The 121896-nt window shown below is 42.2% G+C and overlaps 1 protein-coding gene across 1 annotated transcript; it reads left to right on the forward strand.

The window, feature by feature from the left end:
- The first annotated feature begins 27128 nt into the window (after positions 1-27128).
- On the forward strand, positions 27129-111872 carry FAT2 (FAT atypical cadherin 2). Its single transcript, XM_075274819.1, has 24 exons — positions 27129-27263; positions 67593-70865; positions 72467-72781; positions 82304-82365; positions 82473-82784; positions 83145-83355; positions 84838-84977; positions 85668-85943; positions 86526-86736; positions 88243-92289; positions 92424-92620; positions 94690-94843; positions 96293-96526; positions 96755-97141; positions 98698-98912; positions 99300-99437; positions 100551-100694; positions 100779-100976; positions 101601-102408; positions 102614-102759; positions 105897-106302; positions 106424-106577; positions 107056-107612; positions 111072-111872. The coding sequence occupies exons 2-24, from the start codon at positions 67607-67609 to the stop codon at positions 111530-111532; spliced, it is 13032 nt and encodes a 4343-aa protein (XP_075130920.1). The 5' UTR covers positions 27129-27263; positions 67593-67606; the 3' UTR covers positions 111533-111872.
- Positions 111873-121896: the final 10024 nt, after the last annotated feature.

Here is a 121896-nt window from a genome sequence, read left to right on the forward strand (position 1 = left end):
AACACGTGTCTAGAAGTTAATGAGGTAAAAACACATTTTTTGCCAGTCTGTGAGAAAGTGCAGGACCCAGAAACAAAGTGTCTCCATGGGTCCATCTCCTGATCCCCTTCCTCATCTGTTGGGTGCAGACTGAAGGGAACGTGCTAGCTAAATGTACAAGAGCTCTTACACAATTCTGGCAGGCCGGATGGATGGTATATGAACTGTCTGGCTCGTATCCTAAGATATTTGCTGGGAAAGTACTTGAAACAGGTAGTTAATGGGTTTTAGGATTTTCTGTACTCATTTAAGTAGCTGTTAAGCCCTGATAGATGTATGAACATAAGTGGCTTTGAAAGATGGACTCTTCTTTCTTACTAAAGTGTACTTTTACACCGTGTAACCAATGTAAGACTATGTTCACATCTGGATAAAATCGGATGTACATTTTCTGTGGCAAAAATTTGTGACTGATGTTTATTATGGATGTGCTGATCCATATACATATCCCTTTATACGTTCTTGTATAAAGGGATTTTTCTGTGTAGAAAGAGAGAAACTAGGTAGCAGAGGATACATTTCCAAAGACGCACCAAAACAATTTACATGGATGCTATAAGGATTGCTGTGGAATTTGATTCAGATTTCAGATAACTATGGGTTAAATAAATAGATACATAGATATGGAATGGATAGACCGGGCATTGGGGTAGATGACGCCATCATCCACCTTCTTCATAGAGCTCTCTCTCACCTGGAGAAACCCGGGAACACTGTGAGAATAATGTTCTTTGCTTTCTCCAGTGCGTTCAACACCATTCAGCCAGGGCTACTGAGGGAGAAGCTGAACCTTGGTGGTGTGGACCATCACCTGTCCAACTGGATCCTAGATTACCTCACAAACCGCCCTCAGTATGTGAGAGCCCGGGACTGTGTGTCCGACACTGTGATCTGTAGTACGGGGGCACCACAAGGTACAGTTCTTGTCCCATTTCTCTTCACACTGTACACTGCTGACTTTAGGCACAACTCCTCCAGCTGTTACTTACAGAAGTACTCCGATGACTCTGCAATAGTAGGCCTCATCACTGATGGCGACGATAGGGAATACAGAGACTTAAACCGGGACTTTGTTGAATGGTGCCAGCAGAACCACCTCAGGATTAATGCTGGGAAAACCAAGGAGATGGTGGTGGACTTTAGTAAACGGAGAAGTGCTCTGACCCCGGTGGAGATCCAGGGGACATGTATTGAGATAGTCAGGACCTATAAGTATCTGGGTGTGCTCCTCAATAATAAACTAGACTGGGCTGATCACCTGGAGGCGCTGCACAGAAAGGGCCACAGCAGGCTCTACCTGCTCAGGAGGCTGAGGGCCTTCGGAGTCCAGGGGACACTTCTTAGGGCCTTTTTCAACTCTGTGGTTGCTTCAGCCATCTTTTTTGGTGTGGCCTGCTGGGGGAACAGTATATCAACCAGGGACAGAAATAGACTTGATATTCTGATCAAAAGGGCCAGCTCTGTCCTGGGGAGCCCCCTGGACCCAGTACAGGTGGTGGGTGACAGAAGGATACTGTCTGTGGTGACCTCCATGCGGGTGAATAAATCCCACCCCATGTATGAGACCTTGATGGCACTTGGCAGCACTGTAAGTGACCGTCTGCTTCACCCCAAGTGTGAGAAGGAGCGCTATCGCAGGTCCTTCCTTCCAACCGCGACCAGGCTGTATAATCTACATCAAACTAAGCGAAGATCACCGCACAGAAAACTAATGATTATGACTATGAAGTCTTCCTTCTTTCTTCTTCTGTTCCTTAGCTGCTATGGACTCCTAGTATATCTTCTCTTCTCAGCTTATGTGTGTCTACTTCCATAATATATTACTGTGTATTATCCTGTATCTGTATTACTATGCTGCTGTAACATGCTGAAATGTCCCCACTGTGGGACTATTAAAGGATTATCTTCTCTTATATATGATACATAGATAGATAGATAGATAGATAGATAGAAAGATAGAGTGATAGATATTAGATAAATACATATGAGATAGATAGGAGTTAGATAGATAAATATGAGAGATAGATAGATAGATAGATAGATAGATAGATAGATAGATAGAATAGGGAATGCCACCAGACCCCTAAGGTGTACAACCATATTTTTAGGATTTGTGGTGTTGCCCTGGACTTTGTTGCATTGTAGATTGATACATAGATGATGGATAAAAGATTAGACACAAGTGAAGAATATTTCAGGATTAGCACAAGGCTTGTATGCATACTTCAGTCTCTGCAAATAAAGAAATATCTGCACAAATATTCACCTCCGGGACAAGTGGATCTAGTTACATTTTATTTTTATTCAGCTCCTTAAATACTCTCATACAAGTTGTGACAGCGGTGCAGCATAGCTGGGAAATATATTTCCTGCCTTGGGTAAATAACACTCAGCAATTCTAAATTAGACACTTAATTTCAATTATTCTGATTCACTTAATGCCGGTGGATCCATCAGTACAGGATATGTTTACTTGGTTCCCACTTAATATGTAAGGTATTGGAGAATGTGTCCTCTATAGATCAAAAGGGGTTTCAACATGACAATCAATGATCTGTCCTTAGGATAATTCATTAATGTATGGTCAGTGGGGTAAGACTCACATCAGCTGTTTTTACTGCAGTGTACAGGGACTGAAGCAGGCGGCTCCATATACAGTACTTTGTAGGGGCACGGTCATGCTATTGCACCTTAGCTCCCGTTCAAGTGAATGGGAGCTGAGCTGTAATAGTGGCACTCGGGTGTCAGAATTCCACTGATTTCAAAAGAATGGCAGAATAATAGATCATTAATTGTCAATCATGGACAATCCCTTTAACAGGAAATCCACTGAAAAGCGATCTTCTGAAATGTCATGTGGGTATATCAGATGATCCCATTGATGGAATCTATGACCCTGGAAAAAACACTTCACAGAAAAAGGGCCACATGCACCCAATACCAGATGACACATGACGCCAGAAGGCCCTATTGCAGTATATGATAGACAGACCATAGGTGCAAAATGCTAGTAAAACATCCACTCTAACCCCCACAAACCATGATGTGGATTTCAAATGCACACAGATAAAATTTATACAAGGCGCTGTCACATACACTTATATAAGATGCTGTCACATACACCTACAGTGTTGGCCAAAAGTATTGGCACCCCTGCAATTCTGTCAGATAATCCTCATTGTCTTCCAGAAAATGATTGCAAACACAAACTCTTCGGTATTAATATCTTCATTTGTTTTGCTTGCAATGAAAAAATACAAAAGAGAATGAAAAAAAAAGTCAAATCATTGATCATTTTACACAAAACTCCAATAATGGGCTGGACAAAAGTATTGGCCCCCTCAGCCTAATATTTGGTAGCACAACCTTTAGACAAAATAACTGCGAACAACCGCTTCCGGTAACCATCAATGAGTTTCTTACAAGGCTCTGCTGGAATTTTAGACCATTCTTCTTTGGCAAACTGCTCCAGGTTCCTGAGATGTGAAGGGGGCCTTCTCCAAAATGCCACCAAGAGATCTCTCCACAGGTGTTCTATGGGATTCAGGTCTAGACTCATTGCTGGCCACTTTAGAAATCTCCAGTGCTTTCTCTCAAACCATTCTCTAGTGCATTTTGAAGTGTGTTTTGAGTCATTGTCCTGCTGGAAGACCCATGACCTCTGAGGGAGACCCAGCTTTCTCACACTGGGCCCTACATTATGCTGCAAAATTTGTTGGTAGTCTTCAGACTTCATAATGCCATGCACACGGTTAAGCAGTCAAGTGCCAGAGGTAGCAAAGCAACCCCAAAACATCAGGGAACCTCCGCCATGTTTGACTGTAGGGACCGTGTTCTTTTCTTTGAAGGCCTCTTTTTTTTTCCTGTAAACTCTATGTTGATGCCTTTTCCCAAAAAGCTCTACTTTTGTCTCATCTGACCAGAGAACATTCTTAAAGGGGTTGTCCCACGTCGCATACTTACCAGTCTTCGTTTCTGTGAATTCTTCTGTCTTCTGGCTTTGTCTCGTCATTGGTGGGCGGGGTCACATATGCAAAGCCAAGCGGCGAGATGCCGCCTGCCCTGCGTGCGCGCTCATAGACCAGTCTAGCCTTCACAACGCAAATACAGACCCGACAGGGTGTCGGTCTGTATTCGCATTGTGAAGGCTAGACTGGTGTATGAGCGTGCACGCAGTGCTGGCGGCATCTCGCCGCTTGGCCTTGCATATGTGACCCCGGAGAGGAATAACAGCATCGCTTCTGCCGCTGCTGGCTTCATGCAGGACAGAAGCATAGAGATGTTGCTGGCTTCACCTTTGCCGGCGTCTAACCCTGCATTGGCGGCCCCTTCCCCCAAAGGGTAAACTACCCCCCCCCCCTACCACCAGGCTCGCTCCCGTGCACTTAGCCCCTCCTCCCTCCCCCTGAGAGCAGTAGATACATCACTTGACTCAGGAGCAGCTAGGTCAGGGCTGTGGCCACAAAAAAATGAATAAAGTAAGATAGTGGCCAAACAAAGCAATTTTGCTGAAACAATGTATTTAGGAAAAGTCTTACATTCACATTAACAAGCATTATAGATAGGATCCTTGTGACGGGACAACCCCTTTAAAAACATTTTTGGCTTTCTCAGGTAAGTTTTGGCACCCTCTGCGCGCATGCTGCGGCGCCGGAGGCGTGTGCAGTTTGACAATTTGCTTAAGGTTTTTAGTTGCACTGTGTGAACACGGCTCTAGTCCTTAATTGCATTTGCACCACACCCGTCTTCTGCCAAGGTTGCCTCTGTTCATTAAGTGGTTAATCTGTCTTGCCTGTGATTGACAGCTTTCCTTCCTATCAGGTTCAGGGTGGGTTCTTCCTTCCCTATTTAGTCTTGGCTCACAGTCACACTGGTGCCGGTTATTGCCTCTTGCTTTCTGGTATCTCTTGCTGTTTATTTACTTGTACTCTAATCCTTGACCTCTGGCTTTCCTACTGACTATTCTCTTGACTCCGATTTGGCACTGCATCGCTCTCTTGTTACCGAACCCTGGCTAGCTGACCTCCCTTTGTTGTTGTACGTCTTGTCTGCGTTTTGTGTTTCACGTATTCAGGGAGGGATTGTCTTCGTGGTTGTCGCCTATTACCTAGAATAGGGTCTGGCAATAGGAAGGGAAAGCGGGGGGCTTCAGTTTAGGGCTCACTGTCCCTTGTGCCCCTCCCTCCAGGGTTCACCAGCAGCTTCTGGGGAATTATCATCTGGCTATTCCCTAACACCTGGCTTTTTTATGTCTCTGGGTAAGAAGTGGGGTCTTCCTAGGTATCCTACCATACAGACCCTTTTCATTCAGACGCTGACGGATAGTACAGGTTGACACTGTTGTACCCTCGGACTGCAGGGGAGCTTGAACTTGTTTGGATGTTAGTCGAGGTTCTTTATCCACCATCCGCACAATCTTGCATTGAAATCTCTTGTCAATTTTTCTTTTCCGTCCACATCTAGGGAGGTTAGCCACAGTGCCATGGGCTTTAAACTTCTTGATGACACTGCGAACGGTAGACACAGGAACTTTCAGGTCTTTGGAGATGGACTTGTAGCCTTGAGATTGCTCATGCTTCCTCACAATTTTGCTTCTCAAGTCCTCAGACAGTTCTTTGGTCTTCTTTCTTTTCTCCATGCTCAATGTGGAAACAGGACAGAGGTTGAGTCAACTTTAATCCATTTCAACTGGCTGCAAGTGTGATTTAGTTATTGCCACCACCTGTTAGGTGCTTCAGGTAAGTAACAGGTGCTGTTAATTACACAAATTAGAGAAGCATCACATGATTTTTCAAACAGTGCCAATACTTTTGTCCACCCTCTTTTTTATGTTTGCTGTGGAACTATATCCATTTTGGCTTTTTGACAATTCTTTGTGATTCCAATCATTTTCTGGAAGAAAATGAGTATTGTCTGACAGAATTGCACGGGTGCCAATACTTTTGGCCAACACTGTAAATAGGATGCTGTCACATACACTTATACAAGGAGCTGCCTGGTGGTCACACCCCGCAATATTAGATCAGGTGGGTTTCCAAGCAACTCCATATGAGCACCTTGGGAGTATCAACATCCTGCAAAAATAACAGGGCCTGGCTGCATCCTGCAAACAGCCTTGAGGCATTAGTCAAAGGGGGGCTGCAGAGGCATGTGCCAACAAAGCATTTTGTATTGGCTACATGAAAAAGCAGAGGAGTCTATAGAGAGAGTCTATAGTCACCAAATGGTGCACTGGATGCCTGCTCATGAGAGTCTCGGCCTATATATTCGGTCATGTGCATTAGGTCTAAAGGAAAAGTCTAGCTATAGCTCTGTCCAATTGTCCTTACCCAACAAAAACTATGGAGGCAAAAATATAACAATTCTTTAATAGGGATAAATACAAACAAAAATAATAAATATAAAATGAGAGACTCAAACTTGGCTATGGGATGGAAGAAAAAAAAAAAAAGCAGACACCTAGCCTTCTCTTTCATGAGCACAAGGAAAAGTCCCCCTATAAGGATGTAGCATTGTATATGAATACATTCACTGCGCAGTATCTCATACTGTATATGTAGCAATATTGGCACAATAAATATGTAAAATAACTAATTCTCAATGGAAATATATCACAGCATGTACACCTATCTAGTGCCTTATACACTTAGTCCATAAAGCTATCAGTACTAAAATAGTATCCATGGGACACTTATGACATACAAGCATGTAAATAACACCATTAGTAGAAAGCCATTAAGGAAACAAACAAAACATCACAGCATCATGTGACCTTGGGTGTAAGGTCAGCAAGTAAAATAAAGCCAAGCAAAGGGTGCACAAGGGAACAGTGAGGATGTAGCGTTGTTGTATATATTTTTGTAGATCATTTTTGGAAGCTAGATAACCCCTTTAAGTTCAGGATGACAAAGCTAAGCCTGATTTTATCTGTTCTGTTGGCAGGATACATAGGGTTAATAGAGTTTCCATGACAAGTCACCTATTTGGGTTGACTTTCTAGTTTGGCAGCTTTTATTACAGTCTATCTCACATGGCCGCCACATGTTGCTCATTGCTACGAGTATGGACCACCATCGCTATACAAGTGTAATCCATGTTGGAGTTGTACATCATATTTCCCTACATTTGTTGCTGCAATAAGTAGTTGACAAGCTGTTATTGCTGCGCTATTGTCTGCGGAGCTGCTATATGTATACAGTAATTCACTGGATATGAACCGTTCCCTTCTTTGTGTGGCAATGTCCCTTTAGACGGCAGCTCTTCAGTCATCATGGGCTGCGGTGCAGGATGTTACAGTGACATGTTATACCAGCTCTGTATTACTGAATCCTCGTGTAGTTTTCAGCACTCTTTATCCCTGCACACAGGAAATTTTCCTTTCAAGCCTTTAGTGAAAGCTCCTACAAGGCGGCCATCAACACATTTACATTTACCTCTTCTGTCTATACAGTGATTTATAAACTATGGAATAAAAAGACTGACAAGACTCAACTAATATGTAAAGTTACTTTTTATATGAGAGCTGGAATATGATCAAAAAGTAAAAAATAGAAGCAAAATAAGTCAATTTCAAATTACTTAAAGGAATTGTCCATGGTTACTTCTAAGTAAAACTAAAATACTAGTGTGCCCAGTCTGCTGGAAAACATTCTGGGCAAAACCAATACAGTCCGGCAGATTCACTAAACCAAAACTACCAGCATTCTGGCCTAATAATGCCAAAAAACTGTCCTATATGTAATTGGTGAAAAACAATACACAAAACTATGTGAATGTAATAATGATATACTGTATGTGGCTACAATATTAGAACAACAGGACACGTTTATTGGGAAAAATTGCACTATTGAGTGAAGGCTGGAGTACCCTGCTGGGCCGCCTCTAACCTGGATAAAAGTTGAGGTATGGCTGGGCATGGAGGGATACAGATTCTATATGGTATCCCGCAGGACACTTGTCTACAGATTTGGCAGCTGGGCCCTGTAGCTTCTGCACAGTCAATGGTGCCAAGGCTCATCCCATAAATGCTTAATTGGTGATAAACCTGGCAATGCGGAAGACCAAGGAAGTGTTACAATCTGGCATTCCTGGGAAACCCTTGCTGTATAGGGGTGAGCATTATCCTGCTGAATGTGCCTGTTAGAAATCCTGCCATGAAAGGCAACGCATGTGCGGGATATTCTGCAAATATCACTGAGCTGTTACTAGGGGTGAGTGTCTATTATATGTGATGCAACACACAAGCAGTGTGTTGCTCAACAGCAGAGACAGGATTAATATGGTCCCTACAAGGGTCCCATGCTTAAACTGTACCTGGATTTGTTGCTAGAGACAATAAGGTTCCAGTTTGTAACAATCCAGTTTTCTTGTTCATGACCATTGAAAACAAAGGCTGTCAATGGCAGCAAATGGTCAGGCAGAGGTAGGGGTGTGTAATGCAGGTGCCACCTCAACAAAGAAATTGTGGTGCCAACTGTAACAAAGAAATTGTGGGTTCTGTTCAGGTTTGTTTGCAGAATAAAATGAACGTCTCTACTGGTGGTCTGCTGGGACATCCAGAACCTGTTCGCCATATGTACATGCTGTCATGTAACAATTGCTCCCAACACCACCTAGTAGCTAGATCATAATGACCTAGATGGTGGGACAATTCTTTGAAATGACTATCCAGCTTTCTCTCAGTTCCATCATGTGCCCGCTCTCGAAATCTATCAACTGGGCAAAATGTTTTTGAGCGCGTCATGGAGGAATGTCTAGCAGTCAACGATCTCTCACCAAGAGGTACACTACCCAAAAGTATCCTGTTAGAGCCTTTTTATAGCCTTTTTATAGGTCAATGCATTTTTTTACAATCTCCTGTGGCGAGATCCAGTATCTAACTAGACCGCCCCTATAATCATTTATATATCTGCCTGAGACATTCCTACATGCTGAGTTTTACAGAAATCCGACATTTCTACTTGGGCTTTTTTGTCAATGAGAATACTCTGCACCACATTTATTATATGATTTAGACACTTTTTTCACTCTGTACCAACAAATAGGTGTGGTTTGGCAGGAAAGCGGTGTGGCTTGGATAAAAAGGGGTGTGATTCCAACAATGTGCACCAGAATTCTGTCAAAAAAATCATGGAATAAAGTTTTCCATCTAATAGGTGATACAAATTTCAGACAGTCTAAGGATGCTCCAGATTTGTAAACCATCGTGATAAATCGTGTGCATTTTAAAGGGAGTCTGTCAGCAGTAAATTGGTTATAAGGGCTTGTTCACATCTGCGCCCAGGACTCCGTTCTGCAGGTTTCCGTTTCCTGCATAAAACAGAGCAGGAGACGGAAACCTGCAGGAGTCTTTCATACCCATTCATTTGATTGGGTGAGAAAGCTGTCCGGCCGTGAGCGGCGGTAAGCGTTTTATGCTCTCCGCCGCGAAACCGGGTTTTTTAATCCGGACACAGAGTCGGACATGCAGTACTCTGTGTCCGGATTTAAAAAACCGGTTTCGCGGCGGAGAGCATTAAAATGCTCACCGCCGCTCACAGCTGGACCCGGTCTGTGCTTTCCGTCTTCTTGCATGTAGAAGACGGAAACCACAGAACGGACAGCTGAACGCAGGTGTGAACCCAGCGTAAACAGTACTGTCTCCAAATCTGCCTCTGGTATTTAGCTTTAGAGCTCTACGTATATATATAAGATGTCATTTTATTTATATTCATATTGCTATGATAGTATCTCATAGGAGCATATATCAGAAATTGCAGGAACTTGCTGAAAACAGAGTAGTAGAACAAGTTGTTTAACTGAAATGAATCACACACCTCCTCTGAATAGCGGTGTCACTGTCCCCTGTATCATACTCCGTTTACTGTACTGCTGATGCTGCCTGCTAATTCTAAACACCTACCACCACTGCCACTACTCAGTCAAATGTGTCCTATGGCCTAATCCATCATATTATGCCTTGCCACACTGCCACACAAGTTGCCGCAGCTGCCAACACTCCAAATATGTCTTGTGGCTTCACCCATCACATTCTACTATAGCACACTGTTGGCATCAAAAAAAGCAAAACCAGTTTGATTTCACATTTGCTCCCATAAAGGGATCATTTTTGGTGCTTTTTTTTTGTTGAAAACTCAGTTCTTCGTCACTTCTTAGTTTGTTTGCATCCCTAATAACAACCTCCAGCACTTATGCCATAACTAACTGCCATATGTGCCTATAAAATCATGGCAACCAACTTTTGCCCCATAAAAGAGTAACTTTTAGAGTGTTTTAAATGTTAAAATGTGTAAATGTAAGTGGCAGTGCAGTCTATGGTTAAATCCTGAGTTTGTATCCACTGCTTACCATTAGAGATGAGCGAGTACTGTTCGGATCAGCCGATCCGAACAGCACGCACCATATAAATGAATGGATAATGGTACTGGTACTTCCGCTTTGACGGCGGCCGGCCGCTTAACCCCCCGCGTGCCGGCTACGTCCATTCATTTCTATGCGAGCGTGCTGTTCGGATCAGCTGATCCGAACAGTACTCGCTCATCTCTACTTACCATCCATTTCTCCATAGACATACAAGTCACTTCACTTTGGTATGACTACGGCTGTGTTTGTCTTAGAAAGATAGAAATTAGATACAGTCCTATGAAAAAGTTTGGGCACCCCTATTAATCTTAATCATTTTTAGTTCTAAATATTTTGGTGTTTGCAACAGCCATTTCAGTTTGATATATCTAATAACTGATGGACACAGTAATATTTCAGGATTGAAATGAGGTTTATTGTACTAACAGAAAATGTGCACTATGCAATAAACCAAAATTTGACCGGTGCAAAAGTATGGGCACCTCAACAGAAAAGTGACATTAATATTTAGTAGATCTTCCTTTTGCAAAGATAACAGCCTCTAGTCGCTTCCTGTAGCTTTTAATCAGTTCCTGGATCCTGGATGAAGGTATTTTGGACCATTCCTCTTTACGAAACAATTCAAGTTCAGTTAAGTTTGATGGTCGCTGAGCATGGACAGCCCGCTTCAAATCATCCCACAGATGTTCAATGATATTCAGGTCTGGGGACTGGGATGGCCATTCCAGAACATTGTAATTGTTCCTCTGCATGAATGCCTGAGGATTTGGAGCGGTGTTTTGGATCATTGTTTTGCTGAAATATCCATCCCCGGCGTAACTTCAACTTCGTCACTGATTCTTGAACATTATTCTCAAGAATCTGCTGATACTGAGTGGAATCCATGCGACCCTCAACTTTAACAAGATTCCCGATGCCGGCATTGGCCACACAGCCCCAAAGCATGATGGAACCTCCACCAAATTTTACAGTGGGTAGCATGTGTTTTTCTTGGAATGCTGTTTCTTTTTGGACGCCATGCATAACGCCTTTTTTTTATAACCAAACAACTCAATTTTTGTTTCCAAAATGAAGTTGGCTTCTCCAAATGTGCTTTTGCATACCTCAGGCAACTCTATTTGTGGCGTACGTGCAGAAACGGCTTCTTTCTCATCACTCTCCCATACAGCTTCTCCTTGTGCAAAGTGTGCTGTATTGTTGACCGATGCACAGTGACACCATCTGCAGCAAGATGATGCTGCAGCTCTTTGGAGGTGGTCTGTGGATTGTCCTTCACTGTTCTTACCATTCTTCTTCTCTGTCTTTCTGATATTTTTCTTGGTCTGCCACTTCTGGGCTTAACAAGAACTGTCCCTGTGGTCTTCCATTTCCTTACTATGTTCCTCACAGTGGAAACTGACAGGTTAAATCTCTGAGACAACTTTTTGTATCCTTCCCCTGAACAACTATGTTGAACAATCTTTGTTTTCAGATCATTTGAGAGTTGTTTTGAGTAGCCCATGATGCCACTCTTCAGAGGAGATTCAAATAGGAGAACAACTTGCAATTGGCCACCTTAAATACCTTTTCTTATGATTGGATACACCTGGCTATGAAGTTCAAAGCTCACTGAGGTTACAAAACCAATTTTGTGCTTCAGTAAGTCAGTAAAAAGTAGTTAGGAGTATTCAAATCAATAAAATGATAAGGGTGCCCATACTTTTGCACCGGTCAAATTTTGGTTTAATGCATGTTGCACATTTTCTGTTAGTACAATAAACCTCATTTCACTCCTGAAATATTACTGTGTCCATCAGTTATTAGATATATCAAACTGAAATGGCTGCTGCAAACACCAAAATATTTAGAACTAAAAATGATTAAGATTAATAGGGGTGCCCAAACTTTTTCATAGGACTGTATATAGGTTCCTAGGAGCCCTAAGGGTAACATCTCTGCTTGTTCAGTTATGATTCCTTGCTTTTGGTTCTTGTTGCTCTGTCTGAACAATGTCCTATTCCTCATCTCTGTAATTGATTTTCCACCACACCCATCTCCTTGGTTTCCCTCTGCTCCTCTAATCTTAGCCTTACCTGTGTGATTGACAACCTATCTGCCATTCAAATCTGAGGCAGGGTTCTGGATTTTCTATAAACTGGTCATCAGCCCACACAGGTTTGCTGGCGATTATGACTCTGTCCTGAGACTCTGTCGTTGCTAAGTGTTTCTCTTGCTATTGTATTGTATTACTGACTTCTGACCTTTGGCTTCCCTTGTTACTATTCTTTTGGATTTCTATCATTCTATTATTCATATAATTTTGAATTAAGCACATATTTACATAGCCTTTAGATAGGCTATTCCACATGTATCTTTTGTATGTAAATCGCTTCAGTGGTTTTTGAATGAGCCCGCTTTTATTCATATGCTAATTAGCTTCTCGGTGCACCCCAGAAGTCTCATCGTGCATCCTCTGGTATTCTTTCCTATGTGTCTGCACAGCACAGGCTGCTGCTGCTGATGACTCGGCTTCCTGCTTGCACAGACAGATTGGAGAGACGAGTGCTGCTGAGAACTTCCTGTGCTGGCTGGAAGATAATTAGCATATGAATAAAAACGGGCTCATTTAAAAACCACTGAGGCAATTTACATACAAAAGGTATCTGTGAGACAGCCTTTTTAAAGACTATGCAAGGATGTGCTTAGCTAAAAATGACTTTTCCCAATGATAGAGCCCCTTTAAGAGTGTTTTATAGATAGGGTTCCTAGGAGCCCTAACAATGTTCTTCGCTGTTTTAAGCCAATATTAAGTTGTGGTTCATACTGAACTTGTTTGACCCGAAACAAATCTTGGACATGAAAGTGTGGGTGTTGGACCATTGACTACATACTGATAACCTGTCCTGTAAATAGGTTATCAGTATGAAAAATCCATTTGAGACTGGAAAATTCCTTTAACTTATCTTTACTTTTAATTAACAGAGTGTATGCTTTACTGAGGCTGCAGGTTTCTGGCAATGACCAAGGGGAACTAATGTTCAATAATATAGAGACTACTCAGGTCTCTAAATAATGGCGGTTTTATAGTGTCCCGTAAACACGCCGTCACGGTCGGCTGACAAAATCACCCTGTAAACAAGGAAAAACAAGTGAATTGTGTACCATCCAACAGAAGATTACAGAGGTTGTAATTAATCTAATTTCTTACGTTCTTGAGATGGACGCCAGGAGGCTGAGCAGTAATGTACCCATGGGGCATTCCGTCATCCCTTACCAGATCACATCTACTGTCACTGTCCATCCTTCCGCTGCTGTCCCCACAGGACGTCAGGGCTCTCATTGGCTAGAGGTGATTTCACACCACTGTCCTGCCAACATTTACCCTGTACGCTGCCAATGCACACGTTAACATCTTCCCTACCACAGAGCCACACAAAGCAGTGATCACCGATGACTTGTCCTTATAAAGAAGTATAATACATAACAGATAGTAAATTAGAGCGTAAGCTCTTCTGAACCAGAGCTGAATGGCTCCATTGTGCACAGTGTTTCTAATTGCTCTGTATTTTGGCTTTTAGGTTGTGGAACACATGACTGTCTTTGGTGGGGATATCGGGAACACAATAGAAGGAATGTCGGGTGTTTGGGGATAAAGTGGTTACAGCTTAATTCTAAATCAGTTACCATGTTGAAAGAGAACAAAATGATCACAATGGAAAATGAAACACTGATTTGCTGACGCAATTAAAAGATTTTTCTTGTTGAGCGCTCAGACCTCAGCTCATTTCAGGATTAGAGTTCTCTGTGTGTCTTAGGAGCTAAAGAAAACCACATACAATTCCCAGAATCAGACAATTATAGAGAATTTCTGCTGAAATTACTAAACAAAGATGAGTCCTTGATTTGTAAGAATAAGGTTGTATGAAATGAGTAACAGCGCCCCTCTCATCCAAAGGCAGTGTGCGGTACTGCAACATATAAGTTAGTCACCATTCACATGATAAAGTGTAAAATATACATTTTCGTGGCCATTTTGCTCCTAAGGGGCATCCGTTTTCACGGATCTCTCAAACATTAATGTATGGATAGACCCATGAACATGGACTAAAATAGTGTGACAATGGACCACCAAAATATCAGTCATGTGAATAGCTCCCATTCACTACCATCGAAAGTAATTCGGCCATGTGATGTTAAAAAGCCTGCCGTCTCATGGCCATTTATGCCATTGATGTAAATGTAGGCTTTATGGGTCTCATCTACAATATCTGGCACAACCTATTGACAATAGTCGTGCCTGGTACTGTAGTATTGTTTCTGCATGAAAAAAGGGGATTAACCCTTTAACGATGCAGGGTAGTTTGTATGTTAATGCTTGGTAACTTTTTTCATATTTTCCAAAAATCATAACTTTTTTATTTTTCTGCCGACAAAGCTAAGTGAGGGCTTATTCTTTGCATGACAGGTTGTACTTTCGTTTGCCACCATTTTGGGGTACATATAATATTTTCATTAGCTTTTAACATTTTTGGGGGGTCCAAGTGAAATAACACACAATTCTATCATAATTTTTTGCATTTTGTTTTTACGGTGCATTAAAAATGACATGGCAGCTTTGTCTGGCAGGTCATTATGATTACGACAATACCAATTTTATATTGCTTTTTTATCTTGTTTTACTGCTTTTACAAATAAAATGCCACCAATTGAAAATGAAATAATTATGACTCCTATAACTTTTTTTTTACTGTTGTTGTTTACTGTTGTTGTTCACACTTATGTTCAGGTTTCCATTCAGGGACCCCCCCCAAACGAAACCTAATCCACTTAAAAATGCAGTTGCCTTAGGCAACACAAGGACCACATAGACTATAATGAAGTCTGCTGGAATGGTGAACAGAATCCCCAGGTGTGAACCAAACCTTAGGGAGCCTTCACATGGAGTTTATGCTCCGCTCATTCTGAACGTAAACTCGTTCAGAGTGAGCGGCGTAAAAACAGATCCCATTGACTTCAATGGGTGCCAGCATACGCGCGCTCCCCGTTGAAATAAATAGAAAGGCTTTTTTACCTATTGCTTTCAATGAAGTGACTGCTGCAAAGGAAATTCCTACAGAATTGTCAAGTGTTGTTTAGTATTAGGGCTCATTCAAACAACAGGATTCCACAGCCCCATAGACTTTAATGGATCTAGTCACATGGTTCATGTGAATGAGCCAAGAAAAAATGTTCCCTCAATAGACTGAAAAAAATGCTACTTTTTAAAGTATGAGCAAAGTGAGTTGTCCTCTGGTTAATCTCATCCAGACATTGTGGAAAAAAATTGCTGCAGTTTCTAAAACGGAGCATGTGAAATTTAGCTGTGGAAATGCAAGGGTTTTACCTATAGATTTAATAAGGGGGAAAAAATTGCAGTGAAAAATACAGTAAAAATACAACAAAAAACACAACTTTTTGGCTGCATTTTTTTCCTGCTGCATGTTTTAGCTGCGGTTTGCTATGTGAGGCTTTGGACTAGAAGTATTTTCCCATCTCTGTATTTATGGCCATATCTATAAGACATATATATATATATATATATATATACATATATATATATATATATATATATATATATGAGACATCTTAAAGAGGATCTTTAATGTCCTCATCATTGTGCGGTATTATATAATGGTAGAAAGCCGACAGTGTGCTGAATTCACTCGCGGTATGATCCCAGGTGCTGGAGATATTGGTGCCATTCATTTCGGGCACCGAAGGGCAGACATAACAGTATTCTTCCATAGACTTACCCTGTAAGGGGAGAGTTCCTCATAGCCCAATGATGACGCTAGGCTGTAAGGCCCTCTCTGAATTCAGTGCACCGTCAGCTTTCTAGCGGTATATAATACCGCACATCGATGAGGACATGAAAGGTCCTCTTTAAGAAATTCGTTGAGCTTTGATTGGTTACTATGGGCAACAAAAACGTCTTACTATCTGATAGTTTTGATAAATGAGGCCTTTTGTGTATCAGTTCCTCACAGACTCAGCCTGTCGCCCTGAGCTGGAAACTTCATGGTTTACTTCCAGTGGATAAAAGCTGGTGTCGATCAGATGCGTCCATGTGACCACTACATGGCCATCACAAGGGGACACATTACTATCCCCTAGAAGTAGACAATGAAGGTTTCTATTGCATTTACAGCAAGTGAAGATCTTGAAATCTCTATAACTTTTCATTATACAATAGACTTAGTTGCCAAGCTCATAACACCCCTTTAAGATAACAATAAATGAAGTTTTGCAGCAGAATATGGTAAAGTTTAGTTATTAGATCCCGGCAGAGCTGCCATATGTATAGTGAGATCACCTCTACAGCCTGACTGCTACTGAAGAGTGTGATAGGCTTCCAGAACAGAGCCACATGTCAGCACAGTCAGCCCGTCTGTCCATCTGGCCCAGTCCCATCGAGCTTCATGCGAAAATCTCTGCCAGACAATGACGGCATGTAAATAAAGCAGAAACGATGAGCAACCTCCTGAGTGACACCAGCATTACCTGGATGAGGTCATCTGTAAGACCGAAAAAAAAGCAGATCCAAAGCTAAAGCAATTTGTTTCTAAATAAAATCAAGTGTGTAAAATTTTTGTAACATTGGGGGTCTAGAAGATGAGACCCCCACTATTCAGCAACACAAAGGTGGGCCCTGGTGACTTTTGTGGCATTAGGCCTTTTCAGCTTTTATACTAGACATCTCTAGATCCCCTAGCTAATCTTACAGGGTTGAGACTTTGAGACATCAAAGGAGTCTCTTAAGCAGAGCGTACAATCACATCATGTTTCATGCATCTTTATAGTCCGTACTATTCAAGGCATCTGCTAGAAGTGTATGTCTGTCTGTTCTGGTAGTAGCTTATCTCCCCATGACCTATCAACTGCCGGACCTTAAAATCTACCATTGTGGAGGATCCCATACACATTAGATGCTTGGCCGTATCTGTCAACTTCATCAGATTTGACAAAACACATTTAATGTGTATGGCCGGCTAAAATGGATTGTCTAGCTCATTTTTATTGCTGACTTATCTTGTAGGTCATCAATCAAAGATCAGTGGGGTCTGACACCATGACTCCTGCCGATCAGCTTTTTGATGAGATTTGATGTGCTTGTGGGTGCGTCGTGACTTCTTCAAATTACATTGCCTGCCATATCCTAGTGGTCATACGGTGAAAGTACAGCCTCGTCCCATTTATTTCTATAGTAGGAGGCCATAATAAAATTGCACTGCTGCTAGAAAACAAACTACATCAGGGGTGCTCACACTTTTTCAGCATGCGAGCTACTTATAAAATGAACTACTACCCACTTCTTGTGGGCCTGTGGCCTGTGGGCTGCAGCATTGTCAGATTGACATCGGATCCCGGAGAGGTAAGTAACATTGTTTATTATGTTCTCTCACCTCCCCTGGGGCTCCGATTATTATACTCCTGCTGCTTCCTTTTCTCCTGGCAGACGTCTGCGTATCAGCGTAGGCGGCGTGATGACACCACCTACGCTGAAACGTAGACATTTGAACCAGCACAAGGAGAGCGATCGACCTATACTTCCTTTGCGATCGATCGGTAGATCGCGATCGATGTATTGAACACCACTGGACTACATGGTTTGTTAACTGAGAAGACGTCATGGTGCTCATACAAGCATCACAGCTCCTTCAAAGAGCTGATCAATGGGGGTCCTGGGTACTAGACTGAGCTTTTATTGATGACTTTTCAAGAGGATTTGTCGTCAACAAATATGAGCTAGACTGCCCCTTTAAGTATTATGTAAGTGAAACTTAAACCCTTCTGATCTATTCTCTTTAAAGGGGCTATGCCATGAAACATATTATGGATAGATAATATCCTGGCCGATCCTGTAAACAGGGTTTGCATTAGAACCCCCTGTTAGACACAGACATGCTCCCACTTCACTCGGCTATCTCTGGTGTTCCCATTGATGTAAATAAGTCTGGTGCGTGCCTATGTCTTCCAGGGTGTTTGGCGGGTTTTCCCTTGACTATTATTGACAGGCTATTGCTGAGAAATGAGGCTGCTTTTTCACTTCAGTGGGAAGGTCAATAACCAAGTTAGAATTTGGGGCTTACTCACAGTATCGTTGATTATGAAGATAATCTGTTTTCCATAACTCCTAACAGCAGCACAATGTAGGGTATTTCTGCCCCTGTGTGCTGGTAGCACAGGCGGAACTTTTAATCAACATAAATGTATATGCATGACTAACCCTATAAGAGGGCACAGAGACCTCCCCCATGTGTTAATACAAGAGTACAATATAAGCATGACTTAGAGAGGGAAGCTTGTGCTACTGTTAGGACTAAGGGAAAACCGATTATCTTCATAAGCAACAATTCCCTTACGTCCTACCAGCAGCACAATGTGGAGATGTAGCAAGTAATCCCCCTAGGGAGGATTTCCTTGCCTTACAGAGTTCAACACAGAACACCCAAAGGCGGTAGTCTCTGAAGCATGGGAGCTCAATCTGTAATGCTTGACAAAGGTAAGCTGCGAGGACCAGGATACCGTAGATCTGATCTAGGGGCACAGCCCTATTCTCCGCTCAGGAGGTAGAAACAGCCCTAGTGGAATGGGCCCTAAGAAATTCAAAGGGCGTTAACCTCTGAACAGAAAAAGAAATCTTAATAGCTTCCCTAATCCATCTGGAAAGCCCTAAGGCCCCTGAGCCTACCGAACATATTTACAAAGAGGTTTTCAGACCTCCTGAAAGAACGGGTGCGATCAATTTAGATGCGAAGGCACCTTGCCAGGTCCAAAGTATTTTTTCTCACTTCCTCAGCTGAGGAAGGGGACAGAAAAAAGACCAGAAGAGAAACCAACTGATTGATGTTAGAAGGCACTTTAGTCCTGAACCCCGGAAGAAACCTCATTTGGACCCTATCCTCAAAAAAAGAAATATAAGGCTCCTCCAAAGAGAAATCTTGAAGCTCGCCCACCCTGTTGGCGGAAGTAATAGCCAAAAGAAAGGTGGTTTTGAAGGCATGGAATTTCAAATCCACCTCCTCCAAGGGTTCAAAAGGAAAGTCACAGAGGGCCGACAAGATCGAGGCCAGATCCCATTGAGGAACTGGAGCAGAGCATGATGGTCTAAGCCTCACGGCTCCCTTGAGGAAACTGCTCGCCAGGGAAAGCTGAGACAAGAACCTCGCTAGACAGGCGGACAAAGCAGCAACAAGCACCTTCAGAGTAGCAGGAGACAGGCCTTTGTCCAAACCATCCTGAATGAAATCCAGGTCTCCCCCTAACAGGGGGGGTCTGAGCTATCAACCCTATGAGAAGAACACCAGGACTTGAAGATATTCCCAATTCTAAGAGAGTTCCTGTTGGTGGTCTCCACTCTGGCGCAGGAAAGGGTGTTCAGGACAGCTTCTGATAGTCCACTAGATCTCCATAGGGACTGGTTAACCTCCAGGCTGTCAGGTTGAACCTCCTTAGATCCTGGCACTTCTGAGTTCCTTGGGAAACCAGGTTCTGGGTGGAGGGAAGCCTTGACTCATGAGAATGAGCTGGGCAAATCAAGTCCTCTTTGGCCACCACATAGGACAGAAAAAAACACATGGGGGGGGGGGTCTCTTTGCCCTAACCAGTCATGCATACTCTTTTGTGTTGATTAAAAGTTCCATCTAACCTGCCAGCACACAGGGGCAGAAATAACCTGCATTGTTCTGCTAGTAGGATATAAGGGAAAACATGTTCTATGCAATGAGCAAGGGCTAGTGTCCCTTCAATCGCCAGACCTGAAACCCTGCAACTTTCTGTGGGGCTACATCAAGGACTCTGTATATGTCCCCCAACATTCAATCACAGGATCTGAACGACCTGATACAATACATCACTGAAACAGTGGAGTCCAATACCAAGGATATGCTGGTATTCGCCTGAATAGACATGAACTACCACTAGCACCTACAGAACTGAAGTGTCAGCAATGGAAATCAGATCTAACATTTGCCATATACAGATTTGGGCTCGTTCACATCTGCGCCCGGTCTCCATTCTGCAGGTTTCCATTTCCTGCCTGAAACTGGGCAGGAGACGGAAGCCTGCAGTCATTTTTCAAACCCATTCATTTGAATGGGTTTGAAAAGTGTCCGGCCGTGAGCGTTTTATGCTCTCTGCGCCGAAACCGGTTTTTCTTACCCGGACACAGAGTCGGACATACAGGACTTTGTGTCCGGTTTAAAAAAAATGGTTTAGCTGTGGAGAGCATAAAACACTCACCAGCGCTCACGGCCGCAGAAGACGGAAACCTCAGAACGGAGATTGAACGCTTGTGTCAACCTAGCGTAACACTTGGATTACAATATATTCTAAAAGAATTTAAGTGCATTTCCTTCTTCCAAATTCATTATGTCTCCAGATTGCTATCAATTCCCTTACAGGTCATGCAGGTTGGGGGTCATATATATCTCGTCTTTTAAGTTTCAAAGCATGTTTTTGGTGTGGGTAAGGATATTGTTATATGTGGGCTAGTAAGGGATAGACTTTGTGTCACATACCACTGCTAGAGTTGTGGACACCTTTGGGGAAAGGTGTTTAAGGCCTGTGATAGACACTGAAGAATCCTGCCCAGGCAGGTACATTGGCCTGCAGCCTCAGAAAAGCTGCATGCCACCAGCTCCCTCAGCACTGTATATCCTTTCCTAAAACTTCATTTCCCAAGCCCTGGAGCTGTCATTCACCAACTCAGACATTCAGACACCAGCCGCCGCTTGTATCTTTAGGTCTATCAGCCATCTGTAAACTCTTTATTATGCAGTGTTACTGTAAACTTTACATTTATGTGCAGGCATGGATAGCACAATCGGTCTTATCAAGAAAAACGTCAAATCAGCCAGAGATGTAACCATGATACAGAAATTAAGGTTTCATTTATTTAATTGAAAAAAAATGCTATAATGTGAAATATTTTATACATCCTAGATCACAGGTATCGGTGTATGTATGCAGAATTTTTGTAGGAGAGGAAAAGTAGAGCAACATTACATGGCAGGTAAGTCCTACTGAAATCAGTAGATTTGGCCAACATACATCTAATTAGGTAGGAGCTCTTTAATGGGATTTTCCATCCTTCCCCAAAAATTATCTGGGGGCAAGGAATGGTTTTTTAAAAAAAAAAAAAAAAAAGTAACACCTCTTATTCTACCAACTGGTCTATGTAAGTAGCCCTCCACCTGTCCGCTGCCACCAGCCCTGGCTTCTGGTGCTACAATGATGACGTACCTAATAACTTGAAACAAACAGGGAGCATGATATGGTAAGTACCTCCATTGGCCTTCACGCCACTCATGCTAGATTCACACTAGCGTTGTGCTTTCCATTGTTCGGGTCTTCCAGGGAACCCAAATGACGGAGAGCCAGACCGCAGTTTTTACGGTTGTAGACAGACATTGGTGGACCCCATTGATTATAATGGGGTCTGTTGGGTGTCCATTGTTTCAAAACTGAAGCAGGACTCTTCTCTCTAGCTTAACACAATGATGGTGTCTGAAGAACATGAGTATTTACATGGATATACTTATGTCGTCCTTGTAAAGTTCTGGTCCAAGATCAACTCTAAACCCCAAACCTCAAGTATGTAAACCTGCCCTAACAAGTTGACCCCTTGACAGCAGATCAGTCACCAGACTACACTGACCTAGGTAATGGCAGAAAATTACAAAAAATCATTGTGATGAATGGCTACTAGAAGCAATAAATATTCCAATAGACACTGAGCTTATAAGCCTGGTAAATTCATGACAACGCGCTTCACTTCTCTGCCTCTTTCCAATGATTGACTGGCTGCTTATATGCCAAAACCCAGCAGTCAGTTGTCACTGTGAGGAAAGCAATGGGAGAAGAGAAGAGGTTGTGGGAACTTTCCTTATCATGTGGGTTAAAGGAGTTTTCCAGTGGAATAAAGTTATACTTAATATGGCGAAGCATGGAAACCCTAACATTACAAAATGCTCTTCGCGTCTCCCTAATCCGCTATTTCTCTGGTCCCAACACAGCCCAGACTCCCACTGTACTCCGCTTTCTGTTGCACGACTTGTGTTCTGTCATGTCACTTTGCAGGAATAGTTTAGTTCCTATGCTGTAGCATGTAGTGGGCATTTAAGGGTTTAAACCTTCAGCAGTGGCAGTGGTTATTACCGCTTGTGAAGTAACGTGAATGTACTAATACAATATTTCCCACTGTGTCTAGTCCCTATATCAGTCAAGCAATGTTTAGTATGTGAAGTGCTAATTGGATCACAACTTTCTTGTGGAGGTGCCCGCACTAAATTAGACTGTCTAGTGTGAATGATACCAAGAATGTGTAGTCATGAAAATTAGATTGTATGTTTCCGTATGAAATGAAGACATGCCAGTAGTGGGGATGACGGGAAAGAGAACACTGGCCTGTATCTGATACAGTACATGCAAGTATAAAGCGTAATGATGATGGTAAGATGGCTATAGCAGATCAATGTCATCCAAACCAGCTGACTTCAAGGGGAATGGCCGGCCACCTAACATTTATGGGGGTGCCCCGCAGCAGATGTCAGTGGAAAGATGGACTGATCTCTTCCTTGTGTTCTCAGGGCAGATAAGCCAACGACAGAGGTGCATGACATTGACTTACTCGTCTTTTCCCAATCAAGACCCAGTTTTCCATATTTGCCCTTTAATACCCTATCCTGTACATGATATCCTATCAGTTTCTCTGTTGCTAAAATCAATATATGGCTAAAACACAATTAAAGCACTATTCTCTATACAGATGAAACTGCTCTGATGCACAAAGGACTTAACCCTTTCATTGCCAATAAGCTAATTTTGGCTAACTGTCCTGTAATTTTGTAATAGAGCAGGAATGCAGCAGTCAGGCTCTAACAGCACAGGTCTCTTTCCTAACTCCCACAAGTCCTATTAATTATTTCTATCATTAAATTGCCTGTAATTGATTACATCTAACTACATTCTCCTGTAACTTTGATTCTCTATCTCTTTTGCTTGCAAATTTGTAAGCTTTTCAGAACTATGCTGTGTATGATGCAGTAAGATAAATAACAGACCCTTCCCTATCTCCACCATTAATGCAAATGCCTTGTGATCATGTTTACAGAACCTTATATAGAGTATATGACATCAGCATTGTAAGGTGTCCGAATACCACTGACTATTGACCGAGAGCTGTCAGGAGGGGCTAGAATGTCACACAATGACACATGGCGGTGACCATTTTTGTTAATCTGAGACAAATCGCCATTTATTCAATTTCATTAAAAAAAAATTCAGGTCGAACCTGGCTCCTAATGATTTGGTTTGCCAATCTCTACTTACCGTTGTTCTCATAAGCCCGATATCACAGTCCTGTAAATCCCTGTGAGAACAGGACATTTATTGTAATCTGTCCATAAATATTAAGTTGTAATTCCTGCTCTTCACATATTACAATTGTATTTCTCTGCTCTTTCATGTCTCTATGATGTCTTATCAGTAAATGTGTTATATCTGTACAGTGTCGAAATGAAAGAAGACCAAACACCTTAGATAGCTGTTACCCAATGCTTCTTCAGCTGGAATCTATTATTCCCACCCCCAAAACACATATACATTTGGCTGAGCATGCATGTGTCCTCAATGGGCGAAAGGGCAGACGCCACTACCAGATACTTTTTGCATAGCTTTTCTCTTGCGCGGAGAACTGGCCATGTGAAAATCCAACATATTTTATCCTTTTTCCCTAAACAGTGGAGAGTTGAGATATTCCTAATATAGATTACATGGTTGGAAAATCTTTGAGTTTAGCCAATGTTCAGCTAAGGTGAATGGCTTCATTATGTAGGATCTTCTCAATCATGTATGACTATACTGTATGATATATTTGACCAAACACTCAACCCTGAGATTAGATAGAATGACTGAACAAAAACTGAAACCCAACTATGACCAAAATTTATGGCATGATAACAAACATAAGATGAATCCAACTCAAGGTTGATACCTGTGCTTGAGTTTCCACTGAAAAAGTGGACACCCGCGGAAAGCCACAGACCCTATAGACTATAATGGGCTCTGCCAGAGTTACTGCCTGAATGAGGAACAGAATCCCGAGCGCTCACCGAGCGCAGATGTAAACCTAGCCTAAGACTAAGATGGGCATAACTCTTCTATCACGTATCTCCATTTACAGTGAATTTTTATCTCTGTGTTACCATAAGGAGAGACTATACATAAGATGAGATAAATCATGTAGGAGCTTCTCCAATATTGATTTGAAAGCATTTAGTATGCAAGCACAGATGTGGACTCACTATGTCATCATTAGTAAGCCAGGATCGGAGACTAATTTGATAAATGGCCTTTATAAGGCCTTCGGAAAGAAGCGATGGACCAAACTATGTTCCACCATCAGATTACCACCAAAAGGCATTGCATGAGTCACTGAACTATTATATCCAAAAATAAAGGCAATCACAACAGATCTCTACATACAGTTGTTATAGGAGGTCAGGTTGAGCCGCTGTGAAACCTTCTGTACCTCTGTTTTTCAGACTATGAGGTATAATTAGATATTGTAATGGTGTAAACTCATTTTAAACGGCTGGCTGTAGTTATTAGTGCAATATGGCTATAAGACCAGGACCTAGTGGCAGTGATGTGATTCTGACCCTGGTGCCAAGCTTCACCAATGTTATGATATCCCTGAGGCTATAAATGGACAGCAGTATCTGAAGCTGATGATCAATTGGGAGCTTGAATATCACAAGTCACTACTGGGGGCAGCGAACTCGCAACTCAATTGACAGTCACTACCATGTACTATTACTATACCTATAAATCTCTCCAAAAGATCACATCTTTGTGAAGACCACCCTTTTCCAGGCCAGATTTCAAGTGACAGATGGCTTCTCCATCCATAATTTATATATGTTGCTATATCTCTGAAAAGATTTTTTTTTGAAAAGTTGTTATACCAGGTATTTTCATTTGGTTTCATTTATTACTGTCATAGTGTTCAGATGTTAGGTGTGGTACCTGGAACAGCCATGTTAATAATACCATGGCATGTGATGTTTTGCACACAAACACATTTGCAGATAACTAGATCCTGCAGACTTGGCCATCTGTGTGGGCAGGTGATGGCAGGGAGCAGGGCTAAGGCATGACAATTTACTGTCCATTTTTGCACAACTTAGTCCACTTTCCTCAAAGCCACACCAGTTCCTGCAAAATCACACCCTCAAATCGTAAAAGTGTCTAAAATCTGACAGGTTTTATTTGGCACAAATTATGCCAGAATTCTAGAGACTTTTGTTTGACAACTCTCCCCCATTGTCTTCATTTGATCTGGAGGAAGGTAAAAAAAAAAATAGCCCCTATCAGGCCTTACTGAGTGAGCAAGATGGCTCATTGGTTCACACTATCGTTTTGAGGCATTGGAGTCCTGGGTTTATATATGAATGTTCTCCCAGTGTGCATACCTTTCCTCCTACACTCCAAAATATATTATAGGTTTCCCAGCAGTGATCATTTATTCATTATTAATAAATAAATGTATTATCTCAGGATAATTGATCAATGTCCTTAGTGGGAAGTTTGGTTAAATATTTGTAACAGCACTGTATCATGATGGTGGCCTGTTGGTGTCCACTATGCACAAGATATGTCCATGGATCTCTTTGGAAACATCTTCAATATGTCCATGAATCTCTTTGGAATCCTCTTCAATATGTCCATGGATCTCTTTGGAATCCTCTTCAATATGTCCATGGATCTCTTTGGAAACATCTTCAATATGTCCATGGATCTCTTTGGAAACATCTTCAATATGTCCATGGATCTCTTTGGAAACCTCTTCAATATGTCCATGGATCTCTTTGGAAATCTCTTCAATATGTCCATGGATCTCTTTGGAAACATCTTCAATATGTCTATGGATCTCTTTGGAATCCTCTTCAATATGTCCATGGATCTCTTTGGAATCCTCTTCAATACGTCCATGGATCTCTTTGGAAACCTCTTCAATATGTCCATGGATTTCTTTGGAAACATCTTCAATATGTCCATGGATCTCTTTGGAATCCTCTTCAATACGTCCATGGATCTCTTTGGAAACCTCTTCAATATGTCCATGGATCTCTTTGGAAACATCTTCAATATGTCCATGGATCTCTTTGGAAACGTCTTCAATATGTCCATGGATTTCTTTGGAAACATCCTTAAACACAACACTATGGGCACTTTCAACCCCATTTTTCTACAGTGTATGTGAAGTCAGACCAGCTGTAATATATACGCCAGCAGTATGTACTTAGCTTTGCCCTTGCCCAGCTATTGCATGGGTAGAGTGGCATAGTATGTTATATGAAGTTACTGTGTCAGGCTGTCCTCAGTACATGGTGATGTTCACACTACACTGACTGCTACTCCTAATGCGATCCTCCTTAGAAAAGTTTCTTCTCTTTTTTTGCTCAGATTGTAACAATGGCTCACGCTTCCCCCACTGTAATTGCTGCAGTGAATATAACTATCTGCATAGAGATCTAGGATTTGGCTCTGTCACAATCCCTCACCTTGGGGGAGAGCAGCACTCCCTCCTCCTCCTCCTGCTCTACCCTAGCCTGTCTGACAGGAGCTGGGCTCACAGGACACACCTCTGCTGCCTGCAAGCCTTGTGCTTCTACCTGTTCAGCTTCCACTCCTGGACACTCTTACTACTGTAGCAGGCACAACTCCATTCACTAGAGACATGGAGCGGGGGACTTTCTTGCATCTTAGGGGAGTCAGACACCCCCAGTCTACGGCTACCGAGGCCTAAGTGACCCTCAAAAGAGCCAATCCCCCTTAAGGTAAGTGAGAAAATATCTTATTATTTGCAGAAAGTAACCTTGCTGATAGAACGTGTCTGGGTAGGAAAGAGTTAGCTGTAGTGCGGGTGGAAAAAGACACAAAAGGATTAAAACAGGAACTTAGGTCAAAAAGTAAAAAGAGTATTGCAGAACAAAGAGGTAACAAAAGAGAAGCTTAAAACAATGGGACCGTGCCAGAAGGCATAAGTAAGAGAAGCCCAAGGAAAAGGAGAAATAATTGGTCAGTATGAGCGCTGGTGGGAGTCCTACAGAGGTGGAGGATGCTTGTCCTTGAAATGCAAAAACATTGAAAAGGAACTTGAGTAAAGACTTTAATGACTGCATTACACAAAACACTGGCATTGTGACGGATTGGGGATAGTCTTAGCTTCAGGCTTCAGCACCCCTCAAAGATTAAGAAGCTCCTCTGTTAAAGTTGGAGCTAGGACCGTGACTACTTCTGGCTTGGTGTGGCTGAGGGAACCTGTAGGTATAACTTGGCTATCTATGTCGGATTTTAACTAAGGCAAAGTGACTTTGACAGACGCATCAGTAGAACATCTGTTCTCCCAACATGGTTAATCCCGGCTTCTATTTTTCCACGTGAAGAAAGTCTTTCTATGAACCTAAGTAAATATTAATTAGGAATATAGGAACTGACCAAACCTGCTAGAGGCATTTGGGATCTAGGTTGTCATTGTAATGGAACCGTGTCTTGAGTTGAGGAACATGTCTTGGAGCTGATGAACAAGGTAGGAATGTCTAAGAATGTCTTTGGTAATTTGGCTAATGGCTATGAGATGTGGCTATGGCATGTGGAAAAAATGTTGCCGGGCAAAATATGGTTGATCTTAGATGTAAGGTGGATGTGCTGGTATATCAAACATGGAGGACGTGTGAATCAACAGTTTGTGAAGTATCTCGCTTTATAATCTTAAAACTACAAAATTAGGGGTGACCGAAAATGTTAAAAATATTACTTTGGAGTGTCCGGGAGCCAGATGTTTCCAGAATATGTCTGGTGTATTAGAGATAGCTGGACTGTTGTAAGTTATGTGCTAAGCATACAGGTTGATGAAGTTTTCTTAGGTTCACACTGACACCATGAAGAAGACATCGGTGCTTGGGGTCTTTCGATAATTGGTGGTTTTCATTGCATTAAGGTTGGAGTTATAGTTTGTTGAAATTTATAGGCTGCTCAGTTTACATATTATATGCACACGCCACAGTAACCCGGCCTCCTGCCCTTTACCACAAGGGCTCATATGCAAGGACATATTATGGCCCTATGTACTAATCCCCAATGTGGTTCTGATACACTGGATGGGCCAATACTGGACCTCTTTCTATTTTATCTGGAGGCAGGCTACATCACATACCATATCATGCAGGTGCTCTCTATTCCTCGATGCACCACATGGAGCACATGTCTATGGAGCTATATTGTGAATCCACAGGGATTCTGTGTGCCACCAAAGCCTTGTACTGGAGTCCGAAGTGTCAAATAAAAAACAAAAAAGTGATAGTAAAGAGATAAGACATAAAGTAGTAACATGAACAGCGCTACTGTACTCGATGTAATCCACAGTACTACTCTACTTGGTAGTATGCACAGTACTACTCTCCACGATGTAATGCACAGTACTACTCTACTTGGTGGATTGCACAGTACTACTTTCCTCGATGTAATGCACAATACTACTGTACTCGATGAAATCCACAGTACTACTCTACTTGATGTAATGCACAGTACTACTCTACTTGGTGGATTGCACAGTACTACTCTCCTCGATGTAATGCGTAGTACTACTCCACTTGATAGTATGCACAGTACTACGCCACTCGATGAAATGCACAGTACTACTCTCCTCGATGTAATGCACAGTACTACTCTACTTGATGTAATGCACAGTACTACTCTACTTGGTGGATTGCACAGTACTACTCTACTTGATGTAATGCACAGTACTACTCTACTTGATGTAATGCACAGTACTACTCTACTTGATGTAATGCACAGTACTACTCTACTTGGTGGATTGCACAGTACTACTCTACTTGATGTAATGCACAGTACTACTCTACTTGGTGGATTGCACAGTACTACTCTACTTGATGTAATGCACAGTACTACTCTACTTGATGTAATGCACAGTACTACTCTACTTGATGTAATGCACAGTACTACTCTACTTGATGTAATGCACAGTACTACTCTACTTGATGTAATGCACAGTACTACTCTACTTGGTCTATTGCACAGTACTACTCTACTTGATGTAATGCACAGTACTACTCTACTTGATGTAATGCACAGTACTATTCTACTTGATGTAATGCACAGTACTACTCTACTTGGTCTATTGCACAGTACTACTCTACTTGATGTAATGCACAGTACTACTCTACTTGATGTAATGCACAATACTACTCTACTTGATGTAATGCACAGTACTACTCTACTTGATGTAATGCACAATACTACTCTACTTGGTGGATTGCACAGTACTACTCTCCTCGATGTAATGCACAGTACTACTCTCCACGATGTAATGCACAGTACTACTCTCCTCGATGTAATGCGTAGTACTACTCCACTCGATGAAATGCACAGTACAACATGTGAGGTTAACACTGGTTTATGCAGCCTGTTTGCCCACAATATGGTGAAACTGGCTTTCAGGTGGAGAACCAAGCCAGCATTAACAAAGAAACTGCTTTTAGCTCCAGTATTTCTGACACCTGCGCTGATCTGCCTGTCAGTTTGGTTTTTGTTGCAATGTGGGCACACCTCAGCACCAGTGCAGCTGCAACATGTGAACACAGTCTAATACATGTAATGGGGAATCAGCAATTTTCTGTTACGTGCAAGATGACTCTTTATCCCCCTTCCCTCTTCTCACGCTGTGTGCAGCACAGTACTACTTCTCTTCATTGATATGTAAAGTATTGCTCTGTCAGCCTGCAGAAGTTAATGCACCAAGGGGTCATTTTCTATGCAGGCAAAGTTTACAATGCCCTATATTAATGGACATGTCACTCATCTATGCGTGTAGCTTGTCATGAATGTCAGTATTTGTGACTATAGTGCTGTATATATGTAGTGAGTGATAGGAAAGGTGGATTGTGTGTAGCAGGTAGCAGGGACTGTTATTACCCAGTAACACTTTTATATATGTTCCTCATGGTCTATACTGTTACACTAGTAATAACCCTCTAAAGAGTTCTACCCAAAGTGCAGGCCCCCAAACACATAAGAACGAAGTCTGACAAAGCTACCAAATGTTGCAGAAATGGCCAGTTATCTAATGTGTACAGAGTCCTACACAGGATAGGTCATCAGTATGTGATCAGTCGGGGTCAAACACCCAGACCCCATGCAGATCAGCTGTTCCAGCAGCATATGGGTGCTGGAAGTTACACCAGTGGTTGGGGAGCATGTGCAGGCTCTCTTATTCAAGTAATATGAGCAGCCTGCGTGCACTGAATGTCCACTGCTATAGCATCTGGCCCCTATGTGTATGGGTCCCTTAAAGGGGTTCTCCAGGGAGTGATTAAGCACTTCCTCTTCCATGAAGAAAGAAAATATTCAACCACTCTATTAGTCTACCATATATAAAATATCTATTGTATTATATAGTATTTGGGAAATATACAATGTTATAAAAAAATTATTACAATATCAGTAATTGAACAGCGAATAAGTGAAAATTACATTTGTAACTTCTGATGGAAAAGCTCCATTCACTTTATGGATTCTGTGTAGTCAGATACAGCAGAGCTGACTTTGTGATATAATATGTTATGTGAGGTTTTAGGGTATGTTCCCACGGCAGAATTTGCATTCCGTATCGGCATGGCATTCTGCTCTGAATTAGGCTCCCCCCCCCCCAAAAAAAAAAAAACGCTAGCGGAAAAAAGAAGCTAGCAGCTCCCATTGAAGTCGATGGGAACCAGTTTTGGCAGCGGATTTGTAGGTGGATTCAGCTTCAAAATCCGCTGCCAAAAGACTCTGTGTGCACATACCCTTATATAGAACTTGAGATTTAGGTAAGGATGACTGGCATGTGGCTCAAGTGCTAGGTACCAGAGGAGCAAGAGGGTGCCATCTAGCTACTCTGCCATAGAATTTAGATATAAGGCTAGGGGAAGAAAGTGAATCAATGTGAATAATGGGGGATTTACTGCATTGTGCACAACCATTGCAACTGCAGAGAGTTGAGTTACAAGTTTGGCTCTGCTGCATCCGTGGGCTCTCCAGTCCATCAATGCAATGTACTTTACCAGGGGACATACACATTAATATGGCAGATCTAATTGACGGGAGTAATGTGTCATTAAAATGTCATTATTTTACCTAACATGCGAAGAGTGCCTACCCATCCCCCGCCATCACAAAAAGGTGCGGACAATAAGTAGTAGGGGGTGTGAACATGGTCAATGGAAAACCAAAGTATACTCAAGGAGAGGGGGAAAGACAAAAAGCCTTGAGCTTTGGAGCATGTGGGGGAGGGCGATGTATAGAACTGAATGCCAGGCTGCATTTGTTGGGATGGGACTGAACTCTTACCCCTGACCTATGTCAATAAGACCTTACAGATAATCCGCTCATTATGAATTGTTTTGTCTCTCGGTTCACTGGTGAACATGGCACTTATCTGATGGGGACAACTCCGAGCCCACAGGCTGGTGCAAGCAATTGCTATGCAGTCAATAAATAAATACTGCACAGGCTATGGCAGCACAGACGGCATGGGCGCTTTTGTTCTTCCACACCGGATGCTCGAGGCTCATGGTGTTGTACTTACTTGTGTATTCTTCCATTAGCCCAGCTAATAAGAGGTGTCGTGTTGCACTTCCCTTTATCATTGTGTTTTCCCAGGTAATCTAGATATGTCTCTGTTGATGTAAGGAAATATTTTATACAGGTAGAAATTGAGAACTTTCACAAGGAGAAGTGATAGAGGTGGCTGAAGACACTCGCTTTCTGTCAACATATCCCACCGATTTCAATAGGATTTTGCTAACAAGTCAACATTTATGGGGACGCGCAGGTTATGTTCCTACCATTGGAGGACACAAGGACTGGACTGGTGCAAGAATAGTACATGGGCCCCTGGTTATACAATGACTTAGCGCTGAGCCCCCTTATACCTTGATAATGGTCCATGTTAGTGGAGATTTATGAAGACTGGCTGTTTACTGTGAGCCAGCGGAGGATGCGCCTCATTTACGACAAGACGCATCCCTCCTTACAAGGTGCACCACCCGCCGGGCCTGTGCGACTGGAGAGAAATCTACGCCAGAACTGCTATTTATATAGTGAAAAGGACTCTAAAAAAAAATCATGTTTATATTGGAAAACAAAAAAATATACTATAATTGGAATTCTCCTTCGAGCTCAGTCTATAGTGGCAAGTCTATGAGTTCTCAGCGTACAGTGTATCAGTTTTGGCTCTAATTTCAGTCCTTTAAGTACCACATGTACTGGTGAATCCCTACAACACCTCGGAGATGTCAGTGATTTATGGTATCTTAAGTGTCCGTTCCCACGATGTAACGCGGCGCTGATTCTGACACGTAAACTCATGTCAGAGTCAGCGCAACAACATAGAATCCCATTGACTTCAATGGGCTCCGTTTAGCACGCGTAACACATTGAAATCAATGGGTTAAAAAGCCTCCCATTTATTTCAATGTGTTACACGCGCTAAACGGAACCCATTGAAGTCAATGGGATTCTATTTTGCTGCGCTGACTCTGACATGAGTTTATGTTTCAGAATCAGCACCATGACCAGAACCAGCACATCGTGGGAACGGACCCTTAAAATGTTTTCCTTTGTTATCCATGGAGTCGGGTGCATGGGTTTCAACAAGCCAACCCTGCCCCTATACTGAAATGGTGCATGTCACTGTACTATAGCAGTAAACTGACAAGACGTAACCACCACTCTGCTCCAGCCTGTAGTCTCTCTGCCGGTAGTAACAAGGCAAACAATATTTAACCAAAGAAAAGGTACTGCTAAAATGTAGCTAAAAGTCTTTCACCCCCAAAATACAGTCATAGTATAGTCATCACCATCTTATTGTATATTTTTTTTATTAGTAATACCCGATAAGGCGACCATTACATTACTTCCAAAGGGGACATCCACTTTGGGATGGATATACGGATATATCATATATCAAGTAGGTAGAGAAGCCACTGTAAGTTAAAATAGCTTCCTCCTGTCCTTTAGACCACATGTAAGGCCTGAACTATAGGGCTTTATAACTCATGTCCTTGTGGTGCCCTAGGATGAGCTATTAATGGTAAGGACCCGTATTCTGTTCTTCACTGGGCCCTTCTTCTGTCTGTGTCTGCCCCTGATACCACGCCACTGTCATGGCTACTTGCTACACAATTTTACCACCATGACGTCTTATACCTCTGTTGGATATTTACTAGCATTTAGTTGTCAATCATTTTTTTCCAAAGGAACATTAGATTTGCATCTGCCAATCCTGACAATTTTAACTGGCTTGACTGACCCATGTAATGTGTATGGGCGTCTTTAGAATTTACCCAATAGCAGATGTGGGATTTCAATTGCCCATACCTTTTGTTCTCAGGGAGATAATCCCATATCAGAGGAGCTGACAGCGTCTTCACCCCTCATTGTAGAGGCACTGCCACTTCATTACACATGCACAGCTTAGCTGACCCATCATGCATGTGTATGGGGGTGTAGCATGGCCAGATATCTTATGTGAATAGCTAACTTAAGACATGGTTGTAGGAAAAAAAATTTTTAAATGGTAAGATAACTTAGCGACTAATAATTACAAGTGCACTGGGCTTTGTTTGCCTGTGAGATGTTGTAGGAAATTTATCTCTACAAATATCACAAAAACATGACTGTAGAATTACAATTCCATTCATTATGGTTGTAGTTGGGTGGCACATATTATGTGACTGATAACCATTGATAGGGTTTATAGCAAAGGATTGGACATGTTATAATCCAACATGGCTGAATGTTTCTACCCTTAAATGGGTTTTCCCATCTGAGAATGTTATCCCGTTTTCTACAGTATGGGGGATAACTTGCAAAATGGTGAGGGTCCAACCAAAGAGCCCCTCAACCATGAGGAGGACCAGGGGCGTTTTGCCCTCTGTTCTGAATGGAGCGGTGGTCAGGTAGTGTGAACATCAATTCATTCATTTCATTGGGAGTGCTGGACATAGCCAAACTATACCACTCGGTTACTACTGGCTGTCCCATTAAAGTTAATGGAGCGGTGTTATTGTTGCCCGACCACCTCCATTCAGAACAGAGGAGAAAACCTCCCTGTCCTCCTGATGGTTGGGGGTCTTACTGATCTGCAAGTTATCATGTATAGCAAGGGAATAACTTGCCTAAATGGGAAAACTTCTTTAAGTCTTTGAGGAGGCTCCCATACACATTAGAGCCAAGATAAATTCTACAAATATCAGCAAGCCTGGACATCTTTGACTAAATGGGAATGACCACTTTTAAAGGATTATCTTACCTCATACATCCCCTTCAATACAAGGGTCCATCCACACGGAGAAAAATGGCGCTTTATTTGGCGCTGAATTTTCAGCACTGAAAAAAAGCCTCCCATTAACTTCAATGGGGGTCACTAGCTTTTTTTTATCCACTAGAGGAAATTTCTGCTGGCGGAAAAAAAAGCTAGCAGAACCCATTGAAATCAATGGGAGACTTTTTTTCAGTGCTGAAATTCAGCGCCAAATAAAGTGCCATTTTCCTCCGTGTGAATGGACCCTAAAGCAACATAGAGATCAGATCCTAATCCCGACATTCCCAACAAACAGCTGCTTTCGCTGTAGATAGTTGTAATCGGTTGACCATTTTCCCTGCCGAAGTCGCTGAAGGAGAAATGTAATAGTCATGTACTTGTGACCCAGCAGTGGAACCAACACAACAAGAGGGAGATAAGTCTATCATTTTCTATGAGAAAAGGTAAGGATCATATAAATTGGTCTGACTTACAACATGCTATAAATCTCTTAGTAGCGCATTAGTAGCCCCTTCATGACCAATTATCTGCCCAGTAGTCACATCAGGCAGAACAGTCACATAGTATGTGGTCAGACTATGTCTTAGTATATGTGTTCAGAGAGATAGAAAGGTCCATTCTTTCCTTAACTAATTTGTGTAATTTTGTCCGGTTCACATCAGCATTCGCGTTTCCGTTTAGGAGATCCCCCCCAAACGGAAACCTATATGCATTTAAAGTGGTTACCTAAGAAACCAAAAGGACTCCATAGACTATAATGAGATCCATGCGGTTTCCGCTCGGTTTCTGCATGAAACATGAGGACAGAAAAGTACTGCAAGTTCCTGAAGTTCCTTGGTTGCACTTCAGCAAAAAAATTCTGAGGTCTCGCCTCTATCCATTAGGAACAAAATGCATGTCCAATTGAGCTATAATCTTGGCTTGCACACACAGCATAAACCAGAAACCAGTTCTAATGAGTTAACCCAAAAGAAATAGACCCTGGTGGCAAGTGGTTGGCTTCAAAGTCACCTCCAAATACGTTTGTCTTCTGATGGACCTTTGGGGCCTATTATTGTGGCGGATACTCTGGTAGTCTGGTGTCCATTCCAACATCGATTCTAATAATTTTACCTCTATTGCAAGTTGTGCTAATGGTGTGTTACCTTCCCACGTAAAAAAAAAAACAAAACTGGGGTAATTTCCTATGGTCATATTGGGAGTGGATAAATGGAGGGTCATTGGGAGGGTCCCAGCAGTCGGATCCCTACCAGTCCACTGGACTTTAAATCACCGGAATACCCCTTTAATGTCATTGGTATCTTCTGACTGATAGGTATCCACCCAAATAAAGCCTAGCACATTTCCAATCCTCTGGGTAATCTGCCTGCACCTGTATTGCAATGTAATTATCATATCTGGCCTAATATCCTATAAACACCTTCTCTGTGTATACAGATCATTACATCAGCACAATTCTACTATGATCATAAAGTATAAAGCTCTTGATCTTAAGAAAACCATGTCAGATTATATTATGACTTTCAGAAATTTCAAAGCTGATGTAAGGTTCATTCCTCTCCAATTTATTCTCCCAAATACGAGGTGACACTTGAGTCATGATCCCTGCACCTTCACAATTACAGCGTAATATGTGTCAGAACTCTGTGATCTTTATCTAGTCATTGGTCCTGTCATCTAGTATGACAAAATGCTTGGTAATCATAGCTGTCTTCAGATTTACCACTTCAATGGAGAATATCTTATACTACAAAGCCTTCAGTTCTTCATCTATATGCAGATGTAAAGTCTAAATCCGAGCTTGGCTTCAGATAGGCACAATATTCCAATGCAGGACATATGTTTGGTGACATTCACAACCTCTAAATGTGTCCCTATGTCTGGTTAAACTCACAATTACATGAAGACAAGATTGGGATTCGCAACATATTGGCCAAGATTTACTAATAATCCAGAAAAACTGGAAATCTGGCACATTTTATGACTCTGTAGTCTAGTCATCTTTATAGTTGACTTACTTTGAGCCATCATTTTACAACACAATATTGGTGCACTTTAGCTACACCCCCTTTTCTGAGAAGCCACACCCACATGTTTAACAATTCCCAAATATTTTTCCCCAAGCTAGAAAACTAGAAAGCTTCAAGTTGTCCCAAAGATGTGCTAAGGATGCAACAAAGATGCGCTATATTTACTCCAATGTCTTATCATAACCACAATAGTAAATCTGGGCCTGTGTGTACTTAGACTATTCACTTGTCCGCCAACATGTCCCACTGGTGGAAACAAGGGACAAACAAGGGTTAAATAAGTTGTAACAGGATTATTTAATGCCGAATGTTTAGTGTCTTCTTATTTCCTTATTAAAGTGACATGGAAGTTCGCCAAAGTTAATGAAAGTTGAAACTGTATGGTGCAAGAATTGGTCAAACTACAGAGGAACCCAGGGCAGATGTAAAACAATAAGTAAAAAAACAAAACAAAAAAAAAACGTTCCTGTCCCAGGTGGTCTGTTGTCCGCCGTTATAGTCCGTTTGGTCGTGAGCTGTGCCATGGTCCCTGGAAGCCCTGTCCTCATGTGACCACTGATCATGGTTGACCTCAGCAGTCCCTGGAAAGGGACATCACTCACTTTCCTCACTGGTCCCACTGAGGCCACTGATCAGTTATGGTGGTCGCATGTGGCGCAGGGCTTCTGGGGACCATACAAGTGGAGCAAGCATGTTATGATGATCAGATAATTTGGATTCCTCGTCCTCCTATTTAGTATTTTAGATGCCCCATCCCCAACTCAAACATTATTCCACACGCCCTAAAGGGAATGACTGTTCATGTGCTGTTCATGAGTTAAATCCTGCCCTCCTGGTCAAAATTACACCACCCAAATTAGGAAAACATTATCAAAGGGTAGGAGATCAAAGGAAGACGGGAACACCAAATCCTCCTACAGGAGATAAGGTGAGGCTGGCCAGAGCTCATTTAACAAATTCAGGTCCGGCTAGTCTGTTTAATGACCTTAGCTTGATCATGAAGAACGATTGCAAAGCAACAGCAAATAATTCAATCAATATCTGCGCACAGAGTCGGCATACTGATGCTGTTCTTGAGGAGTGCTGCTATGGAGTTGCAACATGACTTAATACTACTACTGACACCTATCCTGCTGATAAGAAAAAGACCAAATGCAGAATAAACTTTAGACTGTTCCTCAGAATAGACCCATTCCTGTTTACCCTATTTACCAGTACATTTCTGAAGATACATTAGCGTAAAAAGTTTTTGATTCTGCCATTACTTGTCCTTTATGTTAAAGTGTCAAGTTAAAGCCAATTCCTAAAACCTAAATCAACAATAAATACCAATAAATATATAATGATATTTGGATAGAAGCTTTATATGATAGAGAGTGAAGTTGAGTTATGTGAAACATATGGTTATATGATAGACACAGAGAAGCTAAACTCTGTGATATATACTGTAGCTTTATATAGAGAAGAGAAGCTGAGCTCTTATATATATGTCTATACGATAGAGAGAGAGAGAAGCTGAGCTCTGTGATATATAGGGTTATATGATAGAGGAGAGAAGCTGAACTCTGTGATAAATAGGGTTATATGATACAGGGAGAGAAGCTGAGCTCTGTGATATATAGGGTTATATGATAGAGAGAGAGAGAGAGAGAGAGAGAGAGGCTGAGCTCTGTGATAAATAGGGTTATATGACAGAGGGAGAGAAGCTGAGCTCTGTGATATATAGGGTTATATGATAGAGGAGAGAAGCTGAGCTCTGTGATAAATAGGGTTATATGATAGAGGAGAGAAGCTGAGCTCTGTGATAAATAGGGTTATATGATAGGGGAGAGAAGCTGAGCTCTGTGATATATAGGGTTATATGATAAAGAGAGAGAGAAGCTGTGCTCTGTGATAAATAGAGTTATATGACAGAGGGAGAGAAGCTGAGCTCTGTGATATATAGAGTTATATGATAGAGGAGAGAAGCTGAGCTCTGTGATATATAGGATTATATGATAGGGGAGAGAAGCTGTGCTCTGTGATATATAGGGTTATATGATAGAGGAGAGAAGCTGAGCTCTGTGATAAATAGGGTTATATGATAGAGGAGAGAAGCTGAGCTCTGTGATGTATAGGATTATATGATAGAGGAGAGAATCTGAGCTCTGTGATAAATAGGGTTATATGATAGAGGAGAGAAGCTGAGCTCTGTGATAAATAGGGTTATATGATAGAGGAGAGAAGATGAGCTCTGTGATAAATAGGGTTATATGATAGAGGAGAGAAGCTGAGCACTGTGATAAATAGGGTTATATGATAGAGGGAGAGAAGCTGAGCTCTGTGATATATAGGGTTATATGATAGAGGGAGAGAAGCTGAGCTCTGTGATATATATGATTATATGGTAGAGGAGAGAAGCTGAGCTCTGTGATAAATAGGGTTATATGATAGAGGAGAGAAGCTGAGCTCTGTGATAGAGGAGAGAAGCTGAGCTCTGTGATAAATAGCGTTATATGATAGAGGGAGAGAAGCTGAGCTCTGTGATATATAGGGTTATATGATAGAGGGAGAGAAGCTGAGCTCTGTGATATATATGATTATATGGTAGAGGAGAGAAGCTGAGCTCTGTGATAAATAGGGTTATATGATAGAGGAGAGAAGCTGAGCTCTGTGATATATAGGCTTATATGATAGAGGAGAGAAGCTGAGCTCTGTGATATATAGGGTTATATGATATAGGAGAGAAGCTGAGCTCTGTGATATATAGGGTTATATGATATAGGAGAGAAGCTGAGCTCTGTGATATATAGGGTTATATGACAAAGGGAGAGAAGCTGAGCTCTGTGATATATAGGGTTATATGATACAGGGAGAGAAGTTGAGCTCTGTGATATCTAGGGTTATATGATAGAGGAGAGAAGCTGAGCTCTGTGATATATAGGGTTATATGATACAGGAGAGAAGCTGAGCTCTGTGATATATAGGGTTATATGATAGAGGAGAGAAGCTGAGCTCTGTGATATATAGTGTTATAAGAGAAATGAGAGAAGCTGAGCTCTGTGATATATAGGGTTATATGGTAGAGGAGAGAAGCTGAGCTCTGTGATATATAGGGTTATATGATAGAGGAGAGAAGCTGAGCTCTGTGATATATAGTGTTATAAGAGAAATGAGAGAAGCTGAGCTCTGTGATATGTAGAGTTATATGATAGAGGAGAGAAGCTGAGCTCTGTGATATATAGAGTTATATGATAGAGGAGAGAAGCTGAGCTCTGTGATATATAGAGTTATATGATAGAGGAGAGAAGCTGAGCTCTGTGATATATAGGGTTATATGGTAGAGGAGAGAAGCTGAGCTCTGTGATATATAGGGTTATATGATAGAGGAGAGAAGCTGAGCTCTGTGATATATAGTGTTATAAGAGAAATGAGAGAAGCTGAGCTCTGTGATATGTAGGATTATATGATTTGGAACAGGATTTCTGAGTAAACCCTGACAGGACTCCTAGAAGAGACACTGAGAGTCCTGATTCCCCCGCCCACACACAGTGATTGACATCTTCCTCTATACACACATATAAAGGTGTCAGTCATCCTATGTTTATGAAAACAGTATTTAATTTAATTCCCTCCATCCCTTTCCCAACTATCATGTATTATTTTCTGCATTTCTAGTTTGGGGTAGGGGCCTTTTTGGACCCCCTTAAGCTTTTGTTCCTAGGAACAACAATAAGCCCTGCGTCGTCTCCTGATGTTAGTAAAATATTAGTTCCACAAAACGTAAAGTAAATGCAGGTCCCATCCTGCCTGCTATGTCCGTACTGGCACTGGACACCCTGACACCAGGCTTAGAACCGTCATGGATGCCTGGCATAAACATCTTTTGGATTGCCCATTCTTGTGGCGACAAGACTTCAGAGAGATTTCAGCTTTCCTAATTTGTGTGTTTGGGAATCAGGTCTGTACGTGTCACTGACTACCTGCCAACAATATTATTTAATAAAGGACACAGCATATTGTGCCACTGGGTATATACTAACGCAAGAGAGGCACGTGTATGCTCATAGCAGAACATCCCTTATAACAACAAAACTACCAAGCACCTATAAAGGAACATGACTATAATAGTAATGAAGAAACTGAAGGCCAGCCATTGTATTAGAGAGAGAGATCTCTTACTATTAATATGGCACTAAGAGAGACTGTATGTACATGGCTTCCCGTTGTCCTCCAATAGCAAATATTGGTGGGAGGGAAGAATGGGCATGTTCGAGTTATACATGTCCGATCCTGTATTTTTCCAAGAGAAAATCTGTTGTCCCCATTGAAATAAACATGTTTATTTATGGTGGAGACGACTGAAATATCTGACAGCTGACAACTCTGGTGCAAAAATCTCAGTTTCACACCAAAGATCTTCACCTTAAAGGATGAGCAGTCAGATCAGATTACTAAGGAAACCATAGCCTGAATACCTTCCAAATATGCTATTCATAGGCAGACTTTCTATAGCAACCTGTAAAAGGAATTTCCAGGATAAACAGCACCACCCTTGATTATAGGCTTTGCCTGGTACTGCAGCTGCAGCATCAGCCAATTCAATGCAGACATGAAGAGGCAAAGTTCATGGACAAATAAATATTTTTTTTTTTCTAAACCTGGATAACTCCTTTAAATTGGAGGAATAGTAGGCTAGTAACAGCCATTCACTTAGAGGGGCTCTATCAGCAAAATCATGCTGATAGAGCCCCACATATGCGTGAATAGCCTTTAAAAAGGCTATTCAGGCACCGTAAATGCTATATTAAACTACCCCCCTGTTTTAAAATAAAACCCTAAAACAGAATGTGATAAACTTACCGACGGTGCACGCTGGGCGGGCATTCAGGGTGCGCCGTCTTCTTCATCCACGCCTCTTCTTCCTCTGATGTCCTCGGGTCCCGTCCTCCTCCGGCGCTCGCGAACTGACATTGCTTAAAAAAAATGGCCTGGGCGCATGCGCAGTAGCCGTAGTAGAAGCAGAGGAGGACGGGACCCGAGGACATCGGAGGAAGAGGAGGCGTGGATGAAGAAAACGGCGCACCCTGAATGCCCGCCCACCGTGCACCTTCGGTAAGTTTATCACATTCTGTTTTAGGGTTTTATTTTAAAACAGGGGGGTAGTTTAATATAACTTTTACGGTGCCTGAATAGCCTTTTTAAAGGCTATTCACACATATGTGGGGCTCTATCAGCATGATTTTGCTGATAGAGCCCCTTTAAATAGATGTGAAGTACATCTTCAATCAATCAAGAAGTGTCTCATAATACGGCAAGTTATCTCCAAGGATTTATCTGGATTATAACTCTATGGGATTTACGCAAGGAATGAAGTCCCATCCCAGATTCCACGTTGTCACATTTTTGAAGGATAGAGGTTGCCCTCAACCCCTCTGGTCGGTGATAGATGTGTGATAGATGCCGACTATCTGGATGTCATATGAAGAGTACATGAAGAGTGATTGCATGTTTTCTAGTCCATACCAAACATTTCCATCTACTTTACCTGACAAAAGTTTAAGAAATACATGATCGTAAGATAAATTTAAGATCACGTATAGGGAAAGCAAACAAGTTCTAAACTCATCGTGACCTTACTACAGAAATGCCTGTATGTAACAAAATCATATGGATATTTTATTCAAAATGTCCTCAGCTCCTCTCCTTATACTGGAGGACGCCTCTAAATCTCTGCAAAGGATTTCTGTGGACATGTGGACAACCCATTTACATGATGTTGGACCTTATGAAGGAGAACCTGTCAGCATGATTTAACCCCTTAGGGCTAGTTCACACGTGAACTGCCCGCGCGGTTTTGACACGGAAAGAGACGCGGTGAGCCGCGTCTCTCTCTTGTCAAAACCCGCCCGCCGCGACCATCGCTGTCGCGGCTTAACCCTCTGCTGTCGGCTCAAATGAATGAGCCGACATAGGAGGGAGCTGCCGGGGGCGGAAGCCGCGCGGCTGAGCCTGCGCGGCTTCCGCCTGAAGAAAGGACAAGAAGCCCGGCGGTCTCCATAGACCACCATTATAAGGGGAGGTTTTGGACGCAAAATCCGCTGTCAAAAACCTCCCCTTATACTCACGTGTGAACTAGCCCTTAAACCACCATGAGTAGCTCACAGGGCATCTCCTGCTGTCCAGCGGCGTCTTCATAATGATATATTCTTTATACAAATTACAAACTTCAAGACAAGGAAGTGAAAAGATATCAGAAGAAGTCCAAGCTCTGGTCCCTCTGCTGTGCTTGACATCCCGCAGCCCCAGTATGGCAGTTGTGGTGACAGTCATAGGACTGAAGGACTCCCTTCACAAATGAGGTCATGACTTCTTCTGTTAGATGTCCACCCCATTGACTTAAAAGGACCAGATTTCTTGAGGTATAAAAGTTATTGTTTGGAGAATGGTGACAGTGTTTGGGTACTATAAGGACAATGTTGAACAAAACATTAAATGGTAGCTTTGGGGAAGGGGAATTAGAGACTATTTTTCTATGACTATATAAGATAAGATAAGATAAGATAAGATAATCCTTTAATAGTCCCACCTTGGGGAAATTTCAGCGTGTTACAGCAGCATAGTAATACAGATACAGGATAATACAGAGTAATATGTTACAGACGTAGACACAGATAAGCTGAGAAGAGAAGATATACTAGGAGTCCATGGCAGCTAAGGAAAAACAGAAGAGAAAGGAAGACTTCATGGTCATCCTCATAATCATTAGTTCTCTGTGCGGAGAGCTCTTCGTTTGGTCTGATGTAGATTATACAGCCTGGTCGCGGTTGGAAGGAAGGACCTGCGATAGCGCTCCTTCTCACACTTGGGGTGAAGCAGACGGTCGCTTACAGTGCTGCCAAGTCCCATCAGGGTCCCATACATGGGGTGGGATTTGTTCTCCCGCATGGAGGTCACCACAGACAGTATCCTTCTGTCACCCACCACCTGTACTGGGTCCAAGGGGCTCCCCAGGACAGAGCTGGCCCTCCTGATCAGCCTGTCAAGTCTATTTCTGTCCCTGGTTGATATACTGCTTCCCCAGCAGGCCACACCGAAAAAGATGGCTGAGGCAACCACAGAGTTGAAGAAGGCCCTAAGAAGTGTCCCCCGGACTCCGAAGGCCCTCAGCCTCCTGAGCAGGTAGAGTCTGCTGTGGCCCTATACAACAGACACAAGAATATGAACAAACACAGTATCTAGGACAAGATGTGTGACCCCTACCCATTTATAGATAAGAATGTTCTATGAACAGGTTTCAGTGAACCTTATGGAGACCATCCGAGGACTGTCCATATCCAAAATGTCATCCAAGCATTGATATAGAATGTGAATACTATATAGGCATTTGCTTGCTTCTTCCATCTACGTACACGCTAACCTTCACATCGCACCATGTCGTTGGAAGGTCAGTGATTATGGAGGCTATAGAGGTAACTCATTCCAACCGTGCCATCACTGAACCAAGTCATTCTGTCAAGAACATCAAAGTCACCAGTTTTTCCGTAGGTTCCCCTCCCCCACCCACTTCTCTTCTCTTGTCCTATAATAAAGTTTTGGCTGTGCCTCCTATTCCTCAGTGACCCCAGGCAGAATGACTGCAATAAAAAGGCTGTGTAACCAGAGAATTTGCTCCCAGCATGTCTCTGAAAGCAAGAGGCGTGTGCTTACAGGTCTCACTGGGAGAGCTTTGGAAGGCTTGTGGTTTGGGTTGAGTGACACCATCATAATGCTGGGTACAGGAGCAAGGAGACAGGGTCAAGCTGGCCTCATGTTCTAGAATACCTCAACTTGTATAGTGTGAACATGTAATAATCCTGGATTCTTCTATAGAGCACTCACCGGGTGTTGTAGATGAGGAAGACAATTACACGTCAAGCACATCTGAGGAAAAAAAAAATTAACAAAGGCGTTAATTTAGGTTTTTTTTTTCACTTTTTGCCGCCATATTGTAAACTAAACCCTTATTCATTGCAATATAAATTTTTAGTTTAAAAGGATAAAGAAAAATCAGCCAAACCCAATTTAGAGGGAGTCTACCAACTCGCCAAAGCATATTACACCTCATTACAGAGCAAAAGTCTTATGCAAATAAGGTAATTGGTGCACTGGGGCTTGTCTTCAGCTCTGGGAGCGCTGCTCTTACTGCAAGTAGATGGGTAATGTCACAGCAGTTGGAGGATCAACATTCACTGCACGGGGTGGCACAGGCAGAAGATGGTAGACATCTGAGTGGCCAGAGCAGTGCTCCAGAGAGTTGAAGGGCCACCCCCAGTGCACCAAGTGTCTCATTTGCATAAGACTTTAAAGGGATTCTACCATTACAACCTTTTTTTGTAGATAAGATGTCGGAATAGCCTTTAGAAAGGCTATTCATCTCTTACCTTTAGACGTGGTCTCTGCTGCGCCGTTCCTTAGAAATACCGATTTTTACCGGTATGCAAATGAGTTCTCTCGCAGCGATGGGGGTGGGCCCCAGTGCTCAAACAGCGATGAGGGCATCTCCACTGCTGCTAGAGAATTGTCTTCAGCGCCGCCTCCTTTTTCGTCCGCAGCGTCATCTTCAATGTCTTCTTCTGGCGCAGGCTCATAACTTCTTGGCATCGGGCCTTGAGCAGAGCAGACTGCGCAGGCGCACAGGCCATGGGAAAATGGCCGCTTGCACAGTATTGTTAGCGGCCATTTCCCCTTATAATCCCTAATAATCCTACTCTATGTGATCTGCTTATAAGGAGACTAAATGATCTGCTGCATTTGTCACTAGTGGAGAGGAGGAAGGACATTCATAGGGTTCTGGGTGTCATTGGGGCAGTAAATAACCCACTGCCTTGGCCACAAGGCTAAAGCTTTTGTTTTATAACTCCTTCAAAATGCACCAGATTTATCAGAGTCTGATGCTGGATGATAAATCTGTCGCATTATTAATCTGTCTAGTCCTACTATACTCCTCCTATTAGTTTGCTTAGTTTATGCCAGTAAAATACGGCAAAATTTTGATGCATGTTTGACGCAACTTAGACCGTACCCACAATCTGTAATACCACACCCTGTTCTTATACTAGTAATAAAAGAATCAAAAACACTTGATAATGTGGCATAAGGGATGTAAGAGTTTTCGGACACAAATTACACCAGAATTCTGGTGCATTTCGCTTAATAAGTCTCCCCCATAGTGTTCTTATTGACCATATGTGTGTAATTGACCATAAGGCTGGTCTTACACGACTATAATGGAGACCGCAAATGGTCCGCAATTGAGAGTTTTCAATTGCGGACACATTATATTCAATGCGGCCTCTTACACCACCGGATATTTTATCCGTGGTGTGCCGGGCCGCAATTTATAGAGCAGGTCTGTAGTGGCCGTAAATTCACGGTACTGCACGGACTCGCCCATAGAACTCTATGGGCGAGTGCGGTAGTTCACGGGCGAGTGTGGAGTCTATATTTCTGATCAGCAACTTGCGCACCATAAAATCATTAAGGCCGTGTAAGACCAGCCTAAGTAGCACCTTCTCGGGGTTTGCACTCTCTGAATAAATATCCCCTGTTCTCAAAGGCGGTACATTGTGAGATGTTGGTAATTCCTTTCAGAAGAAGGATTATGTTGAGGACACCTGGGAGTAGAAGGTGAAGCATCTGCCTGTCTGTGCTTGCCTAAGTTTATGCCATACTTTACTGCAGTGTTCCCAAACCTGTGGCTCCAGAGCCACATGTGAATTTTTGACCCCTTTCCAGGTGTTGGCAACTCTATCTGTATTATGCACTATTCACACCAGGAATGTCGCGGCATTACTAGAATATGGCACTTGGCTCAATACCAGATTTGGCAGCTAACGCCATCTTTGAAGTAGTTGTCTGAGAATTATCTACAGTAAAGGGTATTAAATCCTGAGCCGCTCCTCAAGTGATCCCACCAGACTTTATTTTCCTGGGGCGAAGATGTTCCATACCTGTATTTGGGTGCTGTAGCCAGGCAATGGCCTAAGTCCTTGTATGTCCTACATGCTAGTATCACCCCTGAAGCCAGTGTCTAGCTGCAGCCACCATGTGCCGCTATGACATGTCATCTCTCCATGATAGGAAACAAGGACCGTCAGGGACTGGAGCATGGATATGGGAGTGGCGGTGGATGGAAAAGGTGACTAATGTTTGGTTATATAATCTTGTAATATTTCATGCAGATAGTTTCATTTCTTAAACTTTCGGACAATTCTTTTAAGACAGAAATTTCCCTTAAACACCCAATCCCTGGAGAAATAAGACCTTTGATTTATGTCAGTTTTGATCTTGCTATGAAGCGCCACGTGTTGTGAGATTGTAGGCTGTACAATACCTCAGGCCTAATACTTGATTCCGCACCTTGCTCGGTAGGATCCAAACCTGTTGTAGGTTGTGATGTCATTATGTCAGCACAGAAATTGGCCCCTTCAAGGTCTTCACTAGTATCTCTACTACCTATGCAGTCACACTTGTAACTCTCATCAACCTACGCTTAGATATTTGGACAGTTTCTTAGAATGAAACGGTTTAGAGAAATCACATCTTCCTGTAATGGATTTTCACTTTCCCTTTTCTCCTGTGTATACTCCTGGTCTCTGAGAAGACCCTTCCTTTACAAGACTATTGCAAAACCTATACATGTAACACAGCATACTGACAGTGGCATAACTACAGGGACGACCAGGCCAACAAGCCAGAGGGGTCCCCGCAGACCCTTCTCACAACACTTTGATGTCTGGATGTCTGTGTATCATAAATTCTTCTCCCCTGCACTCTGCACTGAGATTTATGATACACAGGCTGCAAAATATTTACATCACCTTGCTATTAACCTTTTAATGCCGAAATTGCCAATACAGCAGGTCCGGATACAGTCTAGTAAGAGGCTGTGAAATTCTAACAGGATATAAATGTACTAGAATCACTTTTCAATCTGTAGAGTACTGAGCAACTGTATCTAAGCCTGCCATTAAAGAACTATAATACAGTACATAGAGCTGAGCTGTTGTATCCAAGCCCACCATTACAGAAGTATACTACAGTACGTAGAGCTGAGCTGCTGTATTTAACCATGCCATTATAAAAATGTACTACCCAGTGGCGTAACTAGGAATGTCGGGGCCCGTGGTGAACTTTTGACATGGGCCCCCACCGACACCGAAGACCTCGACCGACCCCCTCCTACGCATTCCTGCACGCTCTATTATCCCCCTTAGTGGCCCCTGCACACAGTATTATGTCCCTTAGTGGCCCCTGCACACACTATTATGTCCCTCAGTGGCCCCTGCACACAGTATTGTACCCCATAGTGGCCCCTGCACACAGTATTATGTCCTACTGTGGACACCCATAAAAAATTAATATGCTCTGGGGTCTTTTCAGACCGCAGAGTATAATAATTGGTGACCCGGGGGAGAAAAACATTAAAAAAACCTGTTACTCACCTATCTCCCGTCTCCTACACTGTCGGCCTCTGAAATAGTCCATCTTCAATGACGTCAGACGTCACATGACTCGGGACGCAGGCCGGGGTCATGAGACATCAGACGACTAGGCCGAAGCCTGCCCGGATCGTGGAGAGGTAAGTAACAGTGTTTTTTATGTTTCTTACCTCTCCCGGACTGCCGATCATTATACTCAGGGGTCCGAAAAGACCCCCGAGTATAATGATAGCAGCTGTAGCGGCTGTCACCGGGCCCCTAATGTTCCAGGCCCTGTGGCAGCTGCCTCTGCTGCTATGGCGGTAATTACGCCACTGGTACTACCATACATAGAGCTGAGCCACTGTATCTAAGCCTTCCGTTAAAGAGGTCTAGATAGAAAAGAGCCACTGTATCTAAACCTACCATTATAGTGGTATTCTACCATACTCTGAGCTAAGACGCTGTGTCTAAGCCTGTCATACATAGTGGTGAGCAATATATATACCTTGGAGATTGAGGCTACATAGATAGATAGATAGATAGATAGATAGATAGATAGATAGATAGATACAAATAGATAGATAGATAGATAGATAGATAGATAGATAGATAGATAGATAGATAGATAGATAGGTTAGATAGATAGAGAGAGATAGATTCATAGATACATACAGTAGATACACAGATTGGCTGACTGATAGATATGAAATGTTGTTTTTGCCTTTGTAAATACTCAGAAAGCTGGAAAAGATAAATGGACAATATGAATTCCCACTTGTACATTATGTCAGCATGATAGATTTGCTAGCAATTCATATGAAGATCATTTTGAAGAGGGTGTTTCATTGAAGGAACGCACCTGGAAAATACCCGTCCGATTCAGTCTGCAGTGTTTGTTTAATAATATGAAGTATGTTTAATAGGTTTACAGACCTAATCCCAGATGTGACTATGTGTGTACATTAATACATAACCAGATGACTAATCATTCAACATTTCTACCATTTTCAGAAAATTTCTTAACAGGAAACTTTATATCCTTACTATTCAAAATGTGAATGTGAGACATATGAATCACTTGTCCTGTCCTGACATTCTTATGGAATATATGAAATCAATCTTGTAGCCGGACACATTAATAATGATCATACTTGCCAACTGTGCCGGAAGCTCCCGGAGACTCCTTGAAAAAGGGCTGACATGCTGAGACAGCATGCAAGTCTCCTGCGCTACTGGGGTAGCTGTCACTTATATGTGATGTGGGAATCACTTGTATATGTGGCGGTGATGTCCAAAAAGGGGCATAGCCAACACATTCAGGGATGGTATACAAAGCGGGCATAACAATGTCCCATGCGGGTCAAACGTTGGCAAGTATGATAATAATTAGAGATTAGAGAACACTGTTCGGATCAGCCGTTCCGAACAGCACGCTCCCATAGAAATGAATGGAAGCACCTGGCATGTACACTTTGCCGGCGGCCGGTCGCCGTGCCAGGTGCTTCCGTTCATTTCTATGGGAGCATGCTGTTCGGAATGGCTGATCCGAACAGTGTTCGCTCATCTCTAATAATAATCCTTGATAAAGACATAATGAAATAAACAAAATAGATAGATAGATAGATAGATAGATAGATAGATAGATAGATAGATAGATAGGAGATTCACGACAAAAAGTATCCGTCTCTCTTTGGAGGACCTACCCGTTTTGTGCAGTACACAAAGAGCTCATTGATTTCAATGATAATGTGCAATTCTTAATTTCCCTACTAGTGGCACTGCAGGGGGATTACTCACTGTGCCAGCAGCAGGACAATCTATTCTACAATCATCATATTGTACAATTCACATAAAGTATATTAGAAAGTTGCTGAACTTTGCAATATACAATAAAGATGAATTTGCATGAAACTGAAAATACTTTAATATAAAATGTGAATTAACCACAAAAACAGATACAGATGAAAGTTTCTGGAGGTTACAAAGAAAGAAAGAAAGAAAAAATAGTGGGGGCCCCATCCCACCTACCACCCAGGAACAGCCGTACATAAGTGATGTGGCCAAGTGTTCAGCTGATACCATCCACCTTGAAAAGATGAAGAGATAGCCAAGCCAATGAATCCATAAAGATTTCTAACATCGATGAGAGATGTTGGGGATGAAAAGAATCGAGCAGTTGGATTTGCTTGCATGAGTATGGGGTGTCTAGAAACGTTATCAGCCAAATGACCACTCAGCTAAATGAGTATGGCCAGCCAAAGGTCTCAGGCACAAGTGTGCAACCCCAGTCGCCTCCGTGAGATTGGAACAGAACCCAGTATTGAAATAATAGAAGAATGGAATGTACTCGGAGTTCATTCCATTAAATAAAAGAAATCAGAGCCCTCTCGGCCTACACACTTGGTCATGAGTCTTAGACTTCAGAAAAGAGAATATTGTCTACTGAAAGGGGGTATTCCTATATCAGACATTTATGGCATAATCTTTGGATATGGCACCTGCATCTATCTTTAGAATGATTGCTCAATCTCCTATGGAAGTGAATAGAAGGATGGTGCATGCATGGCCACCTCTCCATTCACAGGTGGGGTAATCTTCGTTCTCAGTGTAGAAGCAGGTTCTTGAGGAGAATGAAAATATGTCATGTCCAGGATAGATAGATAGATAGATAGATAGATAGATAGATAGATAGATAGATAGATAGATAGATCCAGCCTGGCCTGGAGAGAAGGTTCCACACAATTGCGTTTTGTGTCTTCCCTATGTACAGGTCTTGCAGCCAAAGACTGCTAAATTTGGTATTTGAGAGAGTCCTTATGTTTGGAAGTTTTAGTCATCTTGGACCCCCTAGTTTTGTTATGTACCTCACTAAGACTCCAGGATCCTAGAACATACAGTATATCCCATACTGAGAGGGACACCATAGAAGCAGCGAATATCTGTGCCTGTATTATCAGCACGGTGGCCATCTCTATAAACAAGGCTAGCCTCATACAGATAAGTAGATTCAATGAATTATTTGCCTGTTGCTGACTGTAATGTATTTGTTTCTACACACCTTTCACTTAATCCTTTATCTGGCTAATCTCCTTATCAGACGTACCAATCTATCCAGCAAATTCAGCTCCTCCTGGAATATGAAACATCCAGAGATTATTCTTCTGTAACAGCCATGGACTAATATCTTTATCTTCCTTCCTATGAACCATTGTGGATAATTGCTTTTTGCAGTGCTTTATCTACGTCAGGAGATGTTATCGCACGGGAAGATAAATTTCCCAGCGCTTACTGTCACTTTAATGGCTCTGGAAAAACAAGTATTTTGGATTATTGATGGGTAAAAATAAAGGACAAGTCCCTATTATAGTGTTACATTAATATAAAAGCTTTATAATAATGAAGAACCATTCTGCATACAGCGGGGTACATAGTCTATGCTATTAGCCCACCTACAGGGTTGGACTGGCCCAATGATAAGGGCTCTGGTAAGTCCATCTTCATAAAGGATAAGAGGACCCGGTCGCCACATGATTCATTAGGCCCATATTGCTCAAGAGATGCTTGAGAATGAGATGTAAGTATATAATAAAACAGGGACGTCAGGAGAGCTTATAGGTCCCCATCCCCTTTAAGGGGAAGAAGAGGAGAAGTAGTCAATAATAAAAGGCAAGGTCAAGTATAGGAGGAAAATACCCCTAGGATAGGACTCTCTTTGCTCATTGCTTATTGTGGTCATCACCTTGAGAGGTTTTTATGAGGCCTTGTGGTGTGCACATCTATAGAAGGGATCATGAGGTCCATCAGAAGACAACCCTATATGCAACTGACAATAGAGAGATTCCCACTCACCAGTGTTACCTGTATAAGGTCGGATCCCAAATGTAAAGCACCATGGAATTAATGGTGCTATTTAAATAAACAATAATAATAATATTCTACATATGGGGGAATTTTCTTGCTGTGGTTCTCTCACAAGTACGCAAGGATTCAGCAGAATACTCAAAGAGGGCAAATACACAGTGAAAATTCACCACAAATATGCAACATTATTGATATACTGCGGACATGAAGAGGGTTTCCAGGCAAAATGAAAAATCTAGGGAGGTCTGTATAAAATAAAAAAGGAGATACTCACCTATCAGTGGTCCTCCATTCCAGCATCAGGTCCTCAGTTCTGAAGCAGAAGTAAAGCAGCTAAGTGACTGCAGATCACTGGCCTCAGTAGGTTCTGGTGATGCCATTGCTACCCCAGTCCCCTGTACTTTACTATTTGCCTAGGACAGGGGTAGGCAACCTTTTTTGTTCGGCGTGCCAATTTAAATTAAAAAATCAAAGATGAGGTCCTCGGAGTGCCGGTCAATAATTGTAAAGCTGACGACACCTACACTAAAGTCATATAGCATAAACATAGGGGTGCTGTCATTCTGTGCTCCCAGCCACATGCGCTTACCACTATTTGCCTGGATACACATGTTCTTTTCCATTAGAAGCAATGTAAGTACATGTGTAACCCACAATTAGTGGTAATGTATGTGATTGGGAGCAGAGTGAGGTCATACCTGTAAAGCGCTGACACACAATGCACCTGTATGCTACATCCAGTCCTCGGCCGTTAGTAACTTCAGTTTTCTGTAAGTGAAACGCAGATTAATTTCAGTCACTTTTAGTTCCTGGCGGTGCAGTAACCGCAAAACCCCAGCCAGGAATTAATGGGTGTCACACTTACACCAAAGTGACCGCACTGGTGCCCAGGAACTGGCTATAATTGCATCTAGTTACAGTGTCACCACCCAATAGAATCACACTAAGGCTGCATTCACATGGAGTAAACGCTGGCGTTTTTTGTGTGTTTTTTGCACATAGCGCCGCGTTTACGCCGCGTAGCGTCGCGTTAACGCCGCGTATACGCCGCGTTAACGCCGGGCAACGCCACCGCTAAATAGCGCGGCGTTAACGCGGCGTATACGCGGCGTTAACGCGACGCTACGCGGCGTAAACGCGGCGCTATGTGCAAAAAACACACAAAAAACGCCAGCGTTTACTCCGTGTGAATGCAGCCTAAGGGTATGTCCACACATCAGTATTAGAGATGAGCGAACAGTGTTCTATCGAACACATGTTCGATCGGATATCAGGGTGTTCGCCATGTTTGAATCGAATCGAACACCGCGTGGTAAAGTGCGCCAAAATTCGATTCCCCTCCCACCTTCCCTGGCGCCTTTTTTGCACCAATAACAGCGCAGGGGAGGTGGGACAGGAACTACGACACTGGGGGCATTGAAAAAAATTGGAAAAAGTCATTGGCTGCCGAAATCAGGTGACCTCCATTTTAGACGAATAGTGGATTTCAAATCCGGGTCATATGAGAATGTGAACTTTGTGACTAAGAGACAGGGATAGCTGTACAGGCAGGGATAGCTAGGGATAACCTTTATTTAGGGGGAAATGTTATTAAAAATAACTTTTTGGGGCTCTATCGGGTGTGTAATTGTGATTTTTGTGAGATAAACTTTTTCCCATAGGGATGCATTGGCCAGCGCTGATTGGCCGAATTCCGTACTCTGGCCAATCAGCGCTGGCCAATGCATTCTATTAGCTTGATGAAGCAGAGTGTGCACAAGGGTTCAAGCGCACCCTCGGCTCTGATGTAGCAGAGCCGAGGCTGCACAAGGGTTCAAGCGCACCCTCGGCTCTGATGTAGGAGAGCCGAGGGTGCACTTGAACCCTTGTGCACCCTCAGCTCTGCTACATCAGAGCCGAGGGTGCGCTTGAACCCTTGTGCACACTCTGCTTCATCAAGCTAATAGAATGCATTGGCCAGCGCTGATTGGCCAATGTATTCTATTAGCCTGATGAAGTAGAGCTGAATGTGTGTGCTAAGCACACACATTCAGCACTGCTTCATCACGCCAATACAATGCATTAGCCAGTGCTGATTGGCCAGAGTACGGAACTCGACCAATCAGCGCTGGCTCTGCTGGAGGAGGCGGAGTCTAAGATCGCTCCACACCAGTCTCCATTCAGGTCCGACCTTAGACTCCGCCTCCTCCGGCAGAGCCAGCGCTGATTGGCCGAAGGCTGGCCAATGCATTCCTATGCGAATGCAGAGACTTAGCAGTGCTGAGTCAGTTTTGCTCAACTACACATCTGATGCACACTCGGCACTGCTACATCAGATGTAGCAATCTGATGTAGCAGAGCCGAGGGTGCACTAGAACCCCTGTGCAAACTCAGTTCACGCTAATAGAATGCATTGGCCAGCGCTGATTGGCCAATGCATTCTATTAGCCCGATGAAGTAGAGCTGAATGTGTGTGCTAAGCACACACATTCAGCACTGCTTCATCACGCCAATACAATGCATTAGCCAGTGCTGATTGGCCAGAGTACGGAATTCAGCCAATCAGCGCTGGCCAATGCATTCTATTAGCCCGATGAAGTAGAGCTGAATGTGTGTGCTAAGCACACACATTCAGCACTGCTTCATCAAGCCAATACAATGCATTAGCCAGTGCTGATTGGCCAGAGTACGGAATTCGGCCAATCAGCGCTGGCTCTGCTGGAGGAGGCGGAGTCTAAGGTCGGACCTGAATGGAGACTGGTGTGGAGCGATCTTAGACTCCGCCTCCTCCAGCAGAGCCAGCGCTGATTGGCCGAATTCCGTACTCTGGCCAATCAGCACTGGCTAATGCATTGTATTGGCGTGATGAAGCAGTGCTGAATGTGTGTGCTTAGCACACACATTCAGCTCTACTTCATCGGGCTAATAGAATGCATTGGCCAGCGCTGATTGGCCGAATTCCGTACTCTGGCCAATCAGCACTGGCTAATGCATTGTATTGGCGTGATGAAGCAGTGCTGAATGTGTGTGCTTAGCACACACATTCAGCTCTACTTCATCGGGCTAATAGAATGCATTGGCCAGCGCTGATTGGCCGAATTCCGTACTCTGGCCAATCAGCACTGGCTAATGCATTGTATTGGCGTGATGAAGCAGTGCTGAATGTGTGTGCTTAGCACACACATTCAGCTCTACTTCATCGGGCTAATAGAATGCATTGGCCAGCGCTGATTGGCCGAATTCCGTACTCTGGCCAATCAGCACTGGCTAATGCATTGTATTGGCGTGATGAAGCAGTGCTGAATGAGTGTGCTTAGCACACACATTCAGCTCTACTTCATCGGGCTAATAGAATGCATTGGCCAATCAGCGCTGGCCAATGCATTCTATTAGCATGAACTGAGTTTGCACAGGGGTTCTAGTGCACCCTCGGCTCTGCTACATCAGATTGCTACATCTGATGTAGCAGTGCCGAGTGTGCATCAGATGTGTAGTTGAGCAAAACTGACTCAGCACTGCTAAGTCTCTGCATTCGCATAGGAATGCATTGGCCAGCCTTCGGCCAATCAGCGCTGGCTCTGCCGGAGGAGGCGGAGTCTAAGGTCGGACCTGAATGGAGACTGGTGTGGAGCAATCTTAGACTCTGCCTCCTCCAGCAGAGCCAGCGCTGATTGGTCGAGTTCCGTACTCTGGCCAATCAGCACTGGCCAATGCATTTCTATGGGGAAAAGTTAGCTTGCGAAAATCGCAAACTGACAGGGATTTCCATGAAATAAAGTGACTTTTATGCCCCCAGACATGCTTCCCCTGCCGTCCCAGTGTCATTCCAGGGTGTTGGTATCATTTCCTGGGGTGTCATAGTGGACTTGGTGACCCTCCAGACACGAATTTGGGTTTCCCCCTTAACGAGTTTATGTTCCCCATAGACTATAATGGGGTTCGAAACCCATTCGAACACTCGAACAGTGAGCGGCTGTTCGAATCGAATTTCGAACCTCGAACATTTTAGTGTTCGCTCATCTCTAATCAGTATGCCATCCGTCCGTTTGAATTCAGTTTGACACTTCAAAACGGACTGATACACATACTGATTGCATACTGACACCTTTTTATGCTGATAGCAAACGTTCTCTGTCCCCTAGAGGAGAGATAAGGGGATTAAAAGTAGCAATTGTAAACAAAGTAGAGATAAGGAGATATAATAAATGTCCTTATGTCCTCCTTATTCAAATGGACGGATAGCATACTGATGTGTGAACACAGCATAAGGCTAAGGCCCCACATTACAAAAATGCAGCTTTTTCTGTTGCAGATTTAGCTGCGTTTTTTTTCCGTCAAAGCCAAGAATGGCTACAAAAGGAATGGGAAATATATAGGAAGCTTAAAAAGGTACAAAAAGGTTCAGCTCACCCACAGGTTGATTTCAGACATCGGCTTTTCAATGGTTAAATTCTTCGGGGTGCACGGCAACCACACTCTATTCCAGTGGCGTAACTAGGAATGGCGGGGCCCCGTGGCGAACTTTTGACATGGCCCCCCCCCCCCCATCCCAACTGACGCCGAAGACCTCGACCGACCCCCTCCTCCGCACTCTATTATGTCCCTTACTGGCCCCTGCACACAGTATTAACCCCAATAGTGGCCCCTGCACAGAGTATAATGTCCCTCTGTGGACACCCATAAACAATTATTATACTCTGGGGTCTTTTCAGACCCCAGAGTATAATAATCGGAGACCCGGGGAATAAAAACATTAAAAAAAAAAAAACACTGTTGCTTCTTACCTGTTCCCCGGCTCCTGTGCTGTGCTGTCCTCCTGTGCTGACCACCGCTCGCGTCCTTCGTTAATGACGTCGGACGTCACATGACCCGGGAAGCATGCCGGGTTCATGTGACGTCAGAGACGTCAGACAACAGTAGGGCGGAGGCCTGGCAGGATCGCGGAGAGGTAAGTAACAGTTTTTTATGTTTATTACCTCTCCCGATCCACCGGTCATTATACTCGGGGGTCTGCAAAGACCCCCGAGTATAATGATAGCCCCTGTGGGGCCCGCAGTGTCACTTGCCGATCCCGGCCCAGCCAGATGTCCAACTTTTCAAGCGGACAGAAAAACCCGACATGTAGGTTGTTTTGCTGTTTGCTTGATATACATGTATATGTACGCCTCCGATTTCACAGGCTCTATGAAGATATAATAATAATGATATTGTCATCTTATAGCTAGCTTTTTTTTCTCATAGGATTACTTATGAGGCATGCGAAATTACATGTGTTAAATTGTACATTATATTGGTCTTTGCAGATTCCTCCCCATTGTGGCTAAGAATGAGGGGTCCCAAGTAGGGCACCAGCCCTGGTATTATAGATCTACAGCAGGGCAGTGACTGGGAATTTGAAATGTAAGATGTGTGATCCCAAAACCTGTTGGGGTGCTTACATACTACCCTTAGATTTCCACCTTCTGAGGGTCCAGTGGTCACCCACCATTACTTCCACAGCAGGTATCTATCATCTACCTATTATGCCTGTGATGAGTAGCTTATGGGCTGAAATGGTCGGAGCATTCTTCTTTTCCAGTCATACGTGATATGTATCAGTCTGCTTTGCAGAGGTCACAGAGTCAGAAATGAGGCAAGGCAGGGGATGCCTGCTACGTGTCCCAGCCTGCACAATGCCTCTTCATGCCAGTCATTTCACGGAACAAAACAGGGCCCTTTAGTATGACATGGCTGTGTTCATTCCAGAAACTTGTCATTCTGTTTGGTGCTGGCAGTAAAATCTTCCCTTACATTTAAATCGCTTATTTCCTACTGGCTATATTGGCAGTGGCCTACGGGCATCTTATTAAAGGGGATAATTCCTTCTACAAAACTGAAAGTTTCAACACTTTTTTTGTGAAAACACATGCTATATTGACCTGTGTCAATTATACACTCTGCATTGTCATTCAATGTAATGCAGACGTGCAAATAGTTGTCTTATGGGTTTCTTCATTGCGGTGGTGCCCAAAGCCATTTCAAGTCGCAGCCAGTAACATTTCTGTCCAGAGGTTTCTTTCAATCACAAGTTTTACAGAATCTATATTACCAAGCTTTTAAAGCAGCAGGGACACGAGATATTCAGATGCAACAATCCTGTGGAATCTGCACAAAACAGGTATTATACCAAGTTGCCTGCCAAAGTACGCGAATACGAAACGCAGGAAACAACCTGTGCTGTGCATATTCTGAATCTCAACGGTTTCTCAATGCCATTGACCTAAATTATAATTCTTTGCGGGGGTCTACCACATTATAAGGTCTTATGGCTCTTTATACCTTGAAATCCAATGGATACCAAGGTATCGGTTCACTTACATCTGTGACCTCTCAACTAGCCAAACCAGTACCCTGCCTCACACTGATGCGGGGCGATAACCCCTGAAACAGTGGTCTGTGGAGGGGTCTCTTCATTTGAAAGAGATTTTCTGGTTTGCCTTAAATTCCAATGATTGTGACAAGTTTTATTTAGAAACCAGGCATTGATCTATAGGGTGCAACTTTCCCAAAGCTGGTGCTAGAGCGAGTATTCCTATATTCAATCCAGGAGAACATATTTGCATATTTATTTCCCAATTCTCTACTTGTCAGGAGTAAGAAGGGGTTGGACCTGTTGTATTTTACATGTCTGATCATTTTGTTCTCAGGGAAGATGAAAGCTTAGAATTAGCTTACTCACTTCTCCTCATGCTCAGCCAAGCATGCATCTGTATGAGGGAGGTTAGGTGTAATAGGTGTAAGTCGAACAAATGTTTGGCCAACAGCTATTGAGGTTGTGTTGCTCAGGTGGGGCGTGTTCCCTTACTACTCTCACCGCATCGTTCAGAATCCTCAATGAAATATTAGGAATATGGAGGTCTTAGCTAGATTCTACATCACATGGAGCAAAGATTTCATTTGCTGACTTGTATATAAATTTACACACCGAAGAAGAAAGACTTGTTGGTAGCCTCTTCCTTTCATGGCACCCAACACCTGGGGCATATACACGTCAATCCACCCGAACCTAGCTACATCATAAATACCTTCTTAGTAGTTCCTGATACAATTGGTAGTAACCCTAATCTTACTAGTGCAAAGTGTTGTGTCCCTTTAAGCTACTACAGGGTTAATGGAGGTATTTCTAATCAGATCACACACATAACTGCAGGAAAGTTTACTCAACTGTACTAAACTTCCAGGTTGTTTGCGTTGAAGACATTATGTGCCCTGATGTATGTGTAATCCTTCCAATAAAATAAATGGTTACATTCCTTTCTGTTACAAAAGCAAGAACAAGTTATTATATGTTAAATTAGTTTGTCTGCATATTCCATGGATTATTAGGACTATGGAAAAAAAACTGAAAAGTATTCGATTTTGGGTAATTGGGCCTGAGGTTGTAGCTGCATAATTCTGTACACATGGTTTGTCTGCTGTTAGGGGCAGTTATAATAATAATAATAATTAATGTTATTTATATAGCGCCAACATATTCTGCAGCGCTGTACAATTTGTAGAGTTCAAATACAAAGAAAGATACATTACAAGAAAAGTCATTTCACACAATGGGACTGAGGGCCCTGCTCGCAAGAGCTTACAATCTATGAGGCAGAGGGGGGTGACACAAGAGGTAGCAGGGGCGGCATTGCTTATACAGTGGTCAGACAATTTTGTAATAGAGTTTACTGTCATTATACAAACATAAAACTGTATGAGCCGTCACCAGTCGTGTCCTTTAACATGTGGATGGTGCTTGAACATGTAGAGTTAACCTGAAATGGCATCATATCATGTGGGGTAATGTGGGAGCTGGAACAGAGGAGGGTTAAATTTGGGGATTCTAATGACGGTACAGAAGGGTTTACATTAAGAATTGTGATAGGCCTGTCTGAAAAGATGTGTCTTTAATTTGCGCTTAAAGCTGTAGAAATTGGGAGTTAATCTGATTGTCCAGGGTAGAGCATTCCAGAGAAGTGGTGCAGCTCGGGAGAAGTCTTGTATACGAGCGTGGGAGGTTCTGATAATAGAGGATGTAAGTGTTAGGTCATTGAGTGAACGGAGAGCACAGGTTGGGCGGTAGACAGAGATGAGGGAGGAAATATAGGGAGGTGCAGCATTATGGAGCCTTGTGAATGAGGGTGATAACTTTATATTTTATTCTATAATGAATAAGCAGCCAATGTAGTAACTGGCACAGACCAGAGGCATCGCTATAGCGTCTAGCCTGATAGATGAGCCTAATAAGAAAGATATCTTTGGAAAGTGTAGAAGCCGCCCTAAAAGATACTGTCATTAGCAATTTTACCTTTAAGAAGGTAAACCTATGTAAATCCAATAATAATAGTGATTGGAGGAGAGAATCAGATTGTGGGTTGTGTAAGTGGCCATCCAGTATGAAGATACAGGTCCTAACATGCTCTGCCAGATATACTGGATCACTCAGTCGTATGTGCCAGAATGAATAAATTATATCCTTTATATAAAAATTGAGAAGGTGAAACATGCAGAGTCATCATACAGTATACTAACCCTGCTGGCGAAGGTGTCATGCTTGTGGAAAAGAAAAAGATCTGAATTGTTGACATAAGTTCTTCCCTTTGTAGGGAAGTTTCATATATGCAGTGACTAGACGTGTTAAATAATATTCTGTCTGCCACTAGAGGGAGCTAAGGAGCTCATGGGTAACTGGTTTATTTTGGGGGGTTTTGGGTTACACTCCGCAGACTGGCACTGTTTACTGAACAATATGTATAGTGCATACCTCCCAACTTTTGAAGAACCGAAAGAGGGATAAAATGTGCAGCGCGCGTAGAGCGCCGCTGCAAATTTAGCCCCGCCCACTTTTGTGTTGACTCCGCCCACTCGTTAATTTTTCATGTGCCCGCACACAGTATAATCCTCCTACAGTCACCCGTAAATTATATGTCCCCCCTCTATCTCTCCCCCAGTTTCATATACACCCTTCATCTGCCCCCAGTTTCATGTCCCTCTTCCATCTCTGCCCCCAGATTCATGTCCCTCCATCTCTGCCCCCAGATTCATGTCCCTCCATCTCTGCCCCCAGATTCATGTCCCCACATCTCTGCCCTCAGATTCATGTCCTCTCCATCTCTGCCCCCAGATTCATGTCCCCCATCTCTGCCCCCAGTTTCATGTCCACTCCATCTCTGCCCCCAGATTCATGTCCCCCATCTCTGCCCTCAGATTCATGTCCTCTCCATCTCTGCCCCCAGATTCATGTCCCCACATCTCTGCCCCCAGATTCATGTCCCTCCATCTCTGCCCCCAGATTCATGTCCTCTCCATCTCTGCCCCAGATTCATGTCCCACATCTTCCCCCAGATTCATGTCCCTCCATCTCTGCCCCCAGATTCATGTCCCTCCATCTCTGCCCCCAAATTCATGTCCTCTCCATCTCTGCCCCCAGATTCATGTCCCCCATCTCTGCCCCCAGATTCATGTCCCCCATCTCTGCCCTCAGATTCATGTCCTCTCCATCTCTGCCCCCAGATTCATGTCCCCCATCTCTGCCCCCAGTTTCATGTCCACTCCATCTCTGCCCCCAGATTCATGTCCCTCCATATCTGCCCCCAGATTCATGTCCCCACATCTCTGCCCCCAGATTCATGTCCTCTCCATCTCTGCCCCCAGTGTCATGCCGTCCTCTCCTTCATCTGCCCCCAGATTCACGTTCCACCTCTACATTAAACTTACCTTCTCCTCCTCTCCCTCGCTGCTCTCTGCCTGCCTCTCTCACTGACACATGCGGCTGAAGGAAGGAGCTGACACAGGTCAGCTCCTCGCTTCGCCGCTGCCCGCCTCTCTCCCTGACATATGCGGCTGAAGCTGCTCGCGTGCTCGCTTCGCCGCTGCGTCTCTCTCTCGCTGACACATGCGGCTGAAGCGAGGAGCTGACCTGTGTCAGCTCCTCGCTTCGCCGCTGCCACCGGCTCCTGGCTTGTACATCGCGTCTACAAGCCAGGAGCCGGCAGCAGCAGCGAAGCGAGGAGCTGACACAGGTCAGCTCCTCGCTTCAGCCGCATGTGTCAGCGAGAGAGAGACGCAGCGGCGAAGCGAGCACGCGAGCAGCTTCAGCCGCATGTGTCAGGGAGAGACACATGCGGCTGAAGCACACTCGGCTCTTCTATATCAGATGAGCTCACCGGCACACGGTGTAGTTTAGCAGAACTGGCTCAGAACTGCTAAGTCTCTGCAGTAGCAGAGCCAAATCCAAGATCAGCAGCATATATGGAAGGGGTTATTAGAGGTTTTAGGTAAGACATTAAACACTGTTCAGTACTTTTCTTTTACGGTTGACTTTCTGAGCTATATCTACCTAATCTTTACATGACGTGGGTGTCATTGGAGGAGATTCATCACGCCTTGGGTGCCATTTTTATGGTGTACAAGACATGAAAAAGTTGCAAATTTTTGTACAAAACCCCAACATGTGCAAAAATTTGCAACTTTTTCACTTCTGCTCCATTCTTGTAACTTTCCTGTCATAAATGATCTCTAAATGAAAGTAGGTAAAGATTAAAGATTCAGATTTCTGTTAAAGGGATCCTATCAGTCAGACACAATTTTTTGTAGGTACCATGTCGGAATAGCCTTAAGAAAGGCTATTCTTCTCCTACCTTTCGTCAGATGTAGCAGAGCCGAGTGTGCACACTCGGCACACGGTGTAGTTGAGCAGAACTGGCTCAGCACTGCTAAGTCTCTGCATTCCCATAGGAATGCATTGGCCAGCCTTCGGCCAATCAGCGCTGGCTCTGCCGGAGGAGGCGGAGTCTAAGGTCGGACCTGAATGGAGACTGGTGTGGAGCGATCTTAGACTCCGCCTCCTCCAGCAGAGCCAGCGCTGATTGGTCGAATTCCGTACTCTGGCCAATCAGCGCTGTCCAATGCATTCCTATGGGAAAAAGTTTATGTCACAAAAATCACAATTACACACCCGATAGAGCCCCAAAAAGTTATTTTTAATAACATTCCTACATAAATAAAGGTTATCCCTAGCTATCCCTGCCTGTACAGCTATCCCTGTCTCATAGTCACAAAGTTCACATTCTCATATGACCCAGATTTGAAATCCACTGTTCGTCTAAAATGGAGGTCACCTGATTTCGGCAGCCAATGACTTTTTCCGATTTTTTTCGATGCCTCCGGTGTCGTAGTTCCTGTCCCACCTCACCTGCGCTGTTATTGGTGCAAAAAAAGCGCCAGGGAAGGTGGGAGGGGAATCAAATTTTTTTGGAGTTTGCCACGTGATGTTCGATTCGAATCGAACACATCGAACAGCCTGATATCCGATCGAACATGTGTTCGATAGAACACTGTTCGCTTATCTCTAATCATTATGCTTTTTTTCCCTTGAGCTGTGATGTCACAGTGTGCATCCTGGCTTATTTTGTGTGCATCATACATAGTTACATAGTTACATATGCTTGTTTTATTTGTATTATGATGTGCTGAATGGTCAGTGAGTAGAAGATGAATGAGTTATGACGTCACTGTGTGCATTGTGTCTTTACTGTGACATCACTGTGTGCATTGTGTCTTTACAGTGACATCACTGTGTGCATTATCCCTGTACTGTGACTTCACTGCGTGCATTGTGTCTTTACTGTGACATCACTGTGTGCATTATCCCTGTACTTTGACATCACTATGTGCGCTACCCCTGTTCTGTGACATCACTATTTAATATACTCACCTATTGTGATAGTGTGCATTGCCTCTGTGCATTTGGGAAATCAAAATAAAGTTTTTCATGTTCAGGATTTCTTGCTGAAGTTGGTTGGGGTAAAGTGGAACCTCACTCCAAGTTTTTCTTTGGGGCCTCATGGCTCTTTGTTACATCTTTGGTGGGATCCCAGCAGCTGAGCCCTCATTGATCATACAAGTTACGCCTATTCTGTAAGAAAACCCCTTTGAGGTGGACAATCCAACAAATTAACCTTTTAGCTTTTGTTACAAGTCTTGTGTATTCTTTGGGTCGTAGGTCACTGTACAGTATATTTCTTAGAACCAAAGAGACATGTAACATAAAAATATCAGTTCTTCCCAACAGACACCAAAGATTAGGCTTCCATTAAAAATCCCATTCACACAATGGAGGTCCTTTTAGTTTTCCCGGTCCTTTATCTCTGTTTTCCACCAGTTGTGTGCACAAGCCGCCCACGGCCAGACTCTTCTCTGAATGGCATACAGGATGTTTTGGGGAACGTCACTCCCCTGGCTGCTGGTAGCAGTCACATAATGAAGTGACTTGTGATCTTTAAGTTGTTGGGCAGTGTGAAAGACAAACACACACCACACTCCAGTGAGCAGAGAGTTGACATGTGTCACCGTGAATGACAAGCGGTGACAGATTTAACAAGTCAATTAATTTCATGACTGCTTTGGTGACTCTCGCACCACCCTGAGTGATATCCAAAGCCAGGAGTCGCATTATCAGCCAAATCCAAGATCATGTATTACATATATAAGTCATGTTTAAGTGGCAGCAGCATATATGGAAGGGGTTATTAGAGGTTTTAGGTAAGACATTAAACACTGTTCAGTACTTTTCTTTTACGGTTGACTTTCTGAGCTATATCTACCTAATCTTTACATGACGTGGGTGTCATTGGAGGAGATGCATCACGCCTTGGGTGCCATTTTTATGGTGTACAAGACATGAAAAAGTTGCAAATTTTTGTACAAAACCCCAACATGTGCAAAAATTTGCAACTTTTTCACTTCTGCTCCATTCTTGTAACTTTCCTGTCATAAATGATCTCTAAATGAAAGTAGGTAAAGATTAAAGATTCAGATTTCTGTTAAAGGGATCCTATCAGTCAGACACAATTTTTTGTAGGTACCATGTCGGAATAGCCTTAAGAAAGGCTATTCTTCTCCTACCTTTCGTCGTCTTCTCTGCGCCAACGTTCACCTACAATTCTGTTTCTTGTCAGTATGTAAATGAGTTCTTTCGCAGAACTGGGGGCGTTCCCAATGCTGCGAGAGAACTCTCCCCAGCGTCACCTCCTCTTCTTCAGCAGCGTCATCTTCAGCCTCTTCTTCCAGTGATGGCTTGTAATTTCTAGGCCTCGGGCCTTGGTCAGAGCAGAATGCGCATGCCCACAGGCCATGAGAAAATGGCCACTTACAATACTGTGCAAGCGGCCATTTTCTCATGGCCTGTGGGCATGTGCAGTCTGCTCTGCCCAAGGCCCGAGGCCTAGAATTTACAAGCCATCGCCGGAAGAAGAGGCTGAAGATGACGCTGCTGAAGAATAGGAGGCCGTGCTGGAGAGAGTTCTCTCGCAGCATTGTGGACGCCCCCAGTGCTGCGAAAGAACTCATTTACATACCGACAAGAACCGGGATTGTAAGCAAATGCCGGCACGGAGAAGACGACGAAAGGTAGGGGACGAATAGCCTTTCTTAAGGCTATTCCGACGTGGTACCTGCAAAAAATTGTGTCTGACTGATAGGATCCCTTTAAGATGTAAGTCCCAGCACAGGGTACGTGGTTTATGAGGAAGAGTGTGCCTAAATGAGGTGGACCCTTTGCCAGAGCGTGGGTTGTGACGAGTGGTATTGAAAATGCCAGTCTCCATAAACTTCCCCCAGTATGCCTGGTAGGACTGTTTTCTGGCATTTGAAGTATGAGGAACTCACAAATGTTTTGCACAAGTCGGATCTTGCAACAAAAATTTGCAACTTTTTTACGCCACGCTCGCACTTTCCTGGCACAGTGGCCCTAAAGAGGGTGCGTCTAATTTATGAGGAAGCATGAGTCTTCATAAATCTACTCTATTGACTTATTCACTCATTGACTCACCAGTCCTACTAAAGATGAGTTATTATATGGAATAGTGAACCCTATCTGGCATCCAGATAGTAACATAGAAAAGCTGCCCAGACATTTTAGGTAAGTGGCAGCTGAATGCGGCTCCACCCTTTCCATGCACATTCACCTAGCGGCTGTGCGTTTCCAATGAGGACAGGGGAATAAGTCAGTGCTGGACTTCTTAGGAGGTCACTTATTACATTCATAATTTTTCTTTCCCCCAACATCTGCCATTAGGAAACATTCTTACAGATGACAGTTGTTCTTTTGATTGTTCATCCTTAGATTTCGGCCTTTCTTGGGCAATGTACTATAGATATATTGTAATCCCAACACATCCAGACACCTGGCCATATACTTACAATAGCTGTCACCCAAACAGCTACTACCTCTGGTGGTGCCTACGTTCCTTGAATACAAACAATTGGCATGTTTCCTTTATTTCTCCCATATATGTCCATTGAACATTGCCTGGACCCGCTAACGTAGACAGGTTTTGTCAACCTTAGTCTAATGTGCAGGGCCATTGTTACATATTATACTTTTACCAATCCATTGAAGACCAATTTCTCCTACATCCCAGCAGCCTTATTTTACGTGCCGTGTCACCGCAGTAGGTACTAAAAAGAATATTCTGACAAATCTGATACACAGGTGTCTTATAGGAAAGAGAGGGAAAAGCAAATAGCGGGATGTTTGTTTAAGAAAGGGAAGTCATAGTTTTTGCTTTGATGAGTTTTAGCCACATGCATTAGATGAAAGCATACATCCGCTATTTGCTGTAGATTTTGTTTAACTATTTAGTCTTTTCATACCTAAGCAAAGTGCAATGGGTCTCACATAATAGCAGAACTACATTAAGCCTATCTCAGTGTTTGTTCCTCACATCAAGTTCTCGAACAGGATTCGAAAGACATGGTTGGTTTCGCCAAGAATTTGAAGAAGTTTTTGAATGAATGCAGCCATGTATTTAGAATCCTGTGCAGGCTCCTATAAGTCCTATAACATAGCTGTGTGTAGCACTTTACATGTAAAAGTATATTTGCCAATCCACTCAGCAAAAATACATCTCCACCCAAAAGTAAAAAAAAAAAGCAAAACTCAAAAGTTATGAACTGGACCATAAGGAGAACAGTTTGTTAAAGATTTCATTCAGATTGTTGAAGAGAAACCACAAATAGGGCGTTTCTTGGCTAAGTTCCCGATTAGGAACAAGCTAACCGGTTTTCAATACTTAGTCAGCATTACCATTGTTTTTTTTATTATTTTTTTAGCCTTTGGCTTCAAAAGTTTGGTATGTGGCTTTTATATTAAATTCTTTGTGGATACTTACCCTGCAAGTTTGATCATTTTTTGGTAAAATAAGAACAATCTAGAATACAACTGGATCTACAAGTGCGCTAAATCTCTATATACTGTATAGCTGAGAAATCCATTTGTACAGATGCATTATAGATGTGAGATCACTCTGTATGAAAAAATAAATCCAACTAGTCCATCTTAATTAAGTTAGAATTGCCTGTTAGCTTCAGCCGATATATGTTATTTAACACTTTGTTATCTGGCCAGACTATATTTTAATTTATAAATGTATGGTTTTTTACTTACAGGGAGAAGCCCCACAATGGTTGGCCTTACCGCCACCCAAATAATCCTGGTTATCGCCATATTGCTGCTTCATTACACAACTTGTGAACAAAGAGCCAACAGTGAAGATTCTTCTTCTTTGAGTTTCACCCAGAGTTTGTATCACACAACCATCCATGAAAATTCTGCTCCTAAGGCCTATGTATTGACTCAAGTAAAGATGGGTGTTTACTTGAAGGATCCTCAATGGACGGTAAAGTATCAGATTGTATCTGGAGACCCAACTGGACTTTTTAAAACAGAGGAGATGGTGGTTGGAGATTTCTGCTTTTTACGCATAAGGATAAGAAGCGGCAATACTGCCCTATTAAATAGGGAGGTTAAAGACAATTATCAGCTTCTCATTGCTGCCTCAGAGAAATCCTTGGATTATGAAGCACAGGCTAAGGTTACAATCCAAATTTTAGATATGAATGATTTAAGGCCTCTCTTCTCAACAACATCCTACAAATTTACCATTAGTGAAGATGCTCCTCTTAAGACTGTCCTTGGTAAGATAAGTGCTACAGATGCTGATTTGGGTCAGAACGCTATGTTCTACTACACCTTGACCACCAAATCCTCATTCTTCAGTATCCATCCAACAAGTGGTATTGTGATGTTAATCGGACACTTAAATGCAACACAAAGCAATCTCCACAAACTGGAAATTTTAGCCGTTGACCGTATGAGAAAAATTGCAGAGGGCAATGGATTTGGTAATGTAGCTTCCATGGATGTACTTGTGCAACCAGCTATACGGAAGCCTCCTTTCTTCTCGTCCGTTACAACGGCCATAGCTGATTCATCAGAGAGGCTCCTGTATGCTACCCTGGTCATGGACTTCTTAGATCCTGGGTGCAGCATAGATTCTGTTGAGATCGTAGATGGAGATCCCTTTGGTTACTTTAAAGTTCTAAGGTCTTATGTAGGGAAAAATGAATTTACTGTAGTATCAACCGCACAGATAAATTGGCTGGACCACTCTCAAGGCTTTAATCTAAGCCTTAGAGCCAAAGACAAAAGCAAGCCACCTGTTTATTCCCCCCTTAAAACCATTTACATCCCTCCATGGAGATATGCCATAGCAAAATTTGAACAAGATATCTATAAAGTGCAAATTAGTGAATGTTCCCCACCAGGTACTCGCGTTACTACGGTAAAAATTCATCCTACAGCTCCATCGAGTGAATATTATTTGAAAACATCTACGGATAAATTTCGACTTATGAGCAAAAGTGGTTTGATTTTCACCACTAAACATATGGATATTAAAGATCAGTCTCAGTTCCATTTAGAGGTTGCTGCACTTGATGGCCAGGTCTCCACTACTGTTATTGTTGACCTTATAGACTGCAATAATCATTCCCCTGTGTTCACTCTGTCCAAGTATGAGGGAACTTTCACCGAAAATTCTCCAATTGGAACAAAGATATTAAAAGTTTCTGCAAATGATGCAGACCAGGGGAACAATGGCAAAGTAAATTACAAGCTGGTTAGTCCAAAATCGGCTCCATTTGTAATCGACCCAATAACAGGAGTCATTTCTAACAGGCAGGTGCTTGACTATGAGTTAAATCAAAGAATATACAATCTAAAAGTTTGGGCATCCGATCTGGGCACACCTTATCGTAGACAAAGTGAAGTCTACATTTCTGTTATTATGAGCAATCTGAATGACAATGCTCCTGTTTTTGAGAAGATCAACTGCAATATAAACATCACAAGAGATATGTCTATTGGGGAGAAGGTAGTTGAGCTCTCCGCAGTGGATGAGGACGAGCTTCAGACTATACAGTACCAAATTCTATCTGGCAATGAACTACAGAAATTTCGGATAGACCCCACATCTGGAGAAATTAGAATCAGAAGTGACTTGTATGATCTCCCATTTTCACATCCTTATTTCTCACTAGTTGTCAGAGCTAGCGATGGAGAAAACTATGCTGTGCCCACATTTATCAATATCACCATATTAAATGAAGGTTCTCCCAAATCTGTACATTGTGAAGAAACGGGCGTGGTTAACAAAATAATGGAAAACAAGAGAAACCACTTCAGTTTGCAACCTGAAAAGCAAACCTATGAGGAGGACACACCATTTAACAATCATCTGATAAATAGTCATGCACCTCATTTTGATGACAATTTTCCAGTATCTATTGATGTGACCGAGGATACAGTTGTCAATTCTTCCATTGCTTTGTTGACTGCCATTGACCTGGATACTGGTTTTAATGGCAAACTAGTCTATGTAATATCTGATGGAAGTTACGATGGGTGCTTTGACATCAACATGGAAACCGGGGCACTGATGGTCTCTTCACCCTTAGACCATGAATCCACAAGTTCATATATTCTTAACATTACAGTTTATGACCTTGGGGTGCCTCAAAAATCATCTTGGAAAATTCTAGCTATTAACGTGTTGGACGTAAATGATAATGAACCAAAGTTTCCTACATCTGGATATTGTGTGAGGATACGGGAGGATGCTAAGATTGGCAGTGTTGTTGTTAAAGTAAAGGCAGATGACATTGACAAGGAAGACAATGGTCGGGTAAGGTATTCGCTTTTGACGCCAACTGATAAGTTTTCCATTGACAGTGTCACAGGTGACTTAATGGTTAAGAGCATGCTGGACAGAGAGCTGCTGCCAAAATATAAACTCAAAGTGGAAGCCAGGGATCAGTCAAAGAAAGGCAGGCAACTTTTTTCTGTCACTGATGTGGTTATAACATTGGAAGATGTCAACGACAATGCCCCATATTGCCGGCCAGTAACGGCACATGTTAAAATTTCAGAGGACATACCCGTAGGAACTGTTGTATACTTTGTGGATGCTCAGGACTTTGACACTGGACCCAATGGAGATGTGTCTTACTCTCTTATCAACAATGAGCAAGGCATTTTTCATGTGGAAAAATTAACTGGAGCTCTGGTCTTAGAGAAGGAACTTGACTATGAGACTAAATCATTCTACAATTTGACTGTCCGAGCTACAGATGCTGGACAACCATTCCCACATTCTTCTGTATGCCATGTAGAGGTGGAAGTGCTGGATGTAAATGAAAATCTAAAACCACCATCATTTAAAAATTTTGTCTTCTCTGTATCAGTATTGGAAAACTCTCCACCTGGGACACAAATCCTTTCAATCACGGCTCAGGACACGGATAAAGGAAAAGACGGCGAAATACGTTATTCCATAAAGGATGGAACAGATCTCTCAGTTTTCAGCATAGATGAGGAGACAGGTGAGTTAAGGCTGGTTCAAGTCTCTAATAGTCTAATATTTTTCCCGATATGACATAATTCAATTCATTGTAACTTTATTTGTTTCATCTTTGGATATTTCCTATGGCTACTTTTGGTGTATATCTTGGGAGCATTTTATAATGTGTTTGCCAAACATAGGCTAAGATAGAAATTCTTTAAATGGTACAAAAAGATAAAGGGACAAGTATCAATACTGTGTTGAATTGAAGAATTGTACGGGCGGCCATAATCATTAGATTAGGATCTAGAGTTGCCAATTCTGGTGGATCAATAGACATCTAATACATATCAAGTGTCCTCATTTTTCCTAAATGGCAGATTTAATGGGAAACGAAGATTGGGTTGTTGGATTTCAATAATTATTGTGTTCTCAAGGGGAATAAGCAGCTGCCAGAGGGGTCTGACAATGGTTTGGGGCTGTTCACACGGAAGAATTTACAACTGATTTTGAGGCAGATTCCCCTGAAAACGGCCTCATATTGTTTTCAATAGGAGGCAATGAAGGGTTGTTGTTTTTTTCGAGGTATTTGAGGCTACATCAGCATGGAAAACTGGCAATGCAAAGCTGAAATTTTGAGAAGAATCTGAGGAGGGAGAGTGCTTTATATTCTTCTCCAAATTCCATTGTGAGAACAGGGTCTTACTATAAGTGTGCACTTAAATGGCCCGAAGGCAGGAGGAACAGTTGTCTGCCCCAAGCTGTCAGAAGTCTATGGTCACTCTTGATAATCTTCATATGTATTACGTGGAGGATTTAAAGTGGTTGGCGACTCTCAGACCAACAATTGACAATTGACGGTCCATGGTCATGTGATTTACGGTCCATGGTCATGTGATGAGCACACAGGAGTTGCTCGTTACAGTCACAGCACAGTAATCTGCCTGGTAATCAGCTGTGCACCTGTGTGCTCATCACATGACCATGGACTATAAATCACATGACCATGGACTATAAATCACATGACCATGGACTGTAAATCACATGACCATGGACTGTAAATCACATGACCATGGACCGTAAATCACATGACCATGGTCAGAGTTTTATCCTCTAGAAGTAACAGAATGAATGACAGCAAGCAGAGATCTAGTAAACCATGAGGACTTGATACAGAAAGTATATTGGAAAATTGTACAACTTTTTATTGTACATGTGTCAATATTAGTCTGAAAGTGGCCAACCCCTTTAACTACAGGATAGTCAACTTGGCATTAAAAGAATTTAATGAGATTATTTAAAGACATTCTATAAAGGTTTAATAGTGAAAGTCTTGCCCAGGGGTTGTGTCTTATATAAGGTCCCATGTATAAGACCGAATGTGGGAGTGAGTTTGCAGTGGAATGCACTTAGATGATGCTTGGAGTGACATCCGAGTGTATTCCATAATGCATTCACGTCTATGGGGAGGTGTTCTGATCCATTACGCTGCAAACTCAGCTCCCCATCGTAAGCTCACACGGTCACGTGCATGGGGCCTAATATGTAGAAAATCCTATATTATCAAAGTCCACTGATGGCCGTTTAGCTGTAATTCTATGTATTATAAATGTGTGATCTAACTCTAGATTTACCTTTCAGGATCAATCCGGATAGAGGCTCCTTTAGACCGGGAGGTTATTTCACGCTACTGGTTGACCATTTGTGCTACAGATTTGGGTTCCATTCCTTTATCTTCTGTGGCTGAAGTCTACATTGAAGTTGCAGATGTCAATGATAACATCCCTCAGTTATCCAAGCCTGTATTCTATGCCTCCGTGCCTGAAAATTCTCCACCGGATGTTTCCGTCCTTCAGCTACATGCTACTGATGCAGACTCTGTTTCAGCTGGGAAACTTTCCTTTTTTTTCTCTAGTGTAAATAATCAAGGCTTTTTCACATTAAATCCAAGTACAGGTAAGATATTGGACCAATTGGTATTTTCCGTAGTTTTCTCCATAGGTTTTTAAGGTTATGAATTTTTGTGTTACTGCCAGCCCAGTACCTAGTCACAAAGATACCGTATGAATGGAAGCCAAAACAGTTACAATCTAGTACTGTAGAGATGTATTAAAAATGTGTTTGTCATAGACTGGTGCTTCTCCATATTCCTAAATCAAGTACCCCTTACTCACATTAATACATTTCATTAAAGTACTGTCTATACTCGAGTATAAGCCGACCTGAATATAAGCCAAGGCCCCTAATTTTACCACAAGAAACTGGGAAAACTTATTGACTCGAGTATAAGCCTAGGGGGGGAAATGCAGCAGCTACTGGAAAATTTCAAAAATTAAAATGGGCGGAGTTTTTGGGTGCAGTAGTTGCTGGGTGCAGGGAAAGGGGATGGGGTATTTTGGTTGTCTGTCTGCCCCTTCCCTGAGCTTGAGGACTGAGTTTTTTCCCCCACTTGTAATTCAGCCTGGCTGAATATAGGGTATCTGCAGTGCTTCTATTAACCCCTCTCCGACGGAAGTGGAGCACTGCAGATACCCTATATTCAGTAGACCGGGCACTGTCAGACACAGGGATACCTAATGTGTTTGTGTTTCACAGTCATCTTCTACTTTTATATGTATTTTAGGGAAAGGAGGGATTTACAACTTTTATTTACTTCATTTTTTTAAAGCTTCTTTTTTTCCCCCACTATTTTATGGGAGATTCTATACATTGATATTGTGGCTGGTCATAGACCCCCCCCCCCCTAAAAAAAAAAAAATAATAATATTTTTTTTTTTTTTGCTGACCCGAGTATAAGCCGAGGGGGGCTTTTTCAGCAAAAGGACTGTGCTGAAAAATTTAACTTATACTCGAGTATATACGGTGCCCCAAAGGCTATAGAAAAATAATAAAATTATATATATAATAATAATTTTAATAAAACATATACTGTTTATATATTGTGGGGAAGGTAGCTCGGTAGAATCAGTCTTGCGGACCCAACCAGGGTCACAAAATATGCAGGAAACAGGTTTATTTAGAAAAAAGGGTTGCAGACAACAGGACTAGGTTTTTAATGATTCTTTTCTGCCATTTCTGTTGCACAGTTGTATACAATACTGTATAGTTTAGGAGCCACAGAGGAGCTATTTGCCTGTAGAAAAAGTATCATATCTGTTGGCAAAAGCCACACATGACATGTAAATAGGCCTGAGAGGAGACATAACGTCCTTTCTCAAGACCCTTGCAATAGTTCCAAGCCACAAAATATAGATATGGATATTACATTTTTCATTAATGCTTATCAATGCTGTCAAAAATCCCAAGAACAAGTTAAAAGGATCAAAAATAATCAGAAATGAAGGAGAACAATTTATTCAGACTACTATAGCTTCTGATACTACCGGACTCATCACGTCTTAAACCTGTCCTGCACCCTTGACTTCTCCTTGTTAATCTTCCTCCTTCATAAGACCACTCCCAAAACCGCACACTGATCCCCACTCTGATCCGCTGTGTACTATGAAACAGCTTAGAAGAGTGACGCTGCTGAAAATGTCTGTCTTCCATGCTTACACTTTCGCTGTAAATTACGGTTTGATCACTCGCAGCCCATCTCTTTTTCATGAGTGCATTAATGTAGAACAAAAGGCGTCTTTAAAAATGCATTTCGGGCCTTGGCGTTCACATCATACAGATCTCTCTTTCTAGGAAGCATTGTTGTAAGGCTTGTGGGAACAGATGCTTCATGCATGGTAAGCGTTTTATGACATTTAGACTGTATAGAATATATATAATAGGAGTAAAGTTGTAGGGGGCTACATTTGCATCAGGTTCTCCACGGGCCTGAGAGCCCCTCTGTAAATGTGGTGGAACGGTAGTACTTTATATAGTTACAGATATAATAGTTTGGGGTCCCTGGTCCATATTCTGTATTGTAGTCCAGGTGCTTATGCCTTTGTACTTCAGCCTAAATAATAAATAGGGTATACATTCACAATGTTGCTGGTTGTCATTGGGAACAGTAAAAATTCTCGAAGATCAATATATAAAGCAAATGCCAGAGGTGGAAAAATTTTATTTGGTTTATTCATAAATTCATCAATTTTTCATACGGCACGATCTAAAAATTGCTTTGTGTTCTCCAAAAGTTGCTAGCCATATATGAGAAGCCATGTGGTTAGTTACCCAAAGTCAGACAAACTAGACTGTATGCTTCACTGTTTCTGTGACCTTATTTCGGGTCTTGATACTCTGTTGACTCCAGGACTTTGGTACATGGTGGCTGTCTGGTACCTTTTGTTCATTTTCAGATGGTAGCTGGTAACCAGGGTCAAAAGGCAAGTACCTGCACCAAAGGGAAACACAGAAACATGGTCACAGTACTGGACAGGGTCAAGTCAGAAGTCAAATTATTTTCAATCAGTCTAGCTGGCCAAGCATGAGTCCTAAAAATGGGGTAATACAGGCCATCAGACATCCCTGGCAGTGGCGACTTTTCTTTCCTGAGAACAAAAAAGTTGGGCATATTGAAATCCAGCAGCCTTGCCCATCATTTCCCCAACACCTACTGTCAGGGAAGGAGGCCCTATACACTTTGGCCATTAGTGGATTTGGCCAACGTAAACCAAATATTATGGCCAGATTTATACAGGCAGAAAACTTGCCAGGCTCAGTAACGGTAGAGGTAGAAATCCATTTATGAGATGTTGAAGAGGTAGAGTAATCAGGAAACAATAGACATAGACAAAACAAGGTAAACCATTGGACAACACTCCAGATAGAAGGACACTAAGTTTATAACATCATAGGTGTGCACTTGGGTATAAATAAGTGAGAGTTATGTGAATGACGTCTTTATCTTTGGGTGTAGCTAGAGATTTTTTTGCACCATCTTCTGCTCTGGAATAAATCTCCACCCAATGCATAAAAAATAGATGGAGTTCGCGACATTGTAAAAATTAGTGAAAGTTTGGATGTTCTCCGTGATCAGCAGATTAGAAGGATTTCTTACCTGGAATAACACTAAATTAGGCCAGGGCAACACATAGCGAATCCCAACCCATATTGCGGTAAATTAAGCGCAGCACTCAATTATACCTACAGAAACACAGGCGGTTTCCCTATAGGTATAATTGAAGCAGAAAGTCCGCAGAGGAAACCTCGGTGGACTTTCTGTGAAAAGCGCTGCTGAAAAAATTGTGATGTGTTGCCGCTGTGGTTTTTCCCACATCACTTTTTTGTTGGGAGATGCTATGTGGGGCCTTAGCCGTAGAGGGGTGTTTGTATTGCAAAATGTATTGTTACGCTATCTAATGACATTATGATGAGTGAGGTAGGGTCTCATCTCTTGGATCCCACTGATGATGACCGCTAAGAGATCTAGCTTCATCTGCTATTCCTCATACAATAGTTAACTCCTTCATTGTGAGCACCAGTGGGGGTCCCAGAAGTCAAACCACTACAGTAAGTACCTGATGCCATTTCCTAGAAATATTCCACCATTTACTCTCATGGTCATTCCCCTATAACTCACGGATTTAGCTTTTGTTTGCTCCCCCTCTGAGAGAATAACTATCAGGTTAGGAGGCAGTATTATCATCTATGGGGCCCTGTAACTGGGTGTAGAAGGGCACCTTCACTCTTAAAGGAGCCTTAAAAGTATTTAGTTAGTGATATCTGTGTTATTTGCTGGAGGAATCTAGATAAAGGAGGTGAAAAGCCTCAGATAACTGAAAGCATGGCTGAGAATCTACTGCTCAGGGGGGTTTCAACCACTCCATGTTCAATCTGTGTTTTGTTTTTTGTTTTTTTAATTTATGCTTACTTATATAGCACCATCATATTCCACACCGCTTTACAGACTTTGTCAATAACTGTCTCTTATAGGGCTCACAATCTACATTCCCTATCAGTATGTATTCGGAAAACCCACACAAACACGAGGAGAACATACAAACTCCTTGCAGATGTTGTCCTTGGCAGGATTTGAACCCAAGACTTCAGCACTGCAAGGCTACAGTGCTAACCACTAAGTAGCTTAGTGTGGTTCTGCTGAAGGAAGTGAGGGAGTTACTGGACCCCAACATATCAACTCAACCGTGCAGATAGATTGATTCTGGTGACCACAACCTAACATTGGTTTTCACTTCTAAATTGGTGCCCCTGTTGCCAAAGTATTTCCTTTTCAATATGCAAATTATATTTTTGGAGTAACAGCAATGCCCTCAATGCTATTTGAGTTTGGTGACCCTAGCCTATCTATCTGGGTTCTGATGAGAGATTCCCTATAAGCTGGCCTAAAGATGGCCATGCAAAAATTGGTTGATAGTTATTTCTCCGAAATCCCACTACACACATGCACGCTGAGGTTGGCCAAGCATACATGTGTTCTCAGCAGGGAGAGGGAAATAGGTTGAAGGTACAAACTTTTGGTAGCAGCTTTTCTTCCTTGAGAGCAAATGGTCAAGATGATTGCGACCATCTTCCCCTCCCCGTCATCTGGCACTGGAGGAAAGTCTGGACACTCCATGTTACATGGTCTGCTGGTCCTACCTGTATCACTGGGCACAGCTGACGTGTCTATGGTGTATGGCCACTTGAGACATGCTGAGCACACCTGGTGGAAACTTATCTCCTAAGGAACAATAGTTGGAGAATGCTGAAATCCAATATGCCAGATCCTTCTTTCCCTAACATCAAACTAGGAAACCCTAATACTAAGGCTATCCTGCCAAGTTTCGGTCATGTTGTATCTAGCATGTATGACAAGATTGGGATGCCATTGGCTATAGGAATGGTATTGCCCACTCTCTCGCTCCCTCTTACGAATACCTTTGTGTTATTAAACTATATTATTAATTTTATATATAATTATATATATAAATATAAATATATATATATTATAAATTATAAATATATAATTATATATAAAATATATATTATATTTTATATATAATATATGGCACCATGATGGCAGGAGAGTGGGCACAGCTAATTGTACCCATTCTGTCATAAGCAGAGCTGATCCATCGCCACATACCATGCTCTATCTATCTGATCACAAGACACAAGGACTATTGTCAGGGATGAACCTGGATTTTCTATACTCTATTGTTCACCTCTTTGGCATTACAACATATAACCTCAATTTTAGCAGAAAAAGCCTCCAGTGAGTGAAAATGACAAATACTGCTGTGTTCACTTCTCACTTGTGGACTTGTACGTAATTGAGGGAGGCGGCAGTTGAAATGTGTGTTTTAGAAACAAAAGCCTGAAGGATTTGTAGGAGATGTGCAGTCTATCGGCAGGTTGGGTCTTGTTTGGTACAAGGGTTAGAGCCTGCTGAGCGCTACACAGGCGGCACAATGTGCTGAGAACCTTACAAGGAGATGGGACATTGTGTTCCTGTAGTTCTTTGCTCCCTCCAGGGTCGGACTGGCCCACCGAAGAACTAGACAATCCTTTGGTAGACTCTGATACAATAATAGGATCCAAGGCTCCAGCAGAAGACAACCCATATGGAGATGACATTGGAGCCAATCGCTTATAAATACCGCATTGGATTGTCCATGGGTATAGGGGGTGCAGCAGTAGCACTTGCTATCGGACTTTGGACTTTGAGGGACTCTGTCATATAAAATATATCACTATTGTAAGTTTCACAAGGTGGAGAGGGGCCCATGTACAGATTTTGCATTGGGCCCATGAGCTTCAAGTTATGCCTCTGAGATCATCCATAAATAACTCAATAAACCTTGATATGTCTTATCCGTACAATAATAGTAACTTACATTACCATGCACTGTTATGTGGACCTGTACATTTCCTGTACAGATGGAGGATTGCCCATTATCCCATGGATCTGTATACATGGATGCATCTTATTAGTGTCTAGAAGAAAATACTACCCTAATGGAGAACTGCACATCCTTCATGCCCACTAAAGGAAAACTTGGCCACCATATTATGGCTCTGCTCCATTCACAACTGGTTGGAAGCCATAATATAGTCATATACATGAGCCATAAAGTTGCTAGCTCACACCGATATTCATTGAATTGCTGCAAGAACAGTTAGTGAGTTGGGAATATCCCACCAATCTATATGGCAGTCTTCTGCAATGGGTTAAATTGTTCTGTCAATCATGTTTTAAGCTGACCGTTAACCCTTTCCTGATTGGATAGGTCAGCACTTTATTTAATATGTTGCGTGACACTGTATTTATGAAAGTGAACCTTATAGATTTGACGGCACAGAACATCTCTGGGATTAAACCTCTGACCTGCTAAGTCTTCCCTCTTAGATCTTCCTTATAATTGGGGTTAATGTTGTCATACAGTTGCATCATTTAAAGAGCTCTTTGACAGTCATGAGCTCCGCTGACTGGTTAGGTCACAGTTTAAAGTGACATTGAGGCCAATAAATAAGCACCTGCACAATGTTCCTTAAAGGGGTTGTCCTAGATGCAGCCAGCAGAGGAAGATTCTAAAAAAACCAATGCACTTATACCTACACGCATCCATTCCTGCCAGACACTTCACTTGCTCTGTTTCTATACAGAGCAGCTTCAGCATTGACAACACATTGACTGGACTGCTGCAGCCAAATGCAACTCTAAGGCTGGGGCCCCAGGGGCCGGAAACACCGCAATTTGCCGAAAATTGCAGCGTTTTACAGTACTTGCAAAGTGGATGGGATTCGTGCGAATCCCATGCCCACTTTGCGGTAAAAACCGCAACGCGGACATGCAGCGATTTCCAAAACAGGCGCGGTTTTGGAAATCACAGCATGTCAATTATATCTATGGAAACGTTAGTGGCTTTCCTGTAAATATAATGGTAACAGAAAGTCCGCGGAGGAAAACTCTGTGAACTTTCTGTTCAAAGCTCTGTGGGAAGAAACGCGATGCGTTCCAGCTGCGGATCATCCTGTGAGGCCTAAGGCTGAGGCCCTACGTTGAGGAAAAGCAGCTTATTTTTTTGAAGATTTTGCTGCGTTTTTTTGAGCGAAAGCGAAGAATGGCAGTATAGGAGTAAGGCACATGCTGATGACACAGTATAGTAATAATGCACACAGTGATGTCACAGTAGGGATAATGCACATAGTAATGTAATAGTATAGGGATAATGCTATCTAGTGATATGTTCAATTACACTAAGTTCACACCAGTGTTTGGTGACCTCATGATTGGAAACCTGATCCGTTTATAAGTGATTAACTGTGGAAACCCACAAACCCTATAGACTGTAATAGGGATGGGGATCAGAATCTTTGAGCAGAGATCAGGCGCAGGTATGAACTTAGCCTTAGACTAAGGCCCATGGGACGTCCTGCAGCAAAAAAGCAGTTCTTCCCGCAGCGCTTTAGACAGAACGTTTGCAGAATTTTCCTCCGCAGACTTTCTGTTACAATTATACCTAAGGGGAAGCTGCCAGCATTTCCATAGGTATAATTGACATGCTGCAATTTCCAAAAACGTGCCGATTTTGGAAATTGCAATGTGTCTGTACCGCAATTTTTACCACAAAGTAGGCATGGGATTTGTTAGAATCTCATCCACTTTGCCCTTAGGGTGCATGCACACTACGTAACGCCGGGCGTGTATGAGAGCCGTACACGCCGGCGTTACAGCAGGGCTGCCGAACACTTCCCATTCACTTCAATGGGAGCGCTCGTAAACGCCGCTGTTACGAGCGCTCCCATTGAAGTGAATGGGAAGTGTTCGGCAGTCTGCCGTAATGCCGGCGTGTACGGCTCTCATACACGCCCGGCGTTACGTAGTGTGCATGCACCCTTACTGTAAAATGACGCAATTTTTTCCTGTGGCCAAAATCGCAGCGTTTCTGTCCCGTGGGGCCCTGGCCTCAGAGGAGTTTTCAATCTCTGACATATATGGCATATTGGAAAGATGTCAGATAAATGAGCTGCCAATCCACATAGGGGTCACTGAATCTCATCTGTGACTGGTGATGTGGCCTGCAGACATCAGACCTGTAGATATGCCATAAATGATCAGAAATAGGAATATTCCTTTAAGCCTACCCAGAGAGAAGCCCTAAACACACTTTCAGTCACATATATAACGGAATTTGCAGATGTTTTCTGTAACCCAAGTCAATGCAAAGCTAAAAGACGCCGAAGTAGACAAGAGGTTGCATGCTCGACATATCCAGCTGCACTGCATACAATATATAGAGTGTAGAATCCACCATGAATCGGTGCCAACACTTTTGATGGCTCCTTTGTTTGGAGAATATTTGGGGTTAGGCGAAGCTATTTTCTGCTTGTCTGCACCCAGCACCTACAGATTCTTTATTTGTAATAGTAAACATTATACCATGGGGAACTTTTTCATGTTGGCATTGATAGGCTCTCCTGTCTGAAGTAGGTTAAGCCCTAAAATTCCTGGCTTTCTTTCACACAGATAAACAGCCCAACAACCCCTGGTGAAAGGTTGTGCTTAACAAATAACAATACCCAGCTGATCCTCCTTCTGCCTGTCCTGACATGAGCTGCGAGCTAACAATGTGGAGTAACTATTCACTATGGCTGTAGGCACAATGCTCCCCTCCCACACAGCTGTGTCCTTTCAAGCCTCTGTACCTGTACATAAAGGAAGAGCGGCCTGCATAGACTCTCTATTAAAGGCGACCAGTACCATAGGGTCTGGGTTTATAGCTTTGATCAGATTTAGGATTCTACATTATTGTTTGGTCATTGTCAGGTTGTCCGTGCAGATAGTTTCCATCATTTATTGGTGGCCATTTTATTAAAGGGTCACACTCAACTTCTAATGTGATATGTAGACAGGATACTATAGACCAGACTGATACATAGCTTCTGTGTAAAAAGATTCTAACTTGTCGTGTATTACTCTAAATTTCAGTTCTTTCAGTATTTAGGGATCCAGTGGACTGAGCTAGACCACCCATTGGACTCCTAAACCTAAGAATAATGGAGGCTTAGCATCTGAAAACCAAATATAGCAATTATATATAGCAATCTGCTATGCTCCACCTGCTCAATAACATGTCGCCTACAGATTGGACAGCATTTGCAATGTGTCAGGTTATGGTATTCTTGGCACTATGAAGAGTAGGCTCCGTTTAGTAATCAGTCTAGTTTGCAACATGCCGCTGAAAATTTAAGGGGGTGGTCCAGGATTACAATAATAAGGCTGCTTTCTTCCAAAAACAGTGACACACGTGTCCATAGGTGGTATGTTGTATTACAGCTAAGCCTCATTCACTTCAATGGAATTAAATTAACAAGAACAACCCATGAACTAGTGCAGTGATGTCTCTAGAAGAAATCAACTATGTTGTCCTATGTAGTAAAAGCCCGTTACAGCCCAAGAATGCTGGGAGTTGTAGTGCTATAGTAGCTAGAATTCCTTTTTTATGTATTTCACCTTGTTAGTGAGACCGAATGTATTCATGTAATATTTTAAGTACTATTGTAAAGTTTAGTATTAACCTATCATGTCTGTGTGTTTAGGTTTGATCTCCACAACCGAGAAACAACTAGACCGGGAAAATCGGGAAGAACATGTTCTTGAGGTACGACATCAATTGGGCTTGTATTATGGGTGTGAGCACAGATGGGATTTTGCAGATTGCTACAACGTGAGGCCAGGGTTATAACCTATATACTGCCTTTCCCACAGGTCACGGTGTCAGATAATGGTGTACCTCCTCTTCAGTCCAGCTCTCGCATTGTCATACAAGTCTTAGATGTGAATGACAATACTCCAACATTCTCCCAGAAACTATTCACCGTACAACTCCCAGAACGCATAGCCTCCTCCAAACCTTCTCCCATCTACAGACTTATAGCTATGGACCGGGACAATGGAATCAATGGCCAAGTGATGTACAGTATTCTGGAGCAAAATGAAGAAAAATTTACTATAGACCCCAATACTGGTGTCATCTCCTCTGCTGCTCCATTTCCATCTGGAGAATATAACATACTGACGGTAAGTTAGCTGTTCCTCAGAAGCGTATGTTCTTGCTCTTTTTATACTATAGTTCCATTATACAGCAAATTTTACATGTGCCATTTTGTCAGAGGGGTTGTCCAGTATTAGAAACATGGCTGCTTTCTTCCACAAAATAGCAATAGACTTATCCGTAGGCTCTGAGGGACATTGAAGAGCAGCACATTTACATTAGAGGACATAGACAGGTGTGGTTCTGCTTCTTCTAATCCTGACCGACCCCTTTATTTCCACCATGGGAATAAGCAATGTTATATCTCAATGAAAAATGTTCCTAGAGCTGAACTGTTTTTGTCCCATAAACAGATTAACAATGAATATTTTTGTAAAATTGTCCAGGTTAAAGCTACAGATGGCGGTAATCCCTCTCGATCCTCGACTGTGAGATTACACATCCAGTGGATCAAAAATCCAGGACCTTCGGATGAATCTCTTGCATTTGATGAGCCGCAATTTGCCTTCGAAGTCATGGAAACCGATCCTGTTAACCACATGTTGGGTCTGATCAGTACGGAGCCGATGTACAGTCAGTGCTGGTTTGATATAACAGGTAATATTCATTTTTTTTTTTCCAATTTTAGTGGGACCAGTCTATTATCTAATATGTATGGGGTCTCCTGACTATCCCTCTACAGTACCCGTCAGGGGAAATAAGGATCAGGCAGTTGGATTTTAACATGTCCAATCCTTTTTTCACCAGAGGAGATATCTATCTATCAGCAGAGGTGTCTGGCAGTGGCTATATCCACTTTCCCCATGCAGAATACATTCACATAGGTGTATGGCGGCGGTCAGCTGATAACTATCTAAAGTGTATGTCTAGGTTTGACTTATTGGTGATCTATCCTTAGGATATGTCATAAATACAAGATTGCTGGAGCCACAATGTGGCACAACTATACAGATCCCTATACTGTGTAGCATCTGGGAAGGGTACTGCACGCTCAGTCCCATTCAAGTGTACTGTGCTACTTAAAGAACCTGTCAGGTGTTTCTCCACCCTAAGCTGGCGCCACCATGTGCAGGATGCATGAAAAGTTAGGGAGCGTTCACACTACCGTCGGTGTCTGACAGGTAGTGTCCGCTCAAAATCTGTCACGGACACTAGGAGCGGACACTAGCTGTGTCCGTGACACCTGTCATTCATTTCAATGGGCATCGGGTGCGTTCTTTTGCACTCTGTGCCTGTCCTTCCCTGTCCGCAAGTGAAGATGTCCGACTTCTCAAGCGGACAGAAGAACCCTGCTTGTAGAATTACTTTGGCTCACTTGATTGAAAGAAGGCACTAAAAAGTGCGCTGAACCACGCACCAACATTTTTGCGGTGGAAAATCGACTAAAGCAGTCTAAGGGCCCCTTCACACGGCGTATACGCTCACTGCTTTGGAGCGTGTAAACGTTCCGTAGCAGCGGCGTCTAAAGCACTTCCCATTGTTTTCTATGGGAGCCGGCAGACGCGCGCTCCCCATAGAAATGAATGGAAAAAGCAGCCCATTCATTTCTATGGCGAGCGCGCGTATGCCGGCTCCCATAGAAATCAATGCGATCTGCTTTTAGACGCCGCTGCTACGGAACGTTTACACGCTCCAAAGCAGTGAGCGTATACGCCGTGTGAAGGGGCCCTAAGAGCTGAGGTGATCCAGTACCATTCAGTAGAAAAGGGCTATAGTGTACAGAGCTGTGAGTTTGGGGTGCAGTGTCCAACTCCAGTCTACTATTCAGTCATCTAGGGAGTCAAAGTAATTTGCAAGTTTTCAGACATTATACCTTTCATATGGCCTTATGTACAGGCACGTCTATAGAGCTTTTATAAATATACAACTCATAGCGTCAGCTCACTGGTATGACTGGTATGATATCTCCACGACTAGGTTTAGAAAGACAGTAAGTGAACATACTGGCACACATATGTACTATAAAGTCAATTTACTGTAGATATTTGATATATATAATATATATACTATACATAATAAGGCAACAAGAATTTCCAGGACTACGTGGAGCTCACTGTTATTTTATCCTTATTCCCCAAGGTGGCAATGATGACCTAGACTTTGATATTGACAAAAGCACAAGTGGTTTGGTCATTGCTCGACCCTTGCAGTCAAGCAGGAAATCCTTCTATAACCTCACCGTACAGGTCACAGATGGTTCCCGGTCTATAAGCACCCAGGTAATCTTTCTATCTTTTTGGACATATTCTTTACATTTACAGCCACTGAACACCTCAGCATTATAATGAGAACATGACTGACCATATAACGCTAGTTTCCAGTAGTTTGTCTACGATCACCTTTTGGCCATATAACTGCTAATCTTGTTGCCGGAATTTTCGGACATTATACATCCTGCAGTGTTGGTCCAAGTCCTTAAAACCAGCAGCCATATCATAATATGGAGTGATCAGGTCCTAACTGTGTTTCTCCAGGACAATGGCTTTATACATAGCAATGACCATCTATAAGATGACACACTACAGCTACATACTGTATACTAAAGCGTTCCAGTTTGTAATTGTCCTGGGAAATTGGGAAATGTGATGGGCCCATCCAAGTACCAATGCTATTCCACTAACGCTAAGTTCTCACTAGCGTTCAGGTTTCCGTCCTAGCTGAACTCTACATGATCACTTGTGAATGATAAATGATGAATGATGACTGTCATCATCCATGTAATTAGTATAATTATTCATCTTAATTATTGTCACCCCAGTTATTGTTAGTGACTCAGTAACTGTATACATCACAAGTAGGCATCGATCACCATGTACCTATTCATTGACAAGGTAAATTATTTATCATCTGCCTCGAATTTAAGAAATCCCGAGTGACTGTCTGGGTTACACTTTATACCTTCTTTATAGGTTCACATTAATGTTCGTCCAGTTAACCATTACCGTCCAGAGTTTGTACAAGATCACTACACAGTTCAGATCCCAGAGGATGTGCAGTTGGGAACTGAGGTGCTGAGAGTTAACGCAACAGATGAAGACAGTAGGATGAGCCTGGTGTATACCATACAGGGCAGTGCAGACCCAATGAGCTCCAAGATGTTCAGGATGGATTCCATAACTGGTGCCTTGTACACCACAGAGACCATGGACTACGAGTCAATGCCAATTCATATTCTAACTGTTATGGTATGTATTACAGTTTTACTCTAACTCAATTAGAGTATGCAATGGATAAAGTTTCTTTGTGCCAACCAGAGGAGATGATCCTGAAGGTCTACCCTCCATCCATACAAAACAAGATTGCACATAATCTTAATTTTCATCACTGTACACACAGGACATATATAATGAATTATTCATAACCTTTTGCATAACATTTCTAGATTGTGGGCCACCTGGTCTGACCTGGCATCAGATGGTTAGCAGGTATGTGGTCCAGCATCTTAGAGGGTAAATAATGGGAAGTTAGGGACCACTGTGGATAAGTAGGGTGAAGGGAGAAGTTACTGTAAATGAAATGGAACAAGTAGAGACAATAGAAAATAGGATTCAGGATTGGGGTCATGATCAAGATGGTCATAGTAAAATAAGACCTCCAAGTTTAGCTATGAGGCATCAAGAATAATTGTTTCTCCCACACATGAAGCAGAGATCTCCAACATGTTTGACCACAAGGAGCTATTGACCATATAAGATATATGAGATGTGGTACTATTAATGGAGCAATGGAGTTGTATGGCTTATTTGCTAATTTTCTTTCTCTTCTAGGTGCGAGATCAGGGAGCGCAAACCAAACGAAATTTTGTGCGAGTCACAATTCAGATAGAAGACACGAATGATCATTCACCTCATTTTATTAGATCTGTGTATGAAGGAAGTGTTTCTGACTCTTGGACAACTGGAGCTGAGGTCCTCCAAGTCCGTGCCATGGATAAGGACCAAGGACTTAATGCTAAGATCCAATACACCATACAGTCCGGTGTGTATTTCATACAATATTTTACAATATTACAAACTATTATAATAAAAAAAATTTTTTTGGGGGGGCTACCATTTTGTAAATAATAAAAAATTCTCATGTAGACCCGAACTAAAACATCGGCCTGTAGTATAATCTTACTGTTATAAAAGAGAGACTCCAAATCTTCCCACAAATACGCTGAGCACATTAAAACAATGGTTTGTCAAACTGGCTAAACAACAGCCTTCCTTCATTGAGACATAAGATGATGACAAGAATGTGCTGAGAGCAGTGTAGTAAATAGGTCTGCAGACTGCTGACATGACATTCCTGCCCTGTAATCAGCCGAGGACTAGCTTGTGCCATATCTCTGCCACTCCGTGCTATACACACTATACACAGGCAGAGGTTATTGTGCGCAGAGGAAATATTTACTGATGAAAGGGATGTAGAACAACGGATTCATATAACGAAGCTTCATACCCTTGTAAACAAAGGTAAACATCAGAATGAAGAGGCAGCAACATTGCTTATACCTGCACTATTGGCTGTGTTAGGAATTGCAGCTCAATCCTCTTCAAGTGCTGCAGTACCAGGCACTGCCTGACTTATATGTGGGGCGCTATTCCTTTGTAAACAATGAAGAGCAGTGGCTTTCACAGTAATATTGCACCTATAGTTTCCTATAGGCCTATAGTATGTTCACATGTATGTCTTATATTATAAAGGGTTTTTTCTCACAGATTAATAGATTGTGACCCTCTGCCACATATGATGTATTACACTAGCTGCATTGCTCGGGCAGAATACATTGTTTAAAGGATTCTGTGAACAGAGTGATGCATAAAAGCAGCAAAACAGTAAGATAGGTCAGGCTCACCCATGAAAATCCATAGCTCCATTGCTTATTTATATCACAATATGCAAATGACCAGGCTGGAGCACTCTATTGCTCCAAACTGCTACACCCCATTCTGCTCCATTGCTCCTCCCTTCTTGGATTGACAGAGCAATGCCCTGTGTTTTTAAGTTCGAAAAGGTGTATTAGAGCAATGTGGGGTTAGGCTGTTTGGAGCAATGGAGCTTTCCTCGGTGCTTCAGACTGCTCACTGCATATTGTGAAATAAATCAATATCTACAGAGAATTCAGGGTTTAATCGCCTGATCTGTTCCATTCTTCGCAATGCTCCCAGAAGGGGTGGGGCTTTGTTAAGGGGTGGAGCTTATCCTTCTGCAGATGGAGCAGTAGGGGGAGGCTCCTGCTGCAATCAGATACAGAGGAGGGATCTTGGCTTTCTCTGTCTCGTGGAACATAGAGCGAGAAGAGAAGAAACAGACCTGAATCCCACATGAAGGGAGGAATTTCTGGGATATTTTATATTTCTTTTTTGTCTATTTTCCATATTTAGTGTTTTAAGTAGTGGTGAGCTGTAATACCAGAAAGGCCATGAATAAAAGTATAGCAGAACCTTCTATATTCGCACAACCCTAAATACTCATTGCATTATATTTTCTCCTTGACAGGTAATAATGAAGGATATTTTAATATAGATGCATCTTCAGGTGTGATAACACTTGGAAAAGCACTGGAGCAAGCTACAAAGAGCCAATTTTCCTTGACAATCCTTGCAGTAGATCAAGGCACACCACAACTTCAGGACGTGGCCACGGTCAACCTGCAAGTCCAATCATCCGACGCATCACCCCCCCAATTTATCTCTACAGAACATGTGGTGGAGATAAGTGAATCGGTGCCCATTGGATCTTTTGTCACTATGGTGTCTGCAACTAGCTGCTCCTCCATCAACTATGACATCAAGGAAGGGAACAAGGATGGAGTCTTCTACATCAATTGTTACTCAGGAATTATCACCACTCAAAAGAAGTTGGATTATGAGACAACCTCATCGTACCAGCTCAGGATACGTAGTTTTAGCTCCCTTGGATTCTACAGCGACACAACAATCTTCATCTATGTCATTGATGAGAATGATAACACCCCTGTCTTCTCACAAACATCATATTTGGGTCAAGTTAATGAAGATGCTCCAGTTGGTAGCATGGTGACCCATTTGGACCTGTCTCCGCTGATCATTCAAGCTATGGATAATGATACAGAGTCAAATGTTTTGCTGAGCTACCAAATCCTAGACCCTGAAATGAGGAAATACTTTAAGGTCAATCCAAGTATGGGAACGATATTCACAGCGGCAGAAATTGATTATGAGCAGACCCCACAGTTTTCTTTCTACGTACATGTATGTGACTCAGGAAATCCAAGTTTGTATGCTTCTCAACCAGCCAAGATTACCATTAAGGTCATTGACGTCAATGATTCACCACCTCAGTTCTCCCAAGATATGTATGAACTGAGTGTATTCTTACCAGTTTATAACCGTATGCAGCTCCTCACCTTGTCAGCTGAAGATAAAGATTCCAAGGTGGAGTACAGCATCTCAGATGGCAACACAGATGGCGCATTTACAATGGATCCCAACACTGGTCTCCTTGTTATAAATGACTCTTCCTTGTTGAGATCTTACCGTGAGCTTTCAGTAAGAGCTTGGGATGGGATGTTCCAAGATACTGCAGTAGTAAAGATTAATGTGACTGGAATGCAAACAACCAACCTAAAATTCGATCAGCAACTTTATACAGTCAATGTTACTGAAAATGATCCTCGTGTCTTGGATTTAAAGGCGGTAGATGTGGTTGGAAACCAACTAAATGAGCCAGTTTTCTTCTCTATTCTTACTTGTACAGAACATTTCCAGATGGGTGCATCTTCTGGACTTCTCCAGACTAAAGATTTGGGGTTTGACAGAGAATTTCAAGATAAGTATGAAGTGGTAGTAGAAGTAAAAGACAGTAGAAATCCACCTAGAGTATCTCAAAGTAAGGTTGAGGTGTATATAGAAGATATGAATGACAATGCCCCAGAATTCATTAACACCCCGTATTATGTAGCTGTGGAAGATGACCTAGAACCTGGAGATGTTATCTTCCAAGTGTCCGCTATAGATAAAGACGTTGGGCGAAATAGTGAACTGACATACCAGTTAAAAGAAGATTACAAATATTTTCGGATTGACCCTTCACTTGGAGATATTATTTTGAAACAACCATTTGACTATGAAGCATTAAATCAATATGTTCTGAAGGTCATTGTCAGAGATCATGGTAAGACCGTGCTACAAGCTGAAGAAGAAGTGGTCATCATTGTCAGAAACAGATCCAACCCAATATTTCAAAGTCTGTATTATAGGGTGACTGTACCAGAAAATGTACCAGCTTACACCCCTATATTGCACATCCAAGCTCGAAGTCCAGAAGGTTTCCGCGTCATTTACAATATTGTTGAGAATGAGGCCCTTAGCCTATTTAGTATTGATTTTAAGACGGGATCGCTAAGTGTTTCCGGGCAGTTGGACTATGAGACCAAACCAAGTCATCTTATAACTGTAAGAGCTACTGATTCAGCTCTGGGTTACTATTCAGAAGCCAAGGTTTTAGTTAATGTGGAGGATATTAATGACCACCCACCCATCTTCTCACAGTCACTCTATACCGGCCATGTCATGGAAAAACTACCCCCTTACAAAGCTGTCATTCAACTTCTTGCTTCAGATCAAGACTCAGGGAAAAACCAAGAAGTTTCATATCACATTATAGACAATGACACAGAAGGAAATCATGAATTCTTCCAAATAAACCACAAAACTGGTGAGATCTCCACCACCCAAGAGCTGGATTATGAAACCACCCGCCAATTTCAGCTCAAAGTGAGGGCTACAGATAATGGTGTGCCCCCTCTGTCCTCAGATGCTATGGTTATCATAAATGTTACTGATGTGAATGACAACCCTCCAAAATTTAGGCAAGAGCAGTATGAGGCCAATGTAAGTGAACTGGCCAACTGTGGACATATTGTGGTGAAAGTCCAAGCTCTTGACGTGGATAACGTTGATGCTGGAAAACTGGAGTATTTAATCCTTTCTGGCAACCACCATCGCCATTTCACCATAAACAAGTCATCTGGAGTTATATCCCTTTCAAATCTGTGTCGGAGCAGCTTAAATGTGTCTTACTATCTGCAAGTCTCGGCCTCAGATGGTGTCTACAGGGATATTGTGCCAGTATATATCAATATCACCCATGCAAATAAGCATACCCCATCCTTCCAACAGGATTTATATGAGGTGGAACTTGCTGAAAATGCAGAAATTGGGACAACAGTGGTTGAAGTGAAAGCACTCGATCCCGATGACGGACTTTACGGGTCTGTGAATTATACAATAATAAATAAACTGGCTTTGGAAATGTTTTCAATAGATAACAATGGTCATATAGCAACTCTGAAAAAGTTAGATCGGGAGAACGCAACAGAAAGATTTGTAGCTCTTAAAATCATGGCCACCGACGGAGGAGGACGAGCTTCTTTCTGCACAGTCAAAATCATTCTAACGGATGAGAATGACAATGCGCCAGTGTTCATAGCAAATGAGTATATATTATCTGTCCAATCTAACCTTAGTAAAGGGGCCCCTATTATTCAGGTAGTCGCCTATGATGCTGATGAGGGCCAAAATGCTGATGTCACATATTCTATAGATAAATATGACGAAGATCTGATTCACATTAATCCCTACAATGGCACTATCATAGCCAAGAAAAATCTTTTTGGATTAGAAAATAAAGATATTAGTTTCACAGTTATAGCAAAGGATGGGGCACCGCCCAACTGGAGCTCCTTGGTACCTGTACATCTTCATATTGTGCCAACAGAGGTCGTTTTACCTAAATTCACAGAACCACTGTATAGTTTTTCAGCACCCGAAGATCTTCCCACAGGTTCTGAAGTGGGTTTGGTGAAAGCAACAGCATCAGAACCAATTGTCTACAGTCTGGTGGAAGGAACAACCCCGGAAAGTAACAAAGATGGGGTCTTTAGTTTAGATAAACACACGGGAGCAGTGATTATGAAGAAGGGGGTAGATCATGAGACAACCAAATGGTACCATATAGATGTTCAGGCCAACTGTCCTCACTTGGGGAAGGAGTTGGTGAGCTTAGTCTCTGTGAGCATTCAAGTGAAGGACATTAATGACAATCAACCTGTCTTTGAAGCAGATCTTTACCGAGCTTCTTTAATGGAAAACATGCCTGCAGGAACCACAGTCATACAGGTTACCGCCAATGACCAGGACACAGGCTATGATGGAATCGTAGTTTACAGTCTGAAGGGAGATAACAGTGAAATCTACACCTTATTTACCATCAATGCTGACAATGGTTGGATCACAACACTTAAGGAACTTGACTGTGAGACTCAAGACGTCTATCGATTCTATGTGATGGCATCAGATCAAGGCAAGAAAATACGCCTTTCTTCAGAAGCACTAGTGGAGGTCACAGTCACTGATGATAATGATAATCCTCCAAGGTTCACATCTCAAGTCTTCCGGGGATCTATAGCTGAAAACAGTCAACCAGGAGAGGTCATAACAACCATCAAGACATGGGACAATGACATGTCGGAAAACAACAGGAAAGTCACATGTTACATAACAGGTGAGCTAACTCTAATGTACAGTAGATGCACATAGAATACGTAGTCTTTATAGTCAATATATATCACATCTACTTTCCAAAGATATCACTATGGATTGTAGACATTATAAGGTATATATATATTCTGTTGGCAGATGGAGACCAATTTGGCCTCTTCAGTATCAATGAAGTTGGGAACCAATGGGTGATTTCATCTAAAAAACCCTTGGACAGGGAAGAGACAGAGAGACATTTTTTGAGTGTGACGGCTTCTGATGGGAAATTCCAGGCAACTACTGCGGTGGAAATCACAGTGCTGGACATCAATGACAATAGGCCTGATTGTCAGCAGGTAAGAGGTTAACACAGTATATGCGGGATGTTAAATTTGTTGATGTCATGGAGTATTGTTCTATATTGTTATATTAGTAGCTTCTCAGTTAGATTTTCTTTTTTTTTTTTAACTTGGCAGTTTGTTTATTTATTTTTGCTTTTTTGAGGCAAAAGGAGCTTTAAAGTGAATCCTTCAGGTGATTTCTGTTACCATAACTAACCAGAACATGGTAGAGGGAGAGAAGCTGAGCTCTGTGATATATAGGGTTATATAATAGAGGAGAGAAGCTGAGCTCTGTGATATATAGAGTTATATGATAGAGGAGAGAAGCTGAGCTCTGTGATATATAGGGTTATATAATAGAGGAGATAAGCTGAGCTCTGTGACATATAAGGTTATATGATAGAGGAGAGAAGCTGAGCTCTGTGATATATAGGGTTATATGGTAGAGGAGAGAAGCTGAGCTCTGTGATATATAGGGTTATATGATAGGGGGAGAGAAGCCGAGCTCTGTGATATATAGGGTTATATGATAGAGGAGAGAAGCTGAGCTCTGTGATATAGAAGGTTATATGATAGAGGAGAGAAGCTGAGCTCTGTGATATATAGGGTTATATGATAGAGGAGATAAGCTGAGCTCTGTGGTATATAGGGTTATATGGTAGAGGAGAGAAGCTGAGCTCTGTGATATATAGGGTTATATGGTAGAGGAGAGAAGCTGAGCTCTGTGATATATAGAGTTATATGATAGAGGGAGAGAAGCTGAGCTCTTTGATATATAGGGTTATATGATAGAGGAGAGAAGCTAAGCTCTGTGATATATAGGGTTATATGATAGAGGAGAGAAGCTGAGCTCTGTGGTATATAGGGTTATATGATAGAGGAGAGAAGCTGAGCTCTGTGGTATATAGGGTTATATGATAGAAGAGAGAAGCTGAGCTCTGTGGTATATAGGGTTATATGATAGAAGAGAGAAGCTGAGCTCTGTGGTATTTACGGTTATATGATAAAAGAGAGAAGCTGAGCTCAGTGGTATATAGGGTTATATGATAGAGGAGAGAAGCTGATCTCTGTGGTATATAGGGTTATATGATAGAAGAGAGAAGCTGAGCTCTGTGGTATATAGGGTTATATGATAGAAGAGAGAAGCTGAGCTCTGTGGTATATAGGGTTATATAATAGAGGAGAGAAGCTGAGCTGTGTGATATATAGATTTATATGATAGAGGAGAGAAGCTGAGCCCTGTGATATATAGGTATATATAATAGGGGAGAGAAGCTGAGCTCTGTAATATATAGATTTATATGACAGAGGAGAGAAGCTGAGCCCTGTGATATATAGTTTTATATGGTAGAGAAACTAAGCAGATGTATGCCTATAAAGGACTTGTACACATTATTTATATGGAATATATACTTGTCCTCTGGTGATCCTGGGACTATAATTCGATTTCATGGTCTGCTACATACAGTGGTTGGCAGATCTAACCACAACAGCCCTGGGATTAGATCTATTTGCTTTTGTTGGATCTGATATCAGTATAGACATATTTGCTGAACCTGTCTGTGTTCCCTGGGGGATATGGTTAGTCCTGGGCATGATACAGTCTTGAGCCTAACAGTTCATTGCCCAGGAAGGCATTATGGCTACCATTCTAATAGATGGTGTAAGGTTCTGTACACATTGCAAAGGAGGAAGACATGTAACAGACAGTCATCTGTCATGTTTTATTTTTCATAACTCTCCATATCTGAGAGATAAGAGCCAGTTCTCTCGTGCCTGAAGTTTTGGCTGCTTCCAAAAATGGCACATGAAATGGTTTGTAAGTTGCTCCGATCACACTGATGATAAAGCGGCATCTTGATAGATTGGTGTCTTGTCTGAGTGCACCGAGGAACTGGCGGAATCTCTTTTCTTCTCTCAGTAAGGAGGAGACACCTCGTCCCCGCTCGGCTAGAAATAACACCAGCATTACAGAACAGTCGATCTTATTCAGCTTTGTTTAAGATTTCACATTCCTGAAACGGTTGAATTGCTTCCATGGAGAATTAAAAAAAGAAAGACTAAGATAATTCTCTTCTTATCAGATACTTTACACAGCAAGGGTAGCAGAAGATGCCCCTCCCGGTGTATTTATCCTCAAGACATCAGCCACAGACTCGGACATAGGTAATAATGCCATGGTTACCTATGGGCTTTATGGCCTTGGAGATGATCAGTTCCGGCTGGATCCATACACTGGTAAGTATTATTAATATAACATCATTCTGTGTTGTTGTTGTAGAAATGTCTAATTCATTACATTTACAGTTCAAGCGCCTCTACTGCATATACAAAAAAGTCAACCTGCAGGGCATGATAGAGGAAGAGATCATTTACATGTATTATTCATTTTTTTTAGAAAAAAAAAATACTACCCCCCCTCCCCCGCACTGTGATTGACAGCCTTCTATGTACAGAACTGATAGCTGTCACCATGTGTGGGCATAAGCAGGACTCTCACTGTCTCTCCTAGGAGTCCTGTCACAATTGTATCTGCTTTTCACACAGCAATCCTACCCCAGAAGATATAACCCTATATACCACAGACCTCAGCTTCTCTCCAGCTATCATATAACCCTATATACCACAGACCTCAGCTTCTCTCCCGCTATCATATAACCCTATGCACCACAGACCTCAGCTTCTCTCCTGCTATCATATAACCCCATATATCACAGAGCTCAGCTTCTCTCCTCTATCATATAACCCTATATACCACAGACCTCAGCTTCTCTCCCGCTATCATATAACCCTATGCACCACAGAGCTCAGCTTCTCTCCCGCTATCATATAAACCTATATACCACAGACCTCAGCTTCTCTTCCGCTATCATATAAACCTATATACCACAGACTTCAGCTTCTCTCCCGCTATCATATAAACCTATATACCACAGACTTCAGCTTCTCTCCCGCTATCATATAAACCTATATACCACAGACCTCAGCTTCTCTCCCGCTATCATATAAACCTATATACCACAGACTTCAGCTTCTCTCCCGCTATCATATAAACCTATATACCACAGACTTCAGCTTCTCTCCCGCTATCATATAAACCTATATACCACAGACTTCAGCTTGTCTCCTGATAAATCCCATTGTGACAAGTTCAGTATAGGTTGGCCATATACAATTTAAAAGTAGTCTCCATTTGCAGTAGTATTGCCCTGTGCAATATGATGGCACTATACAAGTAAGCAAAATAATAACAATAATAATAATAAGGCAGAATATGTCATACTTGGGACACACTTATAATAATAATGGGACACACTTGGTCAATAACTATCCCAAGTTCATGTAGTCGAATCTCTGTTACCTAACACTTTGACTAGTTGCTGAAACATTATGCTGTCTACATTAAATTTCCATCCAAAACCCCAAACAAGTTATAGTCCTAAATACTTAGAAGAACAAAGGTGAAACTTCTTTGGCGGTCCTTCTTCACAGCGCAGATCCCATCCACGACTTCAAAATGAACAGAGCTGAAAGTCCATTGCCCCCACACACATCTCTGTGGCCCTGTAATAGTATCAGTGACTGATGGCATATCACTAGGGTTTACCATTACTGAAATTAACCCTTTATGTAGGTGTTCCTTTATTAGACTGATATAAGCATTTAATGTTTTACCATGTCCTACAGGTGAGCTTACAACGCTGGCCCCTCTGGACAGAGAGAAGAAAGCCTCTTACCACATGATTGCGAAGGCCACAGATGGCGGAGGACTGTCTTGTCAAGCAGACGTTGTCTTATATCTGGATGATGTTAATGATAATAGCCCAGTGTTCTCTATGGATCACTACTCTGTCACCGTGTTTGATAACACTACTTTGAAGACTCCCGTTGCTGTAGTCTTTGCTAAAGATCCTGATGAAGGTAATGAAAGTGAATAATTGGAGTCAAATATTTGATGTTGATGGGCAGATTCTAGGATGGAATTCAATTAATATTGTCTGGATTAATATACTGAATGCCATTGTATAATCATAGCTTCCTTATGACAATCTATATTACTTACTGTACGTGTGTGGTCCAGATGTCTCTATCATTCAGGCAAGCACATACTTTGGGCAAAGAATGAGACTGTTCTGTTTTGTGTTTTAGGTCTCAATTCTGAAGTTCGATATTCCCTCAAAAACTCTGCTAATGGACTTTTCACAGTAGATGAAAACACGGGAGTGGTTTACGTGGAAAAGCCTCTGGAAAACATGGAAGACCAAGTGATTGGGTTGACTGTTTGTGCCACAGACCGTGGTTTGCCCCGTCCACTTTCAACATGTCTACCCATTTCAGTATCTGTAGTGTCTCTGAGTTACTATAGATCAGTGTTCGGGAACCCTGAAAAACTGATATTGGTGCCAGAAGACAAGGCCGTAGGATCAGAGCTCTTGAATCTTTCAGAGTTGACTCAAGACTTGGAGGATAAAGCAAAAATCTCATATGAAATTTTGAGTGGAAATGAAAATGGGATGTTCCTTCTACACAATACAGGTAGGGAGGTTTGTATATTGAGAAGGGATAGAGAAATTAGTCTTCTACCTCTCAATGAATGATCTCCAAATTGTATTCGAAACTACAAAGTTTATGGTTGTGCAATACCTGATTTCTCATGACCTTAAGGGGAATAAGTCATGAAAACAATTTACATTCTCCTCCTTGATGTTGGTCATGTTAAAAAAATTCTGCATGAAAACCCTCAAGAAAACAGAAAAAAATAGTTGTGGTTACAAGAACACACAAAAGATTTCTTCTCTCATCCCCTCCTTTCCCTGTGTCACAAATGATAATGGAATACATAAAGAAACCTTCTTTGTTTCTCAAGAGATCAGACATGTCCTCCTTCCTCCTTCTCAGTATCGACAACTGACTCCACCTTCTTGACTAAGCCCTCCCCCTTCAGTCGATCTCCAGCTGAGGATAGAGCTGATCACCTTTGTTCTCATTGGTTTCTTCAAGACAATCTACTTTAGCGCTCATTTTAAGGTTTAGTGCTCCTTTAATGGGGATTGTGGCTACAGAAAACAATGCCACCCATGTTCATGGCCAGTGCGTGAGTTGAATGGCAATACCAGAGATAGCCCATTGACAATAGTGGTACTGTTCTTCGGAAATGGCAGTAATGTTCTAATCTTATAAACCTTTATAATACTGAACTTCTGCCATCAAGGATATCCGATACTTCTTGCTTCTACACAACCAAGAATACACAGGGTATAGGGACTAGACTAAATTAAGTACACTGAAGAAATTCCCTATTCGAGTAAAATGTAACTTTTATTTCTTTCTATATAAAAAACGTGGACCCAAATAAAAACAAACAGGTTGAGAGAGAACAATATGAGACAACTTCCTGAGCAGTAATGTGACAGTGGGGAATAACCCTCTCAAATTTATCTTGCCCTCCCTGTCCTTAATATCATAAACTTCTGCTCATATGAAGCTAATCTCATTAAAGTGGCAAGATATCCACACTCATAACCCTAAAAATGCAGTGAGTTTGCAGCGTTGTGCTTCACTAAGTTCTCGCGCATGCGCTAGGCTCCGTATCCAGCCGACCCGTGCTATCAGCCACGCCCCTTGAGAGGTTCGTCTCCCATGCGCTCAGGGATTGGAGCGCGGGGTAAAGGAGGCGTGGTATGGAGAGGCGGAGACTCAGGCATCCGTGACTATATAGATAGAGCCTGAGTTTAGAGAACTTAGTGAAGCACAACGCTGCTTTCGCCAAACTCACTGCATTTTTAGGGTTATGAGTGTAAATTTGAGAGGGTTATTGCCCACTGTCACATTACTGCTCAGGAAGTTGTCTCATATTGTTCTCTCTCAACCTGTTTTTTTTTTTTTTGGGTCCATGTTTTTTATATAGAAAGAAATAAAAGTTACATTTTACTCGAATAGGGAATTTCTTCAGTGTACTTAATTCTACACAACCAAACCTTGACCACATTACATGGGATTATTACTTACCTTTTATCCATGATGACACAATTTACATGACAACTTGCTTCTAGATTCCTGTTATATTTAGAGAACTTTTGATTTCTCCGCAGGCAAGTTATACTTGAATAAGAAATTAGACTATGAGTCTCAGCACCAGTACTACCTGTCAGTGGAAGGCACACGGGAGAGTTCTCCACCTCTGAGTGATGTCACTGTTCTTGTGGTCAACATTACCGATGTGAACGACAACAAGCCAGTCTTTAGCCTGGAGACGTACGAGGCTGAAATTCAAGAGGATGCCGTTGTGGGCGACCTAATTGTGATGGTGAGGAAGGGCACTCTTGTGTATACGATAACTGGCCCAGGCATGATATGCTTCTTAGGTACCTCGCTAGAACATTGGTGTAGTGACATGTTAGTAGATTTTGAACACCATATTTATTTCAGTCTTATTCTTTATCTACGGGATAAAGAGGTTTTGAATATTATTGGAATCAGTGGTTTACCTATAGGAAGTGCAGGAATAGCAGTTACATCTGGACTCTGGTGCCTCAAAGGTTCCAAAGGCGAATATTTACAGCAGGAGATGATGCTGTTGATCTTGTGTGAGAAAGTGACCTGACATGTCGTATTCACATCACTAACAGCAGCATTCTGTCTATATTCTATATATTATTTATATCATTAGTTATATTATGTAAACCTCTTGTAGGTATCTGCTGCAGATCTGGATGGACCAAACAACAATAAGGTCACTTTCCAAATTGTGAGAGGCGATCCTCTTGGCCACTTTTCAATACACCCCGAACGAGGAGACCTGAGAGTTTTAAGTCGTCTGGACAGAGAGAAGGTGAGATCTTTCTTACAAAGTGGTTGAACTTGTCTGCCTGACTTCAAAAACTGTACACATTAGGTAAAGTGCACCGAAACACGCAGGGCATGTCTAGTTCCGTTCTGAAGGATATTTTTAGAGTTCAATTCAATATGTAGCGTAAGAGTTTAGCTTTGAAGTATGTTCTGTTCTGCTTAACTTACTCTTAACATGCTATGCTGCCTGTATATGGAATGTTCTATCATACGAGGCATCTTGTTGTATCAGTGTCAGTGTCAGCCCCTAGTACATTAGATCCTCAGCACCATATTCACTATGGGAATGTTACCTGTCCCTTTGGATTACAATCTAATAATCTTTTGCCCTAAAAATCTTTCATGTCCATAAATATTGTGATGAGTAGAATTCAAGAATGAATTAAAGATTTTTTTTGGCTTGGAACCGAATGTGAATGTACCCTTAACTTTTTCAAAGCGAAAAACCAGATTTGGTCAAGGAAGTGAAATAAAAAACAGTCTCATACAGAGGAACTTTTAATAGATTTCAGAGATTCTGGTACCCCTAAACACTATATACTTCTCTCACTCCCTGGTCATTGAACGTAACCACCCTGAACATGGCCCAGTTGCCTTTATATCTTAAGCACATGACCACGGATCTTTTTTATGCCCCCTCTTCTCCCAGGGCCACCTGTAACCCTTCACCCTGAACGCCATCCCCTGCACCCACTAGTTATTTGACAGTAACTCAGATGTTTGTTATTCTACCATTCTTGCAAGATTTACATTCACAATATGTCATTGACTTATATTGAACTTAGAACATACATGCTATGTATTGCTTACAGCAACAGTTTTTTGGCAATGGAAAGGGGTTATGACAATGTGACTGCTCCTTAGCTTTCTCCTTGGCCGAATATAGGCTTCTGTAAGGGGGTCCAGTGCTCTGCCTATAGTAACCAGAATGCAGCGACATGCCGAACACTTTAATATTACCAAAAACCACTAAAAGCAAATGGAAAATAACACAATGGAGATAAGGCAAGAAAATGCTCCTTCTGCTTGGGAGCAACTAATATGTAAGTCTCTTCCCCTTCATGACTTGCTTATCTGTATTCTTCATTTTTCTTAGAAATCTAAATATTCCCTTGTGGTACGCGCCACCGACAATGGCGTTCCATCTCTCTTCAGCGAAGGACTTGTCCATGTACATGTACTGGATGTGAATGACAACCCGCCCATGTTCCTCCAGTCTAACTATAGTCTTGTGCTTCAGGTATGGATCACTGTTTAACATGGACAAACTACTAAGTCCACGTTTCCAGTATTTCTTAACGTACTTACCATTTCCTTTCTACAGAATGGTTCTCCAGCCGGTACTAGTGTCATGACCCTTATTGCGACTGATAAGGATTCCCCTAAAAATGGACCTCCCTTCAATTTCCGAATCCTTCAAGGAAATGAGGACAATGCATTTCATATCAGTCAAGATGGTCTCCTATATACAACATCTATTCTCACCAGAAGTGTCAAGGAGAAGTATCTGTTAAAGATCCAGGTAAGAATAGCTGTAACTACCCAAAGAATGAATGCGATATCATCAAGTCTACGGGTGTAAAACATTGTAAAATGTCAGCAGCGGTTGGATCTTGTTACATGCAAAAGTCAAGCATGAAACCTTGTAGAGGACCTTTCACTATCTCCACCAGCTCCAATTCTTAGCTGTTCCAGTTGGAATGTTTTCTAGCCCCCATCATTCCCGAACAATCAGTGCTGTTAGTTTTGTTGTCTGATGTGCTATATAAGCTCTGTAAGGTCAGAAGGGCGGTGTCAAACAAGGTGGGTGATTCAGAGCTCCAATCAGAGGCAGCCAGTGTCAAAGTTCAGAATCACACCCCTTGTCTTCTCCTGCCTGACACCGCCCTCCTGACACTACAGAGCCTAATTGGCATATTAAGCATTAAAGCAGCACATATTGCTCAGAAATGGTGGGGGCTAGAGAAAACTCCAACTCTGGAGGAATCAATGGAGCAGTGCCCATTAAATAGTACAGAGTGCTGGACTTAACAGAGGTGGTGAAAGGTTCTCTGTAACTGCAGCTGAAGTTCCATAATGTTGTCAATCTCCTATAACTAGCAAAAAGAGTATTAACTCCTTCTTCACATTAATTCTTATTTTGTAGGTTACTGACAGTGGCACCCCGCACCTCTCTTCCTCCACATTCTTCAGTATTCAAGTCATCGACCAAAGCCGACACCCCCCGACGGTGCTGCCCCTAGAAATCTTCATCACCAGTAGTGAGGTGTCTTTCCATGGCAGTGTTTTGGGCAAGCTTCATGCCACTGACCAGGATCCCCATGACACATTAATGTACAGGTTGGCTGAAACTGAAATCAGAAAGGGCCTCTTTTCTGTCGGAATAACAGATGGCAAAGTGATAGCACTTGAAAGTCTTCACCAAGGTCATTACTTCTTCAATGTCACAGTCAGTGATGGGACATTTTCCACCACAGCTCCTGTACATATCTACGTATGGTGTTTTAGTGATGAAGCTCTTCAGCAAGCTTTGGTTTTACGCTTCAAAAACCTATCTCCGGAGGACTTCATAGGCGATCACTGGCGAAGTTTTCAAAGGTTCCTTGGGAACCTTCTAGCAATAGACCGCCAACAGATTCAGCTGGCCAGTCTACAGAAGGACGAGGGGTCTTCATCTTTGGACCTTGTTTTGGTGACCGGAACAGGTTCTAACTCCAATGGAAGTCCTCAAGTTCTGTCAGAGAAAATCAGTGCAGCCAGGCGTGAACTTGACCAGACCGTGGGGTTACACATTGACAATATATTTTACCTGCCCTGTCATGGAGCGCAGTGCAAAAGCCGCACGTGTCATGAAGTGATAAAGCTGGACCAGTCAATATTATCATCATACAGCACGGCCCGGCTGAGCGTTATTACCCCACAATACAGTCTACAACAAGTCTGCACGTGTAACAGTAAGTCTATTATTGTATGCTTATCCTTGTGGGATAGGAGGGGGATTTCCTTATCCGTGTGAAGTTATTTTAGGTTGTCCATCAAGGAGAACTAGGGAAATGTCAAAGTCTTCTTGAATTCTGTACACAGAACAATTGTTGTTGAATTGTGTGATGTAACATAAATATAGCTTGATCTAATGTACTCCTGTTATATTACCATTAGGTACGGCCTTGCGGTTTGATGGGGCCAGCTTTTTGCATTACCGTCAAGACATCTCTAGAGGATGGAAAGTCAAACTACGTCTTAAGACCCGTCAACCCCAGTCTGTTCTGATGTATGTCAATGGTTCTGCTTCATTTCTGTTGCAGGTAAGGAAAACATATGAGAGAACGTAAAATGCAGATCAGATGTGTACAGGAAAACGTATAGCTAAGATTATTCAGTTTAACTTTTTACTTGTGTCACATTTAGGACATATCCACAGGAAAGGTAATAAATTTCTCAACTCTGGGTTTCCCACCATTCACTAGAGCGAGTGACCGTAGTTTTGATGGAGTGGTGGTCTAGTATGCGTCATTCTATTCTGTGTCTATGGGACTGACAGAGATAGCCAAGTCCAACTCTTAGCTTTCCTTGCCAGTCCTTATGGGAAGAATATGCAAATATGTTTCCCAAGATGTAAATAGGAAAACACTGCCTCTGTGTGCTGCCCTCTATGGAACATCATGCCCGACTTTCCAACAAGCCTTTATTGCAATGATGCGGAATTTTGCCAAGTCAGTATCATCCCAACTGTGGACAGCTCTGTTTCAATCTGATTGGATCTCATCAGCACAGCCTAGGGAGAACTGACTTGGCAGAGGTGAGAGACTTCTAGACCAGATTGTGGGGATATTGTCACTCCTTATGGAGAGACCACCTTGTATATTCTTCCCATAATCCCCCATAGTGGGGCGAAAAGGGCTTTGTAAGACTCCACACACTTGCCAGTCCTGTGAACTAAGAATGGAGATGTCACACAAATGATAGACCACTGCCCATGCTCCCTGACCCATGTCTGGCCTCCCTAGTAATGTATTGGACAGTTATGGGCATGCTCTATTTCCACTCCACACAAACACTGGATGGGTTAAATTGTAAATATCAACTTTGAAAACCATTTTGCTCCCATTTAGTAAGTTGCAGTTGTAGCGCTATGTATTATAGGATTAGATATACAGGTACTGGCTCAGCAGAAATGACTCTGGGAAATACTTCTCATTTTCTAAACTCCGGTAAAGATGCTTGTTAGATCTTTCCACTTATAGAAGATTATTGCAATTAGAGAATTTATGGAAATGTGAACATTGTGGGGGCCATAGAGACAATAGGAAGTAGTTCATTCTTCTGTAAGTCCATAGTTATTGTGGCTGTGACTTCTGCCAAATTGTTGCTGTGAAAGGATGCCAATATACGGCTCTGCTCCACCTACAGAGAAACCGCACCAAAAATACACTTTACCTACAGTCCAGGATTAGAAACAAGATATGAGTTTTTTCCCCAGAAACAGCACCACACTTGTTCAAAGACTATATCTGGTAGTACAACTCCTTTATTGTCAAAGTCCATTGAGTATAGTGGAGTTGCTTGTAGGGAAAAAAAAAAAAAAAACAGGCCCTTTTCTTATCTTGGACATCCCCTTTAAAGGGGTTGTCCCATAACAAGGATCCTATCTATACTGCTAGTTTATGTGAATATAAGACTTTTCCTAAATACATTGCATTATCAAAACTGCTTTGTTTGGCCGCTATCTTAATTTATTCACTTCATTGTTGACACTGGCCTTTGGGATTATCTGCTCATTTGTCAAGTGACCTAGTTGCCTGCTCTTAGGGGGGGAGGGAGGGGCTGACAAGCAACGGAGCTCCTCATATAGGGGAGGGGGGAGGTGAGAGCTTCGGGATTACTGTGCTGTCTATCTTCAGCTTTTCCACTTATTAGCCGGTCTAATTGAATTTGGCTAATAAAGGCTGAGATAAGGAGTCCGTTACCTCTGTATGTAATGCAAGCTGACTCAAATCCAACTCTGCTACATCAGCTTCATACTGTTGATCATAGCAGATAGCAGAGCAAGTGAAACCCCTCCCACCAATGTGCGAGAAATCCAGGAAGTGAAGAGAGTACAGAGCCTTCAGTCTGCAGAACAAGAGTTATGGGAAAACCCCTTTAACTTCTTTAGTTAGTCCATTGCTTTCTCATGTCTAGGGGACCACTAATGTGTGAATTTTGCTGAAATTTAATACTAAAGAGGTTTTCTGAGACTCCTTAAGATAGATCGTCAGTATCAGATTTGTGGGAGTCCGACACCAACTCCGCCGCCAACCAGCTGTTTGAAGAGGCCGCAGTGTATAAATTAGCTCAGCACCATACATTTGATAGTGGCTGTGCTTGGCATTGCAACTCAGATGCAAACAGGCCATGTGATAGATGAATGTGAGGTCAATGGCCTGTGAAGCTGAAGTGGCGCTAACCCGAGTGCCTCAACCACCTCCAACAGTGGATTAGCAGTGCTGCTGAATGTCGGACCCCCACCAATATTGATGACCAGTTCTAGGAATAGGTCATCAATATCACTTCCAGAAAATCCCAGTAACTTTGTGCACAGAATCCGACACGCCAGGTTCTGTCATCCACCGGTCAGTTACCACTATGGAAGCTGCATATAGTTGAGCAGATGTAGCACCACATGTAATGAATGGCCAGTCCCGTCCACTAGAGGGGAAGTAGCTCTCGGTTTTGGCTCATGCCCTAATACAACAGAAAGACCAGGTTGTTTTGTGACAACCCCTTTAATACACAGCATTATTGAAGGGTTTATAGCTCCGGTACAGTCATAATGTGGCCAGGAAGGATGTACGGATGAGCAGGCAACCTTACCCGAAGGCATCGGACACGTTTTAGCTCGTCCATATATCTTCTGAGCTTAAATTGTACATTTTGGAACTTAGAACATGAAGACATCATGATTTAACAGGAAATGAGTATTACCAAAGGCAGAATCCCATACAACACACTCTATAAAAAGGTAGAGAATCTTTCAGAGACGTCAATCATTATTTACATCTACAGTCAGTCCCTGATCTGCCGCCAAACCGAGGAGACGGCTACAAGTTCACGGATTACAGGCTGCGGCTGGCATTGCTCCTGGTAACTACAAGAGAAAACAAGCTGAAAGTGTCTCGAACCTTTTGTCGCTCATAAAAAAATTTGTTCAGAATTTGCTGATGGGTAACGTGTGCGCGGGACGCGCCGGGGCGGTGTAGACTTGCTAAGTGCTTGTAGATTTGGCATCTGGTACAAGAAGCGAATGAGTCAGTTCACCATATTCCTGCATTATGTTTGTGTTCTTGAAGAAGTCATTATTCACTTACACTACCCAAATGGTACAGCAGTATATACTATATCTAAGTGGATGTTGATTTTGCAGTATATAAGTGTTTTTGTTTTGTTTTTTACTATTTTACAGCTCGATAATGGTTATGTCCACTATAAGTATTTCTGCCAGGGCGCTGCCACCCAAAATCTGTTTTTGGAGGCTCTAGTCAATGATGGAGCCTTACATACCATAATTCTGGAAGTCACCGGCTCCAGTGTCAAACTGCATGTGGATGGTGTGGACACGGAGCAACCTATACCAACCTGTACTGGGCAGACTTCTCACCTGACCATTGGAGGACTCTTACAAGACGATGACCTTGTCTCTCAAGGATTCCAGGGCTGTATGGACGACATCAGCATCAATGGGCAAACAGTGGCAAGTCTGGGACCTGCTCTCCAGCAGAAAGAAATAATGCCATGCTGTGTACATACCCAAGCCTGCAGCCAGGAGCCTTGTCCGAGTGGCAGGATGTGTGTAGAAGGAGCCAATGGAGGTAAGTACTTTAATAAAGCTAGGAAGAGTGATCTGATCAATATATATATATATATATTTTATATATATATATATATATATATATATATATATATATACTTACATTACCTTTATTCCTTTAGGTTATTCTTGTCTTTGCCATTCTCCATTCTCTGGTCCTAAGTGTGATGTGGGTGCAGACCCATGTGCAACATCTTCCTGTATGCAAGATAGAATATGCACAGCCATGTCCAATGGTTTCACCTGTAGCTGCCCTCCTGGGTTTCAGGGGGAGAGGTGAGTATCCATCACTACTATTAGTAGCAATTTGGATATCAGATCAGTGAGTGTCCATCACCTGCTACCCCCACAGATTTATTCAGAGCACACTGTATAGAACCACATGCAGTTAGCTCTGTACACTGTGTAGTGACTGTGCCATCCCCTGATTATGGTGTTGCCTGCCATTGGGTTGGGTTGGGTTGGGTTGGGTGACACCCCCCCCCCCAACTGATCTCACTCACATTGATGGCCTATCACAAGGATGGGACATCAATATCCAATATTGGACAACCACTTTAATGGTGTATAGCATGAGCACAGATTTTCAGGACGGTCATTTCTCCTGTGGTCATTGTCACTTCTGACTGAGTTCTTACTTTTAATACAGGGCACAGAACGTTTCTCTATATTTGGCCATGAACTATATTCAGTGCATCTTAACTTTAATGCTGCCATTTTACTAGAGCCTTTAGAAATGTCCTCTTTCTTGTAGATGCCAGATTGCTGTGAGAAGCTGCCAAGATGGTTCCTGTGGGCAGTCTGACCTCTGCACATCCAGCAGCACGTGCAATTGCAGCGACATTAATGGTGGCCAACTGTGTGCAGAGGTGGACGAGCCTGAAAAGGATAGAAGATTCCTAATCTCGGGTGCTCAGGAGATTGTTGAGATCCTGGGAGGGGTCCTTGCAGTCCTGTTCTTAGTGGGGCTCTTTGTCATCTTTAGAAAACGTATTTGCAGACAAGCCAGAAGCCACAAACCTACCCCACAAGAAGATCCAGACCTAAAGCAATACATATCCAGAGACATAGGTGTGGGCACCCAGGGGGCACCAATGGAACTTAACCTACTCAGTTCTGTAACTCGGAATCAGTTGGATGCTGAAGGTCAATCAAGGCGCAACAATATACCAGAGCTACTTACCTTCTGTAAACCGCAGGGGCCCCGGGGTCCTGCTGTCTGCAGTGTGGCCCCCAATCTACCCCCAGCACCTCCATCCAGTTCTGACAACGAGTCTATTGCCAAGAACAACTGGGATTGTGAAGAAAGCAGTAAGTGTCTCTCAAATACCAAACTCCTCTAAACGCTGCAGGAAGAGTAGGCTGCAATTGAAGCATGGCGTCATTCACACGGACTTCACAGATCACAGGGAATATACGGATACTGCTTGTGATCTGTGATGTCAGTGTGAATGGGGCATCTGTAGAATGTATCTTATGAAAAGGGGACAGGGGCATCAATCTATTACACCCATACTGTATACTCTAAGGAGCCAATACACATACATGAGCCTATTAGGTGCATCTGGTGGTCAAAACCAATCAGGCTCCTGACGTGAATTTGGTGGCCTGGACTGATACAGTAGGGCCAGATACAGGATACCGCCTGATATCGAAAGAAGACCCACACATAGATCTTGGCTATGGCTATAAAATAATCTCATTTACAGGACCCCATATGTTAGTCCAAACCTGATGATCTGGGCAGTACTGGCTGAAATCTTACATACATGGGGAGTGCTATGAGATAATGTTGAGGAGGGAAGATGCGCTCCTGTTGAATTCCAATGTGTCAATACATTTTTTCTCATTGGCTATAAGCCGCCATCAGATGATAGCCACATACTCCCTTCTCCCTACTGATCACACATGCACACTTGGCCAGTCCCAGCCTGCATATATATGGGCAGGTCACCTATACAACTATAGAAGGTGGTATAAACAGTAAGGTAACACCTGGCATACGTATGGTGTATTGGCAAGTCGTGGACTAGAGACAGGACTGCAAAGAGTATAGACATGAGGTGCTGCTGACACCTGGTGGCTGACGTGAGTGACAACAGCCAAGATGCTACTTGTCACTAGCTTTCATCACAGGCCTGGAATTCCCTGCAGTGTATCTACATGTTTGTGATTGACAGCCATTAGTCTCCGTAAGCTCCAGGAATGCCGCGTGATTTTGTTACCTTTGTTCCTTAGCTCTGGGAGTGGAAGGCTCTGACATTATCACACATTGGCGTTGTACCTTCAGTCACAAGTAGTCTAATAAATGCAATTTTTCCTCCTTGAGTAAAGAAAACCAGGCCTGAATTTGAGCATGGAAACTCCTGAGTGGCGTATATGCCTAGAAATACTTAATATGGAGGCCGAGGATGTGTAGCTGAACAGTGGGCTGCCGTTTAGAAGTTGGGCAGCACTCCAGCCCAGTCTATATAATAGCAACCATATTGTTTTCACTACTTTAACTCAGAAATTGGTAGAATTTGAAACCAACTAAATTTCATTTTTCAGTAAGCTAATATAAGAGAACAGGGAAATTACATTCTTAGAAATGGAAATGCCCATTAAGAGGGACACATCACCATTTATTTTAATAATTTACTGAAACCAGATAATGAAATATAGCATTGTTTGTAATCGGTTTCTATTTTCTGACTGTAGATTTATTTTATTACATTTTTAGTACATAGAGGCAGTGGGGTTATCTACAGAAGTGTGGTATTCTATTTCTGTCTGTATTGTAAATGAGGTGACTGCTGCCAAGAAAACCTGTTAAGATTTGGCAAATATCAGTATATTATTAGGCTTAGTAGCCAGAGTGGAAATTGCAGTATATAGTATTTTTATTATTGTTTATTATTAAATATTGATCGTGACATGTAAAGTTTTTTTTTTTTTTTTTCAAAGATTCTTTTAAAAGAGATATATATATACAGTCCTATGAAAAAGTTTGGGCACCCCTATTAATCTTAATCATTTTTTGTTCTAAATATTTTGGTGTTTGCAACAGCCATTTCAGTTTGATATATCTAATAACTGATGGACACAGTAATATTTCAGGATTGAAATGAGGTTTATTGTACTAACAGAAAATGTGCAATATGCATTAAACCAAAATTTGACCGGTGCAAAAGTATGGGCACCCTTATCATTTTATTGATTTGAATTCCCCTAACTACTTTTTACTGACTTACTGAAGCACAAAATTGGTTTTGTAACCTCAGTGAGCTTTGAACTTCATAGCCAGATGTATCCAATCATAAGAAAAGGTATTTAAGGTGGCCAATTGCAAGTTGATCTCCTATTTGAATCTCCTCTGAAGAGTGGCATCATGGGCTACTCAAAACAACTCTCAAATGATCTGAAAACAAAGATTGTTCAACATAGATGTTCAGGGGAAGGATACAAAAAGTTGTCTCAGAGATTTAACCTGTCAGTTTCCACTGTGAGGAACATAGTAAGGAAATGGAAGACCACAGGGACAGTTCTTGTTAAGCCCAGAAGTGGCAGGCCAAGAAAAATATCAGAAAGGCAGAGAAGAAGAATGGTGAGAACAGTCAAGGACAATCCACAGACCACCTCCAAAGAGCTGCAGCATCATCTTGCTGCAGATGGTGTCACTGTGCATCGGTCAACTATACAGCGCACTTTGCACAAATAGAAGCTGTATGGGAGAGTGATGAGAAAGAAGCCGTTTCTGCACGTACGCCACAAATAGAGTTGCCTGAGGTATGAAAAAGCACATTTGGACAAGGCAGCTTCATTTTGGAAACAAAAATTGAGTTGTTTGGTTATAAAAAAAGGCGTTATGCATGGCGTCCAAAAAGAAACAGCATTCCAAGAAAAACACATGCTACCCACTGTAAAATTTGGTGGAGGTTCCATCATGCTTTGGGGCTGTGTGGCCAATGACGGCATCGGGAATCTTGTTAAAGTTAAGAGTCGCATGGATTCCACTCAGTATCAGCAGATTCTTGAGAATAATGTTCAAGAATCAGTGACGAAGTTGAAGTTACGCCGGGGATGGATATTTCAGCAAGACAATGATCCAAAACACCGCTCCAAATCCTCAGGCATTCATGCAGAGGAACAATTACAATGTTCTGGAATGGCCATCCCAGTCCCCAGACCTGAATATCATTGAACATCTGTGGGATGATTTGAAGCGGGCTGTCCATGCTCGGCGACCATCTAACTTAACTGAACTTGAATTGTTTGTCCAAAATACCTTTATCCAGGATCCAGGAACTGATTAAAAGCTACAGGAAGCGACTAGAGGCTGTTATCTTTGCAAAAGGAGGATCTACTAAATATTAATGTCACTTTTCTGTTGAGGTGCCCATACTTTTGCACCGGTCAAATTTTGGTTTAATGCATATTGCACATTTTCTGTTAGTACAATAAACCTCATTTCAATCCTGAAATATTACTGTGTCCATCAGTTATTAGATATATCAAACTGAAATGGCTGTTATAAACACCAAAATATTTAGAACTAAAAATGATTAAGATTAATAGGGGTGCCCAAACTTTTTCATAGGACTGTATATATATATATATATATATATATATATATATATATATATATATATATATATATATATCTCTTTTAAAAGAATCTTTGATAAAAAAAAAAAAAAAAAAAGACACATTAAGACACATTCCCTTTAAGGGTTAGTGGTAAACTTCATAGCCATTATCCCAGCTCTAATACATGTTCTTGTATTCCAGTGTATGCAGGAGACTCTTCATATTGGCAATCCAGCTATAATCCTGTGGAAATACAGAGGTACCCAAAATCAAAACCTTCATCGGCACCCCCTATTCCACCTCTCCCAAGGGAACCAGAAAAAGAGCCCTTATTTGGTGGGTTTCCATTTCCTATAGAATCCAACAACAAGAGAGCACCCATCCCTCCTTGTTATAATAACCGCAACCTGGATGATATTATCCCACAACCGTCCTCCTGCCAGGACCAATACACTGCACTCAGCTATTACCCCTCACAGAACATGCAGCCCAAGGGCGTGTCTTATCCACCTGAAGATGGACTTCGACGTCTTAATGTACGGCTGAGCATAGCACAACCCTCCTATGCAGACTGTGGGGTCCCACAAATGACCAATTCAAATTTCCAGTCTCCAGAACTTGCAGAAAGTGACTATGGCAGCTGTGAAGAAGTAATGTTTTAAACTGACCCTGCCTCGGTCACAAGGAGATGGAACTGAAGAAGGTCATGAGAAGACCTAGGAAGGAGACTATACATAAGATCACTGCAGAAAAAAAACAGATGATATAGGACTCTGTAACAAAATACTGGGAACCGCCATGGGGTTCTCATTCATGCCATCAATATGAGAGCTTGTGTTTATCATCCTGATACTGTGGAGAACTTGTTCAGATAATAATGGAGGTGAGGAACTATGGCCAAAGGACAGTATAGAGCTCGTATATTCCTATAACATGCTGAGCATGAAACATTTAAGTCCTGGTGACCCTAAAAAGCTGCACGGCACACAGTATTATAACCTCTGGCAGGGAATTTGGTTGTGAGCCCTTTGGGTTTTTATGTTTTTGTGGTTTGTTTTTTTTTGTTTGTTTTTTTTAGCAAAACAAACATTTTTGGAGCACAGATCAATATATTCATCTTACTATTATTAACACTATAAAGGCCCAGGTTGGAGAAGTGTAGGCAAAAGTCCACATTTTCATCCCTATTTATTGTAGGTGGCTTAGACATTAAAAACAGTGTTATAGCAAAAGTGAAAAATCCTGCCGAAATTCTAGGATTACAGAAGCCACAATCCATAACCACATGGCTGGCAACTCCAGCACAATACAGTCCAGTTTGTGCAACTGACAATGAATTTCATGACACATATATAGTGCCATCACCAGGCACATCAGTGTAACGACACAGTGATATGGCAAATTATGTATATTGTGTATGCTGCCACAGGGGGCCCTGAGGGCAATGGATGCATCAATTCCCTCCATAAATGTATAATATTGTTATATTGTATCTTTTCTGTATATAGGTGTATTTTTAAACAATAAAATATAATTTTTTATAAATACTTCTGTAAATTCAATTTCATGTCTATTATCCAGAATCTACAAACAAGCATGATAAAATATGTTTTATTTTCTGAAAGTCTACCATTACCAAGATACCTTCACAACATATATGGCAGAATTATAAATCTAGTGATATCATATGTTCAGCCGAGAAATAATAAAACTAGTCATAGTGATGTCATAGTGTATAAAGGTCACAGTGTATTCTGCATATAGTGATGTCACAAAACAGGAATAAATAAGTGATTTTATTGCACAGGGATGTTAAACACTGTACAGTCAAAAGTACAGGGTTATTGTATTGTGAGGTCACATGGGAATAATGTGCACAAAGATGTCACACCAAGTTAGGATCATAGTGATGTCCCTGCTCTGGGATTATAATACTAATGGACACAGTGATTGCACAGTATAAAGTGGTGTAAGTGTGAATGATATCACAGCTAATGGCCTAGGACCACGCTGATGTCACAATACAGAGGTAAGAAGCACAATGATGTCACAGTACAGGGATAATATAGGTGAATAGATTGCTTCTTACCACTAAGTTGTAGCACTACGGGGTGCTAGACCAGCCTCCGGACCAGCGAGGACATCCGACCATGGGAAAAATATAAGAAGAAACGGTCTGCCACGTTCCGAGACTACAAAAATTGCTTCTTTATTTAGTACACATTAAAAACAGATCCACATACAAGACATTAGAAAGAGGTAGAAAAGACACACATAGTCTATAAAAATCGCTTACGCGTTTCGGGGTATAAAGACCCCCTTAGTCATAGCATGCTATGACTAAGGGGGTCTTTATACCCTGAAACGCGTAAGCGATTTTTATAGACTATGTGTGTCTTTTCTACCTCTTTCTAATGTCTTGTATGTGGATCTGTTTTTAATGTGGACTAAATAAAGAAGCAATTTTTGTAGTCTCGGAACGTGGCAGACCATTTCTTCTTATATTTTTCACAGGGATAATATACACAGTGATGTCATAGTATAGGGACAATATACACAGTGATGTCACAGTACAGGGATAATAACCACAGTGATGTCACAGTACAGGGATAATAACCACAGTGATGTCATATTACAAACGCCGTTAATGGTCACGGAGGCCCTTGAGAGGAGTTTTCCTATCTGGGCAAGCTATTCCTTATACACAATTTGCAGATGGGTTCAAGCCCAATCTTTGAGGCCCCCACTGATCACAAGAAAAGACAATTTTTGGCTCCCATTCTGAACTGATTGGTGGTCACTCCATGGGCTGCTTCATTTCAATGGGAGTGCTGGAGATATCCAAACGCTGTTCTTTAGTTATATGCAGCACTACCTTGTGAATAGGAAATAATCTGCTCAGAGAGGACAACCGCTCTAGAGCCCAAGTACATTTGTAACTCGCAGTTTAGGGCCACATAAGGTTCTACCCTACAATTGTCCACAGGGCTTTATAAGTAAAGCAGTGTTCCAGGGTATTAGTGTAGCATGTCTCCACATTAGACACGTCTCCACACTGCGAACGCGCAAAAATGATCCGCCGCGTCTCCACATAATGTGTACTGTACTGCAGTATGTCTCCACATTCTCCACATCTTCCAGAAGAACCAGTGAAATCTGCCTAGTGATGACCTTTGACCCTGAACTACAAATCAGCTGAGGTAAGTGAAAAAAGGCGGGAAATTTGAATTACAGTGCACAGCTTACACTAGCTTTACTTCCCTGAGTGAACCTGAGGAGAAAAAGTATATTTTATTAATTTACCACACATTTTGGGGTACCATGCCGCCATGTCCCCCCCAAGCAAGCCTGCTTTGGGGGGGGTCCCTTGTCATTCTCCACATCGCGAGAGTGCAGAGTAGGTATAAATATCAGGCTTAGTAACAACGCGATACATGGCTTTGGATCCATATATTTACGAATTCTGTGAGCTAACGTCGACTGAAGATCTGGCTATTGAATTTGCCAAGCAAAATCGATGACTTGGGCTCATGTCAAAATGGAAATTCTGCGGAAGATGTGTGGTACTTCGCCGAATTTGTTGCCAGGACATTTGGCTGAATACTGGTGGGGACTGCAGCATCAAGAGACTCCGTTTTGCAACATCATTGCTGAAATTGCTCATCAGTTCCCTTTATGAGTTTTTCGAATGTGGAGACATGCTACACTAGAGCAAAAACGTGTGGAGACATGCTACACTAATACCGTGTTCCAGTAAGAATCCTACAGCCACACAACAATCCATTTATAAAGCACAGAGACTGGATATGGCCCCAATCTCTGACATTATAAAGGCTATATCAGTGCCATCCTGTGTAGCTCCATCTAATAGTTACAACCTGTTTCTTCACATATCACCCATCTAGAAAGCTGCTGAAAAGAATGTCTCTGATGCTGTTCGCACTACACAAACAAGTGTCTCCAAGTGGAAAATCCCTTAAAGAAGACGTCACCTAAAAACAGACAACACCCCTATTTGATATAACCATCAGTGTTGTTGCGATGGTTACCATAGTCAGTTTCTGGTAGTCAGTCGGCGGTGGGTGAATGAAGTAGTTGTGGATTACCACTAATTAATTATTCTGGATTACAGGATTATTGTAGATCATCACAGTGCAAAAATATAATCATTTCCAGGCAAAATTGAATGTTTGCACAACATATGTTCAAAGACGTTCCTGAGCTTGAAGGTCCCAGTCACCTGCTGTCACGTCAGCCCGTCAATTATGTCACCCATTGCCTGTTTGATGTAAGGAATACCACATAAAGGTCAGCAGGTGCAGGCTGTCATTTCTTGAGGAGCCACCTATAATTTCAGGCCTTCTTCGTTAGTTTCAAGTGGTGGAATCCTGTCTGAATTAGTTCTAGGTCTTATATGATCAAGACCTAGAATACCAGGAATTAGAGCGATCAATGGCTGCTTGTTTGATGACATCATGTAAATAGACACAAGCTGGGACAGTGACACAATGACTTAATGACGGGACAAGTTCCAGCAATCTTCTTAGAGTACAATAGAGGACATGGCTAATATGTTCTACCCAGAGATCCCTAGAACACTATGAATTTTAAGCAACAAGACCCTGCACGTGACATTGAAATCCACCTGTCAGTAACTAGTCAATGGCTTAAGGCTAAGAAAAGCATTGTATGGGGCTTCATCCATTGTACAACACGTAAAAAAACTAAGAAGAGATGAGTGAACCTCTCAAGATTTGTTTAGTTTCAGAACTGGTGGTCCAAAGACTTCGAGTCAAGTAACTTTGATACTTAAACTGGCCCTTTAACACTTCAAATGCTCCAGACATTACCCTTTTTTGGGTTATGGTGCTTGCGTGTGTTTTTTTTATACACATATGGCGGTTAGATGACAAAAGTCAATGGTTTTATAGAAAAATTACCTTGTTTTGATGACTTGTAAGTGCTACAAGCATAATACTCGGGAGACAAATTTGTGGCTGTCAGTCTGAATAGTGATGAAGAAGTGGCCTTCCAAAACAAAAAGCCATAAAAAATTATCCCTTTATGTGAGCAGATGAGAAATTAAAATGGTGTGGGCATTGCAAGATGCAATGACTGTTTTTTTAAAAAAAAATTTTTGGCGTGGCGACCTTTTTCAATCTAATCTTGCAACACACAGTGGAGCAGCTCCTCTTTTCTGTGGCTCTTTTGATCCAAGCTTATTAGCTGTAAAACTAAATGGGACCGATGGTTCACCTTACACCCATGAAATGAGTGAGTTGGAGTGAAAGCAATAACTTGCCCTGGTGAAGATGGGGCAGGAAACAATCCAGAGAGCAGCGGCAGATGGGCCCTGCATGGTTTTAGAAATGGGCTTGTACAATTGGGGCAGATCTAGCACCTGGCCTTGTTGGGTTTCTGGACTGTGGTCGCTGCCACTCAAAACATTGACTCAGCGCTGCTGTCTCTCTGAGGGATCTCTATCCCACATCTGGGTCAGGTTCCCCAAAATTAATCCCTTCTGGGAAGTGATTGAGAGAGAGATTATTTGCGATGTTTAATGTTCTGTTGATGTAATTTGTTTCACTAAAGTTTCTTTATGTATCTTTGCCATGCCACTTTGTCACTTTTGCTGTCCCCAGTTTGTTGTATAGTGGGTAACCAAAAAAAAACAACAAACAAACAAAAACTTTTGCCCCCCAAAAACTCTTACCAAGAGATTTTTCACTAACAGGACTAACTTTAACATGAGTAAAAGCAACGTAAGACACAGTGGACTGTCACAGATAAAAATAATTAGATTATTGGTAATGAAAGGGTTACGTACAGTTCAGAAATTCCCCCTCCACTCCTATGATTTATCTGACGATCTGCCTGTAATCGATAATAACTACCTAAGCTTTGTTCTACTTCTCCTATTATTCTGTAGTTCTATTGAAACTGTTGCAGTTGTTTTCCAGTAGAAAATGGGGCAATTGCTTTGGATCATGCAGTGATGAATAACTCAAGTCCCTTCTCATTGGGCCTCAGCAGTCATGAAGGTCATGTGGCGTATTGACTATATGATGGTATGTGACCACTGAGGCCCAATCACAGGCCTCAGCAGTCCATGACATCACTCAGGAGGCCAGAAGGGGCCTGAAGAGCACAGGGAGCTGTGCCAGAGCCCAGGGGAGGTAACACTGTTAATTTTATGCAGTTCCTCTAATGATATTCTGAGGATTTGAAGAAACCCCAGAGTATAATAAGTAGCTTGTGGGCAGTGAACAGCCACACTTTGGTGTTCAGACATACCTAAAAAAATAAAAAAAAAAATAAAAAAAAATAATAATAATAATTGGTCCAAATCTAAACTTATCAGAAAATTTATAACAAGAACTGGTTGTAGTTCCTTTGTATGTGGGATTTTTTCCATTTTATTAAAGTAAGGACCACTCTGGGACATTATATAGGCTGCAATGGTACTTTATACTGTGTGGAGGGACCACTATGGGTCATAATACTGTGGGGAGGACCCATTATGGCGCATTATACTGTGTGGAGGGCCACTATAAAACATTACACTGTATGGGGGCCACTATCGGACATTATACTCTGTGGAAGGGCCACTAAGGGTAATCATTCTGTCTTGGGGATCTTTGGCATGAATGGGGTCCATTCCTTGCCCAGTGATAGATATTTAATGTAGTGTACCATTTGCTTCTTAAACATTCCTGAGCATTTTATTATTTGTGAGGGTCATTTTATTATAATGTGGGGTTCAATGTGGAGGTTTTTATTTTACACATAGAGGCAGTATGAAATCCACTACCATATATTTTATGTGGGGCACTATGGGGGGGCCATTATATTACATGTGGAGGCACTATGGGGGCCATTATATTACATGTGGGGGCACTATGGGGGCCATTATATTACATGTGGGGGCACTATGGGGGCCATTATATTACATGTGAAGGCACTATGGGTTCCATTATATTACATGTGAAGGCACTATGGGTTCCATTATATTACATGTGGGGGCACTATGGGGGCCATTATATTACATGTGGAGGCACTGTGGGGGCCATTATATTACATATCGTGCACTGAAGAGGCTATTCTACTGAGTGTGAGGGCTATTATACTACACATGGGCGCACTGACTGATCCATTATTCTACATGTGGAGGCACTGAAGGGGGCATTTTATTACTGACTCCAAACAAAACCTTATTATATTGGGGGTACTTAGCTTCAGGCAGTTGAGAAACATTGCATTAGATCAACGTTGGCTAAACTAGCAAATGCCATCAATATTAGTAGATCATCTAAGTACCAAAAATCCCCTGACAGCATGCCAAACCTTTGTTCCGGCAGGAGATAAGCCGCAGCTTATTCCCATCTCCTCACTCAAGTACACATGCATGCTTGAATAAGTGTTCAGTATGGAGGATATTATTGAGAACTCCTGACCAGTATTAATATGAATTGAGGCAACTTGAGGCAAAACAGAAAACTTGCTATAAGCTGCAGCCATGTGTGTGTCACATGTCTGTCTCTGTTTCTATCGCACTTTGCCTCTCCTCGTTTTTCCACCACCTTGCCACAGTAGACTTCTAAGGGATGTTGTAGTTTGAGGCTTCAGTGAGATGAAAGTTCATCTTATAATAATAGTCACTGAACATATGGGATGTTAAGGATCTATAGTTATCTCGAATATGAATAATATGATCAATATATAATAGTTTGTCTATGACTAATGATGTGTAATACATCACCTGAGCTTAATTCAGAATTCATATGATATACCTTGGATTTGTTTATAGGTTCTGGGTTTATAGGTAAATGATTTTCTTGCCTAATAACGTCGTGGTCTGTTGTTTTTTTCTTTGACAAGCTAATCTGTTTTTTAAATTATGTCTTTGTATATTCATGTTTTTTATACATATACTATATTTATTGTTTTTAACTAGTTACGCACTTGATAAAGGGTTCCGACCCGAAACGCGGCAACTGTTTTTGCGTTGTGCAATCTTCTTTTTGAATAAATTCCTTTGGACCTGAGAGCGCCGTCCTTTTGTTCTTCCATTGGTGAAAGTTCATCTTGGGAATCCAAGATGGATTCTGGAGATTTCAGTGTGAGAGGAGAGTTTATGAATTGTGGGAATGAGGAAAAGGTCCTAAGTGGATAGAAAGCATTTTGTTTTACATAATTCTTCTCGTAAATTTTCTCGTATTTGCTTATGCCATTGAGTTATGAAAAGTCTATTGAATAGTTAGTGACCATTTAACTATGCAGGTGATTTGGAGATCTGTATTAGTCAAATGACACTCCCTATACTGTTATATTAAAAAAATGAAGGGCACATATTTTTTTTATATTTTTTACTCTACATACTATGATATTAAAGGAGTTTTCAGCAACACAATAAAATTTATATCCTAATCACAGGAAAGGGGATCACGTCCAATTCTGGTGTTAGGGGGGTGGGGTACAAGCACTTGAATGCCAGCAATCAAACATGGTTCTGCAAATACCCCTAAATGCCCCCATCTGAATAGCACAGTAGTGTGAATACTGGACTACCACTCTATTAACTATTGAATTTCTGGGCTAGCAGACCCATAAACGTGAATGGTGGCCGCTCCTTTCACGTGGGTCACTCATTGATACTTGCAGGTCTCCTTTCTAATGCTTACTTGAGACCTTAGTGTTTGGACTCTTAGTGATCATCCTCTTAGCGTTACTTATCCCTTGAACGTAAGGCACATGACATGTCTACTGTCTGATAGAGTCACATACAGTATAATCGTAGGCAGCAGGTTACACAACATGGCGGTGAGCTGCGTTCAGTAGTTTATAATGTTTCGCTGCAGTCAAGTTTGTAAGACTTCACTCGGTAGAGCATGAAGAATGTCAGCTGATGGAGATATTGTGCTGCAGACACCGAGACACATGTGCATGTGAAGAAGTCATTTTTCAGCATAAAAAAGACAACAACAGCTGTACAGGGCAAAAAGAACTTGTCTAAGGAGACACTTACAAAATCGCTGTCACATAAAATTTATTGGGTAGTTCAGAAAAAGCAAAAGTGCAATAGCATATACCTGTAGTATAAATGATATACCAATGTGGGAGAAGGGGCAGAAGTTGACCCTCTGTATATCAGCCATAGTAGAATAGGCTGTTATTATATCTGTAATGGGCACCTAATGCATCTACTAAGAAAAAAAGAAGCAACTAGAAAAAGTAGAGGATTGATGATGGAAGGCAATGTGACCGCGGGATCAGACTACACAGAGTTTGTTTGTAGTCTGTAACCATGGAGACAACGTTACCTTATTTTTTTTCTCTTCAAGGCAATGTCAGATCTTTATGACCGGCTCAGCAGTGACACTGTTCTAGTTTTGCCTTTCCCAACTTGAATTGAACCTCAAACAATAACCCTCCATTCTCCAAGTGTTGGCCATCTACTGATCACCAGGACCTACCACCTCTTTTATCAACCACTTCATTGTCTGGCTTATGCATTTCCCTTCAACTGATATCCCTACCATGGGAGCTTTCAACATTCCCATTGACACAAACTATCCATTTGCTTCCAAAATCGTATCTTATGGTAGTCATCCACTCTCACAAAGGGGAACACACATGTGATCCTCACCCACCTTGTTGCATATCCTGCCTGTCTATCTCTTCCACAACACTATCTGATCACAAGTTACTAACATTTTCATCCCCTTTCTCTTTAATAACCACCAGTCCAGAAACTATCACATCTCTGCATAAACATTAAAGGGGTTATCCAACTTCCAAAAATATGCCATTTCGAAAATACATCCACAGCAGTGCTAAATCCTCATTATTCCCTTGTGCAGCTTTTGCTTGGCTTTATTTTACCCGCTGCTCCTTGTATCACTGTTATTTACCTGCAATGAATCTGTTGTCAAACTACATTTCCCATGATTCATCTGCCTGCTCTCACTGTCCCAGACCACATGACCACAGTGGAAGAAGTGGTCATGGCGGTCCAAAGGGAAGAGACGGGAAATGTGGGAAGACGTCTCCTTTAGTATTGCGAATTTTTACCTATTGGCAAACAATATGTATGCCTTACCATCTGCACATTTCAATCTCACACACCAACTCCTCACTTGCCCTCTTACTGTAGGTGTCACTCAAGGTTTTGTTCTGTGACTCCTCCTATTCTCCATCTATACCCTCTGTCTGGGCCATGTTATAGAGTCCCATGGCTTGTAATACTATTGTCATGCCAACAATAATCTAAGGACCGGCACAGCAGCCCCAACCACTGCACAGCGATGGTTCCAGGGAATTGCAGCGCTGCTCCTATTATTTGGATAGGGGCGATGATATAAGCATTCCTCATTCACCAGCAGCGTCTGGCACTAGGAGTGTCAGACTCTGACAGATCATAAATGAGTCGCCCCGGCTCGGCCTATGTAGATTCACGGTGCGAGCAGGCCCGACACCGGGAGCGGCAGCGCCTTGAAAAAGGGGAGTTTTAAGCAAAAATGGATTAAAGAAAAATAAAAGTTTGTCGTGACGCCAGTTGGGGTTTCGGCTTGAGGTGAAGCCGGGCACTGTAGATTGGGCCTCTGGGAATAGGTGGTGATGCAGTGCCAGATGTTATACCCTCCCCAACCAGGGCAGGTCCCAGGGCCAGATGATATAGGTGAGGAAGGGGTGATTTCCAGGAGGAGTAACAGAGGATTGATGAAAGAATCCAGTCCAGACAGGGGTTAACCAAACACTTACAGTTTACTTCTGTAGTCAGCAGGAGATAACAGATGTTACAGGAGGATTCACCTTGCTCCAGTATAGTGAGATGCCAGTCTTCCCTGTTACCACAAGTATGATTCAGCCTTCCACTGCTGCTCACACTCTCTAATAGATTTCCTCTGGTCCTGGGTTCCAGGAGCTGAAAGGTTAATTACAACTGGGTAGATCCCCCTTCTGGACAGCAGGTAACGCGAGTTCTTTGGGATGCTGGATGCAGACATTCACCCCAACTCTGTATGTT

This window comes from Leptodactylus fuscus, chromosome 5 (genome assembly GCF_031893055.1).
Source record: "Leptodactylus fuscus isolate aLepFus1 chromosome 5, aLepFus1.hap2, whole genome shotgun sequence".
NCBI classification, from domain to species: domain Eukaryota; kingdom Metazoa; phylum Chordata; class Amphibia; order Anura; family Leptodactylidae; genus Leptodactylus; species Leptodactylus fuscus.

Bases quoted from the DNA above. Each gene is read 5' to 3' on its own strand.
- FAT2 (XM_075274819.1), top strand. From the start codon at position 67,607: ATGGTTGGCCTTACCGCCACCCAAATAATCCTGGTTATCGCCATATTG. The intron at 96,527-96,754 runs GTAATGAAAGTG...TTTGTGTTTTAG, and splicing joins TGCTAAAGATCCTGATGAAG to GTCTCAATTCTGAAGTTCGA. The intron at 107,613-111,071 runs GTAAGTGTCTCT...CTTGTATTCCAG, and splicing joins CTGGGATTGTGAAGAAAGCA to TGTATGCAGGAGACTCTTCA.